Source organism: Buteo buteo, chromosome 17, assembly GCF_964188355.1.
Source record: "Buteo buteo chromosome 17, bButBut1.hap1.1, whole genome shotgun sequence".
Classification (NCBI taxonomy): domain Eukaryota; kingdom Metazoa; phylum Chordata; class Aves; order Accipitriformes; family Accipitridae; genus Buteo; species Buteo buteo.
In genome coordinates, this window is record NC_134187.1 from 6,541,087 (window position 1) to 6,648,730 (window position 107,644).

The window sequence follows — 107,644 nt, forward strand, 5'->3', positions numbered from 1 at the left end:
AGTCAGGAACCACCTCAAGTGAATAGTAGAGATCAACATATTCGCGCATAAGTTATAAACCAATGCAACATGGCGATACAACTCATAATATTACAAACTACACAGCTGCAGCAGAAATAAATGTGAAACAAAATGGTTATAAATGTGTTGTTTAGTTAAGTAGTTTCGATCAACAAATACCGGAGTGTTTTTAGAAAGTTTGCAGTATGGTTATTCCCCTTTTGCAGTTAGCTCATGTACTAGCTCTGAATTATTTTGTTATTGACAATAATTTAGCTCAAAGAATTATCTAAATCAAATGATAATATTAATTTATTTAACTCAAAATAATTTAGTTCAAAGAATTTTAGTGAAGTTTTCTTAACTTAGTGAAGATAAAACATCTGTACCATCTATACTGGCTGGAGAGTTGCAATAGAGATTAAATCACTTGTTTTTTATAATAAAATATCAACATTTTAACTTTTAGGTAGATGAAGATGTGCCTGAAATTTGCAATTTTTATACAATAAAAACCACAAAGACACGCAGAAACCCACAAGCTGGAAGAATTTAAAAAGCTTTGAATAGCTGCAAATGGTTGGGCTATGGGGTGAACATAAAAGCACCAGGGATAAATTATTGAAAGAAAGGAATATACCCATGTGATGCACAAATACCAAATCTGGGGCATCCCAAAACCAGCAAGAACTTCTCGTTAAAGTTTTTCTTTTTGACCCAAGCAATACAAACCACAGAAACAATGAATGTGTTTATCCACATGCCAGCAAATGCCCGAAATGTGATGATTACCATAACCATGGCATCATGAAGTGGCATTAAATTTATCTTGAGAGTAATAAGATTCCATCCTCCAAGATGGGTTGCAGTGCTATGCCAGAGAAGTAGGTTGTTGCAGCAATGCTTAGTGCAGGTCGGCAGCTGCTGTTCCCTGAGCGTCACGTATGGGAACGGGAGTTTATAGAGCTGGTGGTGGTGGGGATTTTGGTGCTGCTCCTATTCAGAGCAGGGCAGATGCAAAAATGTAAATGCGCTGGGTATTCCCTTACCTGGTATCAGTGTCAGTCTTCAGCATCTGAATTTCAGTTCAGAAGAGCTGTGTTGGGTGACACAAACAATGTAGATGTTTTTCTGTAGTGGACAATGTTGTCATTTAGTGACTGTCCCATGTTTGATCACTGTCAGGATTCACGATCTGGGTTTTTCTGTCCCTTTGTCACCTACGATACTCACACAGACGGGTGTGCTCAGCAAATAACAGGGGAGTCACTGTCCTCTTTCATCTGAGAGTCCAGGAGCTGCAGAATTCAACCAAGATGCTGGAAACTGGAGTTAATTTTAATTCTCCATGGGCACTGAAATCCGTGTTAATTTTCCCAATGGTAATGCCTTAATCGTAACTGAAGATCCACATGGTAGGGGGAGGGCATTGAAGGAAAAGCAGAGCTTTCTTTTAAAGGTTTAAGTTGAAGCACATAGAGGAAAAGGGCAAAAATAAGCATGAGTCCATGTGCCAGGGTTCAAAACTCATCTGCTAGCAATGTGAAGTGTTTTAGGGATTGGACCATGCTGGATTCCCGCCACACTGAAATACCCTCAAGCTTCCAAATGACTTTAAGTCCTGAAAACTGTGGGGTTTTTAACAAACAAGGTGTGTTAAGTTCTGTGGGGCATGGACTGCCTATACACTTTGGGTTCGTAGAGGACCTTGCACATTGGACCTTGCACATTGGGACCACAGTTACCAGTTAGATCTTGACTGATGCTGCGGTGTAATCAGGAAAAGTTTAAATCACAAGTAGCTATATAGCTACGAGAAATAAACCACCAGCATTTTTTTTCTTCAGAATGATGCACTTGTTTTCTGGGGGATATGAATGCAAGCACTACTCTTTGATTATTAGTATCACATGCTCCTATTTGCATTTTTTTTTTTTTGCTAAGGACCTTGCTGCAGCATTAACACACTGAAAAGATTTTACAGAATGCCTGGAGTTCACCTCAACAACAGATGTGGTACCTACCACATGTCTCCATGAAATCCATTCAGATATCCCAGTGGCTTTTAATAGAAATACTAGTGAGATCTTCACCACCCTTTATTATTCATATTGCCTAGAAAACATTAATGTCGTAGCAAGGTTTGGATGCAGTCATTCAAAAATATTATGGATCATTTAAAGCTGGTCATGCTTGACTGAGATGATGTTAGAGAGGGTCACTGCACTTATGGATGGATATTGTCTATGGATATTGTCTGGAAACTCAAAACAGAATTGCTTGAGGAAAACAACCCAATTCTCTGACTTTAAAAATGCAAGAATTAATGTAAAAGCAGATGATCTCCAGGTCCTTCAGACCTGCAAGAAGTCAGGAATGAAATCGTCAAACTGTGATGGCGATCAGACTCTTCTCGTGTGTGTGTGTGACGATCAACCTTATGGGCGCTGGACACAACGCCGCTGGCCTGCAGCATGTATCAGTAAGAAGCAGCATTTAATGAATCACCCACTTCTCTCTCTGTATCTCATTTGCCATGACCTTCATGTCTAAAGAGGGTGGAAGTTTTACAGACTGGGTGGCAAGGAGGCAAATCTGTTCCTATTTTTCAATCTGTGCCCTCGAGTCCAGGAGTCAGGGCTGGCTCGTGCCAAGTGGCCGTTAGTGGATTTTCTTCCCCTGCCGGTTGTGTTTCAGGAGGCTGATTTGGCGATTTCTCTCCCTGTCACCCCCATTCTGCTGCTCCTGTGACAGGTGGGCTGGGAACTGATGGTTGCTTTTTGGTGAATCCAGTCGGTTTCCTCTCTTGTGGCCCTGGTTTTATGGGATGGTTTGTGACCAGGCCTCTGGGGGAAAGATGCTGATGAAGCGTGTGGATTAACTCCTTCTTTGCACTCGCTGGTACTGAGCGTGCAAGCTGTAGAGACCCTGGACTCTCAAGGTGCCTTGTGTTCACAGGAAAAGACCTGGGTGGGATTCCCGTGCAAAACATTGGGAGCACATGGCTTCATAGGCATGTGAGTGGGACCAAACCAGGACCCCTTGCTGTACTACTACTCTGAGACAAAGTCTTCAGGATCTCCTGAGGAAACCCAAACCCACACATTTTTGCTAGAACTTGATGGCTGGCATTTTGTTGATTACAAAAGTAACACTATTTTTACATTAAAGATGATGCTTTACCCATAGAACCAGATGAAAACAAAAAGTTGTTTACATCTACCGAGATGTTTCCAGGAATAAAAAAAAAACACCCACCAAGCAAACCTTCTCTTAAAGTGGTTTATTCAGGTTGCAGACCATAAGCCTCTTCTTTTGAAGAGGTTGCTACTTCCGTACTCAACAGCTTTGGTAGTCTCATGTCAGGATGGGGCCAGGATGGTTTGTAAAGCAGAAGAAAAGAGTGAGATTATCTCTGAAGAAGTCACAGGAATTTTAAATAGTTCAATAGCTCCCAATTGCTACAAGGGTTAATATGCTAAGAATAGTTATAAAATGAGGAGGCAGATTGCTTATCGGGTTGGCTTGCAACAATGTTTAATAAGGTTAAAATCTGCTTTTCCTTTTAAAGTTCAACTTTTTTTATGGCTTATGCTTATCAGTACTTCTGAAAGCTATTCACCTGCAGGACACTATATCTACACTGGCAGGTAGCACCAGATGATCTTCTGAAATGGATTCCTGGAGGATATGTTGTTTCACAGCACTGGTTACCTGCTCCTCTGCCTTTATGGTATTCCCACCTGCTTCTCCATCTTCTGGCTTGGGATCAGGGTGAGATTTCACTTCATTTGTCTGTGATTTTGAAACTGTACTTTCTATGTTTCAGATCCAAAACTCTGCTGAAGACAGAGGTAAGGATGCAATATTTTTATGTTAGTGGAAGTCTACCAGTCATCAAATGGTGAATTATATCAACCTATGTCATTTAATCACTAACTTAGGTGTATTATTTCTTTTGATAGCTCATGATGTTGATGGAGGGCAGCTTAGAAAGGACATTCCAGAAATAAACTCAGGTAAGTCAGGACAGTACGCAAGCAGAGTGCTGAATTATTACAGAGATCTGAGCTAGCCTTTGGGGACCACAAGTCTGGCAGATGTGATGGCACCAGAGGGGGCTGAAAGCTCCCTCCTCTGTGAGAAAAATCCCAAATGTATCATGGCTACAGGGACAGCGCAGTTAAAAATGTGGGGGATGAACCCCAGGTACTTCTGGAGAGAAGGGAGAAGACCTCTGCTTTGGAGTCTGGTAGCAATCAAAGAAGATGGTAGGGCAGGAGCAGGGCACGGGGCAGAGGACAGAAAGGTCCATAAAAGGTTGGTGTTGGAAAGGGAAGATGGAAAGGCCAGGAAACTTCCTCAAGGATAATTTTGTAGGAAGCCCAGGATCTTAATCTTAAAGTTGGAACCACACTCAAGTGCTCCTGGGGAAGGGTCAACAACCCCTGGACTGAACCTGCACCCCTCCCCACTGCACTCTTCTGCAATACGTCTCCTGGAGAAACCTTGGCAGTGGCTTTAATTCAACTTCTGCTTCACTGATGTGCATTTATCTTAAGTGACTTGGTTGATTTCGCATGACTGATGACCAAGATATCAAGCTTAAGTACCTTCATCTCCACCCCAGGGTTTCAGTGGCATTGCCTTGAGCAAGTTATCATTTCCTGACATTGCCTGTTAAATTCTTTATGCTCTGGTGTAGGTTTCCGCTGGTTTTGCTGACAGAACAGAAACCATGGTGTAGGGTTGGAGTTTTGTTTGGTTTGGGTTTTTTGTTTTCATTTTTTTCTTCTCTTCATGTGTATGTGAGGTGAATATAAGTTATTTCTATAACAAAAGATCTGAAGACGAACTGTCTATGCAGGGATTGTGCTTATACGAGGGCATTAAATGAAAATGTTACACTAACAGGACTATACAGTGGCTAGTGTCTGGGCCCAGCTCTGAGCGGGGAATTTGGCACCTTAAAAAAATAAAGGTATAAAATATGAGTCTCAAATGCTGTGTTTTTAAAGCATGGAAGATATGGATCAGCTGCTTAAAACACAGGTGTCTGTTGCCACTTCAAATCCATCCCCTCCAGCACCACTCTAGAAGGGAAAGGAGTCTCAAACTCTGTATCTACCAGTCCATGTGGAACTTTTGGATACCCTTGTGCATCTCTAATGGCACCAGACACCTATGTTTGGCAATTGGATGGACACACAGCTGTAATGGGATCTGAGACACTTAGCACAAAGATTTAATTGCTTCAATCTGAGCTTGGTTCAGGCTTATGTGGCTGAAAAGGTGGACTGAACCTCTTCCCTCTCCGGAATCCTTGTCTTTGTCCTTTGAGCATGTGGGGAATCCCAGATGATTAGCCTAGGTTAGCTAACTAATTAGGCTATTAAATGCCTAACTTCTGGACAAATCCATTCCACCTATATATCAACTACAACGTTCAGAAGTCCACAGCTGTTTCAGGATACAAGCCTGGGAAAAATAATAACATCTCTGGGCAGCTGTTACGAAATTGTTATGGAAATCTTAATTCAACCCCAAATCCTCCTTAGCTGCAGATGGAGGACTGGCATGTTATAGTATGGCAAGGGTTATTTGTTTGCTTGTTTCTGGGCAGTTGCTGTTTAAGGAGAAATGGGTTGGTTGATGAAGCAGCCTGATAGTTCGCATGGTCTTTGAAAAAAACATATTGTAGTTCTTGTTATGTTACTCTGGCCTAAATGGTTTTTTATCTCATTTCAGAAATGGGAAGGAAGCTTTTTGAAGGTGATATTATCTTACCGGTATGTGCTGCTGATCTAAACGAGCATCAGCAAGAGTGTAGATTGGCCTTAAAATGTTAACACAAGCATGTTGATCTCATTAACAGCTGGAGAGGAATGCTCTGAGAAACACCTCCTACAGATGGAAATTTCCCATCCCCTATATCCTAGCTGACAGCCTGGGTAATAAGACTTTTTATTATGGTAACACTGTATTACTTGCATTAGATATACTCTGTTTTTATCCAGCTCTCCGGGCTGCTTTTGTTTAATTTGCTGTTGAGTTATGCTGCATTAATGCTCTTGTTACTGCTGGCCAGACAGAGCGACGCAACTCTGCCCCAGCACACATTGTTTTCAGTGTAACATCCCCAGTGAGCAGCTGGATGCTGGTGAGCAGCCATTTAACTAGTATCAGTGTATTTGGCTGAGATCTCTGGATAATGCAGTCAGGAAACCCTCATCTCAAGAACACGCATGTTGATCTACTGCACCCTTCATGCCTTCTCTCTTCTTCACAGTCCCGGCTCAGTACAGGCAGAAAGGAAATGCAGATATTTTATAAGTAAAAAAGTTTAGAGCATTCTCCCTTCATGTTTACATCTAATTTTAGGCACTATTTTAAATTTTGAACAATTTAGTAGTAAAAACTAATAGTAAATCAGTGTTAGAATCCCATGGATCTCTCCTGTGTTTACTAGCTCTGAGCTCAAAGTTTACAATACATGAAATTATATAATATCATGCGATAAAATTACCCAGCAAAACCTGAGCAATGCCTTGGATGTCCGAAAGCCTGCTTCTTTGCTTCAGCACTATCAGTTTGTCTAATGAAAGATATTATCATTCCCTATGGCCTCTGCCAAAATTATGCCAGTCAGGAAATTCTGCTAACAGCCTCCTGCTCTTTCATCCCAGTGGATATTTTTATACATGTTCATATTTTTAATGCATGCTTGTTCATACTTTCTATCTAGAATTATAGATATTTATAATATTATAGAAGCAGAACAACTGCTATTGTTACCCTCTGCTGTGTGTTTCAGATCTGAATGCTAAAGGTGTTATCCTGCAGGCGTTTGAAATGTTCAGGCTGAAGTCTTGTGTTGATTTCAAGCCCTACGAAGGGGAACCGACTTACCTGAAATTTGAGAAGCTGGACGGGTAATTTTGTATTAACGATCTGGTTTGTACCACCTTGTTTGATATGATAGTTTTTCTAACTCAGGAGACATTCATTTTCATTCTTGCTAGTACAAAGGACATAAATACCTGAACCACATTTCTGTCCTGGAGCTTATTTGTATTACACTGGAGATAAAAGCAATGCAAACAGGCTAACCAAAGGTATTATCTGCATTTTGATGTTCTCTTAATATAAGAAAAGACTATTTTATTTCCATTTGCATTCTAGATACTAAAGTTAATCCCTTTCTTGGCACCCTTTCAGGGAAAACAAGCCAATAACTTTGTCCTGGTGATGGTTAGGGGCAGGGTATGTCACTAGTGTGTTGGCATTAGCACGTAGCTTCTTCCTTGCTTTCAGAAGCATGGTTGGGTTTACCCAACCACATGTTGAAGCCAAGAACTTCTACCAGCGTGCAGGTCACGGCGGGTTGCTTTTGTGCTCAGTGGGGAGGACGTGACTCTTCCAGGCTACAAACCATCTCACCTAACATAGAAGTCTAAAATAGGTTTGGTGACTCACATCCCAAATGCCTTTTACTGTCCAGGGACCGTAAAGGAGCCAGGGAAGCTAACTCAGCGGCAGATGCCAACGCTGTGACTGTTGGAAGTTAGGGGACTTCCTTGCTTGCTGGGAAGGACCATCAGGGAGCTGGTGACACCAGCTAGTGTCTGTGTCTAGGAATCCAGTGTAGATCTGCCCTTGGGTGAGGGGAGATGGGTGCACAGCATTTTTGGACAGCTTTTTTTTTTTTTTTTTTAAACACACAGTGATGAATTACTTCCGAATGGACATGCAAAGTTAGGATTTAAATCGGTATTTAGGAACCAAACCAGGGAAGCCAATGCAAGCTGAGTTCACTGGAGGCTGCTCAGTACCTTTGAAAATTGGACCACTTATTTTTAGGTACTTTGGTAAACATACACATAAACAACAGCCAATGCAGTGTATGAGGTTATAAGGCACCTGCTGTACTTTCCTGTGCTGCTCAGCTTCTGCTACTCTCCTTCCTATATTGGTTGAGCTGGGGCTACCCAGATTTGAAGAGCAATAGCATTTGCCATCACCACCTCCTTTACAAGAACTGCATCCAGCTGAAGAACATGCATGCACTGCCCTCCAGGGAGGGCAAAATGAAACAAGAAGGACAATCACATCTGGGACAGGGACTCATTGCCAGGCTGTGGCAGGATGCTGAAGGTACAAGTTGCTCTGTATCCTGGCATTGCAAATCTAGTCTGGGCAAGACTGGAAAACCCAGATGGGAAATTCTAAAAAATATTATTTTTTTACTTTTACCTTGATCTTGCAGTTGAGTTAATATGTAGAAACAAATCATAGAAAGTATCATGCAAAATGGGTGCAATATCTAAGTCTTTGCCTTACAGGTGCTGGTCTTTTGTGGGGGACCTTCAGAGTGGCCAGACAGTCTCTATAGGAGAGAGATGTGACTATAAAGCCATAGTGGAACATGAGCTCCTGCACGCCCTGGGATTTTACCATGAGCAATCCAGGACAGATCGCGATGACTATGTTCAGATATGGTGGGATGAAATTATTGAAGGTATGATGCAGGTCTGAAATGATTGAGAATCATCTGTAGATGCATGTCCCTTTTTTTCCTATGCTAAAATGTGTCTGTTTGAGAATGGCTGCCTACATATTGACAATTGGACCATTATTTAGTCACAGGTAAAGCATTTTGAAAAGATGTTTAGTGCTAAGTTTTATTTCTGGTCTTACCTAATCACTTGTGTATGTTTTCGTCTAGGTTTTGCATATGCCTTTGACAAACACAATGACAGTTTCCTCGATGACCTCAATACCCCATATGATTATGAGTCGGTCCTGCACTATGGACCATATTCTTTCAACATCAATAGCAACGTTCCTTCCATCACTACAAAAATTCCTGAATTTAATGAGATCATTGGGCAGAGGTTGGATTTCAGCAGGATTGACTTACTGAAGCTGAACCGCATGTACAACTGCAGTAAGTCCTTCTTCTCACAAGGGTATTTGAAAATCCTTACTCAAGCTTTATGATAACATGGATGGAGTCACATGAGAGGAGCAGGAACAATTCACCGTTGGGATCCTCTCACAATGCTGAGAGAAACTATAGTTCTTATGTAGCAGCAAGCTCCATGGTAGCCAGATCCCCATTTCTTTATAGAATACCATTGAAGTGAATCAAGTGTCTAATGCCTTTCATTTACATGGACTTTTCTGTAATATTACTTGTAATAGTTAGTGTTTCCTCCATGGATGATGATCGTCATGCTGTTGATGATGATAAAATCTTCAAGAAACAGTAGTCTGGAATTGGGTTCTCTGCAATCAGTGTATTTCAAATTCTTTTTTCTGCCTACGTGATAAGACAACTGAGGTCAGGAGCACAAACGGCAATAATTATGCTTTCCAGCTCCACTGGCAAAGCTATGAAAGTAAATACTCAACATGCTGTATGGGACTGATGTACTGTGTTAACGTACATCTGAATATTTCCACTAGCTTCAGCAGATCTACTTCTGATTTACACCCTGAAGAGAGAAATGGGCCACAGAGCCTATCCCAGGCGGGCTTAGAGAACATGATGAATGTCTGAAAGGGAAAACTAGTACGTAGGGGCCAAGCTGGTTCCCACAAGGAAATATTCAGCTGAGAAGGGGAGAAAGTTATAGGATGTTTCTTTCAGGAGGAGTCATCATTTATGTGTGGTAACAGAGACGTAGATGTGAAAGTCTGTGTAGTCTTCAGTTGTATTAAGAACATATTTGCTGATGTTAAGTGCTGTATGCAAACACTCTGGAATGGGGTTACCAGTGAGAGCTTTATTTGATATTAATGGACATGGTAAAATACGTTACTCTATTCCCGGCAGCTTCGAGCCTCACCTTCTTGGACCAGTGCTCCTTTGAATACATCAGTATCTGTGGGATGGTGCAAAGTAGACAAGATGGTGCTAGATGGGACCACACATTGGGCAAACCAGGAGATGAAGACCATACTTTGGTGGGAAGCTGTGCAGGTAACAGGTGTAGTTTTAGACGGTCGTTAAACTTTACCATGCTTTTATGAGATGTGAGGATGAAGACATACAGAGATAAATAAGACATTAGAAATACCCTTCTGTTAACGTTAATCACTGTATACCTCATGCTAAACATGACTCTTGAATTTTCAGCTAGAACGGCTAATAATTGTAATTTGAAATGTTTAATCCTTCTTTAAATCTTCTCCCTACATTGTAATAAGTCAAGAAGAAATGATAGTTTGAGACTTAGCTGCTGTAAATTGGTGGTAGCTCCATTAAAATGAAGGGAGCTCCACCAGAATACCACAACTGACTCTAGTGAAACTCCATAGAATTCAGTCAGGTGAGACTCTCCTCCTTTTATGTATATGTTACAGGATTTTGAGTAATTTTCTAGTTTTTGTTTAAAGCTGAAAGACACTTTCCCTTTGTACAGGAGTACACTTGAGGCATCCCAGCAGAAGGACATGCATAAGCAAATGTCACAATACTCAAATCTTGTTTGTAGACAAATTCTGACATTGAAACAAACCCAGGATCGCTAAAATAGGAAGCTGAGCTTCAGCAATGTGTCACAGAGCAGGAGGAAACCACGCTCGGAAGACTTTTCGAGGGAGGGGTTGCTGTGTGAGGCAGAGCCATATCAGAAGGGTGTAGCTGCTGGCAATTCAAAGTTTGTTCGAGCCACACCACACAGGGAGACTGAAGGATTATCTGAGAAGCAAACCTGCAGTGATTTCTCCTCTTCCAAGGAGAGTGTTGCATAGGGTCCTTTTGATTGAGGCTTTGGCTCCAACCGCACTGATTTAAACACACACTGAACAAATATGATTGTATGGAGTTCTGCAGTATTTTGATTGCTGCCAGGACACAGGAATCGAGTAGGATCTGTTTGTTTTCAGAGGCAGTGGGGAGAAAATTAAACACTGCAGAGGAGCATCATGTAGACAGTCCAAAAATCCTCCAGCAAAGAAGTTTCTTTTGAAAGTCATGTTTAGCGTGAGCCTTGCTGGTCTGTGTACAAGTGGTCACAGTTAGGCACGTCTGCTTCCCAGAACACAAGTGGTGGTTAGTCACAAAAGTGTCTCACGGTGCAGGAGAGGAAAAAAATACTGAATAGAAAAGAAAGCCATTTCTGTGGAACCTGCGCCCAGGGAGGAGGGAGTAACAGATGGCTTTTGGCAGTAACAGATCGTGTTTGCTGTGTAACGCTGTGTTTGGTTACAGTTTGGGGATCCTGCAGTTACACCAAATTTACTGTCAGTGAGAAGGAGAGCAGACACATAGCGGGCAGGGCGAGGGGATGCTCCTGTTCTCATCACGTGTGGGGTTTGAGAGGGCAGATGTGCGCCTGGAGAAAGGCGCGCTGCAAAAACCAGCGCTTGGAAGATCCTCCGAGCAGGGAGCAAAATGAACGGGAGTGCTGTTTAAGTCCCATCGTTAGACAATTTCTTGGGTTTAGAGGAACAAGTCTGTTCGGCTGTTGTTTGACGGGCTGTTTGCTTGCAGTTCGCAGGGTGTGCGGTTTGCTGACACTGTAAAGGTTCTGGGTGGGTGGCAGAGCATGTGGCTGAGGAGCTGACAGCAGCTTCCTGCCTCTGGTGGCTGGTGACAGATAATTAACTGCTCAGCTTCCATGAAGGGGGGGAAAAAAATGTTTAAAACTTAAGTAGCCAGCCTTCTGAAGTTTTCTGAGAGCAAATGGGTCAGCAGTTATTGGAAAATAAGCAGCTTTACTGGGTATTTGTAGGGGAAATTACTGCAGAAGGCCAGCGATGCTTATGGGAACAGATCCAAGCACAGGCATGAAGCTGGAAACAGCAGTGGAGCTCAGAACGGCTTCAGGTGGCAATTCAGAGTCGTTCTCTATATGGTGTCTGCTATTTGCATCAGTCGCCTCCCAGACAGACAGAAAAGTGCAAACCCATAGATGCAGCCACAGGGTATTTGGAAACCCCCAGTATGACGCAGCTTGAAAATGTCCTTGCTGTCAGGAGAGACACTTCCTACAGAGAGAGGATGAATTGAGGCTATCAGGTGAAGCTGATGCACTTGCTCAGTTGTCTTCACGAAGCTGATTTAAAATTGGAATATACATAATGGGGCTGATGCAGGTGATGAGGGTGCAAGTGGTCAGCCTTTGTAACCAGGAAGATCAAAGGATAAGTATCACTCCAGCCCACAGACAGAATTGCAGACTAACTATGAAAGAAAAGAAATAGTTATTTCAAACACATTAGTAAGAGAAGGCATGAGCTGATGCAAAGTAATTGGGCTGGAAGTTAAAAAATTCTCTACCCATAGCAGAAGTAAGGCAAAAATGTCTTCAGCTACTTTTATAGGTGTCCTGGTTTCAGCTGGGATAGAGTTAATTTTCTTCCTAGTAGCTGGTATAGTGTTACATTTTGGATTTAGTATGAGAAGAATGTTGATAACACACTGATGTTTTCAGTTGTTGCTGAGTAGTGTTTATACCAAGTCAAGGATTTTTCAGCTTCTCATGCCCAGCCAGCGAGAAGGCTGGAGGGGCACAAAAAGTTGGGAGGGGACACAGCCAGGGCAGCTGACCCAAACTGGCCAAAGGGGTATTCCAGATCATGGGACGTCATGCCCAGTATATAAACTGGGGGGAGTTGGCTGGGGCGGGGGGATTGCTGCTCAGGAACTGACTGGATATTGGTCGGCGAGTGATGAGCAATTGCATTGTGCATCACTTGTGTATATTCCAATTCTTTTATTGTTATTATTATCATTATCATTATATTTTTCTTCCCTTCTGTCCCATTAAACTGTCTTTATCTTAACCCATGAGTTTTACTTTTTTTTTCCCCGATTGTGTCGGGGGAGGGGGGGGGAAGTGAACGAGCGGCTGTGTGGTGCTTAGCTGCTGGTGGGGCTTAAACCATGAAAATATCGAAGCCTGATCTATTGATAAAAGGCTTACAGGGCATGGTTTCTAGGCAAAGCAGAAGACTGAAGGTCTTGACCTAACAGGACCTTTCCAATACTTTCCTAGTTTGTCTTCAAAAAAATCCCTGCCCAAGTACATACACTTACATTTGCACACACTGGCAGGATTGGCACATGTACGGTTTGTACTTAATTTCTAAAGAATGGAACCAAATGTGTGCCTCGTTTAATCAGTTAAACACTAGTTTGCAAGCTGTATTTCAATGCGTTTTCATTTTAATACTGATTTGCAATTTAGGGAAAATTCTTTCCTATTGGAATATTTTTTTTTCTACTTTGAAAATAACTTTCTAGCTCAGGCAAGTGAAAACTGCACTAAAGCTTATTTAGCACTGGCATTTCATAGTGAATGGATCAAAAACTTTTTTCACACAACTGTGTTTTGTGCTTCCTAGATAGAGGATATTTCATGCACTTAGATACAAAAACTGGACATGCTGGTCAATCAGCTCTTCTGGAATCTCGCATCCTTTATCCAAGGAAGAAGGAAAAATGCCTTCAGTTTTTCTACAGGTTAAATGGCAGTCCACAGGACAAGCTAGTTATCTGGGTTAAGAAAGATGATGGAACTGGAAATGTTAGACGGCTGGAAAAGCTGCACACTATTACAGGTAAGTGAAAGTGTGGTTTCATAGCTGAAGTGCTGGCAACTTTGATGCGAGACAACACTGGCGTGGTTTATTGTATGAAAGTTTGCTCAAGTGTCCAGCGTAAATCTAACCTTCATTTGCTTCAGTTGAGTAACTCCAGAGTTAGTGCCCATGAGAACAGAATTTGGCTCAGAGCGGTTTCCTTAAGACTGTTCCCAGATTAGCGAGGGTGCAGGGCATCACACAATCACCACCCAAACCAACTGGTCACAGGGCTCTTGACGAAGACACAGCTTGATTTGGGATTGAGTACCGGGCTTTCCATTCTCACATATATGTATTTCCCCCTTCAGCTGACGGAGAACATCACTGGAAACTGGCCAGCATTCCCTTCAGCGTCCAAAACAAATTCCGGTATGGGTTTCAGGGCATCAGAGGAGATCCAGCCAAGTCTGCGGGGGGCATTGCCATCGATGACACCAGCCTGACAGAGACGAACTGCCCCACCAACGTCTGGCACATCAGAAACTTCACATCCCTTTTTAACAGTACTTCAAAGGGTGATTATGTCATGAGCCCTGTATTTTACAGCTCGGAAGGCTACGCCTTTGCTTTACAGCTGTATCCTCACGGAAGAAGTTCATCACCCTACACGAATTACATGGGGATTACTTTCCATCTCTGCAGCAGTCCGAACGATGGCCTTCTTGACTGGCCAGCCGGACACAGACAAGTTGTCTTGTCTGTTTTGGATCAAGACCCCGATGTAATCCACAGGATGTCCCTCAGCCTTAGCTTTACTACAGACCCAAACCAACTAGTACATGGTAAGTCAGAGTGCGCCAGGAGAAATATCGAAACGCAGAGGTTTGCTCAAGCTGAAGAAAATTGTTGAAAGCTGAGAGACCAGGCTAGATTTGCTCTGCATGTAACACTACTGGGCTGACTGGAGATCAGCTTTAATTGCTTCTATATTTTTACACAACAGGCAGAAATGACACCCTGCAGTGGGACAAGCCATCTATCACTGGAAATTTTTCTTATTTCTGCAACTGCTACATCAGCCCAGGTGTTGGCTGGAATACATTCCTGACCCACAGGGAGCTGCACTGGAAAAAATTCCTTAAAAATGACAGTCTTTTCATCTTTGCTGATTTTGAAGGTAGAGTATTATAATATCAGAATCCCCACCAGAACAGAGCAGGTACATACTCTTCTGTTTGTAAGGAAAGCACAAAAGATGAGGGTGATTAGCAAACAACTAGAGAGTAATCTATTTCAGGAACATGGTTTTTAAGTGCCTGGTGATTTCAGGTGTCTGGATTTTTGAATACCCAATATGAAATGCTGTGGATGACCTTGATTCTCTGGTCCCTGAAAATCAGATTTTTCAGGACAGATTATACTTCCATGTATTGAAGATCAGTCTACTTAATGGTATCCCCAATTGCCACCACCCCTATATCACCTCCAGCTTAAGAAAATTGTGGTTTGAAAATGAAGGGGTTCTTTTCAGACCTTGAAAAACTGGCAGAAGGAGTTTTTGATCCAAAGCTTCTCTCCTGAGGCTGCAATTTCTGTCAGGACCATGTGCAGCCGCTCTGCTCTGCCAAAGGCAGCAGGGAAGGGGAAGAGAGAGAAGAAGAGCTGTCTGGTGCAGAGGGCAGCCTGGCAGGCAGGTATCCCTCTGAGCAGGCCAAAGGCACTGTGCATGCCCATCCTCTGTGACAGCCACGTTTCAGATGGCCGTGTTCATCTTACCTCACGTTAGGTGTCCAAAAATGAACTTTCTGGACTCCTTTGAGGGGGTCATTTTTGAGCAACGGGTACCTCTGGGGAGCAGCTGATCCCATTCCATTATAGTTGTGATGAACTGCTTTTCTGATGTGCTGATCTCCACCGGCTGCAAAGGAATCCATCCCTGATGACTAATGGTGGGTGAGATGAATCCTATCACCCTTCTGAAGTGGGTTTCCTTTGGAAAATGTCAGTGCCTGGAAAGTGGAAACACTTTGTATAAGTAAATAATCATGAAATCAGACCTGACCCTAGTACAGAGGTCAGAGCACTTGTCTCAGGTAGTTGAGAGTACCCTGTGATAATCCAGACTCACTCCACACGACTGAGGGCTGAGAGCACCAGGGTGTGAACTCTCCTGGCAGGAGGATTTCTCCCTGGCTCTTCATGAAACAAAAATGCAAAGTTCTTGTTTTCGTTCCAGCAGAGAATGGAAAAACTTTTGAAATGGCAAGAACTTTCGCAAGGTGGGAAAGCTGCTTCCCATGAATGCTTAACCAGGAATGTGTGCTGCCTAACAAAAATGCAAAGAGCAGTCTACGTTTCTGGCATACAGAATGGCCCAGCTTTTCTGCAGGTTATGTAGGGCATTTGGCAACACTTCCAAATCCCCTTTAGCCATAAGAAAAGTAGCTGAGGCCTCTTTGTGCTTTCCCTGACAGCACTTTGTACCGGCAGTAATTCACTGGGGGAAATTCAGTCCCGCTGTGTCATATGGGTGCCAGCGGTCCCAAAAACATTTGCAGCTGCTAGGTGAAATTGTAGTTAAGAAATTGAAAGACTTGTTAGGAGACTGCATTTAGTCTCCAGTTATAGATGAGTTCAGCTTAATTTCTAGATATTAAATCTAATGCGGTCACATTTATGAGGTTCCAGTCTCTGCATTTGAATATTCATTTTGATACCAGGGTGCCTAAGAACTCAGGGGCAGTGTTGCATTGCCCTCTGATGAAAGTTGGACGTTGTCTCTGTATAACCACTGAGGGTCTCCCCCATGCCTCCCACTTCTCCACAAGCCTTTCCCCCTCTCTCTTCACCTCCCAGCCCTGGTTCAGACCACCTCTGACCCAAGCCCTCTACTCTCTCGCCCCAGTCTCCCTCCAGCTCAGTAATCCCAGGATCCCTGGCTGGGGCTGAGAAAGACGCAGACTGGAGTACCGTGCATGCCTGCAGCTCGCTGCCCTTCCAGTTTCCCCTCCCACCTCCTTCGCTGGGTACTGCTGCAGCCTCTAGAGATATTTGGGTGAATTATTGTTGCTTCGTTTCTTGTCCCTGGAATCAGCCTCAAAGTCATCCCAAAATACACAATAGAACTGTACTATATACTCCATGTATTAAATTAATTACTTTTTGTCTTTTCTTGCAGATCTCACCCCTTTGATTACATCTGAAGTCCCAGTTCGTCCATGAAGTGCCCTCAACCTCTTCACTACAAGTGCAAACAGTCATCCATGATAGATAAAATATATTACTTCACTAAAGAAACTGTATTCCGTGTTTTCTGTATTTTAAGAATTTGAACTAAGGTCCCCTGTTAGTTTTAAGAGCCTAAACGCATAGACCCTCCAAATCTTATTTTGGCCCAAGCAGCAAAGTGCTTCTCTTAGTTATATCATCTTTTTAATTCCCATGTTTCATTCTTTTTGTGTATCTTTGCTGGTGGCAATGCTTACTTCCCAGCTCTTATGTCTGAAGTCTCTCTGTGCAGACTTCCCTAACCAGAAGAACCAGTGCTTGACTTTCCAGGATCCTGTTCCAGGTCTTCTCTTTTCTCCCCATGGCCGTTATCACTTTTTCAAGCCCAGCTTTTGATAATGCTCACTCCTGAGTATTCAGCTTGTCAGGTCACTGCTAAAAGAATCGCATGCTTCCCTACGTTCATCTGAGACTGGACCCAGTTCAACATTATAGGTCCTGCCAGGAGCCTGCTCCAGCGTGGGGTCTCCGTGGGTCCACAACTTACTTTGGGGTACATCCCCCTGCTCCAGCGTGGGGTCCTCCCCGGGCTGCAGGTGGAGATCTGCTCCCCCGTGGACCTCCCTGGGCTGCAGGGGGACAGCCTGCCTCACCGTGGTCTTCATCACCATGTGCTGCCAGGGAATCTCTGCTCCGGCACCTGGAGCATCTCCTCCCCTCCTTCTGCACTGACCTGGGGGTCTGCAGGGTTGTTTCACGTGTTCTCAGTCCTCTCTCCAGCTGCTATTCCACAGTAGTTTTTCCCCTTTCTTAAATGTCTTATCCCAGGTGCTACCACCATCACTGATGGGCTCGACCTTGGCCAGCAGCGGGTGCATCTTAGAACCAACTGAAACAGGCTGTGTCCAACATGGGGACAACTTCTGGTGTTTTCTCACAGAATCCACCCCTGTAGCCCCCCTGCTACAAAAACCTTGCCACATGAACTGAATACAGGATGCATCTGGGGACGTGTAGATTGTGCAAGGTGCTAGATGAATATATTAAATTGCATTAGTATAGCATGAGATGGCTGCATAATCATTGTCCTCTACAAACTCAAATATATGCTTACAGAATGACTTATCTTCAGACATCCTCTTTAGTTTCTTGGGCAATTCTTAAGGTAAGGGGACTAAAAAGCAAGTGTTTTTCAGACTACTCTGGTTTTGCTTCAGTTTTTTGTTCCTTTCTCATGTCCACTGCTACATGTCTGCAAATCATTGCCTTTGTGCTGCATTTTGACTCACTTTGCCCCCCGTGAAAACAGCCTTTACATGATGTATTTTGAGACATTCTTCTCTTTTACTGGTAGTGTGCCCTGTTCTGCTTAGGTATCAGTGTCCTTTGAAATAATAGTTCATAAAAGCAGGTGTTGAAGATGACCTGCCTGTATGCTAGGTGAAAGATCAGTCCTCTGGGACCCTTCTTCTCAAGATAAGATCCCTGTACTTATTCCTCTGCAATATGATCTTGTACAAATAGCTTCCTACTTTTATCTGTTTGGAGGAAAACATGTTGCTTAAGTTGCAGGACTGACTCCTTTCTAGGGCAGGGTAGTCACTCTACACAGGCACATTTCCTACTCAAAACCTACTTGCATTCGAGGCTTCTTCACACTGAAGTCCAGTGTCTCCCACCAATACTGCTGGGAAGCAGTGTGTGAAGCACCTCCAGAGCACTTTTTCTTCTTTTCCTACTCAAGCCCTCTGCGTTGTGGTGTGAGCGGTAGAGTCTGTGGTACAAGCCTTTTCCCACCTAATTGCTGAACAGAGAGGTGGACATCCTCACCTTCATCACTTCTAATTTCAGATATGAAACGAGGGAGCAGGATTCAATTGCCTAAGTTTAAGGCACTGACACACTCCAGGGCACATGGGACATTTGGAAGGGGATAACAGATATGATGCAGGACCTGTGGGAGATCTAGAGCTTTCTGGAGCCTTGGCTCAGTTAGCCCATGTCCCCTGAGAAAGATGACAGCAAAGTGCAGGACAAGAGTTTTTCATCTCTGAAACCCACCAGAAAAGAAAGGAGCATCAAGCTGGAAGGCCAAGGATCTACTGACGTATGTGACCGTCTCTGGAGGCAGAGGGTGGCCTGTTGTACACTAGGGCATTGGTCCTGGGGTGGCATCAGCTGTGGGAAAACACTGTCGGGGCATTCATAATCATATCTCTTTTATCTCTAATCTTTACAATGTGATGTTAATTATTAATTGAGAACAGCACTGGGACAAAATCTAATATCACTGGAGTGCTATAAACCCAGAATAATTCTGCTTAAGCATGTGGCTTTCGTCCTGTGCAGCTGCGATCATAATGCTGACAGTTAACAAGCACAGTGGAAGGAGTCAGCAACTTTTCACCAGACTGAGATCTTACACGAAGTCTGGGTAGGCCTTTTACCAGCTGCACTGAAGACGTGAAGTTATCACATTCCTCTCTGTAACATTCCTCCAAAGTGGACTTAGGTAATTGATAACAACAATGCCATCATGTGCCATTTAGGAGGAAAATTTTGCTGTTATAATAGTGTTATGAAGGGGGAAAGTTCAAAGCTGGTTGGCTGATGTTCTGTGGAAAGCTCAGCAGCATGCCCTATATATTGCAAGAGATGAGAGGGACCAGCTTCTTCTTCCATCGCAAAAATGGGCTCCAGCATCTTCCCACTCTGCCTAGCACTTCTATTCTGTTATGTTTATGGTACTCCAGTCTCTGTAAGTAGAAATCTGATTTCTACAGGCTCCTCTCAGTCCAGAGACATCTCATACCTTATACTGGTTGTATTTTATTCTCTTTCAGGTCGGGCACCTCTCCGGTGAAGCTGGTAAGTGCTCTGTGTGCTGTTTTGAGTTTTGAAGCATTTTCTTATGCTTGCTGTGTGCCACCACATATGAACATAATGTTTTGTCTGTCTTGCAGCAGCAGAAGATGATGCTGGTGAGATAATCAAAGACATTCCAGACATAAACTTAGGTGAGTTCATGCCTAAATTCTCATAAGGCCTGAAAAATTGTGAGCAAAATGCTGCGGTTTCAGTATTGTAAAAAAGATGTGAGTGACTGATGGTCAGGTAGTTCATGGTAACAAGAGAAATATAATTAAGTGAGCTCTGAATTACCCTCCTCTGGCTATGACACATTAATCTATCCCAGGACTGTAACCCTATGTAAACAAGGGATGCAGATGTCTTTCACTTCTGAAGTTTGCACAAACCCACCGTGTTAAGGCAGTAACACGCTGTATCAATTGGAAAGGCTCTGGAGTCCCACCATCATTTTGCCCCCATCTCTATATGATTTTTATAAAGTTTTACAAAGTATAAAATAGCTTAGATGTTTATTGAGCTACATAAGTGGTAAGGAAATCAAATGGAAAAGATACAATACACTGTACTGTCTTCCTCTATTTTTTTTTATTCCCTGTAATGCAAATTTCCATATATCCTTTGATGGTGCACTGTACAATATTCTTCCTGATGCATTACTCAATATTATTATATTCTCTAGAGCACTGTCTCACTGTGTGACTGTTGCCACTGCCTGATAGCAAGCAAGAGGTTATCAAACTAGACTTGGATAATGATGGCCACCAGGTTTCTGTCACCAAAAAGGCAGACATTGCTGAGTAGTAAATATTGAGTAGAAATAGCTGTTACCTTCAGGCCTGTCCCTATATTTCAGTGTAAAGAGGCTGGTCCTTCTTTATTTTCTGTAAATGCCCAAGGACATTAATTTTGTATAAATAGGCTCAATATGGTTTATGAGGTGAAATACATTTGATATTTGATATTTCATTTACATTATCTTTCATTAAATTACTTTTCAGCTGCTGGACTGGACCTCTTTCAGGGTGATATCATGCTCCCTGTAAGTAATTAAAAACTTTATATGTAACACTTGTCCTAATTGTATTTTTGGTACAAATCAGCCCATCTCCCCACAGCAGATGCATCACCAGCTGTTAATTCCCTTTTCAGAAAAATCAGCGAAATGCCCTAAGAAATGACATCTACAGATGGAAGTTCCCCATTCCCTATATTCTGGGTGATAACCTAGGTAATGCAGATGATACTTTATTCAGATTTTAGCTCCAATCTTTATTTGCACTACAGTCACTGTGATAAAAAATTTGCCTTTTTCAGAACTGGTTCTCTCACATTAAAATTCACTAACAACTAGATGGCTTCTTTATATCAAAAACATTTTTTTTTTCTTCTACAACTATCATTAAAAACTCACAATTTAATAAAATTCAGTAAATTTTTTTTCCAATCATTTTTCTTTTGGTCCCATGTGTATGTCTTTGTGCATACCTTACCTCTCCAGGGTGAATGATCTGCAGTGTGTTAAAGGTGCTTTCCTGATGCATGTTTTCCAGATCTGAATGCCAAAGGAGTAATTCTCCAGGCGTTTGAAATGTTCCGTCTTAAGTCTTGCATTGATTTCAAGCCATATGAAGGAGAGAGAACCTACATATTCTTTAAAAAAGAAACCGGGTAAGGGTTATATCAATTTCTGTTTATTTTTGCTGTGTAGAATCAGCTGGGAATTCATTCCATTTGACTTCAGCAGTCAAAAAGCTTAGTCTAAGTTTGTTAGCAGAAAAAAAGAGGCCACCGACAAAGCAGCCCATCTTACCTTCATAGACACAAAGCTTGCAAGCAGCTGCCTCCCTCTACTGACTGCAGAGGATATTTAGATTATGAGTTTGGAATAGGCATCTGATGTTTGGATGGTTACTCTTTGATGAGATGAATCCCAGCATTGCTGGGTTTTCATCAGCTGCTTCCATTTTCCTACCTAGGGTTGTTTTCCATTTCAGTGGTGGGTGAAACAACCCTCATGTACATCCTCTTAACTTAGCAAGGATGTGAATAGCCAGAATTTAGGTTTTGAAATCTTTGGAAGACAGGTCAAAAAAAGTTGTGGAAAGCCAGTTTATTGTAATATTGCTTTGTTTTGACATGGCTCTTCTTTAATGAAAGGTTCTCTCAAAATCTGAAAGGGTTTTATACTCAGAGATTCTGGTTTTCAGGAACTGGAAAGATTTGTTTTATTTCCTACATCTAAACATGTTTTGAAAGAACATCTAAAAAAGCACAACAATCTCTCACTGTATCAGCTGTGAATATTTCTCCCTCTCCCAGAACTTCACAAAGGCCTATAGGCACTGATATTTCTGCTCTCAGCTCTTCCTTGGGTAATGTCCTCTGACACTTCTCTTACAAGACTGCAAGCACCATGACATTTGACAAGTTGGTGCTGAAGAGCCTGGTACTGGAAACTCCCTGGTAGCAGCTATTCAAAAGACCATACCCAAGCTCTTTGTTTTCAGTACCCACATTAGAGTGTTCAGGGCTCCTTCAACAAACTCAACCCACTGCTTCGTGATGTGCAAATGAAGCTACAGCCCAAGCAGATCCTCTTTAGCAGTTGCCTCTCACATCACCCTCGGGCTACCCCAAAATTTGCCAGTGAGTTGGCTGAGGAGCTCTTTCCCTCCTCGGTCATCATCAGCTTCTGCTGAGTCATGGATGAGGGGCTGGGCCTTCACAGAAAAATATCATTTCACACCTATGGCCAATGCATTGCATAGTTGCATTAAAAAGCACCAAATGCTCCTCAATCTTTTCTCTACTCCAAGTGATTGCAAAAAAGCTCAGTCTGTCTTGATGAGTTTACTGCTTCTATGTATGTATTATGTTTCTTGGCACATTTCTTGCCAAAATGGCATCTGATATAGGACTAAACTTCTGTGGATATCAAAAATCAGGGATGAGCTTGTCTAACGTAGAGGGTAAGTAAAATGCTGGCCTCATTCAAGTAATAGCAAGTATGTTTTGGGGGCTTAGTCTGCTTTCAGAGTATTTGTAGAGTATCAAGGCACCTGGTCAGCATCTAAATAATGATTTATGTTACTCCTTTTATATTTAAACCTTTTTTGATATTACTTTAAAGCCAGTGAACAGACTGAGAACTTAAATACAGAGAAGAAAACTCTACTTAACAGACAGTAAGATCACCCTCTCTCTCAGGTGTTGGTCCATGGTGGGGGACCTGCAGACTGGACAGACCCTTTCTATTGGGGAAAGGTGTGACTACAGAGCAATTGTGGAACATGAGATCCTGCATGCTTTAGGATTTTACCATGAGCAGTCGAGGATGGACCGGGATGACTATGTGACAATCTGGTGGGATGAAATTATTGCAGGTGGGTTTTGACCTTCAAGTCAGATTTTATAAAGTGCAGATTCATCAGTATCTTATTTTCCCTCCTAGATTTTAAGACCTTCTTAAAGATATGATTTTAGAAACACTGGGCCACACCTGAGACCACTGTAAATCAATCTGTAGATGTAGCAGGATTTCGACACAACTTCGCTGGTCAAAGACCAGAGACTGTCTAAGGCCAGAAAAGAGAGGCTCTGCTTGGAAGTCAGAGGACTTTATTTTCCCTTGGCTCCAGGACTAGTCTGCGCTCTGATTTTGAACAAATCATTTCCCCTCTGTAGGAGTCTGTTTTCTCTTGCCATGTAATGTAAATGTAAACTTACTGGGATGGTAAGCTTTGAGGTGGCTCTTCTTTAATCAAAGGTCCTCTCAAAATCTGAAAGGTTTTTACACTCGGAGATTCAGGCTTTCCTGAAGCTGGAAAGATTTACTTTGTACATGAAGAAGGTTCAAAGTGACTAGATCAGATGTGACACATAAAATAGAGCTCTGTCCTGCTCTCTCCTGCCCAGTGTGTCTTTGCAGGTTCTTGCCTTCAGGTTTAGTATCATCAGATTCAGTGGCTTTATGAGTTTCAGCAAACCCTCCACAGTCCCCCTGCTCCCTAGGCAGTTTCTCCAGCTGTCTCCTGTGAGGTCTGGTTCTGTACTACTTCATGATTGCTTATTTGAAAAAGAGTGAAAGGGAGTCTATAACAAGTTCTGAAAGGCGTGCTAGCAAAGATAACAAGTGTAAACCCTTGTTCCCCACGGTGGTGCTTTGCGATGTCAGTGGTGGTGCCAGTGCAGCAAAGTTGCTCTGCTATTGCTCACGCTCTGTGTGGACAAACTGCTCACTTCAGTCTCCAGGGTTATGCAATCACCACCTTTGCAAATAAGTGAAAAATACATGAAAAATAGTCATCAGAAAGGAACAAGATTCAGGGAATGCTGTGTTCTCTTTTCAATAGATAAGAACTGCTGGTACAAGCAATTTCTGCTGATCTCTAAGATCAGTATCTGATAGTTTGAATTGCTCCAGGTTGAATGCCCTTGCACATTACTACTTGCCTCTACCCTGTAATTAGCAGTGTCTTTTGGGGAAGGCTGAGTAGTAGATGGGATGTCGATATTGATTTTGCAGACCATTATTTTTATTCTTAGGAACAGCACTAAAAACAATTCACCTTATTACTAACTTGGTCTTATCCTGAATCATGGTGATTAAGATGATGATGATGTTAATAGTATCTAGACTCTGACCTTTGGGCCCCTTTTTGCTGTGCATCGTAACTAACCACCTCCAAAGTAAGAAGTCTTAGTACAATGTACTTATAATGTACTATTGTGAGCTCCATGATGTACAGAGGTATGGAAAAGCTTGACAAAACAGTGACAGGTCTCTGTGCAATTTTTTTTTTTTTTTTTTGTTCTCCAGAAAATATATCATTGAATCCTCTCAACTTATCTGTGTTGTATTCAGTAGCCACAAACCTGGAACACCAGAAAATTGATACAGATGTTGGACTTTAGTGTGATGCTATTCTGAATGGAGTCCTGGGGCTGGTCTGATATCATTACAGCTATTTCCTATATTCTGTAGGTTTCTATCCATACTATAAAATCTCATTTTTCCAGTTAAGCAAATTCATTAAGTAGAAAACTTCTCCTGAAGCCATTTGAAAGATGTCTGCTTCTCTAAAGGGAAATAAGGCTGATATGATTGTGCTCTGTGTGTGTGTGTTTGTGCACATCTGTTCCTGCATTAGTGATCTGCAACCCCGAATTTAATAACATGGTAGCAGTTTTTGCCATAATGCATTTCCATAAACTGCAATGCAGATAGCTGGCTGGTAAGAGAAGAGATTCCCTATTCATGTTGCTGTTAACAGAAAAGCTAATAAGCTTATTAGGTTTCAGAGAAAAGACACAAGACAGCTTAATTAAATTGCCACCTTGTTGTATGGTTTATTTCTTTTAAAAACACATAGAAGTTACCCTTTGCCTGGCAATAATCTTAAAAGCCAGCATCATTACACATTCCTGTGTTCTGCCAAGATTTTTTCCTCAGCTATAAAAAGTGATAGCACTTAATTATCAAGATTCTCACCCTTTTTGATAAAAGGTGTAATCCGAGTATCTGTAAGAAAACAATCCCAAGCTCTTATACAATCTCAAGCCTTGGACTGAAGACCTTTGGGCCGAGAATGGACTTGCAGAAGGGAAGGGCAGTCTTTACACAGAGAAACTGTAATTATGCACCAGCACAGTCATGTGCTGTTTCTTCTTGGAGAAAGAATGCCAAATATTCTGAAATTCTGAATTTTCGTATTTTGCCAAATACAAAAAATATTTCTTGTAGTTGGAGATGCTGGTAATCTCTCTTTACTTCCATACCAAAGTATGTGAAATGGTTCCTTCTCTCTGCCCTAGCAGACACCTTCATAAAGAAAAACTTCCTGTAAGGACAAATTATTTCACCAAGAAACCCTGAGAACCATGTTTCCAAAAGATATTTCAATAAAAATATCATAGCAATATTGTCAATCTAGGGTAAAAACATCTTCCCCCCCCCCCCCCCCCCCCGATTCCTAATGTATTCTTTGCTTCAAAGAACAGAACCTGGAGGCACTCCAGGAATGTCATACCTGTCTGCTTAATGAGTGGAGGGCTCCAGGGCCTTTCCTTGCCCATATATGATCTAATATCCTGGGAAACATTTGCATCAATATTCACAGGCTCTGGAATGGAGTACATTAATCCTTAAGTTTAATCCTTCGGGGTGCTTACTCTTAGACCATCTAATCTGACCTCCTATATATCCCATTCTTTACAGCTCATTGATATTTGATTTTGAACTTACTGAAGTCACATGTGAGGGTGCAGAACTGCAGTCTAAAGACACTGCTTTGTTGTTCAAATGGCTTCATAAAAAAAATCTTGCTAAATTTGAATATTTTATTGTAAAGTAATTGCTTTCAGGTATATCAATTCTGCCTCAGAAAACTGTATCCAAAGGGTTGTGCTAAAGCTGCTTCCTTTCCAATCTCTAAAAATGAAGGTCTTTTCTGTTCTTTTACCAGGCCAAGAGCACAATTTTCTGAAGTACAATGACAGCTACATCACTGATCTGAACACCCCCTATGACTACGAATCATTGATGCACTATGCACCATTTTCATTTAACAAAAATGAAAGCAAGCCTACAATCACAGCTAAGATACCAGAATTTAATGACATAATTGGACAACGTCTAGACATCAGTGCCATTGACCTGAAAAGACTGAATCGCATGTATAACTGCAGTAAGTAATAATTTAACTGTGGCAAACTCTTTCTTTGTTTATACTTGAGCCTGGCTGGTTCACCTCCCTAATGTCTCTAAAACCACAAAAACTCTTCTCAGGTGCTCTTGAGGAGGTATGGGAGAGAACCAGTGGTGTAGAGACCAAACCCATTTATTCCCTTCTCATCCCTCTCTTTGGCTCTGTTAACTGTCATTGCTTTTGCAAAACTCCAATTAGTCAATGAAAGTCAATCCATTCACATCTTTTCTTCCATGTTGCTCCTAGGGGTTCAGACATGTGGTTGTGTTCTGCTGGTGTGTGGACAGCTTCATTGTGCTTTTGTAAGATGAATGCAATGGTACTTTATACTCTTTGACTAACATTTGATTTTAATTAGGTTATTTTGCACCTGAGCTTGGCTAAGTCTACAGTCCAACACAGTAGTTGGTTGCTAAGCCGGTTGAAGATGTTACCACTACATGTGATTGTAGTGAAAAGTTATTGTCCCCATGGATCTGTCAACAGAAGCATCTACTTGCAGGCAAACTCAGCTGAACTGGCCTAAGGTGACTGGTTGGACTTTGTTTGAAGTGGAAGAACAGTGCTCATGCTCATCAGGCAGAGAAGTGAGCCATGAAGAACAATAACCTCCAGCCAAGGAATGGTTAAATACACCACCACCACTGCTCACAAAGGGACTTGTCTCTCCAAGGCTTACGAGCAGGCACAAAGACCACCACCATCAGTCACTGTGTTTCAGCTGCCGTGTAGCAGCTTGTTAACCTTCTGCAAAGTGGTCAGATGTTGTTATCTTTATGCAGGGAATCTCTCCAGGAATCAAATATTTCCTCTTCTGAGTCTTTGGGCTCACATCTGCTGTCGGTTGTCTTCTCTACATGATGTCTATACTAGTGTAAACAAACCCCCCCCAAATTAGAGCAGAAATTTTAATGAGATACTTCTTTGGAGGTAACTGTGTGTGCATTTTTTTCAGCTTCAACTCACACTTTTTTGGACCAGTGTTCTTTTGAGTTTGAAAATATCTGCGGCATGATTCAGGGCACCAGAGATGATCTAGACTGGGTCCATCAAAAGAGCAGTGCTACAGGGCAGGAAGACCACACACTTTCTGGGCGCTGTAGAGGTAAAACGAAGTAACAGAACACTTCCCTGTGGAAAGGGGGTTAGCTGGAGTAATGGTCCCTTGTGCATGCCTGTACTGGTCTGTGTGCTTGAAATACAGTGTCTTTAACAACTTCTCTGAACCTGTCATTGTAGTCAACCCTTGAGAAAACCCAGCACTGGCTACTCTGAAAACGCAGGATTAAATGACCATATTTAAGACACTACCCAGCAAACATCAGAGTTATAATGTTTCTAGTTAAGCAAAAAGCCTTACTTTTCATGTGTCTTGGTTCTGTGAGTGTGAGTTTATAGCTGCACTTGTGCTCTCATTAAGCTTTTTCAACATAGTGGAATGTTCACACCAGCAAGATAAAAGGGGACAAAGAACAACGTTAACTAGAGGCCTTTGAATTATAACCTGGAAAAGGATTTACTGAAACTTCCAAAGTATGAGTAAGAGTTATGTTACCCCATGATAAGAATGAAACAGCACTCATAGCCACTCATAAATGTTGTGTTTGCAAAGCGAATGATAAGTTAAGCTGGTTCTGGAGGTGGAAGAAAGTTGCAAAGTATTTTATGATAGGAGTTTAGGGATAATTTTCTTTTTCACATGGTAATTTTGCCACTTTTCAAAGGAAGAAAATCTCAGAAAGGGTGGAGTCAGCCCCAGTCAGTTGCAGGGTGATAGCTTATAAGTGAGAATAAAGATGAAATCTCAACAGTCAGTTCTGAAAAGCAAGGGCCTGATTTGTCATTATTTAGACAGGGTAAACTACTACAGAATTCCAAAAAAATGTGAATTCTGTAGTAAATTTTGCCTAAGTACAGAGTGAACATTCAGTTGTGCTTTGTTACTCTTTGAAAAAGGAAAAATTTGACTTGCACTCAGGAGTAGACTATTCCCCTTATGTGATCCACCCCCTGGAAAGAACAAATCCTCAACCTCTTATAATGCTGGTACTTGTTGATCAGGTCCAAGAATGCAATATAACTCAAGAAAACCACCTGACAGCTTCTAGAAGTACATGCTCCTAACCCTCATCTGCATTTTTTAATCCTTTCTCTCCTTTTTTCCCCCCATATAGTATAATTGCAAATAAAAAATAATTCAGCTGACTTGTTTGAGATGATCAGGTAAAATCCAATCTGTCTGAAGTAAGCACTTAGCCTGCACTTATGCTTTAGCATCTAGTGACTCGGTACAAAATAAATATCAAATTTATCTGAAGAGTTAATGGGGAGGGGTAGGTGTCTCTGGATCTGCAGGGTGTCTAAATGAATTGCATGAGTAGGGAGTGCTTCTCCCCTTGGACTCCTTCAAAGGGTCATTGACTCCACCAGGAATTTAGACATTTTTGGAGAACTGGCTCTGCAGTCATCTCAAGTGGGGGCAAATTTTAGGTTTCTAACACTGATGGACCATATTTTGCCCAAACAGTTTTGACGTCTTGGGTTTTTGACTTATTACTGACTAAACTGAAGGAGGGAAAGTACAGCCTAACATTTAGAGAGGAGCTTGCAGCCTGGCTCTGGATTTGACCCCTGTATCCTTATGCTGATGACTGCAAAGGCCATATTCTAATTGTCATAGATGCTTAATGTTGCCTTTACTTGATTTTGTTACCTAAAAAGAGGTAGAGTCTAGACCATTTGAGGGTTTGATACCGTAATAAGTTCAACAACAAAGTTAGGCACCTTAATAAGGCTCACAGCCCTGTTTCTCATGTGGAGCAACAGTGATCATACTTGTATTTAACACACTTAAATTTAACATAAATTTAACTTAGGGTGAAGTGTCATACGTGTGCATAAAGCAATTGGGTATCTTTGGCAAGGTTTCTATGGGTACGAGTTCAAAGCATTGCTACTGTGTGGGAGGTAATGGAGAATATTCCTCTGACATGGTTAGAGCGAACATGAGAAACAGCTGGAACAGCTCCACTAGCCATGCAGGAGGCTGTACTGCGTTTATGGAGCTGCAGGTTTAACTGATGATGCCCTAGACATTAGCTTGGACAACAGTCCAAGGAACCAGCCCCCAAGAGTGGAAGCTTTCACACAACAGCTAAAAGAATTTCACTTGTTAATTTAATCGTAGATGATAATGTATAACTAAAAAGCAACAGAATACAGATAAGGCTTGACAAGTTCATGTGATACCAAGATAAGATATGTGTGCAAATGGTGAATCCCTTGTAAATATAAGGATAAAGGTAGACACTTCAAATCTAAAGTAAAGAACGCTTCAGAAAATGTTAGTGGGAAATTAAACTAAAGGGGCAGGAATTCCTAAATAATTTCCCCAAAATGAGAAGCTGACTTTTGAAATGTCTTCAGGCAAGCTGTAAAAAAAAAGAGCTTCTTCATGTTCAAGGTCAGGACACTGCTAGTTTTGTGTCCAACCCTCTTTTATTATCTTTATCACTGATAAGAAATTATCTTACTCTTTGCAAGGTAATATGGAATATGATCTCTAAGTTCTTATCTTTAGATTAACTTCAGTATAAATCAGGAAAAAAACTATGTCTACTAGTTACTTGCAGTCAGCACTGAATCCTCTGTCTCATATCTCTGACATGCCTCTTCCTGAGGCATCCTACTTCCAAACTAACTAATGCAAAACTAACGTAAGCTGCCAGCAATGAGTTCCATATATACGCTCAACTACTAGTCCTGTTCTTATCCTGGTCTGTCTTGGATGGTTATCACATGCCATTTCCTCTACTATTCATGTTAAGTACTGTACTTATGCCTACTAAAAGAGTGGAGTTGAAATGACAAATTTACACCACGCAGCTAGTAGGAAATCTGGAAGGAGACAGTGACACTCTGCACTTTCTTCACAGATGCTGGCTATTTCATGTACTTCAACACCAGCTCTGGCAAGGCAGGTGAGGTGGCAGTCCTAGAGTCTCGAATCCTTTATCCAAAGAGAACTCAGCAGTGCCTCCAGTTCTTCTATAAGATGACAGGAAGCCTTTCTGACAAGCTGGTCATCTGGCTTAAAGAGGATGATGGCACTGGAAATGTTCGCAAGATGAGGAAAATTCAAACCTTTCAAGGTAATTCTGGAAATATGAGGGATATGTAGAATATTAGGGGAGGAAAAGTTGTCTTACTGAGTCCATGAATGCAGTGATTGGCTCAGAAATCAAAATATTTTCCCCAAGCTACCAGAATATCTTGCAATCCGGCTAAGGATTTTGGTATTACGTGAAGGCATTTAGCAGTGAAACTGTGGGTTGTAATAATGTAATTTAGGTGTTCCACAGCAGATTTCACCATGTTCCTAATAATGTTATGTTACACTTGGTGAGTGTGTGGGACCCCAAACTCTACTGGAGATAATTGACTAGATCTCCACTGGCTGTTATATGATCTAACAGCGAGCTGTTCAGATGTAAATACCTGTGCTCATCTGCAATCAATAAGAATCCCAGCCTGATTTTTATATGGTTGGAAATATAAAAAAACATATGTAGTTTTGGAAATGTGAACCGAATTCCCACTTTGGGTTCCTAATACAATGTGTCCAAAGCATTTAGCTGATAATGCAATGTGAGTATACTATAATCACTATACCAACTTAAGTTCTCTAGCCTTCAGGACTCTGCGAGAGGTCTAGTTGTCTAAAAATGCAGCTGGAATGGGTGGCTAGGAATCAGCTGCTTCATAACACCACTAGTCATGCTGATGGCAATGTTTTGCTTTCCTTTTACCAAAGTGGATAATGACTATAACTGGAAAATTGCCCACGTAACCCTCAACGCTCAGAAGAAGTTCCGTTACCTCTTCCAAGGACTAAAAGGCAACTCCAGCTCTTCAACTGGTGGGATTGCTATCGATGATGTCACACTGACAGAGACCCCCTGTCCCACAGCTGTGTGGGTCATTCGGAATTTCAGCCAAATCCTCGAAAACACATCAAGTGATGTTATTCAAAGCCCTCGGTTTTATAGCCCCGAGGGTTATGGGTTTGGCATAACTTTGCATCCCCACTCCAGCATCAGTGGCTACACTCGGGTTGCCTTTCACTTGTGCAGTGGAGAGAACGATGGTGTCCTGGAGTGGCCAGCTCTGAACCGCCAAGCTGTGCTCACAGTGCTGGACCAGGACCCTGACGTCTTGAAAAGGATGTCCTCAAGCAAAAGCTTCACCACAAGCAAAGACCACCTTAGCTCAGGTAAGTGGGGTCTGCCTGGAGGAAGGAGGAAAATGAAAACCAAGGAATCTGAGTCAGAGGGCTGAGTGTAGGGCTCAGAGTTTGGCAATTTTGGCTGCATTTCCCAATCTGGGACACTTTCCTGTGTATGACTCAGAATTCCTGCCTGTGAAAGATCATCTCATGTGGAAAGTGACGCATGGAAGGTTGGTGTTATTATGAACAATCCCTGGGATATCTGAGTTTGATTCTAAATACAGAGTTCTCCTAAGAGCTGGCAATTCCCATCCTACCTGTGGTTTGCCCATTATGGTAGGTGACATATCACCACAGGATGGTGCAATGCCAGCAGGGTGCTGTATTCCATTACTAAATCAACAATAATTTAAGTTAAAACTGCATTTTGGAGGCTTGGTTAACTTGAACATACATGGTCTGAATGCACGACGTTCACACTGTAGCTGTATTTAAGAAAAAAACAAAATTGAAAACACCTGTGAGATCAGTTTGCAGCATTTGAAGCCTGTCTTGCTTGGCTGGGTGTACACTGCAGATTATGAAAGGGACTACCTTTTAACTCCAGGCTTATATAGCATGTAGCACTGTAGGTCCACATCCAGCCCTAGGATTTTCCATGGATGTGTTAATTTAAAGAAATAAGAACAACAGGGCAATACTGGGTTTGGTACAGAATAAAATACTAGAGATGAGTCTCCATCCCTCTTTACTTTTTCCAGTGGAAGTTTAGTACACACTCTTTCAGTAGGAGATTTTAAACCTTAGGTATGACTGTGTTTAACAGAACCATAGCAATGAACAAAATCCCTGACACTCTAAACCACAGGTACTTAAAAACTGATGAGGGAGTGTCCCTACACAGGAGGGAGCTCTTAGCTGGTGGCAGCAAGGAGGTAACTTGAATTTGGCTAATCCTCAATGAAAGGGGATTTGTGGAATTTCAGTGCCCTCACATAGACTAGGAGTCCTCATGCAGACCACATCTAAGCATCTGCTGGCACCCATAATTTGTCATTCCTCTGTAATTAGTTTGGGCATTTCAGCTCTGAACTTGATTTTACAGCATAAATCCTCTTTAACACTGTAATGCAGAAAAAAGTCATGTCATACTTCCAGCTGCAGAACTTTGTGGTTCTTATTCATCACTCATATTCTCTTTGCAGATGCTAATGGAACCATAATATGGGAGAGACCATCAATTGCTGGAAAATTTGATGCCTCGTGCAATTGTTATAGAAGTGTATCATGGGGGTGGACTAACTTCATATCCCACAGACAGATGAGACAGAGAAGCTTCCTGAAAAATGATGACTTGATTATTTTTGCAGAATTTAATGGTAAAGACCTTCTTCCTGATTCTCCTTACAAAAACAAATGGGTGATCCTTTCTATCTCTTTTCATACATTCAAGTAACTATTGCCACCTGTCTCTGAGTCATCTTCTCTTCTAATGGGTATCAGCTTTTAAAAGCATTTCTGTGTCTTAGCTTTAGGTGGGTGATGTTGACTAAAGTGATTGTGAATTCAGAGGAATCTAAATGGCAATGATTTACTAAAGATTAACTTCATAGATACCTTTAAGGACCCTAACCAGTAGCTATGTCCATTTCTAAGCATTGAACATACTCAAAGGCCTTCCTCATGGTGTTTATTTTCAAACAGAACAGCCACACTTGGCATAATTTTTCTAAGTACAGAATACCACTGATTTACCTAACTAGTTACCATAATTTCAGTATTATTTTCTATCTTGTGCTTTAAATATGCAGACCTCGCTGTGGTACAGCAAGAGCTCTGTAAAGGGCAAATGGACAAGGAGTAGCCGCTGGTCCACAAGCACCCTGTGAGCCCCTGGTATGAATAATACTACATATAGTGTCCCTTACTGTTATCTGATGTCTTTCTCCTCTCTTTCCTTTTTTAAAAGATCTAATTCACCTCAATAACACCGAAGTCCCTGTCAGACGGGAACAATCTGCCTTCACGGAAGGCCTCATTCTTGAAAGGCAGAAGAGAGCAGCCCAGGATATGGAGCCCGTCCAAGAGCGGCTGCCTTACCTGCAAGACCCGTGTGACCCAAACCCTTGCCAGAATGACGGGGTCTGTGTGAATGTGAAAGGGAGAGCAAGCTGCAGGTACCACGGACCTCCTCTCTGCTTGCCTTGACTTTCTTCTGAACCAAATGATGCAGCTAATAAATATTCAGAGCTACAAACCTCAGGGGTCTGAGCCACTAGGTTTGCAAAGGAACAGTAGGAACAAAACACTTCACTGCAGTGACTGGTTTCTACCAGCAGCCATAAGGGGAGGAAAAGAAACCCCATTCTGTGGTGCTTCCAGGGGATGTAAAAAGCCTCTGAACAGGGTGGGGATGTTGTGACATGAACTGCTCTAATGGCAACTGCCCATCCAGGACAGTGAGCGTGAGGACCTTGAGGTGGGCCTATAAAGCAGGACAAAAGTCCTGATCCATGTGAATCTGTACTTTATTTTCCCAGGTGCCCATCAGGACAAGCCTTCTTCTTTATCGGTGAGAGGTGTCAGTCAAGACAGGTCCATGGGAGCATCCTGGGAATGACAGTTGGTGGAATTGCTGGAACCATTGTCTTAACCATCGTCCTCATTTCCATGATGGCTAGAAGATAAAGAGCTGCAGCCGGATAAATCTCAGCCTGGTATTTTTCCATAGTTCATAAGACACCAGTTTTCAGTGAAAAGCTATGAATACAACTTGTAGAAGACCAGTCAGCAAATGGATGACATGCTCTATCAACAACCTGGCAGCAATCTGTTTACTCTGTAGGACTTGGCAGTTAAAGAACATACTGAAAGTTCATACCCTGCCTCTCTTGTCTATTCTTTGAATGGTTCATTTCTTCACCCAATAGCAAGTGGTAGTGCTGAAAGGCCATGCGTTTACTCTCAACCACAGTTCAAACTTAGATTAAACAACTGGTAGGACCTCTCAAAACACTGGAAAAGTCACACAGAAGCACATATATTAAGATTCTAGAAATGTTCCTGTAGAAATTATTCAAGAAATCTAAAGGCTACAAATCCATAATTATGTAAATCAGTACATCAATACTCATTTTCCATGGAGCTGTGCTGGTTTACAAAAGCTGATGAGCTATTATACAGAATTCATAGTAAACTACTATTACATATTTTTGGCCAATTCTCTAGCATGGAAATAATTACACACTAAAGCTAGTAGTCTTTCTAGATAGCATAATCACGTAAGGTTTTCAAACATTCGAGTGTAAATCTATTCTCTGGGCATAACCCAAAGTTCTTTTAAACATCTATAAAGCTCCCTTGATTTCAGCAGGCAGTGGATGAAATTGGAGCAGATCACCAGTTATAGGATTGGATCTGTAGCGGTTACCATTAAATTTATATCCCTTTGGAAATCACAAGTTAAGGAGAGGGGTGGGAGTGTAGGAAGATGAAGACTGGGTATGTGATACTGGTGGGTGCTGGATAAGGTGTTAACACCCTACAACTTATTGCAGATGGCAGGGAGCAACCTATCTAGTATGTCCCAAGATCCCTGTTTTCAGTGCTCTAACAGTTTCCACACTTGAAACTTTGTTATCCAGGTTTCCTCCAAAAGCAGTTTCTTCTTGTCTGCATATCAGATCAGGAAGAACTCAGAATGCAAATGGTAAATAATCGCACAGGGTGAAGCTATATTTGTATTTATCAGATACCTGTCACAAGGCATGGCAGCCAAGGGAAAATGCACTCTCATGGCAGTAGGTTGTACACAGGGAGCTGTTTTCCATTTGTTTTTACACTTGGATTCATCCTGGTGCTCACACCAGTCCTGTCAGCAGGGACAAACCATCCATTTAATTAAGGCATTATCAGCAAGTTAATACTCTCTCACTCTGATTCTCTGCATCTAGAATAAAATCAAAACAAACACTTCCTGGAACATTTTTGACCATCTGGCTGGACCTCACCACAGGCAGTTACAGATCCGATTACCTTCTGGCAGCTTGTCCTGGTTTCAGCTGGGATGGAGTTAACCGTCTTCCTAGTAGCTGGTGCAGTGCCGTGTTTTGAGTTCAGTATGTGAAGAATGTTGAGAACACTGATGTTTTCAGTTGTTGCTCAGTAGTGTTTAGACTATGGTTGGGGATTTTTCAGCTTCTCATGCCCAGCCAGGGCACCTGACCCAAACTGGCCAACGGTGTATTCCATACCATGGGACGTCCCAACTAGTTTAGGAACTGGGAAGGGGGGTCAGGGAATCGCCGCTCGGGGACTGGCTGGGTGTCGGTCGGCGGGTGGTGAGCAATTGCCCTGCGCATCATTTGTACATTTCAATCCTTTTATTACTACTGTTGTCATTTTATTAGTGTTATCATTATCATTATTAGTTTCTTCTTTTCTGTTCTATTAAACTGTTCTTATCTCAACCCAGGGGTTTTACTTTTCCTGATTTTCTCCCCCATCCCACTGGGTGGGGGGGGAGTGAGTGAGCGGCTACGTGGTGCTTGGTTGCTGGCTGGGGTTAAACCACGACACAGCTGGATTAGGGGACTCCTTTTTGGGTCAAAGGAGTCTCCCACCCAAGTTGACAAGCTTATAAATTACGCAGGTTTATGGAATGAAAGACAAGAGTTCTACAAAGATTAATAAAATTACACGTTGCAGCTTGCTAGTTAATGTGTGAGACAGAGAAGCCAAAGACAGATAGGATCCAGGCAAGTCCTAGTTAAGTGTTATCCTGCATATAATTTTGGTGTCCCTAGAGTAAAAGGACACAAGAATAAGACTGCAAGTTGTCACCACTCACTCCAAAAACATGTGTAGGCTCTGCCACTGTTCAGTTTACTTGTGTAGACAGACCCCAGGTCTTCACCCCCTGCCAAACCACACACTGACTCCGCTCTGCCAGGGGAACTTGTGATGGTGTCTAGTCACAGAGGATGTCCCAGCAGGTGATACTGGGTGCACTTGGGTCCTGCTTGATGGTCTGGCTCCCTATTGACACCTGGGAATAAAATTCTGTCCCCAGCCCCAAGAGAAGGAGGTGGAGCTGCTCTCCTCCAGGAAAGAGAACCCCCCTGTCCAGTCCATGTCTGGGACATGTCCTGCCCCCTTGCAGGGCTTTGCTGGGATCTGCTGGATGCTCCTTCATGTCCTGCTGGATCTGGGACCTTCTGGAAGGATTTCTTCTCCCCACATCAGGAAGGTGGTTTTGCCCTGCTCTCATTCATCTTCAGAGCCTGCTGGCAGCAGAATGTGATGGTTGGGAAAGATGAGAGGGACTGGCCCTGCTCCCTTTGGATGACACTTTGAGCTTTTGCACTGGAGGAAGAATGCATCCTAGTTGCCCCTCGGCAAGACCTTAGCCCCACTAGCTCCTCATCCTGAGAGTAACAGTTCAGAACACCACATCAGTGCAGAAAAAACACCTGAAGAGTATAGCTGCAGTCACTCTCTACAAATATTCCAGTATCTGCCCCTTTCCAAAGGAGAAGCCCAAAAGAACCTCTTCAGAGCCTGCTTACTTCGTTGCTCTTACTCGTTTCCCAATCAAAGTGCTTTGTTTTACTACCCATTGGGCTTCGTACTGGGTACACTGGGATACTCTATCATCCACAAGAAGTGCTCCAAATATCCCCTAAACATTGTTCAACTTAATTTCGTAGACAGTTACCAGGATCTTTGCAGCTAAGCATCACTGCTCTCTCCTTCATTTCCTAGGGTCTACGTCTCCAGGATACAGGATTTCTCTGTACTAGTGGCAAAATCCATTTTGGGCAGTTGGTGTTGCTTGAAAATGGACACTTGGTTACTTACTAGCAAAAGAGCAAGGCTATTGTGGGCAAGACATGCCACCGATCAATGCTGGATAAAGCTCTGAATAGAGCAGCAAAATCAACTACAGTTGTTGCTGGGCCAACTACTTGTTTCACTGCTGTTGGGGAAAATCATCTCACAAAAAGAAGGACAGCCTCAGAGAGCAGCTTGGTCTTTCCTGTGTTGGTTTCCAAGCTGGGTTAACTCAGCCATTTTTAATGTAGGCTCACGGTTCATATCTTTGGCTTCTCCTGCTTCTGAGTTGATCCCGGCAAGCACCATGGGAATGGATAAGAGTTGCCATGGCCACAGGTGAAGTGCAGTGTTCTGGAACTCCTGGAGTTCAAATAAAAGTAATCATCAGGGTGTAAATTGTTTCCCAAGTGCAAATGCTGCACTCATCCCATGAGCTGCAAGCTTAGGAAAAGTCAGCTGCTAAGCACTGTAGTTTTAGATAGTTCCTCTCTCCAGTGTGTCTGCATTACAATTAACTCGTATACTTGCTGTGTTCATCACTATAGGATGTAGCTGACAGCCTCTCTTGGCTCTCTTAAATATCATGTCTAATAAAGGCAGCTTTGCCACAGTCATTGGAGCAGAATATTGAAAGCATGAGTTTCTAAGGCTCTTAAAATCTATATTTAGGTTCCTTAAATAGACCTGCACTGAAGATGCCCAGAAGCATTGACTAACTGTAGTTTCCAGCCTGAGACCTTGTTTTGTCTGTGCCTCTGAATACCAGGTCAGTTCTAGGAAGGTCCCATAAATCTGAACCCCCAGGAGGAGGACTATAATAAGCCTGACCTGCCATCTGGAATTTCTCTAGAGAAGTGTTTTTTGGAAACTGTAGATGAGATTTTTTTTTATACTTGTGTTGCATGAAGGAAAAAATTTGCTTTGTGTGCAAATATAAACAGTAGCTGAAGTGTTGGTGGTTTTTGCTCGTGGCCAAAGCATGTGTAGGTCTTTGTTTCCTATTCATAGGGGATTTGTTTTCCTAAAAGCAAAGAACTGTGTTTCTAATTGTCCTTTTCTTAACTTGCACGAGAAGTGAGGATTCTGTTGTGGGATGACAAATCCCTTTCTAACCTCCACCCACAGGCTTTCAGTACAGAACATCAGTCTTGTTTGTGTGCCCCAGGCCTGTACGGGTGATGGAGCTGGGTTACAGAACTGCAACCCTGGCATGGGTTTGCAGCTGCTGATACCTTGCCTGCCTTACCCACTTATTTTATCTCACAGCACTGAACTGGAAGCAACAGTGGTCCAAGGTAACGGAGACTGGAGACCTGGATCATCGGGAAGGCAGGCACCACATCCTGCAAAAGATCCGTGTAACCTACAGAAGATCCTTCGGTGCCACCAAGTGTTGTCAGCATTGCTTGTAGCTCTTGGCTACAGGGAAGAGATGTGAAAGGCACAGCTCAGGCTGGCTGAGCAGAGAAGCAAGTGTAGATTTGCCAGTTCCCAGCCCCAAGCTTAGGATGTCCCCTAGGAAGAGCTGTCACAGCAGTTACTCTCAAGGAAGGTGCCTGCCCTATCTCTTGTGGGTTTTCTAATCAGTGATGGTGTCATTGAAGGGTGTGAACCTGCCTCATTCACCTACTCAGCCAGGGCAAAACAAGATCTGTAGCCCAGACTCCATGGGGTAGAAGGGTAGAAAATATTTCTGCAGTGATTTCTGGGGCGGTGCAGAGTTCATCCAAATGACTTGGGTGCTCACAAACAACCCCACATCTCTCTGCTCCCCCACCCCACTGCCAGATCTTCTGCTGGTGTAAGCAGTGGAGCCTCTTTCTAACGCTTCAGAGCATCCCAGTGGGCCGGCTCTTCTGTGGTGGTTTCCTCCTCCAAGGCTGGGACTGGAGCTAGTCGGTCCTCATGGATGCCTATTTTCTTTGCTGTTATCAAGACACCTCATCCTTCCCAGTGTGGTGGCTGGTGCAGACGCCCAGTTAGGCAGAGGCTGTCACTGGAGGGCTGGCTGGCCATCGCTGCTGCAGGGAGGGCTGCGGACAGACTCCTTCTTTTCTACCCTGGCTTGCCTGGCTTTGGGCACAGCATAGGCTAAAAGATTCGGGCAACGCTGGCAGCAGTGCTGGAACAGGGGCAACCAGGACCCTCTCCTGAGAGCATGGCTTTGAGTCATTGCTCCTGCCAGGCAGCAAGCGGAAAAAATGCTGCGAGCTCTCATTTGGCCCACATGGCTGTTTTATTTATCACCTGGGAAAGGCTGCAGCCGTGGCAGGGGGGCTGCCACACAGGGAAGGGAGCAAGAGGCCTGGGCCAGCCCGCGGCGCAGCGTGGGTTGGAAGGGAAAGCCTCCTTCCCACCCAATAAAAAACCAACAAACCAACGTGCTGAGGTGTACACCGTTCGTTATCCTGCAAAGAGGTGGGAAAAAGGGAGGAGTGATCCAAGAAGAGGCCGTGGGAAGATTAGCGTTACTTATCCCAAGGAAAAAGCTGAAAAGAAGTCGGAAAGAGTGTAAATTAGAAGAATTGATCCTAGATTTGGTGTAGATTGTATCGTATGCTTTATCCTTGGTTTTCTAATGGGAAAGTACTAAGGAAATGACATGGTCCCTGAGCGAGTCTGCCTGTCAGCCCCATGTCTTCTCAACAGCATTGAACCCTGTTAGCTCTTGAGGACCAAAAGCCTCAGAGAAGTTCTCTGCAAGAACAAGTATATGTCAACTATTGATGGTTGGTAGAGCTTGTTAGAGCTGCCACCGAGAGAGGGATGGGCAGAACGTGACCGTGCTAGCCCCTGGTGAGCCCCAGCTAGACCTTCGTCACCTCTGTGGCTCTGCCCTCCCCACAGCACACCCAGTTTCCTACCAGCTGCCGGCAGCAGCGCGGGTGAGGGAGGTTACATGGGCAGAAAGCACTGTGTGTATGGGGGGGGGAGGTTTAGGGAGGCCCTAATTGTGGGCGACAGAGGTATGTGAGGACTGGGTATGTGAAGAAGACCATGGAAACTCGGGTGATTGGAAAGGGAAGAAGGTTGGTGGGTACGGGACACAAGCCTGTAAGAAATGGACCTCATTTCTTCCGCTCATGGGATTAACAAAACCAAACTGAGGTCACAGTGTCTACAAGGAAACAGACAGTTGGACATACCTTACTGTATTGAGCACAGCACTATGAGGGCTGCTATGGGGAGAATTAACTCCATCTCAGCCAGACCCAATACACTTACATATTGGGCACTTTGTACATGGGCCACAGGGACGACTTTTTATTCTTGCTTAACTTGACTTTTCCAAAATGCAGCTGTTGTCTGAACGTGTTTCCTGGGACAGTATAAGAAGTAAACATGCTGGCCAGACTGCTGAGCCATGAAAACATCAGAGATAAGAGCATAATTGGATTCATGGTCTAAAGAAAAGCTATCAGAACTGCACGCCTGTAAACCCTAGTTCTGGGGCACATTGATTTTCACTGGCCACTGTAGTGTTGTTAAAATGGTCCTGGGCTCTTTGCATTGTTTGTATCGAAGGTTCTCAAAGTCTTTAAGGGATGAAGGGTGAAATCTGGGCTTGAAGCACATGTAAGAGTTGTTCAGCAACTGTAGGTTTTTGTTGCAATGTGCTTTAACTTAGTGCCTTGCAGTTAAGCAGAGGGAGGTACACGAATGACAGCCATCATCATGAAACAAGCCCTGTGACAGCCCTGACTTCAGGAAGGGGGGTGAATGGAAGGATTTGGGCTTTGATCAGGACAAAGGGAAAGACTGGGCCAGCTGACAAAAAAAAAAGTCAGCTGTCCAAAAGGCAAAACTCCTGAGGGGAGCAAGGTTTTGGTGAGCCCACTGCCTACCTTGCCTGTGCCAAAGACCTTGTTCTTGCTCCTAGGCATGGGTGGGAGGGGTATAGTGTGGTTGCTGCCTTGTGTTCCCCCTTCTTCCTCCATTCAGCACTCCCTTCTACTTTTTCTTCTCTCCCCTTTTATCCTGATGTGTGTATAAATACAAGTGAAGCCTTGGCCCCAAGTCTTTAAGACTGGCAGAGTTCATTTCTTAGCTGCTTCTCTTTCATGAATTGTCATGGCTTTCCTAAGACTGGCAAGGACCTTGCCTTTGAAGATCCACCCAGAGATGGCCCTTTAGTGCCAGACAGCTCGGCATCACATCCTGATTTCTCATTAACATACAGTCGAGACCCAGGCTTAGCTAAAGTGGGAGGTGTGGTGAAACCGCAGATGAAATGTCTGCAGAGATAAGGTGTGGTGGGACTGTGCTGTCTACAGGGACTCATACTTTATAGTAAAGCCTATTCTAATTCAGTGGGAACGGATGGTTCTGCAGCAGGTCAATATTGCACAAGCTACTTCCACAGAGAGTTAGACCAAATGGCTGTCCAAAGGCAAACTTTGGTTGGTATCATGTGCGAAGGTCTGATTTTCAAGTTTCCACTGGCCACGCAGTTCAAAGAGATTCTAGATTTTCAAATATTTCTTAATCTCTAACTGTGTTCTAGTTCTAGTGTTATATTTACATCTCCATGCAAAAAGAAATTGCTTTCAATATAAATAATACATTTGACTGATGCTTGTTTATTGTCTTCAGTCATCACTACCTGCCCATACTAAACCATCACACATGCCTGTAATTGTAGGCATCAGTTTCCCACCCCAGTTCATCCCAAAGTCCTGGTAACAGGTTCACCACTGGTAAATATAGGCCTGATTCCCCAACAACCAACTGGGGCTGTACCACCTGACAGCAGTATTTGATATTGGCCTCACATCTAAATCTTCATGATTCCATCTATCATATTTTATATTAAGTTTTGTAATATTTGTGTGTGCTGTAAATACTTTGCAGGCTGTCTCATAGCCCTTTGCTTAAGACAGGAGTACTGCCTTTAAAGGTATACGGCTCGGAAATAACTAATTCCACAAATGTAGTATTAGAGCAATAATTTATATAAAACCTTTCATCCTGCCTGGCACATAGTGGTTTATATTCACTGCAGAGTTGACTCTCTGAGCCCTTCAAGTGTGATTCTCCTCTGAGAAGAGACCCAAACATAGACTTTACACAAGAGACTCCTTGCATACTTAATGCTACTATGCATTAAATAAATGCAGTCCCCTCTGTAGTAAAGGGCAGCAACCATCTCTGTCTTACCACGTTACATATCAAGGGAGGGACAGTGATAGTTAAGGATATAAAGCTTCCTTTTCTTCAAAAAAAGAATGCCACATGGGGCTTTCAGTACATTCCATCTGAAAGAAGACCATGCAGGAATCATCACGGTCTTCATTTTATCTAAGTCAAAAGTGAAGATCTGAAATGGACCTTCTCAGTTGTGAATCTTTGGTTCCAGAAAGTCTTAAATAGAAAGTGGAGAGCACTATACACTATGGCCTTTCCAGACTCTAACACGAGGGCAAGAGAGAAGCTATGAGGTACTTGTGTATCTACACAGGCCTTTGGAATCATTCAGACAGTTGATAGGGGAAATAGTAAAACCACTGGACAACAGCTGTGTATAGCACTGCAATTCATGGCTCAGTACTGCATAGTGCTAAGCACCCTCTTAAAGGCTGAGAATTCTTCACTTCCAGTCTCTTTTCCAGCACTTGAAGGCGTTCAAATCCTTCCAAGTTTGAAACATCTTCTCATCTCTTCTGGGATTGGCAGTCCCTGTAAAATTCCACATCTCAAAGCTTCCCTGCCTTACACATTAACCAGAAATGATTATTCCAGAAGAATGCACCAAGGCACAGTTTAGTCAAAATGAAGCAGTTCACTTCTTGATGACTCACAGGTACTTTTCGTGTGTGTCTTGGAAAGGGCAGAGGTCCTTTCAGAGTTACATAATTTAGCATTTGCAGTGCCTCAGTTAAGCAAAGAATATGACTTGGAAGTGTTTTCAGAGGAAGAGCTGGATGGCTCTGAAGAAGATACTCTGTATTTTCCTGTAAAACAAAGCATAGTGGTTAGACATAAGGACAGATAGCCTGGGATATGTTGGCATTGCAAAGGACAGTTAGACCCGTCCTGATGACCCAGGTGGCTTTGACTTGGTCTGCAGCCCTGATACTAGCTGGATTACAGCAATACCAGCAACCACAGAAGTCAACCTTGTGTTTGGTGAGACAGCCGGGATATGTCAGCTTGACCAGACGATCATGCCATAGGGTAGTAATTTCCTCACACAAAGGGAGGGACTTAGTGGTCCTCCTTGAGCACGGGGATGCAATCTGGAACACATGCTCTTGAGATGAATCCCAGCTCCCTCCCTTTTGCGACCACAAGGCTCTAAACTAAGACCCAGGTGCACAGTGCCCAAAAACAGAGTGTGGAAGAGAGTGCTAATAATATGGGAGTTTCAGGTGGTGGCAGCATGGGAAGCAGTTGTGGGCATGTTTCATCCTTGTGGTGGCAGCCTTCTGTGTCTGGCTAGTGTACTCATGTAAACTTACTGTAGCAGAGTCAGAGACCAACTTCTTGTTCCGTTAGCATCTAATAAACACACTCTTAAAAAGCAGTTGCTTGCCTACATTAAGCTCCTTCATATCCCACTTTGACCAAATGTCACTATCTTCTCTGAGAAATGGTTGGATGCAAAGATTACACACTTAGGAATGAAATTACTCATATTTTCAGCAATACTTCTTGCAAAATAAAGTCACAACCAAAATGGTGACATCCATAGAATGACAAGCCAGAGAACCTTTGAAGAGATACAGCCCCAAGGTGGTGAAGAGTACCTGAACAGTAAATGAACTGAGAAGCAGTGTGTCATGATATTATCAAGCTCAAAACAAAGCTCAGTTAGTGAGTGTTAGAATTGGTGAGACATGCCACCATCCAATACTTGTTTTAGTGTTAGACAATTACGCTCCTAGCATTATGCTACAATCATGAGCAATTATGCTAGTGATTCCAATTACATACAGTTCCTTTGTATTAGAAGATTAAATGCCATCTATGGATGTATGGATAGACAAATAGATTGAGAGATATCAGGACAGACAGACCCTGAGAGTGAGAATGCAGGCAAAACCTTGTTTGTGCTTCAGTAGGAAAGATCTCTTGTCACATACCTGTTTTCCCACATAAGTTGTTAAAGGTTCTTGAAAATGGATAGCTCATGGCAAGCATTGGTGTCACCAGGATCAGGGAGCTTGACTGTAAGACAGAAAATTGGTTTGTATCACAAGCCTAGAACTTTCTTTGTAGCCACATTGAGGGGGAGAAAAAAGGCTACAATAAGATGTGGTTCAGTAGTACAAGCAGGCAATCCACAGAAGGACAAGCTAGATGTTTGTGAGGCATCAGGTTCACGTGTTTGCGTGTTTATGATGGTGATGAAGGAGATCAACCTTAAAAGAAACTACAGGACACAAACAGCCTGTCTCTAACTGTTGGCCAGGGAAAATGGCTTAGGCCCCACAGCCTGTCATATGAGACAGTACAGAGTTCTGGTCCCTTATCTATGGGAGTATATCCATTGAGGTAGCCAGAAAAGCTAAGATTTATATGCTTGGGGATGGTCGTTGAAGGCCAACAGCCTGAGATAATCAGCGGCAAATTTAACTTGACACACTAGAGGGCATTGGAACACAACACTCTACAGTCCAGATGGAAGGAAGAAACGTTTTTCTGCTAAAATGAAGTTTCTTTTTCAGTTCTGGAGTGGTTTGAGAATTTAATAGGATTCCTCCAAAAGATTTGTTAAAAAAAAAAAAGTATGGAAAACACTTCTTTATCTGTTGAGTCCCTCTCTGTTCATTAGATTGTACCATGGTGGGGGAAATTAGGCAGTTTTGTGCATTGTCATTTATAAGGTGGTAGAGGAAGAAGGTAAATGAATCACATCTAAAAAGTTTGATCAAAAACTTCGATCTTGCTTTATTTATTCTTTGCTGGGAGAATGTTAGATTATTCAGCAGTAACTGAAATACATTCTTAGGCTGAGGTTCTAACCTTTGTTTGCTGTGAACTCCATTTGGACATTGAATTCCTCTTCAGCAGGGCTTCTTGTATCTATTTGTTTAAAAAAAAAAAATCAATCAGTAAATACAGGAACTATGCTCAAATTCCAACAGTATTTTCACATAATACAAGAAATAGTTTCAATTCTTACCTTCTTGTCCCAGAGAGTCCCAAACACCAGAATGAATAACCCCTAGGAGACAGATAATTACATGCAGTTTGATGACAACAACCTTTTAATTGCAGTACCTCGTAATTATCTCAAACACTGTCCATGCTGACTATTGGAACTCTTTGACAGAGGGCATTTTTCTGACAGTGTCTCACATAACGGGCTGCTGATGTGGTAGGAGATCTCCAGGCCCGGCCTATTTAGACTGTGTCTATATCTGGTCTACAAAAGTGACACAACTAGTTGGCTAGCACTAAACATATTTGGAAGGAGGGACCTTTGTGTATGGAAGACATGCCCTGCCTATGCTCCCCAGATAAGCTAGCAGGTTCACAATATAAAAGGTAAGGGAGTTTGGTCTGAAGCGTAGAATTTTGATGCCATTCTTAAGAGACAGAGTAGACGTAACTATTGTGTCCTTAAGAAATCCCATTGTATTGGGATCCTACTGGCCACCTAGACATGTTGTAAAAATCATACTGACTGAAAACTCTCAATCATTTGTATTTTGGTCAATTCCTCTCTTTATTATTAGTACTACTCAGCTGTTCTTGGTGACTTTCATGTTGTTTATACTCCCTCATTACCTGAACCCACAAGAGCATAACATGATGCCTCTAGAAGCACTGTAAATGAGACCGGACGTGCTGAAGCCTGCCCACCTGAACAGAATAGGGCTATTTTCCTGATCTTCAGGAATGAAGTTCTACCCAAAGCTATTGGCAAAGTTGGAACTTATCTTTATGTCAGCTTTACCTATAAGGCCCATCTGTTGAAGCAGCTGAGAATACGAAATACTGCTGAATTCTTGGAACGGGTTTCCCAAAGAGCCCTTTGGCAATAAGGATGTGTAAGGCAACTTGAGCTTTCCCAAGCTGTTTTTGTTCCCCTCAAAGCACGGCATTGCAAGAACGTCCCTACATGTTAAACGGTCATAGAGGAAAAAAACCCATATATATGTGTAACTTACCTGCAGAGCATTGAGCAGACAAAAGAGGATGTGGAAAGCTCGATGGCTGTTTTTGACGATGGTGGCAAGGCCAAATCCCCAGGTGAGGCCTAACAGTGGTGTCAGGATGGCCACACTTTTGCCAATCTGAAACAACGAGTTCCTCTCCTGCTTGTTTGACCTATCCCCTATAGTTGGCCTCAGTATTTTTATTATAACAACTGCAGTGATGAACAAATTTGTGGCCACAATGATCAGGGCAGGTATGACGAAGGCCAAGAGAGCTTTGCTGTCCTTCCAGTTGAGCCAACAGACATCGTTTCTGGTGTAACTGTTCCTTGGCAGTGTGACAGCGATGGTGATGACTGCAATGACAAAGGGGCACCCGTATCCCAGGCAGAATGCCACCGCTTTCTGAGCGGTCTTGCTTGTGTTATGTAGGATGAAGACCAGTCTGTAGAAAAGAATGAGGCCCAGGCTGAGCATCCAGAAAAAGACACACAGGTAGAATAAATGGATGAAAAAGGTGGCCACAAAACAGACGCCTTTGCTCATCTGTTGGTTTTGGTCATTGATGGAGGCAGTGACAATGAACCAAATGTCAGCAATCAAGAGTGATGTAGCTATGTTGAGTATACAGATGTGGCGCATATAGGAGGTTGTGTTGTTTGTCACGTATTTCCAGACTAAGGATTCAATTATAATGCAGGCCACCAAACTCAAGATTGAAATGGCCAAGCCAATGTAGGTAATATAATCTTCAAAGATTACCTGGGGGGATTTATCAGGTGACATCAGAATGGAGAATGATGTCAAGTGACTGCAGTAGCAAGTGACAGAATCTTCTCTCTCTGTGGGTGTGCAACCATAAGTATCCCAGCCCGCCCTATGTTCGTTCAGTGTGAAGTTCCAAAAGACACATTGGGGCATCTTTAGAGATGAGTTTTTCTTTGCAAATGTCATATTAATATTGAACTTCTGACTTCTGTTGCTGCTCACAGTTGTTGTTATCAGTAAGCTGTTCACATAGTTGGTCCCATTCTGGGGCAGAATATTTCCAAGTGTTGAGTACATCACACTGACAACGGTTGAATTTTGGGGTAGAGTCTGTATCTCATTTTCACCAATGAACACACTAGCTGTGAGATTTTCTGTACTGCTGAAGCTCTTTTTATAACAAAAGTTGTTATTTTCTGTGACCGCTATACCTTGTAGCTGAAGGGAGTTTGCAAAGACAAAAGGAATGTTATTATTAACTGGTTGGAGGAGCTGGGCAAATTTATCTACCGACTGCAGTAACCGAGAACTTTTGAGTATGTCCTCTTTATTCAGGTCTTCCCAAACTCCAGTTGTGGAATCAGCAACAATAAAGTCCACTGTGGAGAGGAAATTCTGGAACAACAACAGAATAATGCTGTTACTGAAATCCCATACAAATTGCTGTTGTTTCTGATGGTAATTTGTGCGTGGTCCTAGAATTGCCTTTTGAAAAAGCCCAGTATTTTCTTATTTTTCTCAATCCATATGAAACCTTCAGTTGTTAACCCTCTGCATGCTCTATTTACAACTTAAGGTTTCCAAAAGTGGAGCTGTGTGGCTTTTTTTTTTTACATATTACTTAGTATTTTTTCTTCTCCAGCCTTCTTTCCCTTCTTTCTCAGCCTTTGTGCTATCTTTGATTTCTCTCTCTCTCTCATGTAGGGTTTTCCAGCTACAAAACACCAAGGCTCTTTGCACTTTTCTGCTCAGAAGAGCGGTGCTTTTCCTCTATACCTCACAATCAAGGTTTCCAAGAATTTCTAAGATTTGTTTTGTTATTCATTTGTTGTAAGATCTAATTGATTGTCCTTGCTTGATCATGGACCCTGGAATTTACTCTCCCTATCCTTATTTCAACCATTTTTTCTATTCCTGCTTCTAATCATAGAATCACAGAATGGTTTTGATATTTAAAGATCATCTAGTCCAACTGCCCTGTCATGGGCAGGGACATCCAACCTGACCTTGAACACTTCCAATGATGGACATCCACAACTTCTCTGGGCAACCTGTTCCAGTATCTCACCACGCTCATCATAAAGATTTTTTTTCCTTATGTCCAACCTAAATCTACCCTCTTTCAGTTTAAAACTCTTGCCCCCTGTCCTGTCACTACAGGGTCTAATAAAAAGTCTTTCTCTGACTTTCCTGTAAGCCCCCTTTAAGTATTGAAAGGCTGAAATAAGGTTTCCCTGGAGCCTTCTCTTCTCTAGGCTGAACAACCCCAACTCTCCCAGCCTTTCCTCATAGCAGAGGTGTTCCAGCCCTCTGACCATTTTCGTGACCCTCCTCTGGACCCGCTCCAACAGGTCTCTGTCTTTCTTGTGCTGAGGACCCCAGAGCTGGATGCAGTACTCCAGCTGGGGTCTCACCAGAGCAGAGTAGAGGGGGAATATCACCTCCCTTGACCTGCTGGCCACGCTTCTTTTTCTGCAGCCCAGGATACTATTGGCTTTCTGAGCTGCAAGCGCACATTGCAGGCTCATGTCCAATTTTTCATCCATCATTCCTTGTCCTTTTCCTCTGTATTAGAATGCTAGAGACATTTGGGGGTCCCTAGAACATTTCTAGTTGCTAAGCATACAGCAGCCTCTTTTTCATGCATAGACTCCTTGTCTTCATCATTTTGACTTTTCATAAACTCTTCTGTATCTTTGCTGTCGTTTCATCTTTGCTGTCATTTCATCTCATTCCCTCAATACTTTCCTGTTCCTGACCCTAACTAGCTGTGAAACTGCTTCAGGGAGAATGTCATCCCCTGTGACAAAAGGGGCCAAAGGGATTGATAAGTATAGGTAAGACTTAAAATAAAACCTTACTTCAATTATGGACTCCTCTGCACGTGCTGGGATAGAGGACACCGTATACAGGATGGTAACAATTGCACCTAGGTTTGCAGGAGAAGTGTTTATTATGTTTTGCTGACTTTCTGTCTTGTTCTTAAGCTCTTCAAGGTATCTAGGTAGGCGTGCTTTTGCGTCAGGACTTTTGACCAAGGACTGGAACAGAAGATAACAGTACATCACATGTGTGCAACTTGCCTGGAGCTTAATCCTCCTTCATAAAGGCTACCCCTATACTAGTAAAATAAACAGACCCAGGGTCATTCTAGACATGCTGGTGGTGTTCAATCCTCTGACCCTCCAGAACAGGGTACCCTAACTGCCTATTGAGAGTAGTCTTTTGTCTGTGCTAACTCGTAAACTGCTCCTGGAAATTTTGGGGGAGAAAATAGTTGGCCTGGGCCCAAACAGTATGAGTGAGCAATCTAGCAAGTTAAGAAAATACATAATGGAGTAGCTGTACCTCTGCCTGGGACCTTGCTGCGCCTAATTTACTAAAATAAACATCGTAAGCATTTGATGAAAGAAAGATAATTGTTCTCACCTAACCTCACTGAGAGAAGGGTGACTCTGGATGGTTTGTAGAAGTGAAGAGCGCTATGACAGGATACTTAGGCTGAAAACCGAGCCCCAGCACCCTTCTGTGAAGCATGGCAGCTGATGGGGCATGCTAAACAGGGCCTGGGTCTGAGGTTGGGCAGTCGCACAGAGTTGTTCCTATTGCACCCTTGTTAGCATATTCCGTAGCGTGCTTTGGGCTTGTGTCAACTAGCGTTCACCGAGGCAACGCCGGAGCATGGTTCAGGGAGCACTCCAGGCCAGCGACTGCTCCCGCTGGACACTATGAATAAGGTCCCCTTGTCCGGGGGAGAGAGCGTTTCGTGTGTATGGGCATTAACCATGCAGTGCCACATGCCTTCTGGGCCAGAGAAGGGGACCTAGCCTCTTTCACTGACTTGTGTAGGTATAGCCAATCATTCTTTATATCTTTTAAAAGATAGTTTTAATTAAATATTTGATTTTTTAATGCTTCATATGTTTTAGATTATGTTAAGCAAAAAACCACCCAACAGTTTTTGCTCTCTCCTACTCACCCCCACCCCAACCTCTAGAAAACTCATAAATGTTACCTCGGCCTCAGTCAGCAGTTTGCTTATTGTTTCAGACAGGCAGTCATTCCTTGCAAGTTTCCATTCCTTGTTGGAGCACTTGTAAGTTACATTGCCTCGGGTGCCTGAATAATCTGAATTATTTAACATACACGGCATTATTAACGTGGCCCCTTCTACTCCAATGCCAAGGCTGTCTGAGCAGGAAACTTCCTTACCTGTATTGAGAAAGACACAGAGGCAGAAAACTAAGAAGCAGGGAGATATAATTTACCGTCATCAAACCTGTGAGCTCCTGAAGTTTAGAGGTCTTTAAATTAGTTAGGATTTCAGCTTACTGTCTTCATTAATTATGACCTTTCAGGATGTGGATGTCTTGCACTCCCAATTTTTTGGAATCATGAAATTAAAAAGGAAATCGAATGAAGCCCCTTGTTTTTGAGTACTGAATCAAATCAACAAACCAATAACCACAGTTTCAGGATTTGTCTGTTAGATTACAGGGTTAGGGGGGGAGTGGGATTATATTGACCACTATGTGAACAGTAATTCACACAAAGTTTATTCTGCTAAGGGACTCAGTGCTGCTGTAGCACTAATAGGAAATTCATTAAGACCTTGATAGTAAGGCCTCAACACCTTTTTGATGAACAGTCAGTCTTGCTAATTGGCTTTCATTGTGTTAGTCATATCAGTACGTATCTGCTGACTAAAGTAAATAAAATGGCTGCATATTTATTGCCTAAGAGAGTGAAATCTGGCCAGATACAGTGATTCAACAGTAGGCAACGCTACCATGGAAAAACCAAAATTTCTGCGTTATGGGGATGTCCAACATTTCTTTCTTTCCAATTTCCAATAAGGAGCTGAACTATCCAAACTCTGGTCAGAACTAAACATCAAAACTGGATTTAGCAATGTTGAATTCTAATTACCCAGCATTTCCTGCAGAGCTGACTGGAAGTTGGGTCTGCCCAGGTTTCTGCAACACCTCATGGAGGTTGCCATTCTGGTGTTTAAAGTGGATATGTTCTCCCACAGGCTGACCTCCTCAGCTAAGATGCCTTCTTCCTGAGGCACCACAATCTTTTATCCTTGCTAAATTGTTGGTGCAAGCTGGGAGCTGCATGCCCACATTTCAACACAGAAGATGAAGCTCTTGGTGGTGCAGGCTGCACCAGAAGGAAGTAGGGACAGAAGATGACTGAACTATAACTGCTCGAGAACATACTGGGGCCACCGTCAAATACAGTGAAGACAAAGTATCTTGTCTATTTATTTTTTAAAATTACAGTAAAATTGGTATTTTCCTCTGTATTTCAAAATTTCCTGTCAAAAAAGGAGACAAAAATTCTTGGCTAACAAAAACTGCTCCGGTTAGGTGTCACCAGCGATAAATTTGTGGCATCTGATTTAACAAAGATACTGGGATTTCCTATTTCACAGCCTTAAATAGTAACTTTTTTCTTACCAGGTATCAGGTGCAGAGTTATATTTTCACTGTTCACTTGCTGTCCAATGCGGTTCATAAACTTGCAATATGCTATGAGCTTTTTCTCTTTGCTGCATTCTATTTCTGTGTAATTGTGCACGTAGCAATTAAAATCTCCTTTTAAATTTTTCCCTGTATGGAAGGATTTAGATAGGTTAACACAGATTTGGGGTCAATCAGCTAGCAGAGAGCAGAAAGCTTCTGCAAAACTTTCTTTTCTGTGGGTCCTAGAGAAAAAAACTTCCTTTGTGGAAAAAACTTCATTCTGTATGCTGATCTCTGTCTCTTACTCCCCACTTAACAAATCTCCTGGCAGCTGCTGCGTGATCAGTACCTTTTCAATTACTGGTGTATGAGCAAATCCTGCCCAAACCCTCTTTTACTGTGCAGGAACCAAAATTTGCTTTAGAAACCATTTTGAAGAATACTCTTCCTGCTTCTGCTTCTACCACAGGCATTTCATTTAGGCTAGGATACTTTTTTGCTGTTCTTATATGGTTCTTTTGAACCCAGGATCTGTACCACGCTCCCATTGCTTTTCAGTATGCGTGTGCCTGAGGGTCCCTGACTGCAACCTCTTCCAACGAGATCTTGGCATTTTTCTTAGCAGCTGAAGGACCCCTCAGTCTCCACCTGCTTTACACTTCAGGCTGTTGGTTTTGCACTCCTGCGTGTTTTCTGAGTTAGTTTAGGTGGCTCTTCTTTGCTTTTTTCAAATTAACTCTTTCGTAGCCCACTCGAAAACTTCTAGTATATAAAAACATGCCAGGGAAGCTGCAGAACTGCCGTAAATTTAAAGTCATGGAAGCCTAGGCTTTTGTGCTGTTGAAGATATGTTACCTGTATCCTTGAAGAAAATAGAATAGTTTTTTGAATTGCATTCTTAATGTGTTATTATACATTTTTCATGAATTAGTGGATCATCTTCTTCCGTAATGTTTCCTTGATACTGAGTTCAAGAAAGTGGCAGAGTGGAAGATAAAAGCAAATAAATGGAGATCAGCAATTTCTAATCTGAACAATGATGAGGGTGCTCACGTCTCACTGCCTGGCAAGGCAAACCAAACATTGAATTTACCTATTATGTATTTATCACTACAGCAGTGACTTCAGTTGCTCTTCTATTAATCTCAGCCATGCTGCCCAGGCATAGCAACCATCCTAAAACTAGTCCATTACCCTTTTTTTACACTCTTAGAAGTACTTGTGGGTTGTCATAATAGCAGTAAGTATGAATTGGTTACACAGATCTAACTGAAAACAAACCCCCCCAGGGACTGGGTTGTGACACATAGCGCAACTAGTGATTCCGCGAGTTTGTTGTTTCTTACCAAATTCAGATTTATTTTCTTGAACCACAAATGTAACATCGTAATTTTCCGTGGTGTTAGCACTTATGCAGCACTCGAGGGCTTGTTGTACTTTGCACGGTATCGATGCTGCAATGGGTTTTATCAGGATGTTCTGCTTCGGAGGCAAGGGAATAACCTCGATTGTCACATTGGCAGAACTCGCCAAGTACTTCTGGAAGAAGGTGCAGATGTAGGTGCCTGAAAGAAGTGACACAAAACCTCGTGTTTCTGTTAACAGAAGTGCTCCTCAGCTTTTGCATGGTCATGAGCCCTAATACCAAACAAGTACAGTGTTGTTGGCAGCATCATGTCTTGCTGTCCTCCAGCAGTTATGATTTTAACTCTTTTTTTTTTATTTACTGTGGTCAGGCTTCACAGTGATTTGCTGGGCTAGGGATGCTGTAAATTATCTGGTATGGAGATTCATTGCCTTTGTAGCTAATACAAACCAGGTTCACTCACCGTTCCAGTCCTGTGTGGCAGCCTGCACTGTGAGCACAGACATGGCTGGAATTTTGCTATTCTCGATGCACGTATCACAGTCCACTGTTTTTGTTTCATTTTCAGACTGGATTTTCCAACTGATACTGTCGTAATTGCGCACATCACTTTTACACGTTAGATTGAATCGATATCCCTCAGAAACGGATGAGTTTATATTTGAAGATATTGTTACGCTGGCTGAGACAACACAAGATAAATTTCATATTATTGAGAGTCACTTGTTATAATCATTTGCTTGCAAATGACACGTGCCACAGAAGCCACTTAGCGTTAAAGAGCTGATGGTCTGTTACGTGCTGCCTGACTCTTACCTGCCCGGAGGTACGTTACGCTGATGTTTTGACTGTGCCTGGCACCATGTCCAGTCCGCAGCTCACATGTATATGTTGTCACTGTACCTGACATGTCAGGTGGGCATACCGACTCATTGATGTTGAGCTTGTATTCAGTGCAGTTTTCACTGAAGCTGGAGACTCCTAGAGAGAAAGAAACATTCTTTGAAGGGCTACAGATGTCCAAAAATACATGGGCTCTGGAAAGCACAAACAATCACTCTAGCTAAGGAAAACCTTGTGGGTTTGTATGTAACCTTTGACAGCATGGCACTTTTAACTCATCATTGCTGAAGTTCATTCACACCCTTTCCTCTGGCAACACTCACAGGGGTTTCCCAAAGGCCTGAAGATGGCTATCAGCACAGTGCTGGGCACTTACTGCCAAAACCAGTCTGAGACCAACAACATTGCTTGGATACCTCAGGAAAAGCCAAAATGGAGAGTATTCTGGTTCAGCCTAACCCCATTATCTACGATATTTAGGATAAGTAAGGTAAGTAAAACAGAGGTAAATACTGCAGATTTTAATGTCATCTTATTTTGAAATAAACATTTGGAGATACTGACAGTCATTCAACTTTAAATCTGAAGAGTGTTGGTTTAGCCATAAAAGGAAAACCCCACTAAAGTTGTCTCACACTGCAGCTGAATGTGCATCTGGCGTGAGAGCAGAGTTCCTGGGGGAAAGCCTGGCCACAGGGAATCAAGGGCAGAACAGCTCATTACAGCAGACCAGGATCACCCCTGTCTCTCCAAACACTGCTGCACACCCATAGCAGTCCTCTGTGGAAATGACTGTACACATAAGCTTTGAAGGTTTTCCTCTCATTTCGCTGTCCTGCTTTCTGCTAAATTTGATTTATAGCAAATGGTTAACAATAAACAGTTAAACCATACCCATAAAATATTAAGAGGGCAATAGACTGTTTATGACTGTGGTTGATAGACATTTATGAGCATTTCTATTGATGTTATTTTGTAACTCTTTGTAACACATTTACTTGGTGTTTTATTAACTCTTTATATTCATTTTATAAGTAAAGCCTTGTGGGATGCCACTGACTCAACTGGCATGTGTTGTATCACAAGTACAGGCGGAGAGGGAAACTGCGCACTCAGTATTTAGCTATGCAGCAGCTGTTTCAAAGTGCAGCACCTGCTTCTCTTGGTTGCCAAATCTCGGTATCAGGTACACAAAAGCTTTTTATACCCCAAGGGTGATTCTGGAGCTAGTAGTAGAGACTGATGCACTCATCCTTGCTTTCAAAACTAGACAATGAAGAAATAAGCTTTTTGGAAAAAGCTGGTATGACACTGGTCCAGCAGCTGTTTCCATCCAGGATGGCACAGTTTTAAGCATCCATGTATGCACAGTGCATGGAGATGCCCAGAATCCCACTGGCACCTGCACAACATATACGGAGTCTGTACCACGCTGTCCATCCATCCTTCATCCTTCCCACACACACACACCTTGGGAGCACACCCAGTATTCATCCTAGGATTTGGCCTTTGGGGTAGCCAGTTAGGAGGAGATCTTTGAAGAACAAACAAACCTAGCAGGTGAAAGACAATCTTTTGTTAATCATACCTGTAATATTGATTGTTCCATTTACTTTCCAGTCACCAGTAAGTGATGGTAAGCGTCTGTCAATACAGCAGGACAGCAGAAGACTGTTTGTCTGCATTTCAGGGCTGTTGCATACAACATCGGTGTCGTTTATGTTTGGAGTGATGTGTAGTGGAGAGACTGCTATTGGTTTTGTGGCCTTGTATATCAGTGTGTGAAAACGATTGCTGTTTGTGAAAGAGCACCCATAGGTACCTGTAAAGCATAGGCAATATCTTAGCATTGAGAACACGTTTCACTGGTTTTTTCCTCTACGTTTGGAGTTAGGAGCTGAGCCTACTTCCACACCTAGTTTTCCCATCTCCCTGCTCTGCAGTGGCTCTGCTACTTGCTAATCAAAATGTACCCTCAGGTCATCTGCACTATGCTTTCTGCAGACTCCTGGTGCCAAACGTATCCAGATTAGGCAGCTCCAGTGTTGATGGGTACTCGAGAAGAGACCAGTGCTCTGGGACTGAAATACTTAAAATCTGGCTGAGTTGGTGTTTTGGAGATCTGTGTATTGCCCATAGTCCACATGGCAGCAATATGTCATGGCAAGAATATAGACTGACTGTGCAAAAGGTTCCTACACAGAATGAATGAGAGAGAGGTGCCCAGGGTGGACTACACAAGAGCTGGCATTCTAAGTGTGAGCACATAGGCTGCTCAGAAGGTATCGCCAAAGGCAGCAGAGAAGTTATCAGCCACTTTCTCAGGCACTTGTCCCCTGGATGCAGCCAGGCTTTCTTTTGAAATCGGCAATCAGAGCTCCAAATTTCCTTCATACTTTAGGTATGTGGATTCCCCTTCCCCATTGTTGAGTAGGTCACTCGCATAGGAGAGGAGACACCAAGGTTCAGGGCATCCTTAGCCCCAAGAAGTTTGGACCCATGACTCCTACCTTGGCTATGTGTGCCCAAATACCTTGTCAGAGACTACCCTTTTTGAAGTTAAATGTAAAATTCATGGTCTAAAGAGAAGAACTGAATGAGAACTTGAGTCAAAGTTCTGATAATACATGATAATTCCCCTGATAACTCCTCCCAGCAAAATGCCACCAATTTAACTGCTTCTGGTTTTCAAAAAGCCCTAAACATGAACACATGGAAAACTGTAACTCCGAGCTCTAATTAGTTATGTTGGCAAAGGGGGCAAGGACCATCAAGGACAAATTCAACACAGCCTCAGATTACCACACCAAAAGGGTGGGAAGACCTCACAGCCATGTAGTCACTGCTGTCTCCTGAGATATGGCAGTGAAGCCTGGCACTGGGAAAATCCAGGCCTGTTTAGTCACTTCAGTCAGTTCACATCTTACTGGCAATGCCAGTCAGTATGTAGTTCATGAAAGAAAAAAAAAAAAGGAAAATTATGAGGAACAGTGTATTTTTCACATTTATTCTAGGAAAATGCAGTCACTGCATGCCTCTTTTTATAGAACTAGCCACACTAGAGACTTACATCTGCTGTTTTAACAATAGAAAATCATACCATTATCCTTCACTGTAACGTTGATAATTTCAAGAGTTGACCATGAGGTTTTTGTTGAAATATTTCTCTCTATCAAATACGGGAAGCCGGTTGAGATGATCTGATCACAGTAATACCAGGTCACATTCTGAGATGTTGAATTTATCTGACATGTCAGTCTTACTGTATCCCCTTCAAAAATGTCTACAGGACTCACAGTGAAGTTTGTTTGATCTGGGAAGACAAGGAGCAACATTCTGCATTATTGTCATTTCAGCTCACATCTATGTGGTATCTTTCATCTCGTGGGAATCCTAGGAGCTTCGCAACTAATATGTACCCAGCATCAGTTGCAGGTACTACTTCTAATACAAGCTATGCAATTTTCCCACAACATATTCTTCTGCTTCAGCCAAAGATGCCAGAAGGTTTTATGCAGAGAGCCAGAAATATTGTCACTGCCACTGCTTTCTAAGTAGATAAACTGGGAGGAGAAGCAACCAGGTTAAAATAACCCTCTGAGACAGAAAGTCCAGTGCTCAGTGCACTGAGAGTACAGCACCTCTGCGGCACTTGATCAAGCATTTCAATTGTAACTTACTGTCTAGCGGCAGCATGGAAAATGTGCCAAGGAAGCCAGAGGGAAGCTGCTGTCATGTAAACTGCAAGAGGTTTTGTGTTTTGTTTGAAGAAGTGGGAAGTGCTGGCAGCCTGATAAGCTAAGAGCTGTCTCAGTACTGGAGGTGACAGTCTCTCTCCCATGGAGAGGCTGCATCAGGGTTCAGTGGATTAGCTGGAAGGTTTTGGTTTTCCGTGGGAGGTGCTGCATGCATGGTCATCTCCTGTAAGTCCTCAGCTTTGGTGGCCCAGGATGAAATGGAACAGCCAGAGGAAGAAATGTTTTTTGAAGGTCTAGTACCAAATAATCAACAGTATAAGGCAGCTACATGTCTCAGGCTAGAAATACTAAAAGGTTGAAGGAAAATACTGAGAGAGCTGTAAACTTACCAGTTATTTTCGTTGTGAATGTAGCTTGGTCTAGCTGGTACGATGCATCTAGAAATTGTGGCACAATTTTGTTGGAATTTACTATCTGATCGAAGCTTGCTGCTCCTGCTTTTACTTCATAGTTCACAAAAACACTTCCAGGCCTAAACAGATACAAGAATGAGAGAAGCACCAGGATTAAATATCCTTGCATATTAGTAGTAGGCTTCGCAGGGCTCACCTGTGAAGGCTCCTGTTGTGACTCAAGACTTGTTCTGGTATAGAAAAAGGTTGTGCTACAGCTCTTCCCAAAGTAAGAACACCTTTACGTGACATGTCCTTCATCTGCTTTCTATTCCTAGTAAATTTCCCTTAGAAAATGTAAAATACATCTGCATTGAAATATGTGTGGACTTAAGTAATATCTCTTTTATCCAGATCCAACGTTATATCCAGAGTCAATGCACTAATTCGTCTTCCTGATGACCTGGGAGATGATGCTAGGTTTATTTACATCCTTTTCCCCTTTTGGGTGGAATTCAGTCTTTCCCACAAAAGGCTTTGATCCAGATGGAGATTGATTATGTTTCTTGGACTTTTGCACAGTAGTGAATTTTACCCACAATCCTATTTCCATGCTAATAGTTGGGCTTTCCTTTGCAGCTATTATACTGTTATTCAGTATGTATATATTGGGCATGGCTTCTAGCCAGAGTGAATGTAGTTTTTGCTGCTGAGTGTATCCTTGAGATGGGACAGAAAGATTTGTGTCTTCCAGGAAAAAATGAAATTGTTTACTTACCTGAAACCAGTTACTGTTGCTGATACAAAGCCTGGTAAACATCTGTAGCTAGCATTAAACTGTAAACAAAGACATATTACATGACATAAGTCCTCTGTATATTGCTCTGTATATTGCTCTAGCGTGCTTAAAACAGGAAACTCTCCATTCAACATTGATGGGAGTAAGGGCATGTAGCATACCTAATAGAATAGGCCTGGTGCTCTCCCCACTGTCACTGGGATAAATTTGTTTGATGGTTTCATTCTATGTGCACTCATGTGGATTTAAGCTGGCACCAATAACGTGATTTTTTTCATGCTTTGATGCAAAGATTCCTAAATACTTCCCTGTTGGCCATCATATTAAAATGAATGGGAATATTGTCATTGCCTTTCAATGGAGGTCAGCTTTAGCCCACTTTGTAGCTACCACTGCTGTATACTTCACAGCTCTGCAGAGAGACAGTGAGAGTGCACCCTATTTCCCAGACGCTCAGGGTAAATACCATATTTCTTAGAGGACTTTCAACCTTCAGAGGTGGAAAACAAAAGTCATTACCGCTTTTTCAAGGTCATCTTTGTAATTTTTGTATGATTCAGAAGAAGAATTCGTGAGATCATCCCAAAAGCTTTTGTTGAGCCTGACTGACATATTCATTATAATGGGCTCTCCCATACCACATAAGTCTGTAAGAAAAAACACAAAAATAAATGTAAAAATAATCAAAAGCAATGCTTACAAAGTGATTTCTTAGCTTTTTCTTCTAACTTAATCATAGAATCTCAGAATCATAGAATGATTTGAGTTGGGAGGGACATTTAAAGATTATCTAGTGCAACCTCCCTGCCACGGGGAGGGACTTCTAACCTGACCTTGAACAATTCCAATGATGGGACATCCACAACTTCTCTGGGCAACCTGTTCCAGTGTCTCACCATCCTCATCGTAAAAAATTTTTTTCCTTATGTCCAATCTAAATCTACCCTCTTTCAGTTTAAATCTCTTGCCCCCATCCTGTCACTACAGGGTCTAATAAAAAGTCTTTCTCCATCTTTCTTATAATCCCGCTTTAGGTATTGAAAGGCTGCAATAAGGTCTCACTGGAACTTCTCTTCTCCAGGCTGAACAACCCCAACTCTCCCAGCCTTTCCTCATAGCAGAGGTGCTCCAGCCTTCTGACCATTTTCATGACCCTCCTCTGGACCCGCTCCAACAGGTCTCTGTCTTTCTTGTGCTGAGGACCCCAGAGCTGGATGCAGTACTCCAGGTGGGGTGTCATGAGAGTGGAGTAGCAGGGAAGAATCACCTCCCTCGACCTGCTGGCCACCCTCCTTGTTCTGCAGCCCAGGATACTATTGGCTTTCTGAGCTGCAAACGCACATTGCAGGCTCATGTCCAATTTTGCATCTACCAGTACCCCCAAGTTCTTCTCCACAGGGCTGCTCTCAATCCATTCATCCCCCAGTCTGTATTGATACTGGGGATTGCCCCAACCCAGGTACATGACCTTGCACTTCACCTTGTTGAACTTCATGAGGTTCGCACAGTCCGTCTCCTTGAGCAGTCAAGATCCCCCTGGATGGCATCCCTTCCCTCTAGCAAATCAACTGCACCAATCAGCTTGGTGTCATCTGCAAACTTGCTGAGGGTGTACTCAGTCCCACTGTCTATGTCATTGATGAAGGTATTAAATAGCACAGTTCCTTGAGTGCACCACTCGTTATTTGCTTCCACTTGGACGTTGAGCCACTGACTATAACTCTTTGAACGTGGTCATCCAACCAGTTCTTTATCCATCTAACAGTACATCTGTCAAACCATATCTCTCCAATTCAGCAGCAAGGACAATGTAGGGGACTGTATCAAAGGCCTTACAGAAGTCTAGGTAGATGACATCCGTAGCTCTTCCCTTGTTCACTGATGCAGTCATTCCATTGTATAAGACCACTAGATTAGTCAGGTGCAATTTGCCCTTGGTGAAGTCATCCTAATTCTAAATCAAAAACTTACAACTTGTCAAGATTCATCTGTATGATAGGAAAGTTGGGATTCCTCTAGATTTCTATAGCTAATTTAGATGCCTGGCATCTGCTAAATATCTAGACTCCCTCTCCAGTTGATGCAAAGCTGTAGACACCTTCAGAAAGTGATACATTCAGGTGGTGACAGACAGCTTTCCTACAATGGTTGAATTGCTACATTGTTCCAGTTATAGAGTTTGGATGAGTAACTTTGACCAGATACTTAACTTTTACTAAGTGAAAGTTACACAGGATGAATCTCCACCTACGTTTCACTGAAAATAATGGAAAAATCCTCAATGACTTTGGTAGGGTAATATTCTGGGTGAAGACCCATCAATGGGCACAAAAGAATATAAAATGCTTAGAGAGACTCTGGAATTTTCTAAGTTGGGTCCATTTAAGGACATGTCCATACCTTGCAGTGGGGGAGCATTGTACCCAGGCCCTTGGACTTCTAAGGCATGTGGGACTTCCACATGGAAGAGATACTAGCTCTAGTCCTGGAAATAGTATAGCAGTATTGATGTGGGGGTGCCCTGTGATAAAAGCATTGCCTCTAAGTAGAGCTGATTAGAACAGGCATGCCGACAGCACTGGACTGCTTCCAGCTCTAGGGTTGCCTCTGGGTATCTCTGCCTGCTGCTCCATCACAAATTAGAGGTAGACTCTCATGGGGGTCTGTCTTGGATTGCAGAGACAACAGGTAGTGCTCCACCCCAGTGCTGTCAAGCCTTAGTGTCCAGTCATCAGTCAGGTTCCTAAACAGTCATGGGCACCTTGTCACAAGTCATGAAATAAAACCAAACAAAAGATACATGCTGGATTTTTTGTTGTTGTTGTTCCTTCTCTTCTATTGAGCACTATGGCACACTTTGGTCACATTTGTAAGTTCCTCTGTTGAAAATCTGATGAGATGAAATTTTCTTTGTTTAGTGGAAGCTGAAAATCCCAGAGGCATGCTGACGTGCTGCTTTATTACACCTTTAACACTATTCCACTTTCTAACCAGTATATGAGTTGTACAACAAAGAAGTTCAGCACTGTTTCTCCTTACCTTCAGTCTGAGGCTCACAGTAAGGCCTGAGAGAATGCTTTTCCATCACGTAGCTGCAGGGCAGGTTGGGTGCTAGGCTGACAGAAGGGCAGGTTATCAAGTCACTGCACAGTGTACTTGGCCAGGCATATCCATTTTCACAAGAACAACAGCTCTTGTTCTCATCGCTGGGCAGACAGACTAGTGTCAGAGAGAGAAATACTATGAGAATAGTAAGCAGGCATAACCTACTGCTTATTTACCCTGCTGTATCTTTACACCAGTGATCTCAACTAAATGTTGCCCTTCCTGTGAGTTCACTTGAATGATGCAACATGATGATCTGATGCTTTGCAAATCCTACTATACCAATAATAAATGACTAACCAGAAATGGGAACCAAACTGGTAACAGGGATAAGTCTGATCAATTACTTTTAAGCAATTGAATGGAGATGTGAAGCCTGATCCTAAAAATTTACCTGGCATATTGGCCAGCATCCTATGATAGTTTGCAGATTGGATATTTCTATATTGCGTGAGAGAAGGTAACATTATCACAAAGTGCTTTAAAACCAGACATTCTCTCTAATAAAAAACCCCAACACTTCACTGTAAGTTTTTCTGCTCTTAATGTGCCATTGGCAAAGTAAGATATTAACAAAGTGATTTTCACACATTGCAGGTGACCCTGAAGGCCTTTCAAAGATCCGTTTGCATGTTGTTTTGAGAGCTGATGAACGCTTCCTTTCACTGCTTTATGGGCCAGCGATAAGAAGGTACCAAATCTCCTCTGCTGTTGTAAAAGTTCAGTGCGTTTGTATATCCTCTGCTGTATTAGTTACTTGGATGTGAAGTTGCACAACCACAACTCATGTAATAAAACCTGTCTGATATCTTGACCTGTAAGAATACGTATAGTGAGTTATATCAGGAAAAGACTTCATCTCATGCAGCCTGTCTCTGTCAGGGTTAGAGTACAGCCTCTTACAGTGATTTACGTTCCAAATGCAAGTGGAGGGAAGTAAACAGTCTGATAACCTCTGTCGCAGCTTCCTGAAGCTTGAAAGTAACTCAGACTGCTTGTTAGTCAAACCGGAGCAAAATCCTTTGGCTCAGGCTTCCTCTGGCTTTGTCCCTTCCTTAGGAAAAGAAAAGCATTCAGGGCTATTCCTAATGTCAACATTATGGAAAGACCAGTGGCGGGATGCAGATAACAAAACATGCTGTTGTGTGCTAGAGCTTCAGTCTTGTTGAGTCTTTCAGTAGGCAGCAAAGACAGTTCAGTTTTGCTGATTTCTAAGCATGATGGATGGTAAAACTGGGAGTGATCAAATACTGGCAAAAAAGTACATCACCCAGAATATAAAAATAAATAACCAACCCACCTGTTGTAATGTTGATCTCTGAAACTGTCATTTCTACATTTGAAATATTTGTTGAAACTGGAAGACTAAGTTTTTTGAAATACTCTTTGACTGGTTCCAGAAAAGATGAATCCATAAGGCTTACTTCAATGTCAACAGTGTACTCCAGAGGGGGAGGGTGAAAAATAAGTACTGAAAGAGAAATAGCATGAGACTGCAAAGCTGTGTGTGAGGGTAAATCATAAATCGATGGCTTCTGTTTCGGCATTTGGGCTCTGTTGCTGTTTAATGGTAGCTTAATGTGGCATTCTGCTTAAAAAATCTTCTTGATTCCTACTCAGCAGATATTCTGCACATGTTTTATCTGCTGCTTGTCTGACAAAAGGCAGATTTCTTTGCTCTCAGAGCAATAGGAAGCTGATATAAATGACATAATATATACAGAGAAAAGCTGTATCACCCTTTCTCTTTTTTGACTCAGCAAGTGGATGGGTTGTCAACCACAGACTGAAGCCGTACGGGATTATCTTGTGGCCCGTGCCCTCCTAGGAGGCTCAGGTTTTTTTCTACAACATGTATTTCATCTTGCATAAAAACTGAGCTCATATATGTCAGTCTCTGACCAGACAAAAGTTTCCACCTCTTTTGTTTGTGCCTTTACTACTGTACTGGTTTTGACTGGGGTAGAGTTAAATTTCTTCATAGTAGCTTGTATGGGGCTATGTTTTGGGTTTGTAATTAAAACAGTGTTGATAACACAATGTTTTAGTGATTGCTGAACAGTGCTTACACAGTATCAAGGCCTTCTCTTTTTCCCACTCTATCCTCCCAGCAAGCAGGATGGGGGGCACAAGAAGCTGGAAGGGGACACAGCCGGGACAGCTGATCCCAACTGACTAACATGATGTCACACACCGTATGACCTGGAGTGTGACGTCCACACCATATGATGTCACGCTCAGCAATAAAAGCTGGGGGAAGAAGAAGGGAGGGGAGGACGTTCGGAGTGATAGCATTTGTCTTCCCAAGTCACCGTTAGGCGTGCTGGAGCCCTGCTGTCCTGGAGATGGCTGAACACCTGCCTGCCCATGGGAAGTGGGGAATGAATTCCTTGTTTTGCTTTACTGACTAAACTGTCTTTATCTCAACCCATGAGTTTTCTCACTTTTAGCCTTCTGATTCTGTCCCCCATCCCGCTGGGGGAGTGAGCGAGCAGCTGGGTTGTGCTTAGCTGCTGGCTGGGGTTAAACCACAACTACTCCTCCTTGATGACTGAAGTTCAGTACCTCAGGAGCTGCTGTCCCCAATAGTGATTTCACCCTCAGCTTACTGGGAACCTGCTCTGTACATATATGTACATACCGTTTCGCTTCTGCCTTTGCATCTCTGACTGGAAGCTTTCCTCTCCTAGCACGCTGTCAATCTGTGGAAAAAAGAGAGTGAAGCTCTGTGAAAAAACAAAGTGAGGTTCTAGCTGCTGTTGTTGGCATGAAAGAATTAGTGAAGAAAATACTGGCATAGATCATTTTTTTTCCCTCCATCAATCTTTGCTCCTCCCTGCCCCCCTTTTCCTCTTTAAACAGAATATTTATATCTTCCAAGCAGGGAAATGTTAAACACCAGCTGAGGGATGTACTGAGTTTGCAGGTCTCTCTTTGTGTGTCTCTGCAAGGCAATTGTCTCAGCTTAGCAGAAATTCTGTATCTGAGCTGCAAACTGGCTATGGGGCTGATGTAGCGCTCTCAGTCCTGCGCCAGCCTTGCAAACTGCTTGGGAGATCTGGCCACTCAGCCTTTGAATCCAGAAAGTGGACTCCTATTACCCTTCGCGTTCCTCTTTCCTCCGAGCTTCCAACTCTGCAGCAGCAAAGCCAGCCTGAGTAGCAGTAGAAAGGGGATTGAACTGTCTTGGCTCCAGCTCAGGTGTCAGGTCAGCTATTTTGTGGGCACATAGTTGACCAGGGCAGTAGTGGCACAATTTCAGTATGGCTGGGTTCACGCAGGGTGCAGCCAAGTGAGATGCAGACCATCCTATTTTTAATCATGCCCTAAAAATACATTGGCACCACAGTTAGCAAGAAAGGCTAAAGAACAAGCAAAGACGCAGGCAGGAAATTTGCAGCTTTGCCAGTTTCTTGAGTCCTACTGAAATCTTTATTTACAGAAAGGGTGAATAGCTTGGCAACTCTTAAGTCATCTCTTTACATAAAGGAACCATCTGGTGTGTGATTAGAGCTGGGCTTCGTATCGCCACTGTGCTGGCAGTGAACATCCTAAGGTGCATTGGCATTTTTGCACTGCTAGGGGTGCTACCTTTCAGCTTAGAGGTTAGCTGCAAAAGTTACAGAAAGCCCACTGCGATCCACTTCTTCCCCCAGGTTTGGTCTCAGTGGTTTCCTTTTTGTAATTATTCTCCCAAACAGCTACAGGGTATTGCTATGTCATTAAATACTTCACATATTTCACACCATTAAGTGATGATTCATTTGCAGGATCAACCATGGATCATTGGTGCTAAAAAATACAGTGTTACTCTTTTCATGAAAATGCCTAAGTGCTGAGCTGGAGACAGTTCGAAAAAAACAGAGCAAACAAGATACTTGCTCACTATTAGACATTTGCCAAAGGGCAGACAGTGCTGCTTGAGCCAGCTATATCTTGGTTTGCCAAGAAAAGGAATGGTGGCAGAAACAGCTTAAGGAGTTCACACCTTCCTCTTCACCTCTCCTTGCCTTTTTTCCAACCTGCTCAAAAAAGCATATTGTGTTCTGGTCAGTCCGTAAGAACTAAGGTCTCTGTGGTGCTAGGGGCTGAATATAGATGCTAGAATCTGGTTTGGAGTGATAGGGTTCATAATGTAGAAGAAAAAAGAAGTATTTTCTGGTCTAATAATAATTGTGCTAGACCAAGAGCTGGTAGATTTGTAGACTAGTTTTCTTTACCAGACTATATTAACTTCCATTTGTTTAGTCCTTTCGTTTCTCTGTTCCTCTTTTGTCGTTTGTAGTTAGGGACTATTTGTGCGGAAGGTGCCTGTTACCAAATCCCTATATAGGGCAAAGCACAAAACAGATTTCCATAATTCACACTATTAGTGAAGCAAAAGTGGTACATGAGAATTATTGAAAAAGTGGGAAACAAGTAGAGCCTGAGTCCAAGCACAACACCTAAACACAAGTCACTCAGGGGTGGCATTTTGGTCATGTGTACTCATGTCCGACTGCCAAGAGACTCCTGTCACCTACCTGTAAGGACGTCTGTGCCTGAGCTAGTTTTGGTGACTTAATTGCTTTCTGTCTCTCATAGGGTGGGTGAATCCCATCCAGGAACAGTGCCCACGTAACTGTCACCTAGGCTTAGCTCCAGGGACAGCAATTTACATCCCTTGCAGACTAACACAAGTGAGAAACCAGAAGTTTTGCTCAGTTCCTTCTGGAGAGGCTTTAAGACTGGGAAGCAAGAAAAGCCCGGTTCCTGGATTTCTCCATCTCTTTTATACACTGGGGAGACTCTGGGTTCAGTTTTCCCACCTGATCTTATACAGACGTCCTCTGAGGTTTTGTAAAGAGCTATAGCAGCTGGGTGCTACAAGCAGAGACCAAATGAAAGCCAGTGGGGCTGGGAAAGGATACTCACTATGTATTGGATGAATGGATGAAAGTTTGAGTCCTGTGATGTCTGGCAACACGCTGTGACCAGTAGAAACAGGCAGTGGAGACCTGCAGTAATTGGGGATGGCATTTTGTCCAGTGACTGCTGTACAACCTGAGAGGAAAACGAAGCAAAAGGATCAGGGAATTTTCAGCTGACTCACACAGTAGGAAATACCAGAACACTCTACAAAAACAGTATGTTCAGACTTTTTCAGCACATTCTGCCTGTTAACTCCATCCAAGACAGAGCATGCAACAAGGTCTATAATTATTCCTCTGCCACTGTCACTAGACTGTTTCCCTCATATCTCCTTTTTCTCACGTCAGCTGTACCTACTCAAAATGGAGGGAGAAAGAAAACACTTGGAGAAAGCAGACTCCTAAGCAGATTCCTAACAGGGACAAATGAGGTGTTAGAAATTCATCTGCCATGAGAAAAGTTGACTTTGGATCTTCAAATATTCCTCACAGTGGTACTTGACAAATGCACAGCCAGAACATGAGGGAATAGTTAAAAATGTTGCTGCAAGTGAGGGCCTGTCCTGTTGCAGCAGGGAGAGCTCTGCTACCAGCCATGTCCCACTCTGGAGAGGGATTAGTAACATCATGGGCTCAACTAGAGATTTCTGTGTGTTTGTAACCCCCTGGCCAACAAGGGAAACAATGAAGAGTGGTATCTCTTGGTAAAAATCCATGGTTTTTTGAGGTTTTATCTCCATTAATTGTACTGAAGTTACGAAGTAAATAACCTGGAACCCCAGAATACTGACACACCAAATTATAATGTGGTACTTGAAATCAAAACCCAGAAAAAACCAAACTTCTCCAGCTCATTAATACCTAAGCTAATTTAGTCATGCAGTAGACTGGATGATGAAACATAAAGGGAGAGGCAAAACATGCATGGACCCTTAAAACAGGTGGTGACACATTTATGTAACCAGAGGGAATAGAGAAAGGGAGCTGAAGAATATGTAAAAATACGTATTTTTCTATGAATATGCACTTTCTGGTTATTCCTAACAAAGCACTTCTCTACCTCCAGAATGGACATCTAGTAGAGAGCTACAGGAAAAGGCAGAACCAAAGCAGACTGCAAAAATCATTTTAAGAAAGGAAAGCACTGAGAAAAGGCTCTTAAGAACAGTACTGAACAGTACCTGAGTGGATAACATCAGCTTGACTAAAATCATGAGCTTTTGTAAAATTATGATCTTTTTGTATTGAAAAGTCTGTTCATACAAACTCAGGCTTTGAAAGGCTGTGAATCACCAGGTGAAAGCAGAAAAATCAGCCCCTCCTGAGCTGATAATGAACATTGGCAATGGATGCCTATTGCCACCATATTGCATATGAGAGCTGGTGCTCCCAAGTAGACAGGGCACTTTGTGGTGACTTTCCCGCTCAAAAGAGCCCATGACAGAAAATTATAATATGAACATGATCTGTCGTCTCACCTTGTGAAAGGATAGAGGACAGCAATGAGCTTATAGTCAAGCAATATAGTTGATGTCACTGACACGAGTATCCAGCAGGGATTTGTCAGGGTTTCTCACCAAAGGTGGTTCTGCAGTGAGACTTCACCTGAATACTGACCGGGTTAAAAGGTAGGAGGCAAAAGTAGGAAGAAATTATTTGCTTTTCCAATAGAGAGATGTCATCACCAGAGCTCTGCAGGAACATGGGTGTAAGCCTGTGTCTTACCCTCTGTTCTCAAGTGATGTGGAAAAGGCAGTGATTAGTGATACAACACTGGAAAACTTTAAATGATTGAGAGTAACAAAAACAAAGTCTGCCTGTGAAGGTCTGCATAGGGATTGCAGGATACGGAGTGACTGGGTCATGAAATTCATGAAATTCAGCACTGGTAAGTGTAAGGTAGAAAGAAAGCATCCTGACATTGTGTATTCTGTGATGGACTCTGAACTATTACCACTCGGAAATGGGGTCTCAAGAAATGTTAACTGAATTCTGAGGTGCAACTAAAAAAGGAAAATCAATTTTAAGATATTCTAGGGTAGCAACAGAGGAAAAAAACCCAAACCACCAGGAGACTGTGCTAGCTAGACATTTGAGCTGATCCAGTATGGCTGCTCTTATAGGAATAACCAGAAAGCAGGACATCTCACTGATTCAGAATATCTTCCCACTCCACCCCAAAATCCATTAAAAAAAAGACTGTTACAGGCTTTTTTTATCCAATAGATGAATGGCTGGCAGAATTGGGGGGGGAAAAAACCCCTAGGGAAATATTTCTTCAGTTTCCTGGGCATGTCCATCAGTATTCTACATCCAGCATCTACAGAAAAGACTATTTTGCTGTTTTGAAGACATCATGCACTTGTGACAACCTAAAGACTTCCATGAATCTGGGTGATCCCGAGACCAAGATGGATCAAAATGGATCAAGAGGGAAACACTGCCAAGTTATAAGCTGTGACACAAGTCCCTGAGATAGTGACATGACAGAGTAATAGAAACACTAACAAAACAAAGTTTTCTGATAGTTTTGTGTATACAGCATATGCTCACAGCATATGGTACATTAGCTTGATCTATACAAAGAACTTATATTTCATTGATAACAGGTTGATGAAACAGATAATAGAAAGGAAAAATGGTCATTAAACAAAATTTATGATGAGGTTAAACAGCATCTGCTACAGTTTTGCATGCATCTTTTGCAATGGTCACAAATCTGCATCAAACTTCAGCTGGTAAAACAGAAGATATGTGGACACATTCATCATTTCTCAAACAAACTGTCTCCTGGGAGGCAATAATTATGTTTGAGTTATAAAGCCCCAGAGAGCTAAAGAAACCCAGGTTTGCTACCAAATCTCTTCTCTGCAGCATTCAGGCTGAAAAATGTCCTTTAAAGTTAGCTCTAAAGTGTAGAAGATACCTAGAGGTAAATAGCAAGGTCTCACTTTAACCCAGGACACAGGTGATCTACATGACCTTCTTTTTCTGTAAGTTTCTCTTTTTCATAAATTTTGCAAAATAATTACACCTTCTCTTGCAAATCCATCCAGCACAAGAGTTACCATTGCATATATTTCAGAAAATAAACAAGACACCCAGAGATATAATATCGTTTACCTTCTCAGGTGATTCAAAGAAAAGATCTTCTAATTAGATCTCCTGCTTTCTACTACAGCCCAGGCTGCTGTCTCAAAGGGAAACCAAGACACAGGAACTTGTATAATTAGCTGAACATGTTATTACTGCCCAGAAAACAAGTCGCCTCTAGAGCCTGTGCTCAATTTTCAAGTGTGAGGCTGACCAGAGATGCCACTGCAGAAAAGCCACAAGGCATTTTAAGAGGAGATATTTCCTGATACCATTCATCAGGTAGTTCTCATTGTTTCCCCCTGCACTGATCTAAGTCCTTCAGTGTCTTATCTGCGGATTAGTTTATCAAGTGGACTAACTTGTTCTGCTGCTGTTACTCACCTCCTTTGCTCTAACAAAAGAGGGTGTTGAGGTCTGAAAACAGTAAAATCATGTTTTGTAGCTATGGAAAAATGTCTGTGGGCTTTGATTTAAATAACAAGGGAGGAAAACCCTAAAGTTTTCCCACCCGAACTGGCAGCATGCTCGCTGTGGGCTGGACCTGGAAGGCACTAGGGACATGGGTTGGTGCCCTTGGACAAGCTGCAGAGAGAAGCAGACCTACGGCTCTGCTGGCTCCTGTGGAAGGTGGGGAAAAGCAGGAAATTCCCAGAAACTGGGGGAAACTCTGATGTGTTATGTATCTACCTTGAACAAAATCTGGAGCCAGGAACCCACTGCACAAACAGGGGACATCTGTCCAAATAACAACGGGGCCCTTGGCCCTACAGTGTTCAATCACAGCCAGTTTATCAATGGAATTTGTTTCCACAGCACTGTGTGTGAGACAGTGACTCACCGAGCTTGTGCAATTTCTGTGGAAAAGCCTAGGATTAAACTCGTGTTGTGGGGGATTATTTTTTAAATAGTGTTTAATTCAGGAGACAAGTCTATGGGAAGACCTCCTGTTCCCCTATGGACTGGAAGCAGTCCCTGTGGAGACCCTGACTTCTCGTAAGAAGTCCATGGGAAAGCGATAGACTCGTGGGGTAGGCAGATGTGCCCCAGGATCTCCAGAGCCACCATGCAGGAGCTGAAGTCCACATAGCACACACCAGGCCATCCCAAAAGAGCACATGTCTCCAAGATAGACAACTGAGTCAAGCTGTAAATGCCGCTCATTGTCATACCGCAGAAGGAAAACAGAAGCAAAAAAGTCAGTAAGGTGTCTGATAAGGTGTCATGCCTTTCCCATTTCTACACTAGTTCCCCAATTAAGGCGTTGTGACATTGTGGCTGGTCCAGCAGTTACAACAGGGTCATGTTGCTGGCTGACCTTGGCTGTTTCAGGGGAAGAGGATGGACGGCTGTCATGGCAGCCCTGGGCATAGTTTGGGTTGCTCTTGATGTCATCTGTCTAGAGCAGTAGTGGTCATTTTTGTGTCACAGTGAGCTTGGACCAGGTCTTCAACCTCTTTCTGTTGTGAGTGTGTTGGTTGCTCCATTTCTAACAGCCCTAAGACATGTCACCGCATTTTGCCTCTCGCTGGGTCTGAGTCATAAAAAGCAAAATGTGTGTTTAGCAAAGTTGGTCCTTCAGGCTTTGCAGCTGCCAGCATTTACTACAGATGCTAAGGATATCATGGCATGTGACTGTAGACTTCTCTTCAATGAGCCATCTTGAGGGTGTATTGTCCTTGGCAGCAACACAACCTACTCCTGTTCCCTATTCTGCAAACCTGGTCACCTGCTCCTCCCCACAACACCGTGAGTCAGCCCTCAGCCTGCCATTCTGCAGCAGTTTTAAGGTGATTAAATTGGCATGACTGAAGCCCTGGTTGCCCTCACAGCTTGTCCCCGCTCTTACAGTGGCATCAGTCTGGTTTATTGCCCACCCAAGCTGGTTCAAGAACCTGAACAGGCAGAAAACCAAGGCTACATCTACAGCACTAAATGCAACCACCTCTCTCTCTGCTGGCAGGTTTTACTGCTGGCCTTGTGCTGGTCCCTTCCAGACCCCTCTCTGAGCCAATTTAACTCACTGTCCCTGCAGAAAACTAAAACAGCAACAAGATGTCTAGCTTGCTTTCATCTGAGTGAGTTTAATCAGCTCAGAGAAGGGCCCAGTGAGTGCCAGGGCCAGAGCAAGGAGAGGAGCAGATACGTGGCCCCAGGCAGGGAAGGGGGAAGGAGCAGAGGTGGGCAGGAGGGTAAGGAGAAGGAGGACCTCTTCCTTTCTGCCCTGGCAAGCAGTTCAGCATGAGTCTGTGGTCTATCCCTACAGAAACAGTTGCTGATTTTTCAGGCAGTGTTGCTCCCTTGGCTGTCTCCTGGCAGGTTTAGATAAGCAGCAGTGCCAGAGCAGAGGATGGGGTGAAGAGGAGGGCAGCCTTGCCTTAGACCAAGTTAGCTGTGGTTGATCCACACCTTTCACATTGCCAGCCCTTGACTGGAAAAGCAATCTTATTTAAGCCCTCCCCGCCAACCCCCCCCCCCTTTTTTTTATTGCTCTGGCATTCAAACAATTTTAACCAACAGCACCAAAAGTAGTCTAATAGGTGAGTGAATCACAGGCTGTAGAATATGGGTGGACAATTATCGGAATCTGTTCCAATTCCGAGTTTCTCAGAACATACAATGAACTTACAGAAAACTGCTTCCTGGATTGCATAAAGGATTTCACTAGCAGAGAGGTTAAACCAGAAGAGATTACTTGCTCAGACCTCTGCCTACAGGAGTATTTTAAAATGGTACAAAGGATCTCCATGAGATTTCAGGAGTACCATATTCAGCAGAATGAAGCTCTGGCAGCTAAAGCAGGACTGCTTGGCCAAACTTGCTAGACCACAGCATTCTGTTCACCTTGGGGTGTGGGAATGGGAAAGAATGTCAGCAAGGTGAAAGGGTTCTGTAAGAGAGGGTTTCTCCTCAAGACACTGTATCATCAAACCACAGCCTAAAAGTATGAGAAATCTTGGTTCACTTTGCAGGACCATGTGAAAATTGCACAATGTCAGAGCATTAAGTATGTAATCAACTTGGTATGTGAGCACAGGGGGACGTCCTGATCATCCTGCTGGTTTTTTCCTGTATGCATTCATCATGTACTGTCATGTCACCAGAAACTGTGAACTTCCTGGATTTTAAAGTTTTAAAGTTTCAACCTCAGAACACTTTTGGTTTCAACATCTGAGACTGCACTTAGAGAGACTTCACAGGATCAAGAAAGCAAGAAAAAGTGTGTTAGAGGATCTCTGCTCTGAACGAGGAGCACTGATCCAAAACAAGGCAGAGCTACCCTGATCCTGTAATTGACTGGAAATGTGCTGTTACAAAAGCATGTGAACACACTGCATAAGGCATGAACAAAATACACCAGGCTAATGTTCCCACATAGGTGCAACTTGAGAGATACTGTTCAAAGCAAAAATAAATGTGGAAACAATTTAGATATGAAGTTAACAAGATACAGCCCTCTTGACTCACCAATCTTCATTCCAGTCCTGGCTGTTAACACTTCAGTCTCATCTCTGGAATCAAGCCTCAGCAATTTGTGTAATCAAATCCTGTTGCCACTTGTATCCCAAACTCAGAAAAAGATGGCAAAGCCTCTGAGAAGCTGGATGCAACACCGTAGGTTCTTACACCATTTACCGTTCTTAATATTTTTCAGCCTGAACTTTGCATGGTCAGCCTCTCAGAGAGCTGTGTTTTAGAAATGGAAGGACAGAGTGAATCCCCAGCATGTTGGAACTAATAGGCAGATTCCTTTGAGATAAAAGGTTTGGGGGTGAATCTGGTCATGCCTGGGGCTTCATTTATTATCCCTCTCTCACACGACTTTATATAGTTTTGACCACCTCAGTCTTGCAGAAAAGAATCTGGAGGGAGTCCTAGCAAACAGCTACCTAAATCCACTCAGCATGATGATGTGGAAAATAAGGCTAATCTCATTCTGAAGTTTATTAACAAGTATTTTTAATTTAGGACCTGGAAGGTAACAAAAGTGCTCTACTTGATGCAATTGATGCCTTGGCTGGAGTGCTGCGTCCAGATGTTGCTGTATTGGAGAGCATCCAAAGGAGAACCAAGTGAATGCTAAGACATGAGCAGAGCATGACCTTGTGAATGGGTTGAAGGTTGTTTGGTTTAGACAGGACATGACTCAGGTAAGGACACAATAAGTCTGTCACCTGGTAAAGGACTGACATAAACGTTCACAGCGACAGCTTGGTGAAGGGTGATGTGAAATCACACAGCCTGAAGCAAAGATAAGTATGTTGGTGATTATGGAAAATGTGTAATTGTAAAGGTTAGAAGCACTGGATTAGGCTACCCAGGGAAGCCGCAGAGTTCCCTTCACTGGAGGTTTTTAAGAACAGGCAATGAAGTTGCTGACATGGAAGAGAGCCGTTGGTTCTGCCTCCATGTGAGTTTGTGGCAATGGGGCACCAGGTAGGTGGTTTACTGACCTCTTCCAATTCCCTCTGTTTCTTTACACTGCTTCAATTTCTGTGCCATGAATGAGTTCAAAGAGATTCAGAGGAGACATGCAAGACCACCAATCTGTGTACTCAGAGATGTGTTTGGACTTTGCTATATCCATCTTCGACAAGTTCAGGAATTCCTTTCTGGAACTCTCCAGCACAACATTCCCACTGGTTTAAGCACAGAGGAGGTGAACTGTATCTACAGCCTTATCAAGGGTTTTCCCGAAATGAAATTTCCCGAGGAGGGATCTGATTCACACCATTTTCTACATCAAGTCACATTTTCCATCCTTGTTTACGAAGTATATACTTTTACTTCTTGACCTATGACTTTAAATTCCTTTATTCCTCTGTAAGCCTTCCTGTGAATTGGTGATGACCTTTTTACACACTCAAATAGTCTACACGGAAAATGGAAATAATTTAGTCCCAGCTATCTGCAGATCAGGCTCAAATCATACCATGACCAAGCAGTACTTCCTGCAAGAAGAAAATAACTCTGCAAGACTCATGTTTGCAAGGCACAGTAGCTGGAATAGGAACCACTCAGCCAGATAATTGACAGCACAGAAAATATTGCCCAGCCGAATGGTCAAATTATCATATCCTGCAAGCACTCCTAACGCTCTGAGACCAGCCAACAGAACTTTCCATGAACATTTTCAACATAGTCTGGATAGTACCAGCCAGTCCTCGAATGTCATCCTAGCCCTCCCGGAACAGTTCATAGTTGGACTTACTGCTTTTCAGTGGAGAATAGCAATCTGCTAGATCAGTGACGGTATTCTGACATGAATAAGCATTAACTGCAGTAGTTACTGGCTAAGCATTAACTCAGGGAAGGAGGAAGGTGAGAAACAGTCTGCCACATTCGGCAAGACATTAGCACTGTCCCAGTTGCTGGCTAGCTGTAGAGTTGACCTGGCTGGGAAGCTACCACACTAATGCTAGACCTCTGGCTTGCCTCTCTCATGGGGCTAGGTAACAAAGTTCACCTGCACTTACAGCCATTTCGCTATGTTAGGATAGGAAAGGCCTGCTGGAGAATAACTTTTCTTCAGAGTAGGTACCCCCATCTTTGGCAGGGAGATGATGCTCACATGGCTCACGGCGTCTGTCGCCTTACCAGTGTAGCATGGTGCAGAGAAACCTGGGTTGTACCAGAGCCAGAAGTAGTAAGTTGTTGGCATGCTGTATAATCCCTCACAGCAGGGTTTGGTAGCTCACGTCTGGTGGCCAGACTGCTTCTATAGACACTCTCGCAGCCCTGCAGGTCATTACTTGGGTTCCCTAGCTCACATAACCTCTGTTCACTCGGCAGGACCTGGATTATTCTACCTTATCCTTCAGTCTGACTCCCAGATTTCCACTCTCTTGTCTCTTACAGGCAGACACATTTGGTAGCCTCTCTTAACCTGCCCAGCTATGTCTTCCTTCTAGAGTCTTTGGGACAACATTTCTCATTTGATACCAGACTTAATGATGAGAAGATTTCCTGGTTCCTGGATGCATCTGAAGCAGTGTCCAGTTCCCAGACTTCCCAGTACGAGAGAGACATAGACATACTAGAGTGAGTCCAGCAAAGGGCCACAAAGATCATTAAGGGGCTGGAGCATTTGTCATACCAGGAGAGGCTGAGAGAGCTGGGACTGTTTAGCCTGGAAAAGGAAAGGCACAGGGGGATCTTGCCAATGTCTATAAATAACTGATGAGGGCAACTAAAGAAGCACCCACCCTGGAGTGGCTTCTTTGGTGAGGGATTATGAATGCAGAAGTGTAAGTTGAAACAAGTATTTCTGTGTCAGAATACACAGAGTTATCCATCTTCATGCAGCCATCCCAGACAGAGGTATTTTATTCCTGTTGGCTGAAACTTTTCTATATTCTGTGTCTGGGAACATGGCCCCTCTTGTGCAGAAGTAGAGATGAACACGCCTTTGGTGTCAGTGATAAAGAGGATAATAAACAACTCTGTAGCCACAACAGGTCTTCAGCCAGCGGAGTTCTTTGTAAGGTGATCAGCCCATGATCAGCCCCGTAAGACACATCCTGGGTCACTGAGGTTATGACCCACCCCGTGTGGTTGGCCTCCTATATTCTGCTTTAGAGGTTTGTCAAGCCTCATTGTAAAAGCAGTTAATTCTGTGTTTTTCCTCCTTTGTTCACCCTGAGAGACTGTTACCCCAAACCGTCTAATGAGTACTGGTTGCTTAATGTCATAAACAGTTTTGCACTTGGTTGGATCTAAGGATCCTCTAGCCCAGTTTCTTCTTATCCAACGTGGGCTATAGCAGAGGCCCTAGGGAAGAGTTCTACAAAAGTGAAGTAAGCTTGTAGCAGCAGATCTTCAGAATGTTCTTTCCACTTCTGGCTATCAGAGGTACAGGAACTTCTGGAGGCAAAGGCGAGCCCTTGGTGTTTAACAGCCCTTAACGGCCCATTAAGCTTACACAAAATGAAGTAAACTATAAGAAAACCTAGGAGAATGGCAAATATCCATAAGATCCAGGAGCAAGCAGGCCTACATCTCCTTTGCTTGCTTTGAATCTGCTGCTCATTAGGGTAAGGTCTGGTCCTTAGTTATCAATCTGGATGGCACACTTGCTCCATAGCCTCGTAGCAGCATACATCACTTTTGCATTCCCCATCAGTTGTTTAGGCTGAAAACTCCTGTGTCATTCTAGCACAACAGCCATCCCACCTTGGTATTTGTTCTGCTCTGCATCTTTCCACTTGGGCTATATGGTTTTTAATCACAGAATCATAGAATGGTTTGGGTTGGAAGGGACCACAAAGATCATCTAGTCCAACCCCACTGCCATGGGCAGGGACACCTTCCACTAGACCAGGTTGCTCAAAGCCCCATCCAACCTGGCCTTGAACACTGCCAGGGATGGGGCAGCCACAACTTCTCTGGGCAACCTGTTCCAGTGCCTCACCACCCTCACAGTAATGAATTTTTTCCTAATATCTTATCTAAATCTACCCTCTTTCAGTTTCAAGCCATTACCCCTTGTCCTATCACTACAGGCCCTTGTAAAAAGTCCCTCCCCATCTTTCCTGTAGGCCCCCTTTAAGTACTGGCAGGCTGCTATAAGGTCTCCCCGGAGCCTTCTCTTCTCCAGGCTGAACAACCCCAACTCTCTCAGCCTGTCCTCACAGGGGAGGTGCTCCAGCCCCCTGATCATCTTCATGGCCTCCTCTGGACCCACTTGAGCACGTCCGTGTCTTTCTTATGTTGGGCACCACAGAGCTGAACGCAGTACTCCAGGTGGGGTCTCATACAAGTGGAGTAGAGGGGGAGAATCACCTCCCTGCTGGCTAGCTACACTTCTTTTCATGCAGCCCAGAATGAGATTGGCTTTCTGGGCTGCGAGTCTACATTGCCGGCTCATATTCAGGTTTTCATCCACTAATAGCCCCAAGTCCTTCTCCGCAGGGCTGCTTTCAATCCACTCATTGCCCAGCTTGTATTTGTGCTTGGGATTGCTCTGACCCATGTGCAGGACCTTGTAATTGGCCTTGTTGAACTTCATGAGGTTCGCACAGGCCCACCTCTCAAGCCTGTCGAGGTCCCTCTGGATGGCATCCCTTTCCTCCGGCGTGTCGACCGCACCACACAGCTTGGTGTCGTCTTCAAACTTGCTGAGGGTGCACTCAGTCCCACTGTCCGTGTCACCAACAAAGGTGTTAAACAGCGCTGGTCCCAATACCGACCCCTGATGAACTCCACTCATCACTGGTCTCCACTTGGACATCAAGCTGTTGACTGCAGCTCTTTGAGTGCGAGCATCCAGCCAATTCCTTATCCACCGCATGGTCCATCCATCAAATCCATGTGTCTCCAATTTAGAGACAAGATGTCATGTGGGAGTGTCAAATGCTTTGCACAAGTTGAGGTAGATGACGTCAGTTGCTCTTCCCTTATCTGCCAACACTGTAACCCCATTACAGAATGACACCAAATTTGTCAGGCATGATTTGCCCTTAGTGAAGCCATGTTGGCTGTCACCAATCACCTCCTTATTTTCCATGTGCCCTAGCATAGTTTCCAGAAGGATCTGCTCCATCATCTTGCCAGGCACAGAAGTGAGACTGACTGGCCTATAGTTCCCCAGGTCTTCCTTTTTTCCCTTTTTAAAAATGAGGGTTATGTTTCCACTTTTCCAGTCAGTGGGAACTTCCCCGGACTGCCATGACTTCTCAAATATGATGAATAGTGGCTTAGCCACTTTATCCAGCAGCTCCCTCAGGACCCATGGATGCATCTCATCAGGTCCCATGGACTTATGCACCTTCAGGTTCCTTAGATGGTCTCAAACCTGATCTTCTCCTACAGTGGGCAGTTCTTCATTCTCCCAGTCCCTGCCTTTGCCTTCTGCGACTTGGGTGGGGTGCCTGGAGCACTCTCCGGTGAAGACTGAGGCAAAAAGTCACTGAGTACCTCAGCCTTCTCCATAGCCCTGGTAACCAGGTCTCCCATTTCCTTCTGGAGAGGGCCCACATTTTCCCTAGTCTTCCTTTTATCACCGGCAAACTTAGTTAAACTCAGTTGTCCCCACGCCAGCATTTTCCTGTGGCTTAAATAGCTCTGTCTCCCTTTAGGCATTTTGGATGAAAGGCCTATGGTGCCATGAGATCTGTGGAGGTGAAGGACATATGGAGAGAGGAACCAGGAGCTGCTAAAGATCAGAAGGTGTGAAGGGAGCAGATACGTGGCTGGCACAAGACAGTCTAGCTCCATGGCTGCCCATGTAGCTTATAGCAGCTGAGACCTGGTTTATCCTTTTCAAACAGCCACTGACCATTTTTTTTCAGAGACTCGATCTCTGGGGCTAAAGCCCTTGTTTTCACTGTCTGTCCAGTTTGTTCTTCCTCAGCCACAACAGAAGAGTTTTCCCTTCTGTGCATAAAGCATGACCTTTGGGTAGTGCGTAATAAGTTGGATGATGAGACAATGTTTGTTTCGGACATAAAGCACACAATGACTTTAAGAAACACACGCCCAGGCACAACAATATTTCATGGGAGAGTTGGCTAAAAGGGAAAGGGGGGACAGGGGAAGTTGCACTGACCTTAGATAACACATCTGAATGAGAACAAAAACAAAATAAACACAAATTAATCAAGGACTCCAAATCAAATGGCTTAGTGATAAGGATTCAAACAGGCAATAAACAGGCTGCAAGGTACTTCTCTGTGATGTTTGAGGCACTGTGTTATTCCAGCTTTGTGCCTAGCATGGTGCAGAGGGCTGAGCTAGCTGGTATGCTAAGGGATCTGTAGGACTTGATCAGAGGTTTCGTTTTCAGGGGGACTGTGGGGACAATTTTTATTTTTTGTGAGATAGTTGTGTGCAAACAGATGTCATGGGACTCATAAGTGAAGGGATGAATGCTCCCCATGCCATGAGGCACATTAATATGCCAGGCTGAAAATAGTCGTAGTTGAAACCAAAGTGAAAAAGGCATTTAAATCGGCACTTTACTGGAGAAAGAAAGCCCTGCCCAATTCTTGCCTTCTTCCTGGCATTTCTCCCTCCCCTCTGCTCAGGAGGTTTCTCTCAACTCCAGCTAAGGGCTCCTGCTTGACCTTCATGTTAGAGTTTTGTAGAACAACAACAGGGGAAAAAAAAAAGAAAATGCAAAACAATGAGTTCCACTCTGCTATTCCAGCTCTTTGCACGTAGCCAAGTACCATATGATTTAAAGGCTGTGGAAAAGCACATGCCAACACTCATTTGCTCACCTCTGATGGCTGGGATGGGAGAAGGGATGTAGCCATGAGCTTTCCCTTCTTTTCCTCATCCTTTTTGGAGCATCTGCAGTTATTAGTGGCAGGCCTATCTCACAGCTAGCAGTAACGAAGCAAGAGATTTGGAGCTCAGCACTGTGTGAGTACAGGGAAGGTGGAACTCTCCATGTACTCCCGTAACGGTATAGTGAAGAGTGAGGTCTAACAATATCCGCTGAAGTGGAATTTCCATGGGCTTCAATGAGTTTTGGATTAGGTCCCTAAGTCAGGCCAGCCACGGGTTACTTCTATAGACTGAAGTACTAGAAAGTCTGATGACTGCATGCTTCCTGCTCATTTCGTTTTATTAACCTCTTGATTTTTTTCCTGTTATTGCTGCAAGCACAGCTGGCTGTATAGGAAGCTACTGCAAGTTGTGTAGGTGTCAGCCGTTTGGAGTTTGTATAATCCTGCTCTGGACAGCAGGAGTTTCCTGCCTGAGGGCCTGGCCTGTCGCACCTAGCAACAAAAATGTAGAAGTACAAAAATAGCATCTACCTTTTGCACAAAGAATCATATAAATGGAGGGAAATCCCTTAGATCAGTGAAGGCAGGTCTCTATTGTCCATATCTCATAATTCCCTTCTGTAATGATCAAGCCTGAGAGAAAAAATAATTGTTTTTCTAACAAATAATTGTTTTTCTATTTTTTAACAATAATATTTTGTTCCACTGATCTCACTTCCAGCCTTACCATTTTTGTACTGGTCTGTCTTTCAGAGCACAGGGTAACTCAGAAATGCTAAATAGTGCTAGTATTTAACTTCTTTGAAGGTTATACTTGTCTACAATGTTTTCAAAATCATCAGAGCTCTCTCATCTTCATCATTGGCATTAGGTGTGAAATCCAGATAGAATATCAACAACATAGATGGGACTAGTTTGTTTTACTGATATTCAGAAGACTTTAAGGAATATTAGACTTCAGACAGATGTTCAGCCTGGTTCAAACTAACATCATGCTTCAGATTTAGACCAGGGATGTTCCAGCCTTGTGAGCCCCTACGGTGCATGTTGGGCTCACATGGCGTAAAAGCACCGCAGTGCAAGAGAACTTGCATCTGATGGCAGGTTTGCTCATGAGATCCAACACCGAGCTGGGTAGAGGAGTGGCATTTCTCAGGCCCCAGGGTGCCTTTGGAGAGCTTAAACAAACACCTTCCATGAGATGTAGGCCTGGAGTACATAACCTGCTGAGGTCTCTTTCTGCCCTGTTTTTCTAGGGGACCTAGTCAATACTTAGCCTGTTCCCTGTCTCAGCCAATGCCAAGATTCACAGAAATGCTTGAAAGAACAGTATGGGCCAGGGGCTGTCCTCAGTCAGCAGCACAGCCTAGGCTGCCTTGTTTTAGAGGGAAAAGGAGAGTTCACGCATATGGAGGTGAGCTGTGGCCTGACAGATGGCCTCAGGGTTAGGGAAAAACTTCAGCCTCTCATGCTACGCTGTTGCTGCTGCATGTGTTTCTTCTAATCCTAGCATGGCCTATGGTAAAATGCACATTTCAAGATGAGGACTGTTCTTCAGCTCCTCTGCCCTCAATGGGACGAGGTTGGTGCCTAACTTTGGGGGCATCTCCCATGGCAAATCTTCAGAGGCACTTGTGTTTCTCTCTGCTGACTGTACAGGCAGGCTAAGTCTTACTTCAGCAGGAATCTCCTCTGCTTCAACACCCTCAAAAGCATCTGCACTTATGTTATGGACAAGGGAAGCCTCCCTTAACTGCTGTCAGATGGATTAAGCCTTCGCCAAGTTTGGTACTATCATGCTGAAACACTGCTGTAGCCATCATTGCAAGGCTGTTCAGAAATAAGGCATTTCGGAAAAGACCAGGCAGCTTTTGCAACAGATTTTCATTAATAGCGCAGAACACCTCCCCTATGAGGACAGGCTGAGAGAGCTGGGGTTGTTTAGCCTGGAGAAGAGAAGGCTCCGGGGAGACCTTATAGCAGCCTGCCAGTACCTAAAGGGGGCCGACAAGAAAGATGGGGAGGGAGTGTTTATCAGGGATTGTAGTGACAGGACAAGGGGTAATGGCTTTAAACTGAAAGACGGTAGATTTAGATAAGATATTAGGAAAAAATTCTTTACTGTGAGGGTGGTGAGGCACTGGAACAGGTTGCCCAGAGAGGCTGTGGCTGCCCCATCCCTGCAAGTCTTCAAGGCCAGGTTGGATGGGGCTTTGAGCAACCTGGTCCAGTGGAAGGTGTCCCTGCCCATGGCAGTGGGGTTGGACTAGATGGTCTTTGTGGTCCCTTCCAACCCAAAACATTCTATGATTCGGTGATTCTAACATCTTGTGTGTCCTTACTGAGATAAGGGACCATAACCACTTATGAACAGCGATTGGACTTTTTAAGCTGTAGGCTTGAAACAGGATGGATAGTGAGAGGAAGGAAGGAAGTGCCATCAGTGCTGTTTTACAGCCGGAGAGACTTGAGAAATGCACAGGCTCATCCAGGATCTCAGCCATAGGATCGTTGGACTCAGATTTTAGGGACCCCGTGCAGGAATTTAAAGAATTTCTCCCTCAAGAAGGAACAGTAAAACAACTTCAGGAGCAAGGGGTACGCTGTGAAGAGCCTGTCATAAGGCACGTAGAGACAGCTTTGGAATGAAGATGGTTTTTACACACTCAGCCTGATGGTTGTCGAGGGCCAGGCCAGTGGTCACAGGAGCAAGCTGAAGCAGGAACTCTAGTAGAGCTTTTCCTCTGTGTATGAACAATTGTGGGAAGCTCTGCTGCTTTGAGGAATTTCCGAGGACAGTAAATTACATACTAGATCACAGCTCTGTTATGTTTTTGGGGAAGGCATTTGGAAATTAATGTTTCGAATTACAATTTAAATGGGGAATACACACAGCTCTGCTACTCACAGATATCCTCAAACCTGGCCTGCCACAAGATTTTCTCTCCTGTTGAGGTGGGTTTAAGTAGAGCCTGGGTTGACAGCGGCCAACTATGTAGGCAAACGCTCGCTCCTTCTGTGTTTCTGTTCTTGCTGCCAAACAAGGATGGTGTTAGCTGTCCCTACTTCACAGGGTTTTTAGAGAGAACCTGGGGCAGGAATAACAACTCATCAGTGCTTGCGCTAACAGCCTGATAAAGTGAGAGCTGTAGCAACACCTAGAAGGCAAATGAGACACAGGTCCCCTTTCAGCCAGAAGGAAGGATTTCAATGCCAGGAGTGGTCAATTTTAGGTGACCTCTTCCTAAAATAAATACTACTTTGTGTAAATCAGCTGACTGAGATGACACAAGGGGGTTAAAGTTTTTTTTTCTGGGCTGGGAAAGCCTTCTGTTTATTCAAAAGTGGTCCATTAGAAGGTGTCTAAAAGATGGGCTGGATATCCTGTTGTGGTGGGTTGACCCTGCCCTGCAGCTAAGCACCCACACAGCCACTCACTCCCCACCTGCCAGTGGGATGGGGGAGAGAATAGGAAGAGGAAAAAGTGAGAAAGCTAGTGGGTTGAGATATATGCAGGTTAATAAGGGAAAGAAAGAGGAAAAGAAAAACAAGTGATGTGAAGGCAATCACTCACCACCTCCCACAAGCAGACAGATGCCCACAAGTCTCCAAGCACTGGCCAGCTTGGAAGACAACCCTGACCCCCGGTCCTGTTTTTTATTGCTGAACATGATGTTATATGGTTTGAAATATCATTTCTGTGAATTCGAGACAGCTTTCCCAGCTGTAACCCCTCCCAACCCCCAGTCCACTCACTACAGAGTGGGAAAAAGAAAGCCTTGATGCTGTGCAAGCACTGCTCGGTGATAGCCAAAACATTGGTGTGCTGTCGACACTGTTTTAGCCACAAATCCAAAACACAGCACCTTATGGGCTGTTATGAAGAAAGTTAACTCCATCCCAGTCAGACCCAGTACACCCATCTTGTTAGGCTTGCTCAGGTGGGAGTTATGATGGAGGGGGGGGGGCTTTGGGGCAGAATTCATTACAGGCTTCCATGGATAAACTGAAGTTTGGAGAAAAAATATGGGCTGAGAGCAGAAATGATGGATTAAGGTTACAACATCCATGTCATGTCATGGGATGGCTGTGCGAGTGAAACCTCTCTTACAGGCCACCACTGTAAGCAGACAAGCCCTCAGAATAGGCTGCAAATGTAGTCAAAAATTCCTTAACAAAGTCCACTGGTGCAGCATTATAACATGCAAATATAGCACTGTAATTACTAGACAACCTGCTACAGTGACTTAGCTGCTCTGCAGGAACTGCCTTGTCCTGCAAAAAACATGGAGCAGCTCATTCCTCCGTCAGAGAGAAACGTGCCATTGCAAATCATCTTTTGCAAGCTCTTTCCCGTACTCCCTGTTCCTGCACACCCACCTCGTGCCTTCCATCTCACCCACAGTCCTAACACAACCCCTCCAGCCCAGCGCAGGGCCACCACCACAGCCCCGCAGGTTCTGCCCTCGCCCAGCGCTGGCTCGGTCCTCGGGCAGGACGCTGCCGAGCACAGATAAGGGGGACAAGCTGCTGCTTCGTTACCACTCGCACCAGGTGCTGGATCAGATTAGTTGATGGGTGGTAACTGCCCATAGGCAGGCTGAGCAACATGCAAGATTATTTGAGAAAAAAACTCTGCATAATCATGAAATTACAGTGGATCAGCTCCCAGATGGCAATTGGACACCTCTTTGAGGTCACAGCCCTAAGAAACTGTTCCATGAAAAACTGGAAATGGTTTTCCGAAACGAGTTTGGTTTTACTGTAAATTCATCCCATTTGGTCTTAAAAAGCCATGATTCTTACACAAGGCTGAGATTAATTTCAGCAGCAAATCATTTCAGTTTCAAGTGCAAGTACATTTAATTTACAATGTGCAAATATAGCCCCAAAACTAATGATGCCCTCATGGATGATGCTATTCACATCCATGCTTGCCTACTGTAAGTCCTTGTTTCTTCTGGCAAACTGTGAATTGCAGCAATGAACGGTGGCAGCAGCAGGGAGGCTTTCTTGATCAAGATGAATGGGTTAAAAAAGGAACTCTAGTAAGGGCTGCGCTGGTCTTTTGTGTTTTAACAATGAGAGGAAGCTCTGCCTAGTTTGAGGAATTTCCCACGTCTTTAATTGAGACTTTGGAAAACTGCTTTATTAAGCCTGTCTAAGAGGTGTTAAAAAAATAAAAATAATCAAGACGCTTAGGACAAAGATATCTTCCCAGAGCCTACGCATGTTCTGTTTGTTTGTTTTTTAAACCTGGATCACCGGAGGCGAACTCAGAGGAATCTAGGGAAGTTAAATAATGACAAATGCCAAATACTCACACAGGGTTCCTGCTGAGTTGGCTGAGCCATTACTGAATTCAGTCAAGTGTCACGGCTACACAGATGCTAAAGATTTGCTCCTAAATTTCCTTATGTATCAATTCGTTCTGCAATGTTGCCAGACATCGCAAGATAGATAAGGTGACACAAATAGATGAGGAATTTTCTGGGTGAGAGGAAGATCTACAGGTTGAGAAATGCCATTTTCACCATGCAACAGCAAGTGATGGAGCAAGGAGGAAAGGAGCCTCTGGCTTTCAAATTCCCAATGTCCTTTCCCTTGCTATTCCCTTGCCTGTTACAAGCTCGTCGCCTCCCATAAAACTGTCACTGAAAGCGAGTTACAGCATTCAAACGATAACAGTTTTCTTCCCCAAATCTGAAAGCTCCTTATGCACGTAGGTGAGCATCACTTTCCCACTGACAAGGAAAGAGAGAGTTTTTTTCTGAATCATGATCATTTAAGCAACCAGTGGATACTGCTGCACGGGGATGTTTGGATGGAGCAGGACTTTTGGGTTTATAGACATCAATGGAGGTGAAAGCAGCAGAAAGCATCCTTGTATCCCGCTGACACTGAGCACTGGCAACAGCACTCCAACATAACACTGTAAAACTGGCTTTCATTTAAGCAGCAATAAACACAGATACAAAAGAATGGAAACAAGATAAATGTGACACTCAAAGACAGTACGCAGCAGTGTTTCAGCCTGTGGCCACGGGTGCCCCAAGTCCCTCTCCCCTGTCAGCGAGCATCCCCTAATATGAAACTGAAGGGGGATGCAAGAGATTGCTCTTAAAAGAAACAAACCCACCATTTTATACAGCTGACAAAAATACAGTGCCTGTCATCTGCATTGCAAATCCCAGCCCCTATAAGCATAAAACAAAGTTTAAAAAAAATCCAAATGTTATTGCAGTTGATCTGGGTTTTTTTCTGAAACTATGTAGCATGCCTTAGGAGGTAATAAACGCAGTCCAGATTAGCAGAGTATTTCCGTGCACGTCCCTCTATGTCTGCAGCCCCGAGCTTAAACTAGATTAATCATAACCTCTATTAAAATTCACTAGCCAAGCTAACAGACAGTAGCACTTTGACAGAAGCTTGAATGGCTTAATTCATTCCCTGAAAAGCCAAAAGCATCCTACAGAAAAATGTCAACTAATCACCACAAAATGAAACATGTGCCGATCACAGTTCTCCCTGCAGAAACCTGCGGCAGGTTTACCGGTCACGTAACGTTTGCACCGCAGTGTCAGAATCTGGCCCTGAAAATTCCTTCAAGCCACCTTCACCTGCCCCAAACTGTTAAACCGCACGAGGAGACCGATGCTACGTTTCACACACATCATCCATACCTGCAGGACAACAAGTGCTGGTCGTGTCCGAGTCTTTTCCAAACTTGTCCTCCTGTGCTGGGAAGGAAACTCCCCATCCAAGTGTCAACTCCTGCCTCGGTCTCTGCCCTTTGTTTCCCCAAGAGCTGGAGACACACCTGCTTTTCCGTGTGTGCTCTTGGTTGTTGGGCTCGGGGTTTGTTTTTTTGTTTTGTTTTGCTTTTCTTTTTGGAACAAATTAAACAGCCTGTGAGCAATTCTCAGTAAGCGAGAGAGAGAACCTTTTGGCTTGTGGTGATTTAATCAAGCAAACCCCGTGACCTCCCTTTCCTGCGATCAGTGGGAACCGATCCCTTCTCCACCAGCACGGGGTGGAGTTCCAGCTAAAAAACACAAGCCTGAAAGCGCTGTGCTGGATGGGCAGGGCAGATCTTCCTTCTCTGTTTGTTGTGTCAGAGAACATGGTGATTCTTGCTGGTCCAAAACACGGAGATGACCTCTGGCCAGGAAGGAACCTGGGAAATATTTTCAAAGTGACTTCCTGCGGTGGGGGGGAAAGTGGATGCAAGAGACACTTGGGCGGGGGTGCTAACGGAGCTGCTGGGGAGTGCAAGTTCAAGATGGGGAAACCACTTTTTTGGTTATCAGGGGTGTGGAAGTGAAAGAAATTACATTTTTTTTCTAGGGTAAACTGTTCTAAGAGCCTCAGTCGTCACTATACGCAGTGATCTGGGCTCCTCAGACTTTCAGCTATGATGCCTTTCATGCTGAGGGGTGCTGAGATACTCTGCGAATGAATATAGGCGAGCCCTTCCACATGGAGCTCGTGCTCAGCAACGCCCCAGCAATGCAGCTGTGGCACAGGGGCTCCTTGTCAAGGCACAGAAGAAATCCGGGCAGGCTCATGCATCCAGAAGGACAGCTACCCCTGCAGAAACCCCCAAACCGTGCTGTGCAGGTCCTGCTGCCTCACACTGGGGCTCCCAGAGTGGGATTTTGATGCACTAGCCAAACGCCTGCACCCCAGGAAGGTGGGGATGGTTCGCCAAGGCTCAGTGCTGGTTATGTTGATAAAATGAAGGACACTGTAATGGCCTCCTTGCTTTTGTCTCTCCTGGCTTTGCACCATCTCTGATGTTCTTGCAAAATAACACACTACAGTACCGTGGCCCGATATCAACCCATCAGATGGCACAGGGGATGTGCAATCTGTGATAAGTGTTGCTTTCTGGAGGTATCAGCTTCTCCTTGAGTGAAGAAGTAACTGGCAACAGCTAGTCTCTCTGTGTTTCAGGGTCTGAGTGGGGTGTATCTGGACAATCTTTCTGAGGATGTCTTAAGATGGAAAACTGTATACAGGACTCCAGACTCTACAGCTAACAGCATCCTTCTTTCTGGACACAACAAGAATTTATTTTAGGAACTTGATATCTCCACTCAGGATCACTTTTTAGTTACTCTACCATGACCCAGTTCATGCTATAAAAGCAAGAAGGGACATATGGACATTTCACTGCAGAATACAGCTCACTTTCATGCTTACTGATATACACATTTTTGCACAGACAAGGAGAGAAAGAGACAGGGGAAGCCTGGGCTGTGTACCCCATCTTTACATGCTTTCGATTAATGAGTGTGATCCATATTTCCTATTTATCTCCTTCTGCCAGCTGGGATGAGTAAAATATGATGGTTGGGATATCTAGGAAAGAAAATGCTGCTGCATTGATTAGAGTGACAGAACGATTATTTCTTTAAAGTAGAGCACCTGAGTAATTATTTTGTAAAGTCTATAGAAAGCGCTCATAGTATATTTATTGTTGAATCTTGTTTTCCTGACTTTTATTCCCATCTATATTGTGGTTCGCTGGTGGGTTTGTTGGTGGGTGGAAGATGGTTTCCTTCCCCATGGTAGTTTCCAAGGTTTCAGAACTGTTCCTGTTCAACATCAAGATAAGCTGAAATCTTCAAGAAAGCCTGGGGCAGATTTTGCTGTCACATTGGGAACCAGAGAGAAATGGGCACTCTAGAGAACGGTTAGATAAATATCTGAAACAGCTCAGAAGAAAGTACCTAAATTGGCTCAGACTAGAGATGCTTATTCTCTCTGTTGACTAATGGCAGCCTTGAAGACTAGCTCAGGAGCAGGTATCTACATTGCTGTCATTTCCAGTGAAGTGAGAGGGACACTACTCTTTGTGGAAAGATCTTGCTGCAATCTATGTGTCATTATATTATGCAAAATGGAATGGCTCTTTGGTCTTCAAGATAAAAGCTGACAGGCACGGTTCAGCAACAGCATCATCCAACAACAAGCTGATTTACCAGAGTGCAGACTGATGCTTAGGCTGGACATACAAATTTTGAAGGGAACGAAGAAAGCCTGAACTCTTGATATTTGAGCAGGCATGAGTAAATGCAAGCTATGCCTAGGTTTGGATTAATCTGGTTTAGAGATTAGGACAGGTTTGCAGGACCTCAGAAGAGTCCTATCATCTTTTTTCCTATATCCTGTGTTCTGTCTTTGCACGGTAAAGCTTAATCAGTTTGTACAGCACTGAGCACTGTGGGGCTCTGAAGTTGACTGGGGCATCTCAGTACAACTCTATCCCATATAAAACATTAAATGCCATGGGTCACTAGAAGGGCGATGTAGCAGGTATCTCACAAGCCTGTCCTGTCGTCAAGGAGTGTCATGACCATCAAGTGAACTGCACTGCTCTGATGTGCACAGGGACAGCAAAGAGATATCTCTGTTGTCCTGGTGATCCTGGCAGAGAGCAAAGAATTAACCTTTTCTCCTAACAGGGACAGCAAATCCTGATTCACTTTGTTGTAATGTGCTGAGAAGGAAGGAAGTAATGAAATGTCTCATTATACATCTGACTTAAGTAATATATTTAGAACTGCCAGGAGTGCTGAAGGCTGCATGGTTTCATACCAAAAGGAGCGACATGCTCTGGACTGTCTCACTGCAGCCAGCGGACAACTGAAACTATTTATCTGCATGAATAAGGTCCCTGAAGATTGCTTTTTTTCCTGAAGCACCAGGAATTCATTAATTCAGGTATTTGAAGTACTTCAGTTGTACACTGCCACTGCCCAGCTTTATGGGTTTCTTTTTAGGTTTAAGTGACTTGGGTTTATGTTGTATTTTTTTAGGCTAATGACCACATTTTATGAATTTCATCATAGGAGAATTATAACTACAATAATGTGTAATGTAATCATTTTGTTGAGAAAGCACAAAATGCTAAATGGCTATTTAATTTTCTAGAGAAAAACCACAGAAAAAGCAAATGTGGGAAACTGAAGCCAGACAAATCTAATTTAAAAGCAAAGGCCATATTTTATTAATCCCAGCAATCAACCATACATGCAAACTTCCATGCGATTCGCTAATACTTGACACATTCGTATCACAGGTGGCTGCTTTCCTACATGAGGTGCTTCATTTTTCATTAGTGGGCTTAGACAGAGATACAGCTATTTGGCATCCCTAATACAGGACCTGCTCTTTCAGACTTTAGACTTGCTGAAGCTCTTCTATTATTAAATTAGAGATCTGGGTGCTTTACTGGACTGTGGTTTCAACAATATGTTTTGTCTGGGGTTATATAAAGCTTCGTGTGCTAAAAACAGTATTGACAATAGGCAACCAAGGGCCTTCATTGCTGATGGGAAATCCCAGGGCAGAAACCCAGGCCAAAGTAGGGACTTCGGCAGAACGATGGAGAACTCATTGAGCCCTTGTGAAAACCAATAGAGGAAGTGGAAAACGCCTGTAACTGGTCGCCTTTGTGTTCATGCGATTGTTGGATTTCCCCTAACAGAAAACACGCAGCAATTCCTCCAGGGATTTTTGAGTCCCTATCCACAAATCACAACCCACCCATCCCTTTCTGAAACTTCAGGCAGCTTCCTTCAGGTTAGCTGGGCCCCATTTAAAATGGACCATTCCAGGCAATGGCCTGTTTTCCCGTACTTTCTTCTGACAATGAACAAAGAGGGAAATGCTTTTTAATGGTGCACTACCAAACAGAAGTGATCACCTGAGGGGTTTGGGTGTGGAGAGCTCTGCAAAGCTGTATTCTACAAAACATGGGGCTTGAGGGCTCCGTACAATGCAGTGTGCTGTGGAATTCCCACTTATTATTGCAATTATGTATTATTATTGCATAAAGGTTATTAATAGAAGTAATAGTAACAACACAGAGAAGCCCAGCAGTCAGAAGGATGCCTTTGTGTTGAAGGTGTATGGACCCAGAGCTCCTGCTCCAAAGAGCAGGACAAGTAGTAGCTGAAGATATACAGATGGGACAGGACAAGGACACAAGGAATGGTCCTGGTGTGTCAAAGGGACAAGCTAGGACAATGCTCAGGCGAGACAGACACCAGGAGAAGGAGATGGAAGAATGTTGACATCATCCAGGTGGTGCCATCAGTGAGGTGGCCAGAACCCAGGTGGGGAGAGAGGGAAGAGGATATCTCCTGGAGCTGGAATCAAGCAGAACCTGCAGGATTTAGGCAGAACAAGAATGGGAACTCCTGAAGAGTCAAAGCTCCAGTAGTGCACAGACTGGTATGGGAGTGACCTCACGCACATGAAGAATTCAGCTGGGATTGCTTTCAGGGCCAAGACCTTTCTTTTGAAGTCTGGTCAACGTGGCACATAGTCCAACATGGTGGGGAAGTTGATGTGTTAGATTGTGATTAAAAAAATGGTATTCTTCTCCTGGGGCATGGGGAGACTATAAGGAAAAAGCTCCAGGACCTTTTCTTCTCATCTTGTCCCCATGACAGGCACAGAAGTGGAGAGATGGACTGTATGTATACTGCCTTTTCTTATGTTCTCATGCTCCTTTCACTTAGTATTCTATTTACTTAGTACTCAATTTATTTACAAGAGAGAGGAAGCCTTATGTAGGTAGGCGTTAGGATAATAAACTTGCCTAGAAGATGTGGATTTAAAATCCTTGCTCTGACAGCAAATGTCATATATGATATTAATGTACAATACCTTGGGCAGGTCCTCCAAAGTGTTTTCCGTGCTTACGAAGGTGAAGAAGAAGGGATCTGCTATCTGTGGAGGCTCCAAGGTGAAAGAATAGGGGCTGTACAACTGCTACTGATTCACGTTTAATGCGTGCTGGCTGAAGTACATGTCAGTGGGTTGCACGTATATTTAGTTCATGGATTTGCATATCCTTTCCAATGAAAAGAGACCTTTCGACCCAGTCAGTACATGTTTATGCATCATGCTGGTTACTGGTAAAGAGCATTCTGGTCATACAGCTGCTTCCCAGTCACCCTTCTGGCCTAAATGTCCATCAGCTCACTGCAAATCCTGAGCAGGCATGAGACAGCAAAGGTCAGATCCCTCCATGAGAGCTGTGGATTCACCGCATGGATGACTAGAGGTAATTGAGCCCAAAGAAAGGCAAATGCAAAAAGGATTTATGAATTCCAGCTTCAGAGAGTCCATGTATATATAGTCCATTCATTGAGCAAGCCATTTCCTCTTTTGCATAGAAAATGACTAGGCAAAACAGAAATTTCTGTCTATACAGAAACCTTTGTATTTGGTACAATTCCCTGTGAAAGGCACTTTTCCTGTGTGAATCTGATCTTTTTTCTCCTTTGGAGACATGAATGAGACGTCTTTACCACCATATGTTCCCTCTGACCCACAGGTCCAGCTCCAAGGCCTATTTTTTTATTAAATCAAACTCTTCTTTGCTCTGGGACAAGGACCACACTTTCTGCTGTTGGAGAGAAGACAACGTTGCCACAAAGGTCCCCTGGACAAACATCCACAGCAATTTTTAAAAGACAACCCCATGTGTATTGGGAGAAGCAAACTAATTTGAGGAAGGGGGTTTTTTTCAGCCATGAGTATGCTTTGTGTTTTGCAATGTTTGTTAATTCTTTCCCTAACACCTTTTAGGCTGATCACACCGTTTCTCTAAAGGACAGAGATATTGCCATTTCTTGTAATCTCAATGGTAATAAATATCTACATGTCAGAGGCTGGGCTAAATGACAAATACCTAAAAGACAAGTATGTTTTGCTTGGCTACTTAGCAGCTGGAAAACACGTCCAGCTATTCAAATGCCAATTAAGTGGTTGCTGACTATATGGTGAAGACTTTTGTCAGGCCAGCAGCCAGGCTGAGCCAGGCAGGAGACACATGAGCTGGCTGATGGTATTAGGAAGGGAGGGAGAGTATAGAAATGAATTGGGGGGCACTATGGGGAGGTAAGGGATAAATCTGTTGGAAATACAGGAGAGAGTTGGGAACAGAGGCATAGAGAGGACACAGAAGGACTACAGTAGGGTCTAGGGCAGGTGTGGTGGCTTGAGTATTGTTACAGTGAGTATTTTAGGGAATGTGGTGGGACTCCACGATATTGCAGTAGAAGGTGTTGGATATAAAGCTGTGGAAAAAAATCATTACTTCTATGGTTCGTAAGACAACTTTATTTTTTTACAGTTCTGTGCTAAGCAGGTGGGAGGTTGCTGAAGGGTCCCAAATGTTCCGGCACCCTGAGGACTCTGGAGAGACCAGCCAAGGCCAGTGTACGAGGTGTGAGACACAGCGATGACCTTGGAGCCAGGGCAGTGGGGAGAGGCACCCTGGCTCCCGTAGAGGACAACTTAAGCAGGCTTTTGTCATTATTACTGGAAGGGGAGAGGTGGTTCACCTGAATTCCCATCTTCTAATAGAGACTTCCTTGTTTGCTTATAGCTTTGCAAAATAGGGAAACTCTGCCCTGTAACAGCACTAAGGAAGGGTACAGTTTGTTTTCTGGGTAGAGTGGAAGGACTCTGGCACAATTTAGTTGCTTATCAGGGGAATGTTGACAAATGCCACCCCCACCCCTCCCAAAAGCATCCCCCTCTCATCCACCACCTGGTAGAATTTTTGCGCTATCACGTTCTCGTGGTGGTTGGTTAGACTTCCTCCAAGTGTCTCTGCTCTGTGCCTGATCCATGATGTTCATCAGTCCAATAGGTGCTTTTTATTCAAGATAGATGGGCCATAAGGAACTGAATTCTCTTGCAGATTGGAACCGCCAACAGATATCCCAAATGCTGGATAACACATTACCCTGAACCTTCAAGTGCTTTCCATCGGCATGGAAGTCTCCAGCACAGCTTCTGCTTGACTTGCAATAGCATGTTTCCAAGGACTGACAAATTCCCAGGAAAACCAGTGGAAAGGCACCTGCTGAGGGACTTAGGACTTGGCTGACAACTGCCTGGGTGGACACTTAATCCACAGGGGCAGGAGAAATCCAGTGCCAGGGAGCAGAAGAAGCTGGCAGAGCAGCACCCTCAGTGATGGGCACCTGAACAAGGAAAACAGAGCAGGTCTGATGATGGGGACTGCGTTCAGCCACAGCCCCATCCCCAAATGAGCCCATAGCAAAGGCACAGGTCCAAGGTAAAGCCGGGAGGTCGTGTCAGCAAGTCGGTATTTGGATTAGCAAGGTACAAGGGTGGGCACACATAGATCCACAACGTGGCTTTGCCAAGGACCAAGGGCAAAACTTAAATGTGGCTCCTGAGCCAAGGTGCGGTCCCCAACGAGATGTCTCTGAGCTTGTTCTCACACCTTTGCTCTCTTCACAGCAGTCTGATCCCTGGTTACACAGCTGCACCGTGGCAGAGCTGACCTTCCGTAGAAGCAAGCAAACCTCCAAGAGAGGAGCAAAGAGCTTGCAAACCCTGTCAGTGCCCTCAGGGCTGTGACACTTGTCCTTAAACATCTGATTCCATAGGGAATGACTACTGGGAGTATTTCAGTGTGTAAAGTTATATTGCAAAAATGCCTAGACCCAACGTGAAGAAAGAGGCACCACCTCACTTCTGAGCATCTGTTCCTACCATAATACTTTGCCCTCGGTTTGGTCTCCAGGCTTGCCATTACACACAAGGAGGACTGGTTGCCTTGGGGCTCAGATCCAGCTGAAGCAAGGTTGAAATGCTGTAGAACATGGTGGTATTTGAGTACCAAATCTCTTATGCCTTGCTAGATATGGGATCCTTCTCTCAGCAGCTTCACTTAGAGGGTTTTCCCCTGTTTGGGGGCCCAGGTTGTGCTAATGGCTTCAGTTTGCTGTGCTTTCTGTGTTGAGAAAGAAAGAAAAAAGAGGAGAGAGATTAATAGAGCAAGACAGATGTGAGCAGCCAAAAAAAATAATTTCTTAACAAGGAAAACACTCACGTCAGTGTTAGAGGCCAAAGGGGTAGATGCTAAAGGGGTCAAATGCCAGACACAACCTTGATTTGCAACTCGGTTCCCCAGATCTGAGACCAAAGTTTGGCTTTTGTTTGGCCCCTGAGCTCTCTCATTTGCCACGACCAAAAATGCCTCTGTGGTATGCAGTCGCACTGGTCTGATCCCTTAGGCTAAGCTCGGCATCTTTGCCACCCATGCAGAACTGATGCAGGTGTTGCTGAGCAACTGCAAACTGAACCTGAAAGGGTTTGGGCGAGATAAGCATAGTGGCACGGCCTCATTCACATCTCTCGGATGTGCTGAGACTGCATCGTGTTGGTATTTCTGAAGTAAAACAGGTATGGGTGTGAGGTGCTGTGTATAACAACAGTTTTTTGCTGGAAAGTCCCTGTGTTTTTCAAAGTAGACAACACCCTAGCCAAAACTAAGCGCCCGTAGGGATGTGAGTACTTAATTGCCACTTCAGGTGCCAAGTCCTGCGTCCATTATCTATACCCTTCTTAAATACTCTGAAAGTCCTGATCAGCCATTGCCTAAGCCTATAGATACTTCCGTCTGCTCAGTACTTGCTTGGGTAGATCTGTGTTCAGCTTTGCAGGTTTCCGAGAGTCCCTTCCTGAGGAGTTCAGCCTGGACCAGGTCCAGACATCATCCACGTAGGGAGGTATTGATGAGGATTACAGGCTGTCCCTGGCCAAGCCAAACATCTTGGGGTGTGTGTGCCTCTTGTGATTTCTTCCAGACTTGTTTTCTCCCAGTAACCTTTCAGATCTCACCTCTAGAAATGACTGGGAACCCTGTGGGATTGTGGCCCAGTACAGACACATCACCTGTAGAACAGATCTGGAGAGAAAACTCTTGCTGCACATCCCAAAACCCCTCCAACAGAGAAAGGGGAACATGGGACAGGGCAATACCGAACTATCAGGTTAACACATCCTGAAAATGCCATTTATGGATTAAAAAGATGTTTGTTTATTAACCAGCACACCTGGCCCTTTTATTACTGCAGCTCAAAGGTGGTTCTTTCTTAATGGTTGGCACAAAAATGGAGAAGAAATATCAACAGTGGACTGTGTACATGAAAATAAACCCTGATCTTAGGTTAGGGTGGCATTCAGCAAGCTCAGCTGACTTTGGGCATGGGTTTGACCTTCTCACTGGTCCCAGCTGAACAGAAAGGACAGCAAATATTCAGCTTGAATTTCCTCTCACACCAGTTTTGCACTGACATATTTTCATTGGCACCAGTGTAAATCCTCTGTTTGCCAGGGTGGATGGAGAGGAGGACCAGACCTGTGGACTGGCAGGTAGAGCCCCTCCTCCAGGACTCTTCCTCCTCAGGTCCCAGGTCACTGGACATGCTGATCCTTACAGAAGGGCTGATGCATCACAGGCTCTACCCCAGTCCAATTTTTGGAGTGTCCAATCTGTCTGAGGGGCTGGGGAATGGAGGCTGAACATAGCTGAGGTTAGAGATGGTGGAAAGCTGGACTTTCCCTCCAGCTCAGATTCATTACATACTGTAAAACATACATCCTACTCTGGGACCTTAAATGAGAATCTCTAATAGGGTCTCTAGGAGAAGGAAATACAGGAAAAAATATTTTGAAATAAACAAAATACTTCATTTTAATTATCTGATAAATGATACTGGGACTGAAACAGAGGCTTATCCATGGGTGGTGATGGTTCCTCTCTTCTTTGCTAGTTGTCAGCCAAATCAGTGAATACTCAAGTTTTACAGAACTTAGCACTGGGAGAAAATTGCCCTGGGCCAAGGTGTTGTTCTTGGGAACCAGAAGTAGTTCTTGTTGCTTGTTGGGTATCCCAGGTGTCCAAGAGGTGTCTAAGATGCCTTGGCTCCCTAGCAGGGCTCTGAGACACCCTAGGACCCTCAGCATGGGAGAGCTCTGCTGGGCAGTTTCCCTGGAGGCATCACTGATTGTGGCTAGGGCTCACAGGCAGTGAGAAAGCAGGCTGGCATGTAACCCTGTCAGTGTCTCATTCGTAGTTTTGTGGAGTTAGACACATTTCCACAAGACTTCATTTGTGAGAAAATATTATTTCTCAGTTAAAAAAACAAAGTCCATGAAGAAGACCCACAAGCTTTCAGCACTGACTTTTCTCCTGGTTCCCATCTGCACATAAGGCTGATCCGGAACAAACCTTCTACCTTTGCCTGGATCAGTTGTACATTTCCTGCAATTATTGTTTGCCTGCTATCCTTCCTGTTACAGAAGGGAAGCTGGCGAGACAAATTTCATGGGATTAGCCTACACTTGAAAACACTGGCCCTATCCTAACCCCTGCAAGGAATGGGGAAGAACACGTGCTCTCACCTGACACACCTCGGGGGGTCTTCCAGGGGGTGAGACAGTGCTGCTGGCAGCCGGTGAAAGAGATGTGGCATGGGGGGGCTTTGCTGGATGGATGTGGCACATCCCCTGTTTTGTATCCTGTCTCCTTTCCCCACATCCCTCGTACAGTAGCTGGCTCAGCACACTGCTGGCTCATCCAAATCCACCATCCTCGTGGTCCCAGCACCATGAGGCAGGGGACAATATGACGTGGTGCTGCTGACACACATGGCAGAGGGTGCTGGTGTGTAGGCATGACCTTGGGAGCTGTGTGGGCAAGCGCCTTGAGCGCAGATTTCATCAGATGCATCCCTCTGGCCACACTGATTGCATGGGGCTTGTGCTCCTGGGGTAGATGTGGCTGTGGTCGCTGTGGGACCCTCTCCACTGATGCTGTTGCAGGATGTTTCCCAAAAGAAAAGCATCATTCCCCTTCCCACTAGCCAACACAGACCAGAGCTGCTTGCTGCTGGTGAGTTTTAGTCCCGCCAAGGACTGCACGCCAATACCAGCCCATGCTTACCCACTTAGTCACATCCAATGGCAAGGGGCCATGAGGCAACACCAATCTGCGTACACATGGCCACAACGTCCATTCCCATGGCCAAAAAATCAAGGTCAGATGGGACAGGCGCCAGTCCCTACTGCTTTCTGGGAAGAGCAGCTTTTGCTTTCTCCCTCTGTTTCAAAGCTTTAAAGTTGCTCAGATGCTCCCTGTGGAGCACAGCCCAGCGTTCACATTGGTTCTGCTTAAAAACACACATTAATCTAGCTCAGAACACCGGCAAATCTGACCAGCCTGAGCTGCATGCTCATGGGGCTGTTGGTTGCAGGTTGTCCGGTTCAGACTACAAAGGATGCTCGTAGGATGTCTCCGAGAGGTCTCAGATGAGGAAACTCTGTTTGTCTTATCTTGGGTAAACAGGTGATACTTTCTGATAAGCAGACATGATAGAAGCAGGAAGGAAAACTTGAAGTATGGCTGTCCACCAGCATTGCACAGCCAAGCAAGAAAATAAATCTTTCCTTTTTATGCGGTTGGGAGAGCCAGGGAAGTCTTTCATCCAGCCTGCTCATTTTAAAGGTAAATGGTTCCAAGAATGCAGTATTTACTTAGTATTAAATGCAGTCTTTGCCAAGTATTGAAAAAGATAGGTTTAGCTTTTGCTGTAGTTGGCTAGCGATAGCCTGTCTGTCCACTTTTATGTTAGAATTACTACAGAAATCCTGAGAGTTTTGTACCAGACTCAAAATTTGCCCAGGCAACTCCAGCCAGCCTTTGGCACCCTTTCTGTTTGGGGGAACTAAGACATGGAGCACTAAGCTAGCAACAATATTTAAAGCCTTTGGAGGACACAGCTCTTCCGAATAGCGCAATCACCGCTTGGTGCTTCCTGGACCCCATCCCCAATTTTAAGAATAACTTTTAGCTGGCAAAATGCTCCAGCAGGACTATGTGGAGGGCTGTCCTAGCAGCTCGCCCCTGCTGTAAGCGAGCACGGCTGGTCTTGCTGCCTGCCTCCTCCTCTTGCCTGCCTCCCGGGCAGATCCCCTGATGGGGCAGCTGATCCAGCTCACCGAGCGGGCAGGAGACCTTGTGGATGTTTGTTTGCTGGGCTGGTTTGCAGCCAATGTAGCAGGATGAAGCAAAGCGGCAGATGGAGGAACTGGTTGAGCACTTGAGATGCCACAGGGCAGGGGACAAGGAGAGGACAGAGCTAAGAGTGTGAGGGGAAGAGATGATCAGCTTTGTTCTCCTCATATAGAGGAGAGGAAAAAAAAGCCAACTCACCTTACCTGCAGGAATCTTTCTGTTTGAGCTGTTTCAGCAGAAAATTTGTATACTCCCCAGTTAAATATTTTATTTAGAGAGGAATTTTGCCCAGTCCTACCAAGAAGGCCTTGTTTTATGCAGACAAGCAAGAGTTTCACATAGACACTTCTCATGTGACCTCAGGCACAGCACCAATGACTTTCTTCAGATGTGAAGGACAAATCCTTTTAAATCAGTTCATTGCTCCCTTTCGGAGCTGTGCAATTCCATTTTGCTTTCTGAGCAAATAAAAAAACTCTCTGTGTTGTCAGCCCAAGGGACTGCTTTGTACTGCAAATGAATTTTTCTTCAAGAAGGACCCTCTAACTCCCTGTGCACGTGTGAAGTATTAGGGGAATTAATGAACATCTTGTTAAAACTAGTCTTTGAGAGGTGCTTGCTCCCTGCTACCCAGGGCTGCTCCATTTGCCCTGTGGTTTTTGGAGCCATCAAGCAGCAGCTCTGGCTGTGCCTCCAGGCCTCATCCTGCTCCGTGGACGTAGCTTCTGGGGAGCTGCGGGCAGCTCAGCGTAGCTTTTCTGCTCCCAACGTGAGCAGCAACTGGAGCTTGCCTGGTGCTGCAAGTCCATGAGCACCTTCAGGCACAGAGGGACCCTGGGGACAGACGAGGTCCCGTGGGAATTGCACGAGCTGGCCTGTGTTTATGCAGCAGCACAGCTGCGTGCGGGTATTTCGGGAGCAAGGTTCTCATTAATTTTACTAGTGCAGCAGCTCTTGGCTTGCAAGAGCTAAAATTCCCTCTGCACTCACAGGGAGGGTGAGTTCCCCCAGGCTTTAGGGTAGCAGCAGTTAATAGGATTTAATAGGTACCCACCAGAGGTGGGCTCAGATGTGGGGGATCACTAAGAAGCCACCCATCTTGAGTCCCCCCAGCCAGCAACCTGGGAGAAGGAAACCAAACTGGGCACTGCTCCTCCGGTGCGTTGGCAAAGGATGAATCAGTTGATTTAACAAACAGTGGTTTTTCAAAGGAAGAAAAGAAAATGATAACAGGAAGATAATGAGTAACACAGGATACCTAATCACTTCTGCAAAGCTGGATCGTAACTGGTTGCTGTCCTTATCTCAGCGTCCCCAGGGAGGCAATTGCGAGATCAAAAGCTCTTGAAGTGAGAAGGTGCATTTCTAGTGTGCGGGTGTCTGAGGACTCACAATGTGGTGCTGTGCAGTGGCTGGAGGGCATGAGCAAGCTGCACGGGAGGGAAGGACAGGTCCAGCACCGCCAAAATCTGCAGAGTCTCGTCCTAGAGAGGGGGGTGTGGAGAAGGCAACCCCTGCGAGCAGTTACACAGCAGCTCTCCATAAGTGAGGGGAAATTCTGCCTCCTCTGCTGCCCACCCTGAGTCCCCAGCTGGCAGCCAGAGATGGGCTTGGTCCAGCATGTTTGTTCCAGTCTGCTTCAAACAACCCTTGGTATTTATGGCTGATTCAAAGCCAAAAATATGTCCTACACCCAGTCAGCTGGTTTTTCTCGGAGCCACACAAATCAAATCAGCCCTTAATTGAATTCCCCTCTGTTGAGGCAAACTGGAGCTCGAGCACTGGGATTTCCTTGGATTGTTCCCACCAGTGAAGCTTTCATCCAGTTTCGCTCTTGCATCTAGCACTTCTTAATGACTTCATACAGAGCTGTATGCAAATCGGCTTGATGAACTGGGGATGCTCTCAGCTGGGCAAGGGGAAGGCAGAGCTTCAGACCATTCGTGTGGTGTGTTCAGGCTCTGACACTGGTGTCACAGGCAGCACACCGGTCACCTAGTGCCAGCACCTACCGTAGATGTGAGACCTGATGGATTAGACTGCTCTTTCCAGAGTCCCACTGTGCGTAGTCGCTCTTTGCAATATAATGTAAATCGCCCTGTGAATAAACTTCGGGGCAAGGACCCCCATGAGCCATGGGAAGCTTCTGCTCTGCAGGAAGCCCTGTGCTCCATGTGGGTGCTGCGTTCCTCCACCAGTGGCTGGTGGGGACCAGGTAGATGTCCCCAGCAGCCCCCCATAGGGATGTGAACCCCTGGGGTAACCCTGGGCAGCTGGGCTGGGGCTATGTCTGCACTGGCCAGAGTCCTTCGAAGGCATCTCCCTAGCTCTCCCTTCTCCCTTACCAAAACGGCTGGTGCAGGTTTGCTGCAGGTCCGGAGATGGTGGCCAGGTTCAATCGAGAATCCAGGTCCTCGGGCAAGTTGAGGTGACGAGGCAGGGCTGAGATCAAGCTGCAAAGTCAGCCTGCAGGTCAGGGTCAGGATCAGGATCAGGATCAGGGTCAGGCTTAGTGAGGTAACCAGGCTTAGACACAGCCCAGTGGCCACCAGACAAGTCCCGGTGGGCGACACAAGCCCAGGTGATGGGAAGCAGCCCTCAGCTCTGCCCTCTCCACTCTGGCCACAAGTCCTGCTAGCCAAACCACTAAACGGGGTGCGCTGAGGGTGCTGCCAGTACCTAATTTCCAGGTGGGGAGACGCATCCACAGCAGCATCCCACCATCACCACAACCAGGCGGCGGGTACCCCTCAGCCACCTTCCTCCCGGGCTGGTACGTTATTTTGGACGAGAGCTCAGGCTCGGAGGCAGCGTTTCACAGCGGTGAGCCTTCATTCACTACGCACAGCTCTCCCTGAGTCACTACAAGTTCCACAGAAACCTTGTGACCTTCGTCCCTCCTCTAAGAAGTGACAAGAAGGAGCAGGATTTTCCTTTCTGTGGTGACAAAAGGCCATTTCTGGCCACTCGGGCTGCCTCGGTTGCTCCCCACCTTGGGGACAGCCTGCCACCTTGTGTTGAAAGCTGAGGATTATCAGGGTGGTTTTGCTCAGGGCCTTGGAATTGCCTCAGGCATTGCTTAATTGGTTTGCACTTAGGGCTCCTAAAGCCCAGAAGAAATGAAAAAGTCCTCGAGAAGGTCAGCTCTGTGGGGGAGACGGGAGCGCAACAGGCATCGCCTCAGTGTCCCTAGTCCTGGCTTTGGGGGTACAGTTGCTTTTGGGTACGTCATTGCCTGGCATTTCTCTCCCCAAGCAAGGCCGAGCATTTCCCAGGTTCCCAGAAGCCATTTTGGACTGTCCCTGCTACGGTGGAGGATTTTGGTCCATTCAGGTCGTGGCATCAGGTTGCAGCACCCGTACCGAGAAGCCCATGGAAGCTCCATTGCTTTGCTTTGCTGAAGGCCTCAAGCATCACTGAGGTGCTCGTGGGCATCGGAGACATACGTATGGGCTCCAGGTGCAACATGTGGGACATCAACAGCCACTGAGTGGTGGTTGGAGGCCAGACCAGACGCTCGGGGCACCTAAATACCTGGTCCTTACACACCTCAGGGGCTTCATCGCAAACTGGACCCTGCTCGACTTCTTCCTGGCTCCTTTTACTTCCTCCGCTGTTAACAAGCATAAAGTGTTCATTAGACAGGATAGATGTTTATAGGGTGTAAGATGCTTTCCAGATTATTTTTTCATTTTTCTAAATACTCCTAAGAGTGTGACAGATTCTTCTCATAAATCCTATTAGTGGTTAATGAACCCAGAGGGAGATGTGCCATTGTCTTGCTGATCTCTGCCGTAGCTTTCTACAGAGGTTCTTTTTTATTTCTCCTGTCTTTCATAGTTTCTTTCATATTTTCCTTTTCTTTCTACCCTCCTTATGCCACTTTCCCCCGTCCCTGTTCTTGCTGCAAGTGGTGTTATGTACCACATACGCACCATTCATGAGACAGGCAAACAGCACACATGGGATGCACAGATGCTATGCGGGGTGGCAGGTATAGGTAAAAAATTCACAAAAAACCCTCATCTGTCCAACTGTATTGACTTTTGCAGCTCCCAGCCAAGGGGTGATGGCAGCTGGGTTAGCTGTGATGCCCCAGCAGAGGTGAAGACAGCCGCCTTCACAGCTTTCCCAGCTGACGCATAGGGACTGAGCCGGAAAATAGTGATGGGTCAGAGCCAGCTTAGAAATGGGGAAAAAACATCGTTTTGTCCTCCTGGTTTTGGATTTCACTTCTTACACAGACCTGATTCCTCTTATCCTTGTACAGGCAAAGAGCTGCCCAGCTGAGAAAGAAAGGCTGGGTTTTGAGTTAGTAACTCACAAGCAATGGTTGACTTCAGAGATACCTGTCTGCTTACCCAGCAGGTGATGATGCGACCAGGCACAACACAGTGCTCAGCATGAGCATGGCAAAAGTTGGGTTTTGGGACTAAGTAGAAGTACCAGCTGCTTTCCGAAATGTGTTGGACGTTGCGTGGCATGTCTGTGTTGCTGGTGTAACCCCTTGGGGTCACGGTGAGGTGGTGCAATTCTGCCTTGTGAGGAACTGCAGGCTGAGCAAGGCAAAATTGTGCTGCTTTTTCTAAAATGAGCTTCCCTTTCTTCCTCCTGCAGCTGGGCCAGCTGAGAATTTGTCTGCAGGATTAGCTCTCCATGTAGGCTGAGATGAACTAAAGGAGAGCTCAACTGCGATGATTTTTCCTTATTAGTGGTGGGCTGCGGACACAGTCTGGCAGTGTGGCACCCACAGAATTCTGCCCAGGTATTGAAGAGCCTCTTGGCAGCTTGGCTGGAGAATGACTTATGGGTTTGTTTTACTTGCTAGGGCTGCAATTCATGTCCAGTGTCAGCCAAGCTGAGTCAAATTTTCACATTTTGCTAATATGACATGTGCACATCAGGCATGAGGAAACATGCTAAAGCTGCAGATACTCAGCCATGTGTGTGGACTCCTTCGTTTCCTTGTTCCTCATAGCAGTGCTGACCGAGGTGGATGGTAAGGTGATTGCAGACCTTATTGTTATTTCCAGTCTTGGCTGCTGATCTGCTTATCCAAGTGCAAAATAATGTGTAAGTACATTAAATCATCTTGTAAAGAAGGTCTGAAATCATAGCCCTGCAGGTGTGTGCACGTCTCTAACTCCTCTTGTTTATTCCCCGTGCTACGTGCGTTTGCATAGAGGCATTGAAGTTGGGCCCCCGATGCAGCTGACTTACTGGCTGGAGTGGCTGGAATTCCTCTGTGCTGCTCTTCAGGTGCTCTCCTGCTGACCTGTGATCCCTCTCCAGGCTCTGGGCATCTATTGCTGGCACTGGCATCAAACTGGCAGGAGTGGGATGGATTGAGGTTCCCCTCCTCCAGCAACTTGAGTGTAAAGCCCCCTTCAGCAGCTTGCCAAGCCTATGACCGAAGATGCTCCTTCCCTCCTCTGACAGATGGACCCCGTCAGCCCCCAGGAGACCAGATTTCTCAAAGTGAGTCCCGTGGTTTAAGTAGCCGAACCCCCGGCTGTGGCACCAGTCCTGTAGCCATTCATTGATTTGCCAGATTTGACTGGCCCTTTCAAACCCCTGCTCTGACTGGGAGGACTGATGAAAAAACTACCTGCGCTCCAGAGTCCCTCACCGCTGCTCCCAGGGCTCTGTAATCCTTCTTGGTACTCCTCAGGCTGCTCCTGGCTGCATCACCGATGCCCACATGAAAAAAACAGCAGCAGCTAATAGTTGGTGGACTGTACAAGGCTTTTCCTTGCTTTTCCAGTAAACAAGCTGGTAACTGTTTACTGGCACACTGTGAAACTCAGCCAAGAAATTGTGCAGAGTGCTAGCACCATCAAAAAATGACCCCACATGTCCTCATAGCAGCAGGTCCTTTAATAAGATGAGAAGCAAGCACAAGGCAACTTTCCAATTACTTTAATATGCATAAAAAATCGTGTTGTGCCTGGTCATGGCTTTGTGATCTTTCAGTGGAATTGCTATTTGGTAGTGACTTGCTCTTGCATCTTTATTGCTTATTTAAAATGTGCCTCTGCTTGGACTGGAGTTTTGTAATAGTGGCACTTCGGGCTTCCACATCTATTGCCTTGGAAAACATCACATTAAAACTTGCTCAGCTGTACAAATCCCGGCCTCGCAGACAGAATTCAAAACATTGCTGGCGCCTTCCTGGGTTCCCTGTAAAACACTGACAAAGCCAACCCCAAATCTGCAGTAATGATCACAGCCCTGTGACTGTACCCCTCTCACCACACGCTATGAAAGTGCCCTTCTGGCTTCTGCTTCGATTTGATAACTTCAGCACACATCAGATGTACTCCACCACTGAAATGCATTTACCTCCACTCCTCCACCAAAACATATTTACCTCTATTGTAGAGCACAGTATTAAATTATTAAGTAATTTACTGCCTACGGGAGCTGGGAATGGTATTGCTCACATCAGGAGGTGCTGGGCTGCACAGGTATTGCAATAGTTAGGTTTAACTGATGTTGTCCTGCTCCCTACTCTGGTGGTACCCAGAACTGGTAGGGGTTTTGTGACAAGTGTCTCCTGTCCCAGCTTTGTCCCTCTGCCGCGTGGTGACAGGTCCTCCTCTTTTGCTAAAATGTAACTTGGTTCATTGACACTATATAATATCCCTGAAAAAAAGGGGAAAATCTCTTTTCTCAGGCCTTACCCACAACCAGTGCCATGCCCAGGGAGCCATCCTGTCAAAATCACCCCCAAACCCCCTAAAATGGGAATCAGGACAGAGCAACCTGCTTCTACGTCCAGGTTCCTGTCCCCACATGTCTTCCCACAGTTCTCGTACTGGGAATCACTGAGAGCAAACCCAACTAAGTAGCACACTTCCTTACACGAAATAGTTGCTTACACACCAAAAGAGGTCCCATGGAGGAGCTACCTGCCACTGCCACCTGGCTACAATGGTGATGAGTTCCCCTGGAGTCTCATGAATGCATGTGGTTCTCCAACAGAGCACAGTAAGAAATGGTATTGCTTTTTTATGGAGATAGAGGGAGCTGCAAGTGAATTGGTTTTTCTTTTCCTTTCGGTTAGCCTTGTAGAAGGCTTTTTCCCAAGTTCAGACCTATCCAAGCGTGGGAAGAGTCACTCTTGGAGGTAAACAGACATCCCTTCAAGTCTTGTATGAAGATCCAGGATGTTGAACTCACAGCTGGGGGTTCAGTTGCTGAGGGACCAAGAAACATCAAAGCTTGTTGAACTGAGTCCTGCCCAAGCTTGCTGGTGTTGGCACCAAGGAACCGTGGTGGCCGGTTGTGGCCCTGGACAGCTGCTGAGCTATTGGCCCAGAGCAGCGTGTGGATGACTGAGTGACCAGTGGGACCTTGACAAGCTCAGGGATGGGAAGTCAAATGAGCCCCACAGAGAAGCTGAAGGCCAACCCAGTCCTTGTCTGTAGGACTGGACAGGTGGCACTGGGTAAACCTTCATCACTTCTCTGGGTCAAGGACCAAGAATGTGGCCAATCCCATCTAGGTTTTCCTTATAATCCCTCTCCTGTCTAGACTTTGATTTCCCACAATCTCTGGTTTTCCCCTTGGAAAAGGCTTGTGCCTTTCCCTTTGGCAGCCCTGTGGGAGGGAGCTGACCCCATGCAGAAGTGTTGAATGTCGTGGAGGTGGAGGTGGACATCTCATCGAGATTGGGTATGGAGCTGGACAGGACAAGAGTGGGACACTTGGCTGCTTCATGGTGTTGCACATCTTCTCTTCCAACCATGAGTGGTGATGTAGACCTGTGACATATTGGCAGAATATGGGAATTTTTTGAGCTTTTGAGGTGTAAAGATCACAGGTGGGCAACTTCTTACCTTACAGATAAATGGACAGTAGGTGTAAAAAGCAGTGGGTGAATGTTTCTGAGACTATGGAAATCTAATCATCCTCACATTTGTTATGTGCTTTGTGTTCTGGAAACAAGATCCAGGTCCACAAAGATGTTTAGGAACATCATTCTTATGTAGGCTCCTAACCTTTGTCAGCACCCATGGGTGTTTATGCCACTGGCAGAAGCTAGGTGCTAGCTATCTTTCACACATCTGGCTTCAAGCTGTCGTTTTGGCAGACGTGCAAGGACCTGGCCTGGCTGGAAGAGAGCAAACACAAAATACAGTGTGTCCTGCGTGGGAGCATTGGTCGGGAGGGGACGTTCTGCATCTCTGCCTCCAGCTCACTGAATCACATCACCCACGCCTGGTAAACGGCCTTCATCGGGCATGTTCTTGGCATCGTGCCTCCATGCACAGCAGTTTTTGTGTTCCTCCTGAGACTCACGAGGCTGAGCTGTGTGTTAGCTCGACAGAGGATGTACTAGAGGGTGGCAAGAAAAATCCAGAGGAACAGAAGG

General features: G+C 44.1%; 3 protein-coding genes across 5 annotated transcripts; 2 read left to right on the plus strand and 1 right to left on the minus strand.

The window, feature by feature from the left end:
- Window positions 1-3,901: 3,901 nt before the first annotated feature.
- On the plus strand, window positions 3,902-16,758 carry LOC142041170 (meprin A subunit alpha-like). The gene is made up of 11 exons (XM_075049826.1): window positions 3,902-4,019; window positions 5,749-5,789; window positions 5,876-5,951; window positions 6,815-6,932; window positions 8,343-8,518; window positions 8,726-8,947; window positions 9,839-9,985; window positions 13,357-13,572; window positions 13,905-14,378; window positions 14,540-14,713; window positions 16,715-16,758. The coding sequence occupies exons 1-11, from the start codon at window positions 3,902-3,904 to the stop codon at window positions 16,756-16,758; spliced, it is 1,806 nt and encodes a 601-aa protein (XP_074905927.1).
- Window positions 16,759-19,453: 2,695 nt separating this feature from the next.
- LOC142041171 (meprin A subunit alpha-like) lies at window positions 19,454-34,912 on the plus strand. Its single transcript, XM_075049827.1, has 14 exons — window positions 19,454-19,522; window positions 19,608-19,632; window positions 19,728-19,781; window positions 20,634-20,674; window positions 20,785-20,863; window positions 21,186-21,303; window positions 22,843-23,018; window positions 26,100-26,321; window positions 27,298-27,447; window positions 30,278-30,493; window positions 31,156-31,614; window positions 32,775-32,948; window positions 33,539-33,746; window positions 34,110-34,912. The coding sequence occupies exons 1-14, from the start codon at window positions 19,454-19,456 to the stop codon at window positions 34,255-34,257; spliced, it is 2,139 nt and encodes a 712-aa protein (XP_074905928.1). The 3' UTR covers window positions 34,258-34,912.
- Window positions 34,913-41,749: 6,837 nt separating this feature from the next.
- ADGRF5 (adhesion G protein-coupled receptor F5) lies at window positions 41,750-87,441 on the minus strand. Of its 3 annotated transcripts, XM_075049004.1 has the most exons (21): window positions 87,089-87,441; window positions 67,085-67,213; window positions 64,812-64,872; window positions 63,471-63,641; window positions 62,105-62,284; window positions 59,585-59,712; window positions 59,045-59,103; window positions 58,264-58,406; window positions 57,277-57,489; window positions 55,765-55,998; window positions 54,150-54,314; window positions 53,797-54,015; window positions 53,314-53,532; window positions 51,962-52,114; window positions 50,512-50,708; window positions 49,358-49,537; window positions 46,521-47,891; window positions 45,530-45,571; window positions 45,370-45,429; window positions 44,487-44,571; window positions 41,750-43,355 (listed from the first exon to the last, which is right to left on the minus strand). In XM_075049004.1, exons 2-21 carry the CDS (start codon window positions 67,187-67,189, stop codon window positions 43,276-43,278), a joined length of 4,065 nt encoding a protein of 1,354 aa, XP_074905105.1. In that variant the 5' UTR covers window positions 67,190-67,213; window positions 87,089-87,441; the 3' UTR covers window positions 41,750-43,275. The 3 variants fall into 3 exon arrangements, with proteins under 3 accessions (XP_074905105.1, XP_074905106.1, XP_074905107.1); XM_075049005.1 differs by lacking the exon at window positions 63,471-63,641; XM_075049006.1 differs by lacking the exons at window positions 63,471-63,641; window positions 64,812-64,872; window positions 67,085-67,213; window positions 87,089-87,441 and adding an exon at window positions 62,761-63,364 and having other exon boundaries at window positions 41,753-43,355.
- Between the last annotated feature and the right edge of the window lie 20,203 nt (window positions 87,442-107,644).

What these genes read in the sequence shown, in the direction of transcription:
- LOC142041170 (XM_075049826.1), top strand. Translation starts at nt 3,902, where the DNA reads ATGGTGAATTATATCAACCTATGTCATTTAATCACTAACTTAGGTGTA. An exon ending in TTTGGTGGGAAGCTGTGCAG is followed by an intron (nt 9,986 to 13,356) that starts GTAACAGGTGTA and finishes TGTGCTTCCTAG; the next exon opens with ATAGAGGATATTTCATGCAC. An exon ending in AAAGCTGCACACTATTACAG is followed by an intron (nt 13,573 to 13,904) that starts GTAAGTGAAAGT and finishes TTCCCCCTTCAG; the next exon opens with CTGACGGAGAACATCACTGG.
- LOC142041171 (XM_075049827.1), top strand. Translation starts at nt 19,454, where the DNA reads ATGGGCTCCAGCATCTTCCCACTCTGCCTAGCACTTCTATTCTGTTAT. An exon ending in TTTATGGTACTCCAGTCTCT is followed by an intron (nt 19,523 to 19,607) that starts GTAAGTAGAAAT and finishes ATTCTCTTTCAG; the next exon opens with GTCGGGCACCTCTCCGGTGA. An exon ending in CAAAGACCACCTTAGCTCAG is followed by an intron (nt 31,615 to 32,774) that starts GTAAGTGGGGTC and finishes TTCTCTTTGCAG; the next exon opens with ATGCTAATGGAACCATAATA.
- ADGRF5 (XM_075049004.1), bottom strand. Translation starts at nt 67,189, where the DNA reads ATGCCATCCCCAATTACTGCAGGTCTCCACTGCCTGTTTCTACTGGTC. An exon ending in AGAAAATAAATCTGAATTTG is followed by an intron (nt 52,115 to 53,313) that starts GTAAGAAACAAC and finishes CCTTCCATACAG; the next exon opens with GGAAAAATTTAAAAGGAGAT. An exon ending in GTCTGCTCAATGCTCTGCAG is followed by an intron (nt 45,572 to 46,520) that starts GTAAGTTACACA and finishes TCTGTCTCCTAG; the next exon opens with GGGTTATTCATTCTGGTGTT.